Here is a 144,179-nt window from a genome sequence, read left to right on the forward strand (position 1 = left end):
TAATAAAAATCTGAAGTTATTCAGACCTGTGTGAAAATTGTCTGACTTGGTGTATTTACTAAAATTTGTTTATCACAGAATTATGATGATTTTGAAGTCATGAACTTAGGTAGAATATAATTCCTTACATGTAACTGTTAAAAATAACAGGTTCTGGATGACATTCACAAGCAATTGCAAAGTCTTAGTAGTTTAGATATTGTGTCTTCGATAAGCTTGTGCCATGACTCTGAAATTATACATTACCAGTACCATTAGTTACTTTAACATAAGCAAATTAACTGCAGTAACACTGTATCTTTAAAAATGCCTGTATAATTGACTGTATTAGTCCCTATTTTCCTCTGTATCTCATGCTCCTTGATCAGTTGAAGTGAACCCAAGCCCTCAGTTTTATTTAGCTCAGAGCAGAAGAATGAAACTGTTTCCCACACTCATGATAAAAGAGGTGGTACAGAAGGGAAGACTTAGCTTTTCCCATCAACTAATGTGGTTGCCTATAGTTCGATGCCTACTCCTGCTTGCTCCTAGAGCCTGCTGGTATGAACACTTTCCTAGAAGGATGCAGAAGAAAGGAACAGTTGTCTAAAGTTACATCTTGTTTGTATTTATGTGAGGAGTCCAGTTTAATCCTCTGAAATATTTCTGGATAAGATATTTAGTACACATTAGCTAATTACAGTATAGATAACAGCTTTCGTGTCTTTTTATAATTTTTTTTTTTAACATTAGCACTGCTTTGAGTTTACTAAAAACTGTAGGTGACATTCCCCTGATAATCTCTTGATTCAGAGGAAAATAATGCTTCTGTCTCATGTGCTTACATGAGCAGTTTTCAAAAGTTGTTTGAGAGAGCTCAGAATTGCTCCACAGAGAAGGACGTTCAGCCCTGACACAGGATGAAGACATTGAATAACTAGGATTTTCTGAACAGGATAGTATGGAAATTCTTAACTGCACCATAGAGAAAAATTATGTTGGGAGGGACCTCTGAAGGTCACATAGACCAATTAACTGCTCAAAGCAGAGTTAACTTCAGAGTTAAGATGGGCTTGCTCAGGGACTTGTCCAGGTTTGAAAATCTCTGAAGACGGAAATTCCAGAGTCGCTGGGTAGCTCATTCCAGGGTCTGATCCCTTTATGAGGAACAAGTTGTTGTTTACATTGAGCCAGAATTTTCACTGCTGTCTTGTGCTGGTTTAAAAGTTAACCAGCAGGGGAAATGAACTCAACTCAAAAGAGAGATTACAAGTCAGAATAACAATTTATTAAAATAGTACAATAAGTGCAATTATACAAACAAACAATTGGTCTTAACCTACAAACCCAAATGTATAACCCAGTACCCTGGGGCATGAACAAAGTGGTGTTCCTTGGGCCCCCCTGAGTCCAAAATAAAGGGAGAGGGGAAAAACCTGCTGGTGGGAGAGCTGTTGCAGTCTGGTCAATAGTGGTGATTGCAGTCCTGTCGAGGGTGGTGGTCTAAGTCTGGTTGAGAGCGATGAACTGCAGGCTTCCTCTGGATCCCACGAGTGGTAGAAAAGTTCTGAAACTCCAGGTTTATATATTCTCCAGTTCAGGCAGGAATGGTCAATCCTTCCCTCAGAGCGGGGAATTCCATAAAAGGGTATGAGGACAAGAATACCCCCCCACAGGCAGGCCCCCCCCCAACAGTTTCTGGGAAATGGCATGGAGGGCCATAGAATACACAGTTTTGGGCTATACCCATCCAGTGATGAATCAGTCCCAGCTGTTCCAACTAGGACATGTCTCCTATCCTTTTGCTGTGCACCTCTGAGAAATGTTTGGATGGTTAAAACTATAGTCCACCCATTCACATTGAAGAAAACTGCTTAGAATCACAAATTTAGATGTCACATTATTAAAACAAAGCATATACAGATGGCAAAAAATACTATCCTTGTGAAAGAAAAGAATAGGTGCCCTGTAATTCATGTTGAATTTACCTCACCTGCCAAAAGTGACTCTCCGTAAAATAGTTGTTCCCCCATATTTTGCATTTCCATTATGAACAGCTAAAATAAATTTTCAAGAAGCTGGTTACACTGGAATACACTGGCATAAATAATTGGAAAACTCATTGCAGGCCTTATCTAGATAGATAGGTATCTTGCAGCTAGATTATGGGATCTACCTCTATCTCTGAGCAAACACAACATTCCTTTTGTGCTCATTCAGCACCCCATTTTTAACACCGCTGTTGGTTAGACAAATTCTATTAATAATCACTCTAGAACATGCATTTCGTGTTTCAACTGCACTTTCACTACCATTCAGACTTAATGGAGGAGCCATATGGGAGCTGTGTTCCAGCCAAGTGAAGTAACAGTCATCCTCATAAGAGGCCTTAATTTATTTATTTGTAGTCTCATTTCTTCTTATGTTCTTTCATTTTTCAATACTCCCTTTGCTACACAGATCTCTGCATAGAAAATAATATTGCAGTACTGGCAGCAAAGCTCAAAATGAAGAACAGGTATTTTTATTTTAAAATAAAATTTATTTCACCCACACTGTCGTACCCACATACTCAGAAGCACCAAGAAGTGTGTGTCCAAGAGGTCTGTCATCTGTCAAGCACCAGGTGCCACGTAGTGGCATTCAGATTTCGTTGACAGTGCAAAGGACAAGGTATGTAGACTATCAATCCTCAGCACTTCTCCTAGGTCCATTTTTAGGTGACTGGTGAAATGCTAGCTTTGGTTGTACTGGTTTTACCTCTTAGAAGATTATAATCACCCTGTCCCACCTCTCTTAGTCACTGGGATTTACCAATTGTCCTTTGACTCATAGTCTGGGTGTCCTGCAATGATGGACACAGACTTCACGGGATCTTGATGATCTTCTAAGAGAGGGGTCATCAGCACATTCCATGTCTCCACCTCCTCTGCTGCTGTTTGTTGTTTGTCCTGGTGCTTTCACAAGCAGACACTCCCATCAATACCAACCTACACCTTCCTGTTACATTTCTCTGTGTCTAGCTAAACAAAGAGTCATTTGTCAGGACTTAGCAGGAGTGATGCAGACAGTTGCTGGCCCCAAACTGCTCCAGTATGTGCTCGGGTATGCATGAATGCCTGCTCATCTGCATGTACCCTGCAGCAGTCCTGACACTATTCACAACCAGCTGCTGTGCAGATACTGTGTGTGAGAGGTGAGAAGGTAAGCACAACACGCTAAGACAGAGGTAGCAATAGCTTCAGCCCCCCAACTGACAAACTACAGCTGCAAAACAAACCCCCGGCTGGCATTCCCTCTTCCCATGCAGGATGCACTCAAAGGTTTCTACTTGGAAAATCCGTGTTCCTTGTCTCCTCTGATTCATAAATTGTCTACAAAGAAAGATTTATTTTCTACCTGCATGATCAAAAATTGTACCTTTGGATTCTCTGCAAACACAGGTGAAAAAACTTCAGGGATCACCTTCCTCAATTGTGCTACAGTACAAAACAACAATCTCTTAAAACCCAAGGTGTTCGGATACTATCCTGTTGCAAAGACTGATGATTTCTGCAAGCAGTTAAGACTTCGTTGCATGGTAAGCTTTTTTTCTGGGGGTTAATTCTGAACATCTCCTAATAGCAGGAACTTATACATTATTTTGCTTTCTTAATGGAAGTAAATCCACTCTAGATCAAAAATTAATAGGAAACATTTACCTCAGTATTTTTCAAACAGTTTTCTTTCTGCAATGTCTTTGCTGATAGGCTGGTTAGCTTATTTCAGATTCACTTGATTCATTAAAAAGTCAAGACAGAACAGTTTGAGTTGGCTTTCCTATATTTGTCAATATTGATTTAATTTCCATGGGGCATTATTTATTTTTTATTATTATTCCCAATTATCATATGATTATATAATTTTTTATCAATGTAAAAGAGAGTTAAATTGAAACTTTCACAGAAAAAAAAAAAGTGAAATCCTAACTCTGCTCAGACAGGAATATGTTTTCCACAGTGAAACATTTGAATGAAAATTGTTTGAGTTTGTTTAAAACATGACAGATTGCTTTATAGCCATCTGTATTGTAGGACCTGCAGGGTACAGAAAATAGTATAAAAGAGTAAACTAATGAACTCTGTATCATGAGATGTGTTCCCAGATTACAAATTCATATGTTGGATCTGAAAGAGCACAGTGAAGTCTTGTCAGTCATTGCTCAGTGCATTCCGAAAATACATGTTTGTGGAAGATTGAGAGAAAATGCATTTTAGAACCATCCACTTACCTGTGACACGTTCATGCAAATTTTGATTTTAAAAGTATAGAGTACATGGAAATATTCAAGATGTTTAAAAGGCACAGGTAAGCCACAGAAAAGAATGGAGGAAACTGTCCTCCTGTTTTATGTAATTGAACCTAAATGCTAAGTATGTTTCCTTTCCGAGTTAAGAAGGAAGGAAAAGATTTAAGATGTAGGTACTGAGAATATCTGAGTTAATGAGCTCTCTTAAATCTTACCAAGATTTACAATACGTTCTTTATTCTGCATATTAACTGTGTACTAGAAATATATGTTGTCTAACTCCTTTGTGTTGGCTCCAGACTATGGAAGAGTGCTCAGGCTGACTGCTCCAATAATGTTAATAAACATAAACAGACTGAAAACAATTATTTTTAGACTGCAGACTGTAGAATTTCATTACATGAATTAGTCTAGTTAAGTCTGGCACAGGGGAAAGCCTTTAGAATCTTCATCTAGGCACATATGCCCACAAGAATTATGCCAACAGTTAGTGTTACTGTTCAGTCACAGTAACACTAACAGGTATTCATGTACGAATTTCTATTATTGCATCTACCCTGTAACAGAAAGTTGAGGGATAAATCAAACCAGATTAAAATCTTTTGAGAAATCAAACAAATAGCACATGTCAAGCTAAGAACACTTGCTCTAAATTTAACTGAATTGTACAAACCAACATCAAAAAACTAGGCAAAAAACCCGTGCTCTGCACTAAGAGCGCGGCAAACATTAGCAAGGGACAGAGTAAAAGTGAGTGCCAGTAGTGAACATTTGAAGTGAAATTTTAGATTATGCATATAGAGAGAAACATATTACAAAAAATTTCTTCACTAAAAAGGTAGTTAAGCACTGGAACAACCTGCCCACAGAAGTGGTGGAATCACTATGGCTGGATTCATCTAAGAGATGCAGAGATGTGACAGAGGGACATGGTTTAATGGTGGACTTGGCCATGCTGGGTTAAATGGTTAGACTTGATGATCTTAAAGGTCTTTTCCAACCAAAACAATTCTATAATTATACATAAAAATTCAGTATTTTTATTAAATTCAGTTAGGGGTTTTTAGTTCCCTTGTGTGAATGTTTGCTCCCAGTTTTGGTTTTGAAGGTTTGTTTTTTTTTTAAATCTCCCCAGAAAGATATTGAGGCGCAAAGGACAGTTATTTTGTGAAAATACTACTACTTGCAAATGGGTGTCTCCATCCTTCATTGACTGGTTCAATGTTGATGAGCAGTGTTTGCTCAGTGTAGCATCACATTGTTTCCATGAAGACATAGGATGGATGCAATGGATTGCATCATGTTCTGCTGGGTGCATATATACAATTCTTATATTTGATGGTTCAGCTGTGGAAGGTAATTAATTGAAATAGTCTCCAGTAGGCCTAACTGCGATGAGTCTCACAGGCCTGTGGAGAAATGAAGTTCCTACTTTCAATATATTTAATGAATTCTTATGGAATTTTCAAAGCAGAGTGGTATAAAACAACTGTATGGGTTATCACTTCACATTGCATTCTATATAGCTGGCATTTTTTTAGTTTTTCTTGCCGTGCTAGAAGCGCTGAGCCTCTCAAAATATATTTGGCTCTTGTTAATCCTATTTTGTGAATATCTTTTCAGGTTCTGTTGCAAATGCAGTGGGTGTAAAGTAATTGAGGTTTTTATGCAAGCATATTTTTTTAGATGGTTGCTGGTTTCATGAAGGAACTACTAACATCTGAATTTAAATGCACCTCATAGTCCACAGGTTGCTATTTCTGCTCATGTTCATCATCCTACCAGAAGCTTAGTGGATAAATATCACTATAAAACCAGCCTAATTTGTATCCTTAGACCATCACAGCTGAGACCACTAAAATACCATAAATCATTCTGCCTAGTTTTGTACAGACTCCAGTATCAGCACAGAACAGAGTAAGGCCTAATTTCCTTTTTACACAACCCATGCAAAAGAACTAGCAAATGCATGTGACCTGGAAGTGACATGACTGTAATTAAAATAAAAAAGAAAATAAAAAAGAAGTAATGGAGATATTAGATGAAAAGTGAACGAACAAAGAAAAATAATAAATACAAACTACAAGTTATGCAAATACCGTGGAAAATTGAAACAGAATGAGGCACTATGCTCATAATGTAACTTGAAAATACCTTGTAAGATTTGCTAATTAAACCAACACTACTGCGAGAAAAATCACACAAGATTATCTACATAGTGTTTTCCCTCTTGTATAGAAATACACTTGCCTTTCTTAAAACTAGATCAGTATTTCATACTTTTTCCTCTCCTCTCACTACTAAGTCTTTGAAAAAACAGTCTTCCTATCTTATCTGAAAGCAAAATAAGTTGTTCATCATTATGTGTTTCAAAGTCCACACAAAGGAAATAATGAAGAAAAGGTATATTTTGGAGCATGTATCTTCCTTGTTGGTCATACAGATTTCCTCTACCTACATGGATATTATAAAGGGGAAAATGCTATACTTTGTCCAGCAAAAGGCTGAGAACTACTGCTTTTGTGTATGTGTGTGTGAAAGAGGGGAGGGAAGATAGAGGAGTGAGAGAAGAAGGGTTTAAGTTTCTGCAATAGTAGTACGATCCATTTGGCATTCTCTTTTGCTCTGACCAAAGCAAGTATTTGAAGAAGGGTCTCATCTCACATGACAGAAATTTTTATCTGTTTCAAAAGAATGTTGGGTTAGTATCTGTGACTCTTCTCTCATTTATTAGACTCACATTATTATTAGGCCCATTTATTAGATTCTTTTCTTTCAGTAGTTTATCATTCCTTTACACATAGTAATAGATCATTCACTTATAAAAGGGTTGTAACTACACTGGTACAAATCAAGACTTCTACTAATAGAATTGAGACTGAGCTGTGAAAAAAGAATTAATTTTGCCACAAAGACTTCCCCAGCAAACCTCTAAAACCTCAGTTAGTTTTCGCATTTTGCTCAAAACGAGCAAACATTTTAAACATTTTTTTTCATTTACTTTTTACATATGTTTCAATTCTAAGCAAATTCGTTGTAAGCCAGGTCCGATAAATTAAATACACTGATCAGAATTCACCCTGTCTGTCAGCAGAGGGTAGACACCTCTGACAGATCTTGAGTCTTATTTCAGTAGTAGTTGGAGAATCCCTTTAAAGCTGAGCTTCATTCACCGCTTTCTGATGTATGCAAAGATTAATTTTAAAAAAGGCAAGTTTTAATGTAGATCACCAGTATTTGACGCTTATTGCTGTTTTACTTAAATTGTTAAAAGACAGGTGTTTGGTTTCTGTAGACAGGACATTACATAAGTGCAACTATGGCATTCAGTAAACATGCTAGAAGGTGGCCTCTGTTTCCCTTAATTTTAAATAACTTCTGCATCAGCTTTATGAAAACTTTCTTGGAATAGAAAAATTTACCAGGGCACCACTTAAAGTTACCCTTTAATAAAGAAATTAAGTTCCCTTGCTTAGTACCTTAAAAATAATTTAAACAACAGGCTGGCTGATCCCAGCATTTAAAGATGTTGATTGAAAATCAGGCCTGGAGGCAAGATGTCATTCCTCCTTCAAATTCACATCAAGTAAAGATTTTCCCACTTGGGTTAAGAGGCTTCTGATTCTACCATCAAGTCAACAGAGCACTGTTTCTTCAGTACTTAAGGCTGATTCTTCTTAGCCTAGGAAAAGAAAACTGTTAGAAAAGAAAATTTTTCTGGAACTGGAGGGAACCTGGTTCCTACCCAAAACATTCCAACTGCCTTCAAAGCTTGGGGGGGATTTCAGCCGTACTACTCCCAGGGAAACTGCAGCACTTAAAGCATTTCAAAATTCTAAGTCTTTGTACATCATTTAAAAAAAAAAAAAACCAAACAACAAAACACTGATTAAGTTAGAAGACAGTTTGCAGGATATTATTAATTAAGCTAAATTGCATTCTGAGTTCACAATATGATTGTCTCCAATCTAATTTTTCATGACTCTTAAGGTACAGGAATCCAAATAAAGAGTGTTTTGTGGGTTGTCATGCATTAAAGTTTCTTGTCTTATGTTGTTGTAGTAAAAAAAGTCACATTATGTCATGCCAAGCTCTAATGGAAGGATTTCCACCCTAATGGAACCTGAAAGCTAGGAGCACCAATGACAGTTCAGCATGTCCATCAGGACTGTGTCAAGAACTTGTAACCTGTGCTTTTTTCAGCAGGGATTTTTGAAATGTTCCTCAACTCTCTTTTTTTGTTTCCCTGCTGCATGGATGACAAAAAAGGCCACAATTTTAAAGGAATCCTTCTGAAGGAACTACTCATCCTCAATTCCAAGAAATACTGCTGTCTCTCTCCCATAAAGAAGAAAATTCAGGGCAAAATGTAGTATTTGGTTTTGCTTTTGTCAGCATCTGAGGGCCTCTGTTGCTTACACTTTGCCATGTCATATGAATTGCTAATTAGATGTCAGAGAGCTGCGCACTCTGGAGTTTCTCTGTACAGACATGACCACCTCCACCACCTCAGATAACCTGAACGGACATCAGGCACCAAGGTCGTGCTCTGGCAATCCACAGATTCACACAGTCTGGCTGCGGCAGGAGGTCAGATGCAGGAGGTCAGATCCAACGCTGCAAGGATTACAGAGTTTGTTGTGCACTGCCACGCCTACAGACAGTCAGGCAGGCGCTCTTGGCAATTCAGAAGAAAAAACTCATGGCCTTGATGGGCAGTTAATTTCAAATGCTTCTCAATCAAGTGATCAGTCTCCTATGCCTCGGAGATAATAGCACCTTTGATGGGCATGCAATGGGAATTCATGATTATGCCTTTCTCCTTCCAGGCATGAAAATGCTGTCTCCTGTGGACAATTTCCCGTATACACAGAGAACTTGGAAGAGTGGGTAGCTCTTGAAACCATGGATAGCATCCGAGGATCCCTTCTATGACTGTTTTCCAAGGTAATGGCTCTCCCATTGTTCGTAAGAGAAGAAAACAACTACGACCACCCGGACACAGCCCAGGATTACCAGTTTCCCAGTTACAGTTTCTCTTTTAAATTCCTCCTCCCTAACCCCAGCCCCCAACAACACAATGACACTACAGTGTCAGCAATGTGTGCAGGACTGAATGCAGCCCTCGCTCCTAGGACACAGGTATCTCTCCAGAAATTAGTCTGTGTTGATTTCACACTTGGTCTGATGACTTCAGGATCAACAGGACAATGCCGGGTTGCAATCAAACAGTATTTCATTCAAGAAGCAGCCATATCCCGTTTTTTTTCTGTGGCCCATAAACAGAGAGACAACCCTGTGGTTCAGTTGGAAGGCTTGTGAGTCGGGGTGGTAACAGCAGACGCCAGCACCGCACACTGATCTGGCTCCCTGGATACTTAGACGCATCTGAACTCAAGAAGTGTATCTGGAATTGGTTCTTATACGTGATGGACTGAATGGAAGCTTCAGACAAAGTTTATCAGAGAGACCCTCCCCACAGACAGAGGGGTCATAAAAGGCTCCTTTGCTTTCTGAACTCCTTCTCAGAGATGAGTCTTGTCCCAATCCTAGTCCCAGACTTAGTCAACAACTTATGTCTAAAGAATTGCATAGGTGTAATTGAACCTTTATATGACTTTGTCCTGCAGGATTAAATACAACCCTGAAAATCAAATAGATTTATGCGAGGTAAATAATTTATTTTAATTGATGATAATGATTAAAAGACTTTATTAGACTAAAAGACTTTATTCAGAATTGCAACTACTAGTATAGTGCACTATTTGTTAAATCAATAATTTCAAAACTAGCTTAATAATTATTACAGAGATTGATGTTACTGACTATAACATGCCACACTAGAAGATGAGGGTAACTGAAGTTATTGTTAATAGGTCCCTTGGAGCGGATTAGATTGAGTGGATATTGAACGATCAGTGTTTGCAAATATATATATATATGTAGGGTTTAGTTTAGAACAATTTGATTGCAATGGAAAGCATGTATGTAGCCATTTTGGTTATTATTTTAAATATAGCAGCATAAAAATGCTGCTATAAGCATTTATATAAGCATTAAAATAACACCTTAGAAAACGTATAAGGAAAAGAAGGAAAGAGAAGGAAAGGATAAGAGTAGATCCACCTGTGAACGCAGCACTGAGCCTTGATTGTTGCAATTTAGATGTCCACTGATCGAAGTGGTGGTCGCAGTGTTGATCCCTCAGGTGTGGGGGAAACCCATGGAACAAAAAGTTCAATGGGTTAATATTCAGAATCATAGAATCAGCCAGGTTGGAAAGGACCTCTGAGATCATCAAGTCCAACTCCCCACGAGAGTCAAGAAGCTTGCTACTTCTCTCCTAGGTGTCTTGGCATTTAACACTAATGGTTCTGAAGATGACAATTATCTATGGTTTGTCAGTTGCTGAACAGATCTTGACTACTTGCAGGTTTTCCATAAACTGCCCCCTCAGGTACTGCCTCTCAGCTTGTTGGGAGCACTGCAGGACAGCCCATGATTTGTGAAGTGATCCCCCACCTCCTTTTTTCTGTTTCCCTAATGCATAGGTGAGAACATGTCTTTAAAGGAACCCTTTACATTTTGAAGGAACTACTCTTTTCTCCATCCTAGTGGTGTTGCCTCTCTTGAAACGAGAAGACGATTTCATGCAAGCATGCAACGTGCTGTCGCTTGCACTGTTTACAAAACACTCTGCCTGCTCAGGTGAAATGCTTGTCAGCCTTCTGGCACCCACACTACACTCCTGGGCTCCTTCTTCAGCACCAAGCCTGCCTGGGTTCAGGAGCATTTGGACAATGAGGCAAAAGAGGCAGCTCTGAGGCACACGGGGCATCGCCGAGAGCTGGACTCGATGATCCTTGTGCTGTACATAGCTCAGGAAGAAATAACGGAGAGCGGAACCTGGAGGGCTCCTGAAACAGCCTCTGTAACGAGTCAAACCAGTCCAGTCCAGTTTGTTAAGAGATTACATAACCAGAGCTAAACCCAGCCCCACACGGGAGGATCGCGGTGCGGGGTCGGCCGAAGTTCAGAGGCTCAGCAACCACCTGGGGTCCATAAAGGACCCCCCAAAAGACCCTCTCAGATGAACTGCGCAGTCTCCAGTGACTTCACGAGTGCATCACCTGGAGCCCGGCACGCAAGCCGGGCGGAGCCATCCCACCGTGCGCCGGGAGCTGCGATAAAGCAACGCCCGCTCCTTCGTGTATACTGGCCCTAAGGCGTTTTGTTCCCGATTGGCGGTGACACTCGTGGGTCCCTTTAACTCGGGATATTCCGTGACTCCGCGACTCTGTGCAAACACCACCAGCAGCCCCCCGAGCGCCGTTCCGAGGTGCGGACGGCAGGACCCCGCAGCCCGGCCCCGCCGGCCCTCAGGCGGCGGCGGGCACGGCCCCAGCGGGCCCGGCGCGGGCGGGGCCGCTCGGCGCTCGCCGCAGTCGGGGCGGCGCAGTGCGCCTGCGCGGCGGCGGGGGGGGGGGCCGCGCGGGGGCGGAGGGTGACGGCGAGATGCGGGCGGCTCACTATTTGGCAGGAAGGTGAGGAGGCCTCTATCCTGGCGTCGGAGCTCGCGTAGGGAGAGGGGGATCCAAATGTGGCAGAGGCGAGCAGGAGGCAGCGGCGGCGGAGGGGGACGAGCGAGGCGAGGGGAGCGGCCGCGCGCGCCGCCGCTGCCGCCGCCGAGGAGCTGAGCGGCCCCCGGCCGGGCAGGGGCCGAGCGGCAGCGCCCGCACCCCCCGGGCGCCCGCCCCGCCGGCAGGTGAGCGAGCGGGGCGAGGGAGGGGACGGGGGGAGCGCAGCCCGTCGCGCCGCCCTTGGCCTGGCCCGGCCCAGTACCGGGCAGAGCCGGAGGGAGTCGCTGTGGGGGGACCGGCGCTCCCAGCCCGGCCGCGCCTCGCCTCTCCTCTCCCGGGGCTCCATCGTTCATCCCCCGCCCTCCCCGCCCGGAAGCCGCGGGCGGCATCGGGGCCGCGGGGGCCCCGGTCTGGCGTTGCCGTCTGTGCCCTCCCTTCCCCCGCAAGCGCCCCGGCTGCCTGGCAACCCCCCCGCCTTTCTGGGCTCCGGGGCTCTGCCGCCCTCCCCCGGCACGGCCCCGCGTCGCATTCACCCCGAGGGGAGCGCTGCCCTCCCCCTTTCCCCGCTGCGGAGCTATTGTGTGCGGGCCGGGGCTGGGGCCCGCCAGGGGCTGCCGGCGGATAAGCGGCCCCCGGGGGAGGTGGAGGCGGGAACGCGGGACGAGGGGCCGTGAGGGCGGCGGGGGAGCGGAGCCGCGGGAGGGTGTGCGCGCCCCGCTCGCCCTGCGCTGCTGCCATCCTTTGTCTGCCGTGCCGCTTCCCCCTCCTCCCTCGCTCCTTTCCTCCCTCCCTCCCTTCCTTCTCCCTCCCCGCGTTCCCGTCTCTCTCTCTCTCCCAGGCTCCAAACGCTGCTGCAGCTGCAGGTTTGTAAATACTGGACCAACACTCACACGCACACACACACAACATGGCTGACGCTCGCCCTGCTCCTCCAGCAGGGTCTCCGCCTTCTCCCTCAGTCTCTGCCGCTTAGCCGCTCCTCCGTGCAGGCTTTTGTTTCTTCCCCCCCTCCCCCCTCATCGCACATCCAAAAAAAAAAAAAAAAAGGAGGAAAAACAATTCACCCTCCTTATTTGCGCGCATGGCGGGATTTCAAGGGTAAGGATCCTCGCTTTGGAAGCTTTCTCCTTTCGTTTTGCCGTTTACAGCAGAGTGAAGCCTAAAATCAGCGGTGATTTGGGAAGCTGGCAAGGCCTGGGGCGAGGGAGGAAGGGAGGGAAGGAAGGGGGGAACTGGGTGAGCCCTGCTGAGAGAGGCTCGATTGGAATGTGCGTATCTTTTTCTCGTTTTGGGTGGGGGGAGGTTGATGCACCAGAGTGCTGGCAGAGATGAAATACTGTGTTACACTTGCAGAATGATCTAGGGCCGTTTCTTTCATTTCGGGACATAGTTCGCTATAAGGGATCAACTCGGTACAGTCACATTAAAAAGACCTGAACTAGTTATGTCAGAATAGGCATTGTGTAGGTAAAACCCGTAGCATGGGCTTTTTGGATTTCTTTGCGTTCCCTATACCTCCTTGTCAGTATCTTGAACAGCTTGCAAATTATGGGATACAAAACTGGAATTAACACTTGCCAGGTCTTTGTGTTGCTAGTTTTCTGTCATAGATTAATTTGTCCTTGTGATGACAATAGCACGAACCGAAGCATTTCCTTTATGCTAAAAGGAGCAGGCCTGCTTTTCAGTCTGTTTTTTTTCGTTTGTTTGTTTTCTTTTTCCTTCTTTGTAAAAAAGGCATGGCATCCTGAACTTAAGTGAGCTCCCAAACTAAAACAAGACTGTGCTGTTGACCTCTCTACTAGTGCAAGGCAAATGCTCCTTTCAGTACCCCCCACCTCAGTTATTCAGAGCACCCCCTTCTGGTTTTGATAAATCTGGTTTGGTTGGTTTTTGGTTTGTTGTTTTTTGGTTTGTTTTTTTTTTTACTTCTTGTGACGTGAAACCAAAACAACATTTGAAGGTAGTTTGAGCATATCTAAAGTGATCTGCCATTAAACAGTTTTATTTCTAGATTGCAACCTAAGGGTGAATGCTAGAGGTGAAAAGACAGTGATGCTTTATATTGCCTTCTAGACATGTTACTGTAATTCATAGTAAACGTTCCATTTTTCAAAGATTATATTTAAAGGCGTGGTCTTTGTTGAATCATATACACATGGATAGCCATGCCTGAAAGTGGTAAATGTCCTAACTAACTGTGTTGTCTTTGTCTGCTTTGCTTTAGAAACTTCTAGTGCAGAAGCACTGATATGACATAGTCACACAGCTTTTACTGAGATAGAAATGAATACTGCAATATAGGAATTAAATATAATATATTAATACTTCTTTCCGCTGCTTTTTCCACCCCCATTAACAAACATTGATTAACCAGAGATGAGGAGGAAATAATATGTAGAGAGTTTAAAACAACGTAAAACTTAAGAGGTGTCATCCAAGTTACAGGATCGTTTTGGAATGTGCATCTACGTCATGGGCCCTGAGCCAACTGTGCTACTCCTAGATGGAAAAGTCCGAGCAGAAGTCTGTAACCTCGGTAGATTCCTGTAACAGTCCTTTATGGTCTTTTTTTTCTTTTTACATTTTGCAGCCTGAAGGCAGTATTGGTAAAGCCACCAGAATAGCTTACCACTTGTAGTTAATTAGCCGTTCATTATGATAGCCACCACATTTTGAAATTATTGCTCTCTTACTGAAAATGTGAAATGTACTGAAGTATTCAGCTCTTCCCTCACTATAGGCCTTACTTAAACCAATTCTTAGGCCAAAGAGCAAAATAAACAAAATAAAAATAGGCCATCCCCAACACATCTGTTTAAATAATTGATCACTTAAAAGTAGTCATGTTTAACTCTTGTATGTTGTAGTTTTTTTGCTATAACTGAATTTTATTCTGTAAAATTTGGCTCTACTTCGTCAGCTTCTGTAGCATCTTTAGCTTGCCATTGTGTTCTTCTCTGTGACACCTAGGAGATCTTTCTTTCTGTCTTGTTTGTGTTGATTTAGTCAAAAATCAATATTGTGGGCCCATGAGGAGCACATATGGTTGAAGAACTTGCCAAATCTTTGTGCCTAAGTGAAGACACTCCACTGTTTTTGCCATTGTGAGTAATGCTAGGCTATGTTTAAACAAATTAAAAAACATGATACTAGTAAAATCTTCTTTTCAAAAACTGTTTACTTTTACATATTGGCAAATGGGACTGAGGAAAAAGAAGACTGCAGGAAAACCAGTTGCAGCGATCAGCTTGCTGGAAGAAGCCAGAAATCAACTAATCTCTTTTAAGAAGGCATGCTTTTCAAAGCATCTTCTATCAAGTATATAATGACTCAGTCTAGTTCTAAGTATTTACAAAATTATCATTTAAAAGATACAGTCCTAAAGGTAATAAACACTTGTAATTGATCTTACTCTTCAGTACTTTCTTTGTATTTTTTCCAGGTATTCCATTGACTTCTTACCCTGTATCTTTCCTTGCTATCTATTGCCAGGCTGCACTCTTTGACATTTTCAGAGCTGTAAACATCTAGCTGACGCAAGAGCTGTTTTAGAGTGCGTTTTAATGTAGTGCATGATTTGCTTAACATTTGACAAATGAAAGATTTTTAGTAGGATTCTATTTACTGAAGCAGAACACCATTTTTAAATTTCTTTCTGAGAATGAAGCCTGTTGCTGTAAACTTCTTATGCTTCCATTTTGGTTTTGCTTATCTCTTTTCCTTTCTTTCCCCAGATAATAGAAATATCAAACTTGACATCTTGATGGTGTGGCATGAGAACATGTTTTTGTCAGTGCCTAAAACTGATTCAACAAAGAGGTTTAAAAACCATTTTCGGAAGCTGTTCATTGAAGCCGAACCAAAAGAGAGAAAGTTATTTCCTGTTGTATGCTTAGATAGCTTGTTTCTCATGATGAGTGTGAGAAAATTTTTTCTTTTGCTGTTTTTCTCATTTTCCTTCTCTTACCACATTCAGAGTTCAGTCGTTTTATGATCTGAAGGCAAATGCTGATCTTTCTTCACATAGGTTTTTGTAATGAGTACTTCCTGTGTATCAAAATGTCCCACTTGCTATCCAGGTGCTATCTGGATGTCTACATCCCACATGCCTTAAAAGAATGGGGAATGTAGCTTTTCTTGTATGAATGTGTGGACTGCTTCCACCCATATCTCTAAGACATGAATACCTACTGAGATCCTTGAAACAGTGCAGGTAACTGATGTGTATTTATCTATGAACAGCTGACTGTAGAGGCAAAGGGGCCTCATCACTGATCCATGTCAAACAGTGGTGAAATAATTTAATTGGAACTAACTGCTTTCAACATGTGGTGGTTGCAATTAATTTTCTGTTGCAGTGTAACATGTGAGTTTGCTGATGTCATACAGAATTCAGGAGGTGAATGGATTTGACTATCAGGTTGTGGAGTCTGGTTCTGCAAATCCAGGTTTCTTCTGTTTCTTCTGTTTCTTTCCTGTAATGTATGTTGTGAAACTGCTGTAAATCTATGCTGTATGAGGTCTTGAATGGCTGACTGACTTGGACACTTCGCTATTGTAAGGGTTCCACAAAATGCTGAAATGTATAGAAATAGCTGTGATTACCTGTAGTGACTACTAGTCCTAACTATTACCTAACCATATTTAAATGTTGCAGTTATTGCAAGATGGTTGGGATGTTTTGAAATATTTTTTGATTATTTTTTTGAGATCTGCTTGCGGAATAAGTGTTACTGTAATCACTTGCAAGTAGGTTTTTGTAGTCTTTTTGGTAAGACTACAGAGCTTATAAACCCCACAAAACTAATTTAGTATTAGTTTCACTTGCAAAATTCTTTCCTAGTGTGTGGAACCAAGGCAGCTTAAGTTCAGTGCATTATCTTGTGGTTTCTTTTGAGATTTTTAAATAAGGGAAATTTCCGGCATTCGGATATAATGTTTTGTGAGCTGAGTTGCGTAGGAGAAGGCATATTCTAGAATAGTTCCCCGGTGACAATTCTGCAAAGTTTTATTGATAAACTTTTCAAAATGCCTTGACAAATGTATTGTTTGCTGAAATTCGGTATAGTGCCTAGGCTTCTTCTGGTAGGCAAAGGTTAAGTACTCAGCATGGACTGGGAAGTATCCTGTCTGTTCTTCTGCATATATCTGTGACTTATTTCTGGTCTTAACTGTGCACTGTAAAAGTATCTGCAGATTAGGCTGTCTTTATTAAATTTTTTAGGAATGATAAAAAATAATAAAAATAATGCTTCAAATGTGTAGGTTGTGTAACTCAACTATATAATTATAGTTGGAAGAGAGTTAGCTGTGTCTCATTCTGGACAATTGCTTTCCTGTCCTGTCTCATAACCATGTATATTTTAGACAATGATCTGAACATCACAGTGAAAACACAATGGGGGCAAACATGTTAGAGATCAATTTACTCCTTTCTCAAAACTTTCCAGTTGCAGAGAGCTTTGTTAAATGGATGTAATGACTTTTTTCTGCACTAATCCCCCTCAGAAATTCTTTGTTTCAATGGTGAAAGATGACCCACAAATTCTTTAGTGGTTGTTTTGCTGTCCAGGAAACTACAGATGAAATGTTGTGATGATGGGATTTTGTGAGGTGTGATAGGCCAAAACCTCTGACAAGAATATGTTCAAAAGTAGCTTAATGGTAGATTCTGCCTTTCATGCGACTTCATAGGAATCTCACCCTAAGTGCTTTTAGGGTTAAGGAATATGCAGATTTTTAATAGTCTTGGAAGCCACAGATTGTTGGATGCTCTTATGGCTGGCCTCTGGGCCATCTCTCTGTACTACTGAAGGGAGGAGTGAATAAGCATAGAGATCTCTTTTTAGTCCCTGGACTGCAGGCACAGATCTCAGGTAAAGTACATCTCTGTCTTCTGCACCTCCATTTTGTCAGTAAAGCATACTTATATTAGGTGCCAGGCACAAGATAAGAGACGGCAAACAGACTTTCCTGCCCGTTCAAGTTGGGGGGGATATTTCACTCCTGCCTTCATTTACACCTGTGTGTACACACCAGTGGCTTGTATGGAGATAGATGAGACAGATTAATGTTGCTTCATGTCACTAGGAATATGTGGCTGTATTAACAGCCATAGCAGTGGATGGAAAGTGTGTGTTCAAATACGGTAATCTTGGTGGCTAACCGGGGTGCAGTAGGCATTGCATTGCAGGTAGTTTTAGGCTAGAGGATTGTAGAACATAATTTGCATGGATTTGTTTGAGGCAGGTTTGTTTTTTTTTTTTTATTTCATCTTATGTGTACTTTAATTGAAGCAGGAAAAGTGATGGTGTGAATAAATATCTTAGTTTTCAGTCGTACTTAGGCCTCTAACCACATTTCTAGAGGGCTTTATATTTGGGTGGGTGCAATTAAGAAACAGGCATCGGCATAAAAGGCAGAGGCAGGGTTGTTCTTGTGTGTGCTCTGCTTATCTGTGGGACAGGCTTCTCAAAGGCCTCACCTGCTTTTATGGGGAAGGATATCCTGCCTTCTGCGATCCTGTTTGCTGGAAGGTACCACATTTTTTCCCTTTGCAAATTTCCATTTCTCCCCTGTTGTGCTGCTCAGTTAAATAGACTCAACCTTGTTTGGAGCACCACAGGACAACTTAGTCCTCTCTGCAAATAAGTATGTGCATTTCTGAAAGGGAAAAGGGGTATGGGTTTTTTGGGAGGATTGTTGGTGTTATTAGCAATGCCTAGGCTGATGCAGAATCTCAGGAAATACAGTTAAATATTTGTTGGTGAATCTAGTTCAGGTGAAATACAAAGCTTTCTGGAGAGAAAATAAGATTACTAAGCCAAAAAAAAAGACTATCTCTACCTGTTGCTGCAAGTTCTAGCTCTGAAGTCCTATCATGATTAATTTACTTACTCATTTCATTTCCATTTGTGCTCCATGCACAGTGGAGTAATTCCAAAGCAGTGTTTTTGAATAGAGCTTATGACCAGAGTTGAAGAAAGGAAAACATATTTACTGTGGATCAAGCAAGGCATGGTAGAAAACAAGTTATTCAGAGGTAATCCTCACTCTGAAAGCTGTTCTGACTTCCTTCTTGCCATCATTTTTGTCACCTTTCTGCAACTACAGAACAAGAGGAATACAGTGTTTTAAGGCAGCTGTTTCTGAGCAAAAGTTTTCATATACTCAAACGCATGCAGATGTTGTGTTAAAGTCCATTTTTTCACAGTAAATAACTTCTCAGAACAACTTGAAGCAATTCGTCATTCTCATTAGTTTAATGAGTATGCAGAACCATACTAGTTTCAGAATTAATATTTTGTGTGGTTTTCTTCTGTGCTTTTTAAAAAGCACCAGCAACGTGAGGACTGGTCTGTTCTGATGTCTCCACTGTTTTTAGGGAGAGTCACTGGTTTCAGAGCTTATTTTTTTCCTCTCACTGTTTTCTTTTCTTTCTCATCCCCAACACACACACACACACACACACACACACATGCTTTAAGCAGGACATATTGTGTATTCCACCAAAACTCTGAAAGACCTGTACACAAGCAAAGAAAATACCATGTAATGTCACAATGCTGGTTGTTCTCATCTTATAGAAAAATGTATGATTGGCAGTTTAATAAGCGATGGTTGTTCTTGCTGGTGATTTCAGTGTTGACTGCAGTATCTAAATTAATAATAGTGCAAATATCTGATATAATTTCTGTACAGCTATACGGTTCTTTTAAAGAAACAGTTTTTGGTGTGAAGTAGTATTCTTTCACTGACCCTCCATATTTATAAAAACCAGTGTAGTTAGCAGTAGCTAGAGCACATAATACAGTGCCAAAGTTTGTTTTCAGTGCCTTGGTGTTGCTGCAGATTACAACTTTGACATCTATTGCAGCTATTGACCATTTAAAGGTGATAATCTCTTTAGGTTAAGATTTGTATTAACATTGTAGACATTGAGTGAATATTCTGCAGTTGATCTGGAAAAACTGAGTTTGCATTATTAGTGGTAGCCATGTCAAGAGACCTGCCATTCTTAACAGCAGGTGTTTTCACTTTAGTGATTTGTGTTTCCAGTGTAAACAGTTACATGAATGCATTTGAGAGCTGATTTAATATAAGCTGAAATGGTTGAAGGTGAAGGAAATGGGTGATAAACTCAGTTTGTAACTGGCTGCTCAGCTTTTTCAAACTGCTGATTAAAGGCAAGAGATCACTTTCCCTGAATCCTTTTTGCAGTTTTGTTGGGTTTTTTCCTCTGTTTGTTGCAAAGACAGGATGAAAAATAGCAGTGATTTGAATTGTCTGATACCGTTTATAAGCTTTTCTTAAAACCAGGTGTGTAGTTAGAAATTTCTCTGCTTTGAGTATGAACTTAGTATTTATCAGTGTGATCATGCTTCAGGTTGCCAGAATGGTATTGTTTGCTCCTTCATTGCAGTAATTCCTAGCAGAGTTGTCTATTTTGTTGTGACTAGAGGAGGCCTTAGCTTACCAATAATTTCACTCTAATTCCTCCTCCTACTCCCAGCTGATTTAAGAAATAAGAGAACTACATTTGTATCAGAGTATAGTCAGTCAGTGTTTGTGTACAGTGGAGACCCAAGTTAATATCTCTGATTCATTAAACACTGTTATGATTGTACTTAGTGTGATGTTGATTATGGGAAAGTACATGTGTCTCAAATCCATGAAAAAATTGACTCATAGTACATCTTGTCATAGTTTTTGTGGTGTATAGAGCTTATGTGGGTAACTACATTTTCTAACCTGGTCCCTTTTAAGTATTTTGTGGCCTTGCCTTTTGTTTTTGTTTTGGTTTGGTTTTTTTTAACTGAATTGCTACTTATTTGCCAATAGCCTTATTGGTTACTTATTTTGGGGTTCATAACAATTAAATTTTGACTTTCTAATCAGTGCTGTGAATAATCAATACCTTGTCCTAAGAAGAATTTTGAATGCTTATATGTTTGTTTGCTTTTAAAACTTGCAGGTGGTTGCTGGAGCACAAGTTTTAAGTATGGATACATTAATTACTTGGCTTACTTTCACACACACTTGGTGTGTTCTGGCCCTCTAATCCAAACTGGTGGACTGCCACAGCTCATCTTCAAGACAAATAGTGATTATGTCAAGAGCTGCAGAAATTGGACATAACTGGCAAGAATAATAGTATATCATCCAAATTCTTGGTCTTGCAAAACCATCTGATGTCACAAATTCTTAAGTTTGTCTTAGGAAAATATTTTTATTAGACCCTATTTCAGTGTAGCGTTGCAGTGGCATCTTGGCAGTGTGCTCAGTACTACTGGATTGTTGAGAACTGGTTGTTGTACACTTAAAATGACACTTAGAAAGATCAGCCAGCCCCCAAAAGAAATGTAAACCCAAGAGTTTGATTTGCTGTGATCAGTGAACCTAGCAGACTTAGCTAAGTGCAATAACTTACCACTCCATTACCTTCTAACAGCAGGGTTAGGTATGTTTGCCCTAGGCTTGCTCTTCCAGAATGTTTTAGTGATCCTTTTGTCTTTGGAACACTGTTTCTTTGACTAACACAATAGAAATTAAAGCTAGTCTTCAAAGAAAGGCTGACCTAAGTATGCACAATGAGTAGAAACTTAAACAGACAACAGGGAAATGCTGGACTTTTTCAAATACACATTTCCTTCTCTAGTTTCCAGAGACTTGATTTTGTAAATGTTAGCAAACCAAATTGAGTAAACTTGCTTAAAGTTCTTATAAATTATTTGGGTCAACTCCATCTGTAAGAGCATGAGTAAGAAAAAAATAACTCTGTTGTAAGACTTAGAAGTTGACTTGCATTTACCACAGAGTGGTAGAAAGCATAGTTATTGTACAGTAGTAAGGTGCTGCTGTCATATCCTGGACAGCTATTACTTTTGTGCATATATTTTTTTGTGTTCAGGGGGAGATAGCTACTTATCAGTAAGGAAAGTTGCAGAATTATAGAGTGATTTGGATTGGAAGGGATCATGAGGGTGATCTAGTTTCAACCCCTCAGCCATGGGCAGGGACACCTTCCACTCAACGAAGTTGTTCAAAGCCTCATCCAACCTGACCTTGAACATTTCCAGGGGTGGGGTATCCTCAACTTCTCTGGGCAGTCTGTTCCAGTGCCTCACCACCTTCAGAGTAGAGAATTTCCTGCTAATATCTAATCTAAACCTACCCGCTTTCACTTGGAAGCTATTCCCCCTTGTCCTGTCACTTCACACCTTGGTGAAAAGTCCTTCTGCAGCCTTGTAGGTCCCCTTTGGGTGCTGGAAGGCTGCTGTAAGGTTATCCCAAAGCCTTCTCTTTTCCAGGCTGAACAACCCCAGTTCTTCCCTACCTGGCCTTGTAGGAGAGGTGTTCAGTCCTCTGAGGATCTGCTGAGAGGCTCACCTGGTCTGTATTTGCCATGATGCAAACGCATGTGACTTCAGCCAATTGCAGCAGCCTGTGACAACTTGTTACCATGGTGTCTGTGCAGGTTCTTGCCTTGTGTTGAAGTGCGAGGTAATTTGCAGGAGACTGAACAATTATGAGTGGGTTAAAATTTACCTTTGGATAAAGTGATGCAAGACTTTGAGTAAGTCAATCTCTTCAGATTTTTATAAAAGTCTTGTCTTGTAAGATTTATTTAAACGTGGAGTGCCGTGTAAGTATTAAATGATCAGTCAGTAAGAACATACACAAGGTTAAGTAAGTATTTTTGCATTGCCTGTTAAGGGGATACTTTAAAAAATATCATTGTACTTTAGAGTGGTGGTATAGTATGTATAAAGTCACAAGAAGAATTGTTGCAGTATAGTGAAAAGAAATTAAATATTTGTTACTAAGTATATAATAACTGGTTTTTAAGGCCTTCAGCTAAATTCGTGTAGCTGTTCACGATGATTCCATAGTAGAAAGGCAAAATAATACCGAAATTGAACCCTGTCTTCTGTTAGCACAGGCAAGTCATTCATTAGTAAAAGAGATTGTGCATATCTGTGCTGCTTGAGAGAAGAGTAGACTAGAGCTCTAAAACGAGTCTTTAAAAATGCACTGTATGTGTCTTTATTGTTTTAATACTAAGGTGTGCATAATATTGCAATAGTGGGCAAATTTATTTTCTTCTTTTCAAAATTAGTTTTGCTCTGCCAAAGAGTGACTTAAGAGTATGTGTGTAGATAAAATGTTAACTGTTAGAAAGAAAATCAACTAGAAACTTTTTTGTTTAAAAACCGCTACATGGATTAATGTGGAACTTAAAATTTGATGTTGACAAGCACATTGGTTTTGGTGGTTTTTTGTTTGTTTTTTTTTTATTTAATGAAGCTGTTGTAAGCTCATTTAGCACATGTCAGTTCTCTTAGACATTTTCTGGCCCTTTTTCTTCCTCTGAAGAATTCCAGGATAATATAGAGCAGCATATAATTAAATATAATGAAGGAAGTTTTGGTCAGATGTTCCCAAACTGTTTCCAGTTGATTCAAAGACCCAAATAATGGGAGAAACCTTGATCTGTGAACTGTTGAGCTGGATCAACAGAGATGATCGTCTCTTGCAGGTGCAAATGTCTGTTCAGCAAGGGAAGATTGATTAAAACCTATGGACAGAGGTGGGCTAATTCCCACACAGCAATACTGGACTGAATGTTCCATTAGTTTCACTAGAGAAACTTCTTGCTGCCTTTTAGATGGAAAACAAAGGATGAAAAATAGACAAAGCATGATTAAAGTGCACCTTATGATGAAAGTGAAGTCATCCACTTTGTCCTTCTTTGTCCATCTTTTTAGCCTGCCTCTGGTCGCTTATTCGGTAGAATGGGGGTCAGTTCTGTGCATCTGCACTTCCAGTGTTACTGCAAGGATTACTCAGTGTATTAGTGTAGTTAGAGATGCTATACCAGTTCCTGAGTTCAGAGAGCTGTAATAATTTGATGGTTATATTCAACACAAAACTAAGTACAATTGTGTTTGTATTGTTTTCAGTCTAGTGACTTCTACTCCTGGTAGTTGAATAAGGCTGCGAGTCGAAAGATCATTGTGGAGCGGTGGACAGTTAAATGTTCACAGGTTTTACTGAAGCATGGGGTGAGTTTATAGGTGCTTCCCTGAGGGTTGAGAGGTGTCCACTCAATCACTGCTATTAAAAGCTTGTGAGGGCAAAATGGAGAAATTCTTGCTGTTGAAGATGATTGGGTTAATATTTGTCTGTGTTGATGATGCAGGTATTGAGGTGTTGCCTAAAAGACCTCGGAGAAAAAGACTCCAGGCCAATTTAGTGTATGAGATAAGATAAAGAGAGCAGGTCCTTTATTGAGTGTGTAGGCCTAGAGGAATACACATCGCAGGGCCCTCAGACAGTGGTTCTATGATTTTATAATAAGGTCCATCCAATCCCAATTTGTCCACCCCCGGTTCTGCCCCCAATACACCCCTTCAGGAATTGGGTCTGGGGGTGTGTGGGACCCTTTCTTAGTCATCTTCATCTTCTTCACAGCGTGTACAGTCCTTGGAGTCCCTCCAAAGTTCTGAGCTTGAAGTTCGCTGTGTCTGTGTGATATCTTCTGGTCCAGGCCTTAGGGTGTTTTTGTACAATTCTACCTTGAAAAGAAGACTAAACACGCTAAGGGAATTTTAGAGAGATTGATACGAAATGGGGAGTTGGGTTGAGTGTGTGTAAACATTATGCTGCAGGGTGAGAGATATAATATAGCTACATTAAAACCTACATTCACTACACATCTGCTTCTAAAATCTATAAAAGTTAAAAATAAAAAAAAAGCTCTGAGGCATCAAGGTATACTGGTAAAATGTGGTGAGTTTATAGGTGCTTGTGTATATGGGATTGTCTGTCTGGAAATTTGTTGTTACTTCACTTATTCATTGTGGTTTTAAAAAAATCACTGTACTTTTGCTCCATAAGGATCTGTAACTTGAGACAAAATCTGTAATCTCTTAGAACAGAAGGTTTTTTCCTTAAGTACAGTGAAGTGCTCTGAGGGAATTGTATCAGAAAAGACATTATTTTTGTCAGTCATCTAACCTCCTTCAGATGCAAACATCATAATTTAACTTACTGAAGCTATATTTGTAAGTAATAAACTTTAGGTATGCACTGAGAGCTTGTTTTTGTTAGGAAGATTAATTTTTTAAGCTATAGAAGATGCTTGTGTAGGTATGACTTGTTCCATGATGTTCTGAGGAGTTCTGATAAACCAGTAAATAATTTCTTCCTAATGCCTAACCTAAACCTACTGTCTTTCACTTGGAAGCCATTCCCCCATTTCCTGTCACTACATGCCTTGTAAAAAGTCCTTCTGCAGCCTTGTAGGTCCCCTTTGGGTACTGGAAGGCTGCTGTGAGGTTGTCCCAAAGCCTGTTTTCCAGGCTGCATAACTCCATCTCTTCTCAACTTAGCCTTGTAGGAGAGGTGCTCCAGCCATGCCATCAGCCTTGTGTCCCTCCTCTGGACCCATTCCAACAGGTCAATGTCTTTCACGTGCTGGGGGCCTGACACCAGGGGTGTCTCACGAGGGTGGACTAAAGAGGCAGTATCTCCTCCCTTGACCTGCTGGCCACTCTGCTTTTGGTGCAGCCCAGGCCACAGTTGGTGTTTTCGCCTGCAAGTAAATCTTCGTTCGCGAAGCCTAGCCACGATGATGCGTGTTACTGAGTCACATTGAGCTACTTCTCATCCACCAACACACACAAGTCCCACTCTGCAGGGCTGCTCTTCAGTGCGTTCTCTTACTAGCCTGTGTTTGTGCTTGGGATTGCCCTGGCCCAGGTGCAGCACCCTGCACTTACATGGCCCTCTTGAACGTCATGAGTTCCTCACAGTCCCACCTCTCAGGCCCATGTTCTTTGTGTGCAGTGTTGTGTGGGCTGGATAGGATTGCAGCCGTAATTCGGTGGTGTGTTAGTTGTGCTGCTGAAGACAACCACTGAGACTTGCTTAGCTTGTGTTCTGCAGTCTGCTTTATGATTTTTTTTAGATAGTTTTTGATGCTGACTGAAGGGCAGAGTTTTTTGGAGGTGGTGGCTAGAAGTTTTGTTTGCGACAAGTAGCCCTCAGTGAGAAACCAGAAACCACAGAGGAGCGTGTATTGTGGTTAGTTTTGCAGACGGCCTAGGACAGAATGAAACTCTGCAGTGGTCCCAAGACTACTGGTATGAGGAACTATGTAAAAAAAGGTTGAGCAGCTTACTGAATTAGTCACAGTCAAATGACTGAAGGACTTTTTCTTTAAAGCAATGGTAAAATGGTTTATGTAAATGCAAGGAAAACTGAAGGCTGAAGTCAGGGAGTAGGATAACGCAAAAAGAATGTAAGGGAGTGCTTGAGAAGTAAGATATTTCTAAGTTGTTTTTTTTTTAAAAGAAGAATTCTTGGCTTGCTTTAGTTCAATATTTCAGAGTGGCAGATAGCTTTAGAAACTATGATAGAGTGGCAAGTGGTTTTGACAGGTGAAGGGGCTCTGCCAGTCTGGAAGGGTAACCGAAGTGTGATAAACATGGGGAGAACCAGGCAAGCCTGGGTGCTGCCAGTGGCACAGACTTCTTAACCTGATACCCTCAATAGAAGCACTTCAGTGTATGTATGTGGTATCACTAGTCATTTTTGTTGTGTGCCTGGTAAGGCTTTTCTCAGCTCATAACTGGTTATTATGCATGTACTTAAAATGCTGTGAAATGTGAGAAGAGCAGAGCTGTAATGAACGTGGAAATAATTAATTGTGGTTTTATAAGGAAAGCTATGTGATTAGAGTGAAGCAAGTTTAAGGAGTGCTCAACTTTGCCTTTAATATTTGTTTAACTTTTACTACATAGCAGTGCATCATGGCAAATTCAAAAGGTCCTACTAGGAAAAAGGTTAATAATGCTTTATAAAAAAATGTCCCCGAGTTCTGTGGAACAAGTCTTTAAAAAATGTAACAGTAATTTAGAAACCTCCTTTAACTTATCAAGCAGTTGTCTGTATACAGAAGCTTGAGTTTAACTTCGTTATTTCTACATTTGATCTTTTATTAAACGTAATTTATAGATAAGGTTCAAATATTTTAGACTGTTTTGAGGATGCACTGTATCGTACACTGGTACTTTGTTTTGTGTTTAGTTTGCATACTCTTTGAGCAGATATTTTTTTTTGGTATTGGTCTGAAATAAGAACTGTAAAATCAAAACGTTAACATTGCTATCTTGGAGTTTCAACAGCTTGGGCAACAGCAGTTCCTGCTTCAGATCTAGGACTTGATTGTGGGCTGTGTTTTATTTACAGTGTTCTTAGTAGTACAGAATGTGCTGAAATAAGATGAATGGAAAACTGCCTCATGCTTTTAACATCTGTGTTGTGAAGTGAGGTTCTTTATCAGCTATTTGATCAAAATCATTTATGGGGGTTCTTGTCCTACCTTCTCTTCCATTTAACAACTCTTATTCTCTTAAAAGAGTCTGAAGTCATAGCTTTAGGTAATTTTGAATGTACAAAGTGATTCTGATAAAACCCAGGTGTAAGGACATAAAGAGCACAGTTGCCTGTCTCAGGCACAGTCAGGGCCATAGAAGGAACTTGCCATAGGATAAATCTCCATAACGGGAGCTTGAGATAAGCACAGAAGGGAGGAATTTGCAACAGGAAGATGCTGTTTCCAGGCCTGGCAGAGATGAGGTCTGTTTAGTGCATCCTGGTTAATGCATCCAGACAAAAATTCCTGCTGTGGCAAACTGCATGAAAGGAAGCAACTGCTTGTACCTGTATCACCAGTCAAACAAATATCACCTCAAGTTATGGGAATACACCTCCATGGATACCCGAAAGTTGGATTCTCTAAAGCTGGTACCCCCGTGCAATGCAAGGGCACACACTACCGAGAAGCCCAGGGTGAAGAAGGACCAGTGGGACACTGCTGGATCCATGGGTGTTGATGTACCTTCTGCTTGATCACCCTCTCTCACATTCTCTTACCTTTTCTATTTCTTTCTATCTCTCTACCTCACATTGATTGTTAAATAAAATCTGTATTGTTGACTTTGGCATGTGATCTCATTTTCACCTTATTTTGGGCAAAAGCATCTCTCACTAATTGGATCTTAACATTAAATTGTTGTCGTGGGCAGGATCCCTTTGATACGATAGTTATCAATGCAGTGCAAAGCTATTGCAGTGTTTTCTGGTGTGACCTGGAGCTGTTTTTTTTTTCTCTAGGAGAAAGTCAGACTGACCCTCAGATGGTTAAGAGGGAGAAAGACATTAACCCTCAGTGAGCTAATGACTGATTCAAAAGGAATGACCTTTTGAAGGTCATTTGAAGGAATGACCTTTTGAAGGGTGAGTCAAATGGGGTTGTCCTCTCCTGATGAAATAAAAGGGATAATGCTAATCCTTCTCCTCACGGTGTCATCTGGACACATAACGATTGGCATGATCCACAAGTGTTGGCTGATGAAATTACAGTTCTTACAAAAGAACATAAACTAAAACCGGGCACAGGAAGGGCCAGTTGTATGTGCTGGTTTGGTGCTGCCCTTACAGAAGCACAACAGGGGTCCTGGCTGTTCAGAAATCTGAAAGTGAAATAAGATCTTTACAAGATTTGGTGAAAGAATTAAACTACTAGCTAAATGAGGAAAATGGTGAGGCTTCAGGCAGAGGCAGTGCCTGTTACTGAGCTTGAAAAGAGGCTGTGGGTGGAGCCATTGCTTGCTGCTGAGCACGATCATATTGGAAAGTTTCAGGCATGGCTTTGAGATGCATATAAGAGAGAATTTTATGGGTTAAAATGGTGCCATATGCAGCTACTGAGATATCAGTCTGGCCATAAATCAGGTGAGACTGAAATCCAACAAGTGGAATCCTGTCAATGCATCCCATGTATTTGTGTTGCAGTTGTTCCTCATCAGCAATAAAATTTCTAATAGATGTGGCAGTGTAACATTCAGTGTTAATGCAATGGGATGCTGAGAAGCTGGGTGTGCAAACTGGATGGCAAGGAGTTAAAATCACTGGAGTAGATGGAGCAAGTATTATTTGCCAGGCTGCTAAGGTTAATTTATGGCTCCTGGGTAAGAAGTAGAAGTCTGCTAACCCTAACAAATCCAGGGACTACAATGTGTTTACTCCATGCAATACCTGCACTCCCTGATTTGAGGATTGCTGGGGTATCACGGTGCCAGATTTTTGCTTCAGCACAAAATGGAATTTCTAAAGTTATAGCTGATGTGGCTCCAGTAACAGCTGCAGTACCCAGTATTGCAAACCTAATACAATACAAGCACCCGCGTGCTTGGGCATTGATGGGGTGGTTTCACACGCCCCTTCCTTTTCTCCTGTCTGGCTGGTGCACGAGCTGAGCAGACAGTTGTCGTTTAGTTTATTACAGGAATTGAATGCTAATACTGCATCTTGAACCGCTACTGAATTGGCACTTACCTGGAAGAGAGGTAATACACCTTTAAAAGATTCCCACAGGGGTGTAGGTGTTCAACCACTATTGCACAGGCTGAGCTTGTCAAAATTCTACAGTCTCACTCCCTCTGGCCATGAAATAAATCTGATCAGATCCCCCTGACAAAGTAGGAAGGTGTTATAGGTAATTAAACCAAATCAAAATATAGCAGCAAAATTTATTGTAAGATTTATATAAAGTGCAGATAAGCAAATCAGCGCACTGGGTGGCCTGGAGAGGCCCCTGCTCCCCACCGGCCCACAAGGTCAATAGAGACAAACAGTAACTTTTGTACTTTTTCAACTCCCCTCCCATAGTCATTTGTTAGCTCTTGACTGGGCTTGAGTTCGCGGGCTTCATTCTGGTTGGTTCTGTTATAGGCCCATTTTAATTGCCAGGGACTTTCCATTCAATAGTTTTAATTAGCCCAATGTCCTTGGAGCTGAGTATGGGAATGGTATCCAGATGATCCAGGTGTTCTTCTTGGCTCTTCTTTATCATCTTTATCCTTGACCCTCTGATCCTTGTTCTCTTCTTCTTTTGTAATGAGTACACTTAAACAATATTTTTAGAAAAACAGGATATAGTATACGTGCTCAGTAAAGTAAAATACTTTATCTTTGCTGACTAGGAAACTGCCAGTTGCGGGATAGTCAACTTACAATAGTAACACAGCAGTTAACTATCCCGCAGCTTACAACTCCCCAGTCCCAACAAAGCATTAGCTATAATATACAGAAAGTACAAAATACAGATTTTGACGAGCAAATTATTTTATCATTGCTTACTTATTACAAAGGCAACAACAGCAGTGGGGCAAGTGCTTCATGAAATAGAAGTTGAGATTCCACCTGAGAAATACCAAGTCCAAGCTGTTAAACAACTTGAGCCCCTAAGGGATAACCTGTCCACACCAATTGCTCTGAGACTTGTATTGTTTTATTTTTCCAGAAATGATACCAGGAATACTGCCAGCACACCCCCACTGGAGATCATGAGTCACCCACTAGGGACGACTCCTCTCAGAATTACAACACTGTGGTCCCCTCAGTCCTTCTGGAAAGCAGATTAACCAGTTTGAGTGGGGGACTGGACAGTGAATTTATATGAGAAAGCTCACAGAAAACAGCCAAGGAGATACCATAATCACTTTTCCCCTAGGCCCCTTTAAGTTTTTAGTTACTTGTGTGGTAGGCACAGGAATAGAATTAACACTCAGTGGGTTGTTCCTTCTTTTTAATAATTGGTCTGTAGTAGGCCGAATTTTCACTTTTTATAGGAACCTGCTAACAGATGAAATTGAGCTGTGTGGAACCGATGGAAGTTTTAATTGCCACCATACTTGCCTGCAGTTTATTAATTCTAGTGATTCATTGGTGCTTTTATCATAAGCAATTTATTGGGAGACAAAATATTAATAGGATTATATATGACAAATGGTTTTATGTATTGTTTGATTTTTGCTAAGCTTATTTTGTCTTTTTACTGGGAATAAAACAGTATGGGAAAAGCTTTTACTTTTATCTTACAGATGTTTTACTTTGTCTCAATAGTTGAAAGTTGGGGAATTCAACCAAATTTAGCCTGGGAGTTAGTACAAGGATTTATGCATATTTGTAAGCATACAAATCAGGGAATATGTATAACTCTTCCCAGTTTTGCCTCAAAAGGGTTTAGATTTATGATGATTTGACTAAATTTTTAGGAGATATTGACAAATGAACTAGATAATCTTGACAAAACAAATAACATGTTACATGGGAAGTAGCTGAGTCCCCCTCTCTAGACCAGAGAGGGATAGCCATGGACCTCAAATGGGACATGGGTGGAATACTAGCTGTCATGTAACTCTTCCTGGAACCATTTATGGAACCAAATGTTATCACTCATTCGACATAACATTGCAAAATGCCACTTCTGTTCCCTGTGTGACAGTACCATGGTGGGTTTTTCCAGATCTCTGAGATTTGTATTCCCACTTGAAGATCTGATTGGGTTTCTGTTGGGTTTCCTACGTGTCCTAAGCACTTCTATCTTTACTTCATTTATTTTATTTATGCTAATCAGTATGGTAACTACATACATTCTGTACTGCATGTGCATCTCAGTTGTGGGTGCAGCAATTTTAAAGGAAGGTCATGACCAGTAGTAAAGCACAGTGTTTGTTTTTTGTCAGGATTAAATCACAATAGAGCAATAGAGTATGGGCCCAGTGGAAGGATGTGTTTGCATGAAAACCTGTTGTATGAGAACTTTTTTGTGTTTTGCATGAGAACTTTTTATGCATAGATGGCCTAGTTGAAGGAACATACCGTCAGTAATGGGACTAGATGTGCTTTCTGAGACCTTAACTTGCAGGTCCAACAAGTGTCGAAAAGGCTTACAAAATCAGTTGGCAGTAGATACGTTGTTATTAAAGGAACAAGGGGTATGTGGAATGTTAAATCTCACTAAAACTGTGTTACCATTCACAATGCAGCAGCATCCATTGAAGAAGGCAGAGCCAACATGAAAGAAATCACTGCTAATCACTCCAACCCCAAGATTGGCTTCCAGGAGTTATCCCCAACTCCTGGCTGATGTCAGTACTCTGATCCTTGGGACTCACAGGGTGGGGGCAGAGGCTAACAAGAATTGGGTTGATGAGTGTAATTGGATAGCTATTGTGCGCTGTATGATTACTTGTCTTATTGCTTCTGCTGCTTCTGTCTTGTCTTCTGCTATCCACTACATGCACATCACCCCTGTGGATAACCCGTGAACCAAGGAAAAGTCCACAGAGGACCATCTTTGAGCCACAGGGTGGTATAATAATACTTGTCTGACAAAGATCACCCCAAGTTATGAGAGTATGCCTCTGTGGATACCTGGCACTTGGACTGAATAAGGGCAGTGCTCCCAGAAGAATGATTTAGAGACCCCCACCACTGAGAAGCCCAGGGTGAAGAAGGACCAGTGGGATGCCAGTGAATCCACAGGTGGTGACTGTCTTCTGCTTGATCGATCAATCTCTCTTCCCTCTGCCCCCCCTTTTCTATTTCTTTCTGTCTCTCTAGCTCTGATGGTTAAATAAAATCTGTATTGTTGACTTCAGCATATGGGCTCGTTTGCACCTTAATTCAGGCAGATCTTAAGACCAAGTGATGAAGTTCAGTTTTAAATTTCTACTTAATAAAAGCAGTTTTAAAATCATCACTTTTAATCGCTTGGAAATTACATTTTGCTGCTACATGAAGTATTGATGACACTCAGGATAATATCAAACCTCTGAGAACATTTATTGGACTTTCTGTATTAGGAGGCAGAGACGTGCAGTTCAGTTTCATAACTTTTGTGTGACAGTCTGTATGATAACTACTAATACTGCGTAACAATTTCTTCTTAATGTCTTGTCATGATTCTTTCTGTAAGCAGTCCTCTGACTATTTATGAAGTCTGCCAAAAAACAAATGTGGCTCACTTGTTAGCACTTCGAAACTTCTGATTATCCTATCCTTAATTGTTTATCCTTATATGATCTTAATTTTGCCCTAGAAGAGAAATCTCTTTATGAGAAGACTTTGTGTGCATGGATCCTACAGATTTGTGAACTTCAAGAGTATGGTTTCCTTACCATAGCTGCGCATTAAGTCTTCCTACACAGTGATTTCTTGAAGTACTTGGACAGATACTGGCAAGTTAATAATGGAGTTTTTTACAGGATATGTTGAGACTCTCACCTGCATGCAGTGAACTGATACTTCCAGGTCTCTGATGGATCAGGCTTCAATTTCTGCTTTTGTTTGCTTAGATTTGTTGGACAATTTGTAATAAGGCCTTTTTTTTCTTTTTCTGCCCTGCAAAAAGAGCAAAAACTAGACTGGGCTTTTATAACCTTGAAGGTAGAAAGCAGTTCTCTTATGATATGTTCATACATACTTACTGTTTTGAGTCATGTGTTCACATATGCTGAAATTGTTATCCAGATGAAAAGTTATGCAAAGAAAGCAAGGAATTTCTGAGGAATTCCCAAATAGCAGACGAAAACACTGGTACTGGGCAAACAGATAAAGATCATATGAAGATTGGTGTGAAGGAATAGAGAGGGGGAAGAAATAGTATGAAACTCATCACTACAGTGCTGCTAATGTGGTCAACAGTTATGGCCAACAATCTGTAGCAGTTTTAATCTAGATTGGGGGAAAAAAAATAAGCTGAATTATACATGAGACCTTTCTGTGCTTTCACAGTACAGACGTCCAGGGAGCTGTTTCTCAGATTGCCATTAGACTCTGCCAGGCTAGCAGCTGACCTGCTGTTTGAATCATCTCCGGGCAGTTTTTGTCTGGGGCAGTTTACTGTTCGCTCTGCTTGCACTTGTGGCCTGCTGAGTAAAGTCTTTGGTCCGTGTAAGTGCAGTGCATGTCATGGGGTATCCTGTGGAACTGTGTTTATGGTAAGCCACTTGTGAAGACTGTCACTTCTTGAGGCCAGAATTCCACATTTGTGTTGGATGTGGAATTCATACCGTATCCTGAAGGCTAGCATAGAATATCAAGCCAGTCAGATGAGAATCATGTGACCTGAATTTGTAGTTGCCCAGAAAGTCTGAAATAATCCTTTGATTGCAGTAGGATTTAGATGCACTTTAGAAAGTGACAACTTGCTGTATTTCGAAAGAGTAGGCATTGGATTCTAGATGCCTAAACATTCCAAGAATGCACTTTGGAGAGCCTTTGCCTCCTAAAGCTGAGCTTCCATAATCAGTTTTGGTGATGTGGCACGAGTTAGATCTATGGACTCTTATCTTGGGCTGGAATACATTTGGGAAGTCTCACGTTTTACAGTTACTTTTTCACCTATGAATTTTATTAATTTTAAGTATGTAGCGCACATATATGTGAATAAGACAAATGCCCTATATACTTCTTTGCATAGTGCTTAGAATTTTGAAATTGATCTCTCTCCCAGTCATCCAGGGCTTTTCAAAGAGCATCTGCTCCTGCCATCAAATTATGTCCCAGTGTGATACAGCGTGTTCTTCCTGTAATGTAGAGCAGTTGTCCTGCGTGGTAATGTTGAATGTAATTACTCTGTGTTTTGGGGGTTTTGTTTGGTGTTTCTCTGTAGAAAGTGAATGGTCCTATTTCCTTAGTTTTTTTGTTTTTCGTGCTACTGATGGATGAGTGCTCTAATGCAGACAAGAGGACACTTAATTTCTGTGCTTTGAATCTCCCACAATAATGGGGGATATTAAACAATGCATATGTATTTATGTAACCATAAGGGTAATGTCGGCGAGGCTGAAAAATATTTACACGCTTGGAAGAAGTAACATCTTTTTAACATTTGTACTGTAACAATTTTATTTTTTTTTAAATCAGAAATGGCTGCATTCTAACGTGGGTGCTGAGAGTCCTGTGCTCTCCTGATCTCTTTGCTGGTGTTTTTATTGCAATTTAAAAGTGTAGTGAGGGAGTTCTGAAAGTTAATCTCGCAAGGTAATACTCTGATCCTGGGAATGTGTTAATTAAGTCCCTGAAATTAAAGAAGATAAGCAAGTTTGTTTAAAATATTGTTTCATAATACTGACTCTAATGAAGTTTTTACTGCTGCCTTTACAAAGTGGCTCAATTATACAGTCAGAGTTTATTTCAAATTACAGCCACTGCAAATCTTAAATGCTAAATTGCATTAAGTGAGACAGGCTGCTTTAATGATATGGTATGAGGAAAACACAGTGGAAGTAAAGAACAAACTATAGTGTGGTCTCTTAACAGCTGCATTTGCTAATTCAAAAGGAAAAAACCAAGCCTGAATACGAGACAGTGGAAATTACACTTTCAGGATTTCTCTCTGGCTGTTCTTTCCATTTATTTTGTGTGCGTGTGTGTGTGTAAGAACTTTAAAATTCAGTATTTGTGAGTTACCACTTACATGTGATCTTGTAAAACTGTACTAATGCTTGAAGTTAATGAAGATAAACTAAAAAAATAATTAATTAATCCACCTTTCACCTGGATCACTGTTTCTAACTCTATAGTAGAGCAATGGTAAGGACATATGTTAAAATACAGTTTAAGTAAAACTTGCTCAAACTGTTGCCTGAGACAGAAGACTTCTAAAAGAGTAGTGTCCTTTGTAAAGCTACCTGTCTTAATTCTGAACCTTTGGGATAATTCTTCAAAATAATTCCTGTCATAGTTGTTACTGTACTACGGTGCCTTCTGGCACCACCTGGTGGGCTCCAGCGTTTTTACTTGGCTATCTAAAACATTCCTCCTGTGTGCAGCTCCCTGCTGAGAGCTTCCACTGCTCTGGCAGCAGGAACAGACCTGAGAAGATGTGAGCCTGCCACTTTTGTCAGAGGCTGTATAATCTGAATACAAGCGACAGGTGCTATTACCATCCCTCTCCTTCCAGGTTTTTACCTGGAAAGCATTTCCTCAGCAAATTGTTTCCCTCTGTGTTCAGGATGGTAGAATTTAGGTGTACTGTTAGGAGTGAGGCACTTAAATTAGTGAGTTTGGCGTCAGTAGCACTAATTATCACTGCTTTTGTACTACTAACATCCCTCTTCAGTGGATAGTGCGGTCATGAAACTTTCATGAGAGCGGGGTAAACAGCATCGTACTGTGTGTTGCGGTGAAATGCATGCAATCTTGTGGAAATACAGGCATGAATGATAACTAAAAGTTTAGCTAGGGAATTATTTTAGGTGGTTACACTATTTTCATGGAGTTAAAAGCTCACGTAAACATTTTAATGTTTCCAAACAACTAAGTCTGTAGAGGTTCACAGTGAAAACTGCAGCCTGTGCATGTTGGATTTTCCTTCATTTCCCTTTATGCTGCAAAAAATATTTTTTTATGTGGCTACATTTTTTTCTCTCTTAATATCCTGTCTTCCTGCCTAGTCTGATAGTATGATTGTACTATTTTCATTAAAACTTGTATGGTTGACAATTTGCAGGGCTAACACTTGATATTCTCTGAAATACTCCACAATAATTAGAGCACTATCAGACAAAGTAGTCATCTAATTTCCAAATGGGTTTTTTTTTAAAGTATGCTGTGATGTAGAAAAGTTTGTAAAAAAACGAGCAACACACCTGGGCTGGTGAGTAGCAGCTCACAAGTCAAAACAATTTGTCTTTTAAGTGAAAGCTGCAGCTGCTCCCATGGTGACCTGTGCTGTTGGGTGTTGAGGAAATGGGTGTCTGTCCTTAAACGAAGTAAATTTTGTTTTCAGAAAATCAGGTTTTATGCCTTCTTAATAATATCTTCAGAACAGTCAATGTGCAATTGCAATGTAAATTTAATTCAGAATGCTAGTGTTAAGCTTAAGTTTCATCTTCAGTAAGGTTTTGAATTAGTTGGTAGCTTAGTTTCTAGAAAATCAGCTTGAATGGCCGAATTACATTTTGACTTCAGTAGCCGTATGTTCATCCATAGGTTCAGAGAGCAAAGTGAAGCACTTAGTATTAAGTGCTAGCATATGAATTGTGACTTTTAAAGGATTAGGAATAAATTTTCCGGTTTAGAGGTATGATGTCAAACTTGTGGCATAGTAATGATTGGGGGCATTCCATTAAAAAAAACAACTTAACTGATAGAAGACCTTATCCTTTGAGGTGTTACAGTTATCTTTCTAAACATAGCTATCTAATCAGTGCAGTCAAAATACTTTATATTTTTGCCATGAATTGGAAATAATGTGAGGGGGAATTATATAATACAGGTGTTAAAAATATTTACAGCTTCCTTGAATAATAGAGTAAAAGGGTATGTTATTTCCTAAATCTGAAGAATTTTCATGTTTTGCGTATTTGTGGAGATGGTGATGATTTGGTTTATGTTTGGGGGGGGTGCTTTTTGGTTTTGTGGGGTGTTTTTAGAGCAAAATATATAATACAATATATAATACAATATATAATACAAGATTGCAGTTGTTTCTCAACTACCAGTTCTTCTGGAGGAAAAAAGTGGATCTCTTTTGTGTTTGTTTACCTGTGAGACTGAATATGGTAGTGTATCATGGCAGTGCTCTGAATTCAGGTTTGGCTTTTCATAACCTGTGATGTTTCTGTACTGAAATGTTTTAATCCATAGGAAAATATTTTTGAGTTTAGTAGCAAAACCAATCCCTATGCTGTTTCCAGGAAAGTAGTTAAGCAGGCTAATTGCTTCCTATTACATCTTCAAGTGCTTTTAAGAAGTTGGGTATTATTGCCCTGCTATCCTTCAGCATCGTTGTGTACACACTGGTAGATTTCAGGAAGAGATGAAATCTGGAGAGAGTAGCAAGTTCCTGTAAATAATTTTTTAATTTCACCGGTTCTTATGAATTGCTGCTGTGAATATCTTTAGTTAGCTCTTTCTAAAAACTGCAGTTTGCTGAGAGTTTGTCTCCCTATTGCTGTTTCTTCCTAGAGGTATTTCTCTGTGTTGCTTTATTGTTCCTAGAAGTTAACGGGTGCGATTCTTGAAGGAATTGTCAGGTGTTAGATGTAAATGCATTTTTCTGCTTAACAGCTTTACCATACCTCAAGGCATGTCCCTGCTGTGTTCCCTTATGCAGTAAGGCACAAGCTTAAGGTACACTTTTTCCCTCAATTGGATCACTAGTTAGGGGAATTCTTCTGGTTTTAACCCTTGTATGAAAATTGACAACAGCTTCCAAAACTGAAATAGAAGATGGAAGACCTGTACTGATTCACAGATAAGAGAGAACATGATTGCAACAGTGATATCTCTTAAGGAAATGATCTGATCTCACTTGCCTTAGTTGTGGGCAACACTGAAGTAGTGAATTATTTTGCATAAATTTCCAGAAATGTTACTCTTAAATAAGTTAAACTGTAATTATTTGAAAAAAAATTTTTTTCAGGTGCTGACAAATTTCTGGCAATAAATCCTGGAAGGGACTTTTAAAAAGTTGTCCTCACCTCCCTTATCTAGAGGAATGTGATGACTAAATAAACACTCCAGAAATTTGATGAGTTTGGTTGTAGAGAGTTGCCAAAAACTTCATCAGATCTATGAACAATCAACTTACTTGACAAACTGGTGGCTTGAGCAGTCATTGCAGTGGAACATCCTGTTGAGTGTTAAAACAAGCATTAAAGTGAGACTTGGTTAAAAGAATATTTTTTTTTCAAATTAAGCTTCTAAAATACTTCACCTGTTTTGTTTTTCAGAGTACTGTAATTGAAAGTGCATCCTTCTGCATTTGAAGAAGTATAAATTCGTGATTGAATGGTGGATTAATAAGTAGTCTAATTCTAAGAGTGAGAAGATATCCTGGGAGTTGGGAAGAACTGGATTTTCACCCTAGTCCAGCAGCTTTGCTGCTCACTTAAACACAGATGAATGAAGACCCCATTTGGAAAATCACCAGGTCAGCGGTCCAGAGCTGATGCAGGTGAGGTATTTTTTCTGGGTAGTTTTTATTGGTTTTAACGGATAACAGTGATCTTACTTTACTGACCTTTAAAATATGTTAATGATTTTATGCAGATGTTATTATTCTTGTTTTTCAAGAACAATGACTTTGGTTCTAGAAGCTGATAAATTGAAAAGACATACAAAAATTTAATTTAGCAGTACAGACACGACCTTCATTTTGTGTTGCATCAAAATGCACCCTACAGATCAGTGACCTGTAGGGTCATGTCAGTCCCCTGTAGGGAAACACGATGCAGCATATTTGTTGTCACCAACCATTGTAAAGTGAAGCTTTTATAAAATTGTCAAGAAACCAACCAACTGCCATATCTAATTGACAAAGGTCATTTAACTTTTAAAATACCCAAGCCATAGTCTGTTCTGGTGCTCTCATGTACTCATCCATTGGGAATTGGAGCAACTGATACTGGAAGATTTCTCTCTAACCCTTTGGGAACTTTCAAACCTATATTTTACCTGTGACTGGCTTACAATTTGCTGTCACTCATTTGAAACATTTACTGATTCCAGAGGTAACTACAGTAGCTTCAAAGGAGAGACCCAAGACAAAGTCTTGGACACTTGTTTTCTGTGAGTTTTCATTCCTTCAACTGCTGAGTCCTTTTGACCCTGTCAGAATGCCTGTGGGAGTAGAGTTGTATCTCTAAGAGAACAGAAGGGAGAACAGGCTTGGGACCTGGTCCTTAAGCTCAGTCTTGTTGACTTCTGAGCATTAATGCGGCACTGTGCCCAACTTCAGAGAACTGGCATTAGGTTTTTCAGGAAAATGTCAGACAGATAGAGGCTGCCTCATGTGCACAAGCCCTGGCCCTCATGGGGTACTTCAGTCACCCCAGTGTCTGTTGGAGGGACATTACAGCATGGCATAAGCAGTCCAGAAGATTCTTGGAATGCACTGATGACCATCTGATCCTCCAACTGATAAAGGAGCCAGTGAGGACTGGTGCTGTGCAGGACCTGGTTCTCACCAAGAAGGAGGAGCTGATGGGGAATGTGAGGCTCATGGGCAACTTGGGCTTCAGTGATCGTGAAAGGGTGCTTTCAGCCAGGAAGGTGCACAGGAAGCTCACTGCTCTGGGTTCAGGATATCAGACTTGGGTCTCTTCAGGAATCTGCTTGGTAGAGTTATCATGGGCTAAAACCCTGGAGGGAGGAGGGGCACAAGAAAGGTGGTTAATTTTCAGGGACCAGCTCTTCCCAAGCTCAGGAGCAATGCATCCTGACAGGGATGAAGTCAGGCAAAAACCCCAGGAGGCCTGCGTGGATGAGCAAGGAGACCAGGGAAAATGTGGGCTCTCTCTGGAGGGAAACAGGAGACCTGGTTGCCTGTGATAGAGGTATTCAGTGACTTTATCTCAAGTCTTTACCAGCAAGTGCTCCAGCCACATCTTCTAAGTCACGGAAGGCAAAGGCAGGGACTGGAAGAATGAAGAACTGCCCACTGTAAGAGAAGAGCACATTCAAGACCGTCTAAGAAACCTGAAGGCACACAAGTCTATGGGACCCGGTGGAATTAGCAGAGAAAGTGACACTGTCCATCAGATTTGAGAAGTCATGGCAGTCCAGTAAGGTTCCTGCTGATTGGGAAAAGGGGAAACATAATCCCCATTTTTAGAAAGGGAAAAAGGGAAGATGCAGGGAATTACAGGCCAGTCAGTCTCTCCTCTGTGCCTGGCAAGATCGTGGACTTAGATATTCCTGAAAACTATGCTAAGGCACGTGGTAAATAAGGATATGCTTGGTGACAGCCAACACAGCTTCATGAAAGGCAAACTCTGCCTGATGTAAAAATATTAAAATATTTCCTTGAAATAATTGATGGTCACACTCAGAGTTGCAGTCAGCTGGCTCAGTTTCCAGGTGGAGACCAGTGATGGGTGGCATTCCTCAGTGATCCCATTACGACCAGTGCTGTTTAACATCTTAGTGACAGGGACAGTGGGATGGGGTGCACTCTCAACAAGTTTGACAACAAGACCAAGGTGTGTGGTGCAGTCGACACGCTGGAAGGAAGGAAGGAATGCCATCCAGGGGGACCTTGACAAAAGCCTTGACAAGTGGGCCTGTGCAAACCTTGTGATGTTCAACAAGGCCAAGTGGAAGGTACCTGGGTCAGGGCAGTCCTGCGCTCAAATACGGGCTGGACAGCGAATGGAACACTTAAGGGTGTTGGTGAATGAGAAGCTCAACGTGACCTGGCAATGTACACTTGCTGCCCAGAAGGCCAAACACATTTTGGGATGCATGAAAAACAGCATGACCAGCAGGGTGAGGGGAGTGGTATTGCCTCTCCAGTCCATTCCAGTGAGACTCCACATGGAGTACTGCATCAGCTCTCGGGCCCCCAACGTAAGAATGATGTGGATCTTTGGAACAAGTCCAAAGGAGGACCACAAAGATGATCCCAGGGCTGGGGTACCCCCTACAAGGGCAGGCTGCAGGAGCTGTGGTTGTTCAGCCTGGAGAAGAGAAGGCTTTGGGTTGACCCAATTGTGCCCTTCCAGTACCTGAAGGGGACCTAAAAGAGAGCTGGAGAGGGACTATTTACAAGAGCACGTAGTGACAGGACAAGTGGGAATGGCTTTAAACTGAAAGAGGATGGGTTTAGATTAAGTATTGGGAAGAAATTCTTTACTGTACAGGTGATGAGGCACTGGAACAAGTTGTCCAGAGAAGTTGTGGATGCCCCATCCCTGGAAGTGTTGAAGGTCAGGCTGGATAGGGCTTTGAGCATCCTGGTCTAGTGTCCCTGTCCATGGAAGGGGGGGAGTGAGGTGATCTTTAAAAGGTACTTTTGACCTCAAAGCATTGTTTTATGTGGTGTTTAGAGAGGTAGGGATTTGATATATTCACTGGATGGCTGCATGTAAACAGTTACAGTCAACAGCCCAATATCTAACTGGAAACCAGTAATGAGTAGTGTCCATCAAGGGTCTGTCCTGGGCCCAGTACTATTTAGCATCTTCATGAATGACATAGACAGTGGGATTGAGTGCACCTGTCGCTATTGGAACGGACACAACACTGAAAGTTCACTGGAAAGATTTTATTGAAGAGAATAGGAATAGAAATAGGAATGACTTTGCACTTTTACAGCTCCTTTTATACATTTCTTAGGCATATGTGTTCTCTACTTATAGGTTAATTTCAAACACAGCAACATAATCTTACAGCTGATAGGGTAACTCTTTCAGTCTTACTTTCCCACTCTTTCTCAGCACATCTGTTCCTTTATCTTGTATGTTTATGTCTTACTCAGTCCCTTTATCCACAACAAGTTCTTGTTTCTCAAAGGCAACTTTCCTCCTGGTACTTTTCCGTTGTTCCAGGGTACATCAATATGTTGTCAGGGTTAATGCCTTCATTCTCAAGCACGTACTCATTCCATGTCAGGCCCTCAGTCCAGCCGAGGTTCCTCACATGCACCCTCAGCAAGTTTGCAGATTACAACAGGGGAGGTGCAGTTGATTCCCCAGAGGGAAATGTTTTGGGCCTCAAAATCCACGCAGACCACATGACAATTAAATGCTTAATTCTTAATGGAGTTTATATTCACTTTCTGTTACAAAAAATATGTTTCTCTGCTCTTACATTGTAAAATAATAGAATAGTTTGAGATTGAATGGACATTTTGAAGGTAACCTAGCCTAACTCTCCTGCAGTTAGCAGGGTCATCTTCAGCCAGATCAGGTTACTCAGAGGCCCATCCGACCTGGACTTGAACACTTGAACACATCCAGCTCCTCTGGGTAACCTGTGCCAGTGGTTTACCACACTCATTGTAAAAAAACTTCTTTCTTGTATCTAATCTAAGTCGACCCTTTTGCAGTTTAAAACTGTCACAACAGGTCCTGCTGGAAAGTCTATCCCCGTTTTTCTTATAGCCCCCCTTCACGTACTCTAGGCTGTAATAGAGTTTCCTTTAATAAAACCTTCTCTTCTTCAGGCTGAACAATCCTGGCTCTCTCAGCCTCTCCTTTCATGAGATGTGCTCCAGCCCTCCATTTGTCTTTGTGGCCCTCCTCTGGACTCACTCCAACAAGTCTGTGCCTGTTCTGAACACCCCAGAGCTGGATGCAGTGTTCCAGGTGGGGTCTAACAAGAGCAAATCAGAGGGGCAGAATCCCCTCCCTCACCCCACTGGTCATGCTGCTTTGGATGCAGCCCAGGACACAACTGGCTTTCTGGGCTGTGAGTGCACATTGCTGGGTCATGTCCAGCCTCTCACCCACCAGCACCCCCGAGTCCTTCTCGGCAGGGCTGCTTTCAATCCCTTTATCCCCCAGTCTGTATTGATACCAGGGTTACCCCTATGCAGATACGGCACCTTGCACTTGCCTTTGTTGAACTTCATGAGGTTCCCATGGGCCCACTGCTCAAGGTTGTCCAGGTCCCTCTGGATGGCATCTCGTCCTTCAAGTGAGTCAGCTACACCACTCAGCTTGATGTTATCTGCATATAAGTGACTGAAGCATAAATCTTTTGTCAGATGCATCAAAGTTTGAGTCTTCCCTGCTTACTACAAAGAAGACTCAAACTGATCCATTTACTTTGGTTTTTCTTGACTATTAATTTGTTTGTGGTTTTATGTTCAGGGTAATTTCGTTGTAGAGACCATTGTAATTGCTGTCTAAAATAAGAAATTTCATGCAGTGTCCTGTGTAGTTCTAGCAGTGTTCATGCAGGCATCTTCCTCCTCCCTTCTCGAAGGTTATGTACAGCTCCAAATGTGGATGTCATTGAACTTTGGCCCAACAAGTAGCTCATAGATTTTTTGCAGATTTCTAGTAATAATAGAAAAACTAATGTTAAAGGAATTCTTCTGGACCAAGAAAGATTCTGCAGGCAGATAATTCTGCTTTTGGTCTTCTTATTAGAATATGCTAAACATAAGGATTCTGTGCTGTTCCATCCCCTTATCTGGAGCTGCTGTAGAGGACAGAAGCTCTTCTTCCAATTTTTCCAACTTTCTAGCCAAGCAATTCAGTGGTATAACCTGAGATGTCTTTAAAAGGAGTTTACACATCTCCTCGAGACTTTGCTGAATTCAGACAGTGCAGAATAGGAGGTTGAGTTGTAGCAAATAGGCATTTGGTCGGTACGAGGGTGAGTTTCACATTGCATCTTCAAATATTTGCTCTTGATATTTATATTAAACATCAAAATGCCACAGCTTCATGTATTAAACTGGAAGCTATCTTAAGGTAGCCTGACTTGAGATGATGAGTAGTGCTTAGTTGTCTTTGTTGCCTTTGGTTTAGTGCTCACTACATCAATGAAAAAGTTGAATCGTATCAAAAATATGAGGTTCCCAAGGGAAGAAGTGAGCAAACAAGGCAAATTCCCCTTCCCAGGGGTCTGCATAGCTTCTACTGTGTATTTATTGCAGATGCTGCAGTAAAATCTTCTTTCTGTGTGGGTCTAGTGTTCCTGTTCTTCACTTTGGAAGAGAAATGCTTTTTACCTCCCTGCTTATGCACAGGTGTCAAGAGTCCTTGAGCAGAGGACAGAAAGCAAGTTCTTATGCTGAACCATTCTATTATTTTGTGGTGTTTTTAATTACTTGAGCTAGTTTAGCCAATATCTTACTTTTCTCTCATTAGCCAGTAATGTAAAACATAACATGCCTGTGCTCGCATTCTGGTGTTGCAGTGTCTCTGTTTCATAAGAACAGTTCTCTTTTTCTAACAGTTTTTTTAAATAAAACATCACCATATTTTTATCAAAACATGTTTTATTATATTGTGTATTAGTAGAACGCAGCCACCTCATATACAGAAGAGGGAGAAAGCTTTTTCTAGAGGTCGTAGTAAAGTCCAAAAGTTTTGTGGGTTTCTAATCAAACTTTCTGCGATACTTTTTTTGTTTTCCAACTAAGGTCTTACCAACACGCAGTTTAATTATTTGGTCTTGTAACAGTCAAAAGTTGCAAGTAGAATCCTTACTGCAGTAATTGGCAGCTGTAGTGGGTTTCTGTGGCTGGATTTTGGTAGTGGGAGGCTACAGGAGTAGCTTCTTTTATAAGCTGCCAGAAGCTTCCCCTTTCCTGCGGAGCCAACGCCAGCTGGCTCCAGGACAGACTTCCTGCCTCTGGCCAAGGCCGAGCCAGTCAGGAGCAACAGTAACACCTCTGGGATAACATGTTTGACACAGAAGATTGTGGCACAGAAAGAATTCCAGCCAGAGAAGAGTGGAGTGAGAATATGGGAACAACAATGTAGGCACCAAGGTCAATGCGGAAGGAGGGGTAGGAGGTGCTCCAGGAGCCAGAGCTGAGGTTCCACTGCAGCCCGTGGTGCAGAGCAGGGTGGGGCAGCTCAGGTTCCCCTGCTGTGCCCCTGCAGCCCGTGGAGGAGCCCATGCTGGAGCAGGTAGGTGGATGCAGGAACCTTTAGTTGTATTTTCTCTCCCCTGTCCAGCTCAGGAGAGGAGGGATAGTGCAGCTTTGGTGGGCACCTGCCATCCAGCCAGGGTCAACCCACCACAGCTTCATGAACATGTTGCCCATGTTTGTCTCTGCAGAGCTTTCTCCCATGGTAGTAGGTCACTGAGCAATCATAACATGAAGTGTTTGTATTCTTTACATTTTGACATGCAAAACAAAGACTTTTATGTAAGTTTTAAAATTATTTTTCAGTAATTCCAGCATCTTTTGTATGTAGGTCATGCAGGAGTGTCTGCCAGCATGATGAAGAAGAGGACTTCCCACAAGTAAGTTGTTAATATTTTTGCTAAAGTATAGCTCTCAGTAACTGCAAGTATGTTCTAGAAATATATCTGTATTGTTCCACTCACTTTGTTCTTGAAAATCATGTGGAATAATATTCAGTCTATATATGTGTGTAGAGTCAGACTTTTAATTCTTTCAGGAGGGTGGTAGGAAAGAAAGCCCCACAGATAAAGACTTAAAACATTGTTTTGACTGTTAATGTGGTATTTGTCTTTAATACAATTTTGCAATTCTTTCTGGAATCCATAGAGAAGGATATGCAAGCCCCAAATCATCCATGTGTACTGTAGGATGTCTTTTCTCTGGCACAGAGTTCGTGCATTGTCACCAGGTCAATAGAAACTGCAAATCATGCTTATTGATAACCCACTCTCAGTGTAGTCTTAGACAAATCTAATCAAGTATGCACTATAACTGTAGTTTTGGAAAAGATTTTTCTTTTTTTTTTTCTAAATAAAGAATATACTGAAATACTTCTGTAAGGAGGCTGCTATCTGTGTGAGAAGGAAGGATACCTGCTTGTGCTACACTTTCATGGCATGTATTTTTCCATCTACAACATTTTTAAATAGTAGCAGCTGAACATTGGTGAGTAGCTGTGTGAAAATAGAGGTAATCTTCTGGGTATGATTGGTCTTAGATGTCATATCTGGCTGTATATCTGGTGGAAGAAATCTAAGTTGGGTAAGTGTGAAACTTACTAAAATGTTACTAGCTGCATTTTAAGTATAAAGTCATGTAGTGGTATATCAATCAAAAGCAATTTGTTCAGCAGGTGTATTTTCTATGATTAACGTAGTTAATCACTGCTAAACGGTGTTAACTGTTTCCCAGAAACACCACCTGATGTAAAACTACTCTAATCCCTTCCACCAGCTCATCATTATCCATTCTTGTCTATCTTCATAGAAGGCAAAGAGAAACATTTATTTGTCTAGGGACAGGTAGAGTTGGTTAAAATTTAATTTCTCTTGTTCTCTTTCAACCGCTCAGAGAAAGGAGTGTATGATGGGAAGACTATCAGAGGTGGGTTGCCTTTCGTACTTGAGGGTGGCTAGATTTGTCTTTACTGTTGTGTTAATATACAGTTATTTAAATAAATAGGCTGTAAATTTCGTAGCATAAAGGCTTTTGTGGGACATGAGAAGTTTTGATCCTAAGTGTTATAATTTTGAGGCATTTAACTTGAGCATCCAGCTAAGTTTTATGTTAATTTAGCCTAGTTCAATTGTTTATTATTTAGTAAAGGTTTTTTGTATGAAGCCAAGATGATTTATTGTGTGCTTCTCTCTGACTTGTCTGAGAATGAGGCAGAGTAGTAGAGAATTGTTTATATTTACAGTTTAACACAAATCAGTAGGTTATGAATGATGATGTAATACTATATGCTGATACTACTCTGAGCCAATACGAAAGACCATGAGTTAGTAATGCACACTTTGTCACTGATTTAGTTATTAATTTAGTTGCTCTCATTTAAAGAAAAAGAGGAAGAAGCCTACTGGCACTCAAAGGCCATTGAGATTTTGAATCAGCTTCAGAAGGGTTGCAGCAGAGGAAGGAACAAGGCAAGACTCAGTAACTGAGGATGTGATAGAATGAGCAGTGTGGATGAGCCTTCTGAACTCTTCTTTCCTAAATGGTAGTGAACTGTTGAGCCTTTTGGAGATGGTTCCTGTGGGTATAGGGCAGTTCTTCCAAGTGCTCTGTCAGTGGGTAGTGGTGATCTCTGCTAATAATGAAGCTGACCTCACTGGCATCAGATCAGTCAGTAAACTCCAGGATCTCATCCTTTCCACCCTTGGTGTATGAGGAAAGAATACAGGAAATAGTACAACTATGAAAGTCCTTTCTTTATAGGCTCTCCAGATTTCATGTAGTTGGCAATTCAAAGACTTTGAGGTTCAGGTTATACCTGCTGCAATTTAACTACAAGTGAACTTAAACATTTTGAGATTTTGATCTCACTTTATGCTAAAGTAGTTCTTGGTTTCTGCAACATGTGGAGCTGAGATTCACAACTAAATGATGGCTTTTGAGGGAGTACAGAAAGTTCTTTAAAACTTCTGTCTTAACCTAATGTGGCTCATAGTATGAATATTATGAAAAGTAGTTAATAACAGTCTCTCATCAGCATTCTGCTATTAATGATAGGCTGTAATAAGATCACAACTGCATTAAGTTTTGGGTCCTATTTTTAATAACTTTTCTACTTAGCACTGTGAAAGACTTGAAAGTGTCCTGACCACTGCTGCTGTACTGCCTTTATAATGTCTTACAGTTTTCCTCTCAGTTTTTCACAGTTGTGCATTTTTGGCATATCTGAGGGGTGTGGTTTTCTTTCACCCTTCTGGGTTTGTTTTTTTTTTTTTTCCTTGTGGTGTTTTTCTGAGGTGAGATGATCAGGAAAAAAAAACCAAACCATCAATCGACCCTAAGTGGATGACTTTATAGGTTATTGGGAATTTCCATTCTCCTTTTTAAAGCACAACTCTCTGGTAATGGTTGATTTTTCTGCTGCCAGTCCTGTGCAGTTCTGCACAATGTTGGTTTCCCTGGTAGCAGCTGCCAAATAAAAGTTTGTGTGAGGACCATATAAACACAGCTTTAAAACTTGGAGAGGTTTCTTTCAGCCTGTGCAGTCTATAGTATCTGGCTCTGATAATGAAACATTTCCACGTAACTAGGTTTTACTTAACAGCTTACAGCCTGCAAGATAAAGAAGAGGATCTGAAACTTTTGGGAATCAAAAGGCCGTTTACAATGAGGATGTGTCTGATGTGTCGAGCTATTTCCAGGACTTGCTCATTTCTGTTTCTCTGGCTCCATGTTTTCCATGTCTAAATGTTCTCTAGTCTTCAAGAGCAAATCTCCATGGAATTTTAAAGATAATGCTAATGAAAGAGAAGGGGAAAAATTGCATTGGATCTTCTGGTTATAGCATCATAGAAAGTTATGAATATTTGTGTTACTTGATGTATCACAAAAATAACACACTGCTAGGAAAAGAGTGTTGGTTACTTGTTTGTCTTACATGGAAGTACATTCTATATTATTTATTAATATTTAACAACTTATGCTTGCTTTCTTACCACATGTTCAGGATGCAAGAAGTAGGCTTTCCTTAGCAGTTTACTGGTTTGACTGCCTCATTTCTTACAGAATGAACTGCTGCAAAAGAGAGTGAGCAGCTGTTCAGTAATACAGCCTTCAAACAAAAATTTGAACTGCAGGTACACCTGGCGGGTACTTGACTTGTAATTAAATTTGTAATGCATTTTGCTCTATGAGGCATTTTAAACATAGTTACCCATTTGAACTCAGTTAAGTTCTCTTTTTCCATAATTTTTTTTAGAATGGGTGTGAAACTTTTCACCTTATTGTTCCAACTCAAAGTGGATTATGCTTTGTAGGCAGAAAGTAAAATTGACTATGAAGTTGAGTGAATAGTATTATAATCTTTTTCAAAGGTGAGATGATTAGCAGCATAAACTGCTTAAACTAGATAAAGCAATGTCAGTTTTAACTCTTATCTTTAGTTGTTTTTATTCCCTTTAAAATGGAGCAGTGATTCATAAGAACTACATGAATGAATTACATACAACACAAACTCAATTTTACTGTGCCAAGAACCAGCTCTCTGTTCTCATTTTGTAGAAGTAAAATATTACTGACACTTACAATTAGAAATGCATATATATGTAAACTTGAACAGAATTGGAATTTGAAAACGTGCTTTAGTTTTTGCATAAAATTAGAACCAGATTTGTGGGAGAGTCTCTCTTTACAGGAACTCCCACCTGTTCCAGTTGTCTGTGCTATCAAAGTTTGATCTTCGAAAAGCTCAAATGATCGCAAAAGTGAAATTTGACAAACCCCGTGCTAAGATCTTCATGGTGAATTAAAGCCTGGAGGTGGTACAAGCTGCTGAAGGAATCGTGTGTCTTGCTTTTTATAGTTATGATTATATCTTTAGCATTAAGCATTCCAATACCACATAGTGAGTGCATTATTCCGAAAGAGCGTTTCCAGGGTTTCAGTGGTATGGTTGTTGCCTTCTTTTTTTGGATCATGTAGAGAGTTCTGAGAGAGCATTCATTGTTCCTGGAGATATTTTTCTTTGATCACTACTTCTAATCTAAGGAAGAGTGTTGTCTTCTGCAGCTGATACTCTTCTGGATGTTGCTTTTAGGCATGCTAGTTGTGTGCATAGATTACTGCCATTGAAAGGATGTGTGCTACAAGTAGTAGCCCAAAAATTGATTTTACAACCAGTTGACATTCAGGAGAATTTTGTATACTGTCATAATGTCCCTTAGTTTCTTCCATTTGGATTCAAAATTGCCAATTCGTGTTTTTAATAACTGGATAAAACAAAACTTTTACAACAGTTTCAGTGATTTGAAACTGTCAAATAGCTTACATCATGGTTGATCAGAACAGCAACTGCTATTCACCAGAGGGCATTTCCATGCCAATTCCATGAAAATAGCAGAAGGATAAAAAAATATATTTAATTATTTTCCACATAAAGGAGTATCTCTTTTGTGGCCATTTCCATCACATGCAGTTTTTCATTTCCCATATTAAAAGGAGTGATGCAGAAGTGTTGTTACTACCATGTGTCTTTAAAAATACTCTGAGTCAAAAATATCTGTAAATGAAGGAGGCTAAATTTCCTTCAATTGAAAACAGGTTTGTTTTAGGGAAAAAACAACAGCTTGGAAGAATTTTAGTCAGCCACTGGTAATGTTTGCACTGACTTTTGCCTCCTGGGACAGGAGTTGTTTACTGTTCTACAGAGAACAACAAGCTAGTAAAGTAGTAATACTGCCAGGTAACCTTGTGCTGTGAGACCTGATCAGGTGAGTTTTACTTTGGACATTCAGTGTAGCAAGGAGCAGAATAGTTCTTTTGGCTTAAGCAGACTAGTTTTAGAATTTGCTGTTAGGAAACTGACAGTTTGAAGCACATAAAAAATGTTTCACTACTTTTTAGTGTATTTTTCTTTTTTCTGATACAGTGGGCTATGCTTTATGCCCTAATTTGAATAAAGGTGCGCTAAGCTGTAAAATATATTGTGATGTAAAAGCAGACAACTAGTTTCTGAAGTAGAATTTGTATGTACTTGTTTAATATTAATGTTTGTTTCTGTGCACAGAAAACATAGAAACAATGTGGGACCCAGCAAACCTATTTCTCAGCCACGAAGAAACATTGTAGGCTGCAGGATACAGCATGGATGGAAGGAAGGGAGTGGACCTGTAACGCAATGGAAGGGCACAGTTCTTGATCAAGTTCCTGTAAATCCCTCTCTCTATCTCATCAAGTATGATGGATTTGACTGTGTGTATGGACTAGAACTTCACAAAGATGAAAGAGTTTCAGCACTTGAAGTTCTTCCAGACAGAGTTGGTAAGCATTTTAGGTTTTTTCTCCTAAATTCGTATGCGTATAGGCTGACATTCATTATTAAATGTTCTCCACTAATCTCTGCAAACTTCCCCCAAGATAACACCTGAACGCTTGAAGGTTACTAGTCAATTTCATTTTTGTCTCATGACATGTAATCTAAAATGCCCTTAATTATTTTTGATTCCACGAAGTTTTGATGATACTAGTGAGTGCAATTGCTGTTTTCAAGTAGTGTGCAGTATATTCTGTAGGGGGGTTTTTTTGATTAACGTTGATCTTTCTGTTGAAATTTCAACTGTAAGACATCTTGGCTGTGGTGTGTATTCGTGTGTGTCTAACAGTAATAATGTCACATAAGTACATGAGGAAAACCTCATGAGGGAAACCTCATGTACTTCCCCCAAGTACTTTGAATAATGTGGGGAAGGCATTTTCTAAATGAAATAACTTGATTAGTAATAATGCTTTTTGATGTTCAGAATTCGCACTGGATTGTTAAACGACAGTTTTTCAAACCACCAGGTTTGATATTTACTCAAGTAAATACTAGTTTATAAACAGAATAAGCTGTTCCTTCTTCTAAATGCAAAGCAATAGGTAGCAGTCTGTAGAGTGGAATTGGGAGGAACCAAACCTCAGAGTTCCGTTAATAACATCATAGAATTGTTCTGTGGATGGCCTTTCTTTCTCTTGTCCCATCTGCCTCTGCAATGTCTAGTTAAAATACAGAGAGTCTTTGCTGCTGTGGCCTCGGTTGATCTCCCTTTACCTTGCATTATGATTGTTTCGTCATAGGGGGAGCACAGTAATACATTGATATTTTAACTACATTCTGAAGTTTTGTAAGTCTTCAGTAGTAAACTCTCTGGAATGGACAGTGTTCGTTTTGTGTATGAATTAACTAACTTCCCATCGGATGATTTATGTATGAATAAGGGTAAAGATTATTTTTCACGAAGATACATATCTGTGCTTTTGAATGAACTTGTGAAATGCTGTCGTTTCAGCTTCATCTCGAATTAGTGATGCCCACCTGGCAGACACAATGATTGGTAAAGCTGTGGAACATATGTTTGAGACAGAGGATGGCTCAAAAGATGAATGGAGGGGGATGGTTTTGGCTCGAGCTCCTATTATGAACACGTGGTTTTATATTACCTACGAGAAAGATCCCGTCTTGTACATGTACCAACTCTTAGATGATTATAAAGAAGGTGACCTTCGCATTATGCCTGATTCAAGTAAGTAGGCCAGTTACTGTTTTATTCTGGCAGCTTTTTGTACTAAACATTTGTCTGTGTGTATTTATGGACAGGAGAGCTGACAAACAAACACCTTTTCTGTTGCTCCCTTCAATTTTATTCTTTTTAAGTATCACAACTTATTCTTTGTCTTAACTATTAAAAAGGACTTGAAATGTATTTTAAGTCTGCTTTGGTTTCTTCCACTTTTGGGGGTGAGGGCAGGGAAAGCTTATATGCTTTCTTACCATTTCAGTACTAATGGCTTTTAGTGTACTTTTCCCTCTGTGCTCTCCACAAGACTATTGACTGTTGATGCTTACCTGTTTTCTAAACAATTCTGAATATTTGCTTCCTTCCCTGAATGTGAATGCTTCCCAGATATTTTGAATTGTGTCCTTGAGTCAATGATTGGATGTTAGTATTTCGGAGTAGTATTTCTCAAATCAGATTTTAGAATACCTGGAAGTAGTTCTATAAATTTGTTGGAACTTGCCATAATACTATAACTAAAATTTCCAGGGTACTGTCTCTTCTCAAATATAGGCTTTGCATATGTTAGGAGACCAAATTGTAGAACATTTCTTTTAAGCTTTTTTTTTTTTTTTTGGTAAGGGAAAAATGTATCACTGGATCTGATACTAAAACTTTGTCTGCACTTCTAAGTGAAAGTATATGAGTTGAGCTGACATCTTTGCCGAGAAAGACTCTTCCCATAAAACTGATATTAAGAGGAAAATAACTGTGTGACAGTGGGACTGAAAAAAAAAATGGAAGAGAAACTTCTCAAGTTTGTGGAAGAATTTTCAGTGTAAATACAAGGCAATCTATTCATCCCTTGGTGGTGGTTTTTTGTCTTTTGAGAATTCTTTCCCAGCTCTCAGAAGTGAAAATAAAATGGGTGGAGTCTGTAAGGGATTCTTAATTTGAACTTGGAGCAAAATTATTAATTTTAAAGCTCATTTCCAGAATAAAAGCCACATCAGATTTGACAACTGCTTTGGAACGTTTCTCACTGGAATACAAACCACAAGTTTGTCTAAATAGGGAACAAGATAAGAGGAGCTGAGAAGGAAGGTGTGGTTACCTTCTGGTTCTCCATACAGTAATTTTTTTTACCTTATTTCATACTTTTTCTGTGATTTGCTTGTAGCCAGTCCCTTGGCAATTGGCCTGTTACAAATCACACGTTCTGGTATCCAAATTTACCATAGGGTTCATCTAAAATACAAGGATATTTCTGGTTAGGTTTTGCTACAGAGGAAAATAGGCTTTACCAACAGCATTGTTCAAATATGGAGTCTAAAGCCCCTTTTAGTAAGGAGTTTGCACCTACCACCATTTCAGAAGAGATGGTTTTGTTGCAGTGGCATGCATGCACTGAAAGTTTGAATAATATCTGTGGGAAGAGGGAGGTTTAGTTTGGCTACCTTTTTGCTAAGGAGGCCCAGTGTCTTTTCCTGCCAGTGGCTTAAATTCAGTTATCCACAGCCATTTTCTATGACTTGTGCATAAGTGTTCCTGTCAAAAGATTTACTTCTCTTACCAATCAAAGTGCTCTTTTTGTCTTCCTGCAGTATTGCTTGAGAATTTTTTCTGCAACTACTTTCTAGAAACATGGCAACTGTTAGGTGCTTGTCTTAACAAAATTAATTTTCTACGTATACTTACAACTTTTAATTGGTTTGTATGAGTTTTAAAGAAGACTATGCAGTTGTCTTCTGTGTTGCAAATTTTATTAATGTCTACTAAAGCTTGCTGGATTTATGTTACAGATGATTCACCTCCTGCAGAACGGGAACCAGGTGAAGTTGTGGACAGCCTGGTAGGCAAACAAGTGGAATATGCCAAAGAAGATGGCTCAAAAAGGACTGGCATGGTCATTCATCAAGTTGAAGCCAAACCATCTGTCTATTTCATCAAGTTTGATGATGATTTCCATATTTATGTCTACGATTTGGTGAAGACATCCTAGACGTCATCATGAACTTTTGCCAAATTTGTGGAACTATTAAATGTAAAATTTGTAGACACAAAGACTTGACTGCTTTCCAGTTTAATGAAAGCTTAAATGTCCCTGCGAACCCACAATCTCTGCCAGCAAAAAACTGTTTTGTTCTGAGTAATACAAACATGACACATTTTGTGTAAAACAACTCCTTTTCTTGAAGGAAGTCAATATGTTTGGGCAGGAGGGAGTTAAAAGCAAAGAACAGCTGCAAATTCAAGCTGTGTAAAGTTGATCTAGTATTGTAATCATTAATCTAAATTTTTTCATAGATTTTTACTTTTTCTTCAGCCTTGCACTCACTTGTTCAACTACCACATGAAAGTGTAGTTTGATATTTGATACGCCTTCTTTTGTAACATTAAATTTAATTTCCTGGATACTGGCAGTCCTTGTTTTCAGGGTTGGGACAGAGGTGATTTTCCTGAAAGGTTTAAACAGTTTGTGCAGCGTCAAGGAGTGCCTAACTCAAGTAACATCAATCTGCTGTGTTTCTACCCTTTGTTTCAAATTTAGCTTTTTAAGAACTTGCAGTATGTGGAAATACTTGTGCATTTTTTTACTAGTCACAGGGCAGTAGGATATCAAGTGTTTGAATTATGCACCTTTCAGTGAAAAGGCTTTAAACTGTAAAAATACATTTAATCTGTATAGCCAGTTAATTAGAAAATGCAGGTTAATGGCCCATATTTACAAGATGTAGGAACCAGTAAAATACATGCAACAAGGCTGCCTTCAATCCTAAATGTTGTACTTCTTTCTTTGTTATACACACTTCTTAGCAAAACCCAAGTGCTTGGTGCCACAACTTTAACAGTATATATGCTACTTCAGAAGACTTTAGACTACGCATTGGCATCAGTAGTCTCATTTAATATCAAAACCTAGCAACCTGAATGTTTGTGTGTGGACTTAGAAGCCTAACAGTAGTTAATATTTTACATGATAAGTACAATGTCACGCCAGGGGAGTGGGAGGGGGTGTCCTCTTGCATTGAAAATGTAACTTTGGAGAAGGAGAAGCATTTTTGTTGCCTTCTGCTCAGTCTGTTGCATTCCTTTGTGTTGGTTTGCTTTTTAATCATTTCGGTTCAAGAAGGCATCTTCCCAATTTGTTCTTTTTCTGGCTTTTCCACATAAGGAGTGTCCGGACAAATCTACAGTTTAAACCTGTTGTTGCCTTTTGTGGTGTACATTGTACTTGCTTTGAGGTATGCTGTTAACATGAGCTTCATTCTATGAACACTAGAGTTCTGCATGCCAGTGGTGTACTATCTAATGGAAGCTGTAGGCAGTCTCAGTGGTTCAGTCATCTGCATTAGATTGTGGATGTAAATAGCAGCCCACAACTGCAAAATCCTTTCACGGTTTTGATCTTGCAAGATAGTTGTAAATGAAACTTAGGGTTTCTTAAGTGTGGCAGCTTTTAAAAGTATCAGAAACGCAACAACGATCCAGTACAGCAGCAAAATTGTCATGTTACATTGAGGCAGAGCTCCGCAGGTTTCAAAGAACTGCTTCACAGGAATACAGTACATGAAGAGAGACAACACTTGGTGGAAGGAACAAATACTCTGATATCCAACCATATGCCATTAGTGGAAGGATGCAGGAGAAGTGCTGTTAATCAGAGGACAGAGGTCTGGATGACCTCTGTTGTGGGTATTCTTGATATTGAAGACTCAGTGGTTTAAGCCCCTTTCTGTCCATTTTTTTTGCCTGATTTCATATTTTAGCCTTAAGGCTTGTGCCTCATTATGCTGTTGAATGGTAATAAATACTCTCCGTATAAATATGATACCTTAATTCTTTGTCCATCGCTACTATATTGCAGTATGTCCAGTATTTCATCATGGGCAACCAAAGGCAGGCTATTGTCTTTCAGTGAATAGCTTCTTGATGCAGTCCTTATGCAGTAAGTACCTGAGTCGTAAACGTTTCTTGTGTTTGAACAAAGTGAGCAGATTTGCAACACAGTGTTTTCATCCTGCAGATCTGTTGTGTTTTCTATTGACTCTTAAGAGTCCTGCATGTAAATCTCAAAGCTGAGCCTGGCTCCATGAGCCCAAGTCGATATTTGTGGCACAGGAATGAGTGAGTGTATTGACTATACACAAGATACATGAATTACCTAGTACACTGAACTTTGGGCTATATATCTGAGGAAAATAAGGTTTGTTTTGAAATATCTGAGGTTTAGGTCTACTGGAACAGTTTTAGCATTAGGCTTGCATTTGTGGGTTTTCTGCAAGCCTCTTGAATACACCATGTATTCTGCCAATTAGAGTATAATCTACAAACTGTTAAATTTAATGGTTGTTTTTCAGTGTCCCCATTGTCTGTTGTGTGGATATTTTCTTTTCACCTTTTTTTCTTTTTTTTTTTTTTTTTTTTTTTTGATAGCTTAAACCACCTTTTTGAGGCTTGAGACTAATTCCACTCCCTGCCCATCTGCTTTGGGCTTTGTTTTAGGCTCATGTTTCAGATCTGCATGCAGTGCTTGCGTTACCCTGGTAACTAAATGTTGGTTCCTTGTTATAGGGGTTCAACATTACTTTCCAAAATCACATAGGGCTTGTGATGGCACAAGCCATGGATCTTTGTATAAAAGTTATTCATCTTTCACATTTACCTGCTGTAGTATTGTTGTATATTGTGTGTGTGCGTGTGTGTGATGTCAGGCTGCCATGTAAAACTTTCTAAAAAGGGAAAAAAACACAACTTAAATGCAGACCATCCTTTTTTGCATGCTTAGAGGGTTAGAACATTCAATGTAATGAACTAAAGTTGCATGTTAAAATGTTTAGGTTTTTGTTTTGTTCTGTTTTTATTTTGTGTTCAGTTTTTTGTGAATTTGCTTATTGTGTGGTTTAATGGTTGTTAGTAGGATTAAATGCACCGGTGAGACGAGCATAGTGCCAACGGAAGGTAATTTTCCAGTTGTATGTGTCATACAGCGTTTGAAGGGACCATGTATTCTGTTAAAGAAAAAATAAAATCTCACTTGAATAGCAAAGCATTACATTCTTCTTCTTTCTTTTGAGTGCCAAACCCTATAAACTATGTTGGAGTAAACATGGGGAAAACCCTTTTTATTGCAATAGGTGGAAGCCTTCTCTAAATGGATTGTTTAAACATGGGGGCTTTTATCGTCAGAGAGAAATAACTAGTTGCGTCAGGGAAATTAATTACAATAAAAACAGTTTCTGGTTCCTTGAAAATGCTGTGCATTTTGTATTTTACATCATTAGTGCAGTTAGGATGGTTCTTGGTATGTGTATAGTTCAGAGGTCTTCGTGTTCACATTTTCAAATTAGGTAGTGAATTCATCTTTAGAGCTTGGTTTCATTATTTTTATTTTATTTTGAACAATGTAGACAGTTCCCTGTTCTCTGCATTTAGAAGTATAAACACTTTAAATATGTTACTTAATTCTGTAAGTAATTTTTATAATTATGATGTAACTCTATCCTTAAAACATTTAAAATAAACCCTTTATGTGCAACTTAAGCCTGTAAATTTGTTCTCATGAGCAAAATGTAGTGATGTGATTTCCGATTGTGAAGAAGCAATTTCTTAATTTTTTGTAATTAAAAGGATTTGTTATTTTAATGATGAGCCATGTAAGCTGGTATAATAATTGCCCTATGATTAAGTTTGCTTGCAAAGCCAAATCTTTGTTCTTTTTTTCAAGGAAGTAAAAATGCTGGTTGGATGGAATTTGACTAAGGTAAAGCGTAATATTAAACTGTATTTCACTAAACACAGTAAAACTCCCCTCCAGGGGACTGTGCAGGTCTGTGAAGCAGTCTATTTCTAGAGGACACAAAATATTTCAGCAGTGGCAAACAGCAGAAGCATTTGGCGGTGTTTTGGTGATACATTCATCTGCTTTGAATTAATAAAACTCAAAATTCAATTAAGCGTATTTTGCTGGTGAGAAAATGCAAAGTTGATCCAAATTAGAGGTGATAAGCAGAGAAGAAAACATTAGCATGTTGTATATTTTATAAAGTCCTACAAGTTGTTGTGAAGACTTTGTATAGTTAAATTACTGAGGCAGACTATCCATGTTTAAGAGGTTTTCTTTATTACTACCTGTTTTCTGATAATATAGGGTGCGTGGCACTTAGGGACGTGATGTAGGCGTGGACTTTGTAGTGCTAGGTTAACAGCTGGACTGGATGATCATAAGGGTGTCTTCCAACCGAAATGATTCTGTGATTCTGGAATACATTTTAGGCACCAAGATCTCTAGGTGTATACTGGAGAACCTGGAGCATGCCAGCATGCAGTTGGGATCAATATCCAAGCCTCTTCAGTTCCCCTAGTTCCCTGTCCCATTGATACTGTCTGGTTGCCTGAGACACTGGTCCCAGTGAGGGTTTATATTGTGTACGTCTGTGATTAGGGAGAGTCTAAGACTTTAGCAGGAGTATCACCTCCAAAAACCAGGTGCTTATCTCTGTGAGCTGGCTACAATAATTAGATGTGCTGACGTTTTATGACTAATGCCTGAACGTGTTCTGTATTACCAATTTCTGATAAACCAACTTCAGTTTGGTGGCATCTTCCACTATAACAAAAAAAAGAGGAGCCTTATAAAAGCAGAGGTGTTTTTTGTTCTCTATTACTGTAGGAATGAAAATGCTCCTGAAAGCTTGGTTACTTATGAGCTCACTTAGAAGCAGCTCTTTTGCCAATGCTTTGAAGACAGTAGTGTTCCACAGATGGAGGGTGGTGGCAGTAGGGGTCCTATCCAGAGCTACATGGGTAGGATAATACTACTGTACTGTGTTTTCACATTTGTCAGGTTCCTCCTTGGGCGTATGAACAGGTTATATTTTGAGGGGGGGGGTGGAGGAATAACAAAAGCTGCTCTTTGTTCAGTGAGTTATTTATTTTTACATGAATTTTATTTTTTTTTTTTATATTCATGCTGTAAGCAGTTGATGACATCAGGGAATTCCGTTGTTTTCTGCAAAGGATAAACTTCAGTAAGGATGTTTTGGAAAAGGTTGGGTTTCTGCAATTTAGGATTTAACATTAAGGTCTAAAAGAAGAAGTAAGAACAGATCAAAGAAACTTACAGGTATGTTCTTTCATTCTCAACCACTGGATAATAGATTTCCACTGTTTTTACACAGTTAGAAGCATTTTTTTTCAATCCAACTCTTGTTTCTTTTTCAGTAAGTTCCTGCCTTGGAACGTTACAGCACTTAACTCTGCCAATATCAATACCACACTGGTTTAATTTATTTCAGAATTGGCAGCCTGAGAAAGTTATCAAGCTAGTAGTGAGCATTTTTTCTGCTCTTCCCACTGCCTTGTGAGTTTCCTGATTTCCAAACTCTGAGTGTAGAGCTGCATATGCACAATACACACCTGTGTATGCACAACAGAAAGCAGCTGAGGTCTCAGCAGTGTAAGGTGGTGTCAGCACTCCCCTGTTCTACTTGGATGTTAATTACAAATTTCTGCACAGTATCCTTCTGGAATCATATATGATTTGCATAACTCACTTGTACACAACTTGTGTAAATGGTTTTTCAGCCTGACAGTTTAAAAACCCCTCTGCTTTGGCACTGGTTCCACCCACGCCCATGCAATTAATCCTTAAATTTCCTTGTATTCAATGGGGTCTGACATTTACAGGTCCTTTTTGACTATTTTGATGCCGTGTTGTTCCTCAGGTCTAAAAGACTGATCTGTTCAAAGCTGACTTTGGTATTGAAAATGGACATCTGCACATTTACTTTGATTTGCATAATCTCGTTACTTTGTAAGGATGTTCCACCGTGACCTCACATGTGAGAGGCGTATTTTTGTCAACTAAAAAAATCAGCACAACTTAACACTACTTTAAACACTCATTCATGTTGATCAAAGTGGTTTCAGATAAACTGACACTATTTTGGGAGGGGAGAAGAGTTTTTTTTCTTCCTTTTTTCAGAGATTGTTCAGTGACAGGGCAGCATTCTTCTGGGTTTTGGGCTGATGCTTCTTAGTCCTACTGCACTAACTAGCTACATGTGGTGTATTCAGCTTTGAAATGGACTGTGGGATGTCTGCTTAAATTATGTTCATAAAGACCTTTACCACTGGAGCCATGCACTGGGAACACTGTCATACTTTCCATAAAAGCTGTCATTAATTTGATTTTACAACACTGTTTACTAACTTCTAGCCATTTTTAACTTATATTTGTCTAACTTAAGCTCTCATTAATTTAATGAGTCAAAACAAAATTAACCTTTCAATCTGTAAGAGCAAAATAAATCAACACTAATAGCAGAAGCACTAGAGAAGATAAAACGATTCTAAGGTTATACCTAAAGTGTAGAAAGGATAGCAATTTTTGCAAGCAACTTTTTGCTACATTGCCACACATTTCATCATGAAAGTTGAAACTGAGTCCTGCTGGGAATCCTCAGTATTTCCCAGCATTGTTCACTCATTGGGTTCTCTGCCTTAAAAGGATATCAGTCCTGCCTGGCACAAAATTCCCTCCTATTGTTAGTGTGGCTCAGAGTATTGTCTACTCAGAAGCTGGCAGACAAGAAGTAAAATGAAAGGGCAAGTTACAGTGCAGCTTTATGAAACAATGAGGTAAAAAAGCTAACTACTCTGATTCAGAACTTCTGATGGTAGGGGAAAAAAAAAACAAACAGAAAATAACGAAAGGACCCATTATCTAATGATCATGAGCTGCAAATAAGAGTTCATTCTAAAAGAATTGAAAGTAAGACTAAACAAAAGGATGCTTATAGTGTGTAAGAAATTTATTGTTTTACTGAAGATAATAAAGATTAATTATTGCTCACAAGGGGCAGTGCTTTCTAACACTGTAGATACAAACATCCTGGCCTTTGACTTCATATTGCAAGACTAGAAGATGCATAGCATTTTGACTTCCACAGATTTAGTCTACTACATGGAAATTCTCATATTTAAAATAAACTATGCAGGCAAATGGCCCAAATTAACATCATATGTGCTCCAAATTCTGAATTTTTACTTCCAACGAATACCACTCTTGCGGATTACAAAATTACAACTACCTAAAATTGCTACTAATTGTTACTATGTAATCATACTCCTACAGATAATCTGAAAGTTTGAAAAGGAAGATCTGAATTGCTTCAGATTTTTAAAGAATACGATCATGTATTCAGGAAGGAAATACTTGAAGAGTGCTGAAAACTTCACCGCAGAAAGCCAGTGATGCACTTCATGCTTTGTTTTGAGATGCTCCTTCGTGGAATATAAACATTTTTTTGCACTCAGCATAGGTTCCGGAGTGCAAAGATAAGTGATGCTGATGAGTATGTCTTTTTGAGTCAATTAATAACAAAGAAAATATGCACTGTGCTGTTAAGACAAATTTGAATTCTGTAGACCTTTGCTTTTTGGTAAACTATCACTGCAAGCATTTTAGAAATAACTAATGCCATTTCAATGTTTGTTTGGGTTTTCTCACTGGGATTAGTCACCAACCTTGAATGGCTGCCTGGCAGAGTAAAGGTGCAGGGTAACCACCAGAGAAAAGGGTGCCATGGAGTGAAGTCACCTGGGACTGAAACCTGAACTGCCTTTGAGGATGGCAGTGAGACAGCAGGCTCCTGCACGGTATGGCAGCGACTGAACCTTCTGTTTACTAGCCTTTCTACCAGAGCTGTAAGGATATAAATAGTTCTGAAGCAGTAATCTCTTATGCACTGGGCCAGGTTAAGGTTATCCCACTGTGTAGTGCTGTCTTTGCAATGTGATTCACAACAGGTAAGGAGGGCTCTGTCTTGGCGCTCTGGTACTGGGGGTGTCCTGTCACACTCCAGGTCTGTTACTTGTTTTCAAGATCCAAATTCAGAAAGAATTTGTGCCCCAGCCAACTGGAGGTGCAGAATGAAATGTGGTCTTACTGCGAATACCAAAGACTTATGCTTTGAGGCTTCTTTAAGACTTAGCTGTTTGTTTATGGAGACAACATGTAGAGCTTCCAGGTCCTTGCATCCCAAACCCAACTTCCTGCCTCTTTACCATGTCCCATTTGCAGTGGTCTGTTCCTGTGGCTTAGCCCCACAGCCCTCCCTGGAGCAGCCATTTCTCAGAGTTAGCAGCCTTAACAATCTCTTGAAGGAGATGATTGAGCTACAGTGATTCCTCTTCTGAATTGTTTCAACCGTAGCACAAGTTTTGAGTTGAAGTTATTGTCGGAATGCAAGAACTCAAAATAGGTGTAAACTGTAATAGTATAAATGCCAAATGCTGGCAGCAGAAAGGTTGTAGGGGTGGCCTCTGTGAGAAAATAGATGGGGACACAGCCAACCCCAACAGTCCCACTGCAGGACATGGCTGAGCCCATCAGCCAAGCTAATGGCACCTCTGGAAAGAGTAATAGAGAAGGGGTACAGAATGCTGCAAGACAGCTGTGAGAGAAATGTGACATTATGTGAGAGCAACAGCCCTGCAGACACCAAGGTCAGTGCAGAAGGAGGGGCAGAAGGCACTGCAGGCATCAGAGCACAGCTTCCCGTGCAGCTCGTGGTGAAGCCCATGGTGAGGCAGGCTGTCCTGCCACCCCGAGAGGACAACACTAGAGCAAACATCCAAGTGCAGTCACTGCAGGACCCCATGCTGCAGCAGGTGGACATTCCCTGAAGGAAGCTGCAGTCTGCGGGAAGTCCACCCTGGAGCAGGATCCTGGCAGGACCTGTGGCCCTGTGGAAAGGAGCCCATGCTGGAGCAGTTTTTCTGGCAGGAACTGCAGCGCAGTGGGAACCCACACTGGTGCAGTCTGTTCCTGAAGGACTGCAGCCCATGGAATGGACCCACGTTGGAGCAGGGAGGAAAAGTGAAAAAGCGTGAAGAGGAATGAGGAGCGACTGAAACACAAGAAGTTCCAGCTCATGAAGAACTTCTGTACGTTGAGGCTGGCAGAGCACTGGAACAGGTTGCCCTGGAAGGTCATGGAATGTCCCTCTCCGGAGACATTCAAAACCTGCCTGGACAAGCTCCTGTGTCACCTGCTCGAGGTGACCATGCCTTGGCAGGGGGAGTGGACTGTTTGATCTCCAGAGGTCCCTTCCGACGCCAACAATTCTGATTCCATGAAGGAGCAGCAAAGATGAAGTGTTATGAACTGATCACAACCCCCATTTTCCAGCTCCCTGCACCAGCTGGGAAGGAGGAGGTAGAAAATTCCGTAGTGAAATTGAGCCTGGGAAGAAGAGGGAGGGAAGCTATATTTGGGTTGGTCTTTATTTGTTACCATCCTTCCCTATTTGTAATTGGCAATAAATTAGTTTTCCCTAGGTCAAGTCAGTCCTGCCTGTGATGATGCTCAGTAAACAATGTCCCTGTTTTTATCTCAACTGATGAACTTTCTCAGCACGTTTTTTCTCTCCCTGTTCTGTTGGGGCAGGGGACTGAGAGAGTAGCTGGGTGTTTTCTGGCAGTCATGCGAGGTTAACCCACCACACTAGCATAAGGATTCATTCTACTCAGCACCCACGTGTATGATTATTTTTTTTCCCCTTGGCTAAGATGATTTTCTATAGAATTGAAAATCCAAATCTCGTAAGATGACTCAGGTTGGAAGAGACCTTAAAGACCATCTAGTTCCAACCTCCTGCCTTGGGCAGGGATGCCCATGAAAATTATGTGATTATATGAAAATCAAAGTTAATGAGGCACAGGCTAGCAGGTAACACCTGAGTCTTTGACATCTTTCAGTCTCCCAAGTTAAATGTCCTTTCAGAGCTCTGAAATACAGTCACTGTTTTCTTAACTGATCTTCAACCAAGGGAACAGGTGTTATATTCTTAGGTTTTGGTTTTGGTTTTTGGTAGTGGAGTTTTTAACCTGTGATAGTCTTCTAGTGACATTGCTCTCCCAATTACTTCTCTGCTTCTAATGGTTTTAAAATTAGAGCATGTGATACTATAGGCTAGGAAATATTATGTATTCTGGGAATGTCTGTGCAAAGGGAAGGTCTTTGGGATTTTATAGTGGCTAGATAAAGCACGAGCAATTTAAATGGCAATCCCAGCCTTAAAATAACATTCCCTTCATACAAACTTACATTGGCTTCCCCAGGACCTGTTCCTTTTTTTGCTAATGAAGGAAGATACAGAGGGTGAAATGGGAATGGGGGCAACACAAAACCAAAGCTGAATACTCAAAGTATGCTCTGGTTGTATTGGTGTCACATTCTGAGTGTGTAATGAACATAATAATCTAACAAAACAATAGGTCATTTCAAGTGTATCTTTTAAAGATGAAGCTTGAAAATGTATTATTAGGCTGAAATGATGCCATTATACATGACAAGCCTTTTAGTAGTGTCCTTTCCTTTTCTGTAAATAAAAATAATATAATCCTTTTGTGCTTTAAAATATAGACCTCTCCATGAAAACTAATATTGTGAATGTTCTCCTGAAATCACTGGTTTGATTAAATCACTCAGTCAATCTAGCTGGAAGAGAGGCTGCTTGAATAACAGTCTGAACTCAAATGAAACTAGAGCGGAGTTTTACTACAGTGTTCTTCCACTTCTGCAGGTACAAATGCTGTTCCCTGTTGCCATGCAGCTGCTGCTGTATTAGATGACTCTGCTTTGCTTCCCTGTTGTACCTGCTTGGGAGTCAGAAACACTACAGCACTGGTATTTAGACTATATGGCACTATTTGGCAATTTGACATGCACTGATCAGGATAAAGTTAGATGCAAAGGATGGTTGAATCAGGCTTCTCATACTGCAAGGAGAAATTCGTACACCTTTGCTATTTTCCCAATGTTCAGCACTGCTAATTTTTAAATAGAGAAAATGAAAAGAATATCCCCCTAGTTGCTGCACTTCCTGTAACAGACTTTTGACATAGCTAGAATCTACTAATAGATTTCAGTATTTCCTGATTAAAAGGAATAATATTCCTTGTAAACTCTCAAATCCAGCTAATATAGAAGTATTTGTAAGGGCATTCTTTCATCCTTGCTGTATGTGCTATTGTTTATTTACACCAGTAACTCATGTTAAAGTGGGACCCAGGGCTATGTTCCAAATGTTTGTTTAAAAATTGTTGTCATAGAATTATAGAGTCATAGGACATACTGATTTGGAAAAGACCCACGAGCACCATCTAATTCCAACTGCTGGCCCTGCACAGGACACCCACAAGAATCACACCCATGTACCTTAGATGTTGTCCAAATGCTTCTTGAGCTCTGTCAGGTAAGAATGACAAACTTTGTCCCAGTATCTCTCTTATTCAGGAAAAGTAAGATTACTTACCTCACAGCTAGCCTTTGGTGTCTGCTGCAGCATGTCATTAGGTACTAGACAGTTTGAATAACATTAATATAATTGTAATTTAAAAAAACACATGTGCTGCTTATTTGTTAAGTTTTCCTACTTGAAAAAGTGACAGCGTTTTTTCTTTTGTGTTTGGAGGTTATGTAGGGGAAGTAGATCCAAGAAGAGCTGTGGATGAACCTTCACTAAATATCTGTACCACTGCTGACTGTGTAATAATGACCCATGTGTTTGGGTCTCGTGAACCCAGCTGAGGTAAAAGTGTTCCAAATGTGTCAGCTCTGAGGAATGCTTTCAGTATCTAATAACTGCTTTAGTTGGCATCTTGTGCATGGTAAAATTTAAATTTTTTTGGCTCAGTAATTCTTTGTGTACTGGCTTTTTTCCACAGCCCATTGGTTAAAATGTTTGATTGATACAAAGAAGCTTGTTTTGCTCTTTTCCCACTGTGGAAAGTGGCTTTACCTGTTTTCTCATTGATAACTCCGATTATAATAACCCTCTGCTGTAAAGCATGTTGTTATGTATTATGAAAGTGAATTTAAAAACCCAGTTGTTTTTCCTTGTTGTATCAATGACTGCTACATATTTAAGTCCTCAATCCACTGGTATGTAAGAATAGCAATACTTGAAGTCAAAAATTCCAGTTTGATTTTGTACAGGAATAAACTGAGCACACGTCACCTCCTGCACACACACCTTTCCTTTTGAGGTCTTCTTTTTGGAACGTGTTTTTCTTCTATCCACTTGACCCAAGATTTTTGTTTATCCGCTGTCACTTTCTGTCCTGATTGAAAGGAACAAGGTATCATTTTAAATACTTGAAAATGTGAGAGAGAGCCCAAGGAAGAACCCCAGAAGTAACATAGCAATGTTGTGGGTCTTTTGGTAGCGTTCATCAAAACTAACCACCTGGCTGTAGGGTCAGCTTGAATTGGGAGATGCCTTCATCTGCCCTTCTCTTACCCGTTTTTCCTTTTATTGTGCAGATATTGCTAATTAAAAACCGTTTTCTTCTTCTGCGAAAGAAAATAGTTTAAAGGAAATATTTAAAAAGAATGTTTAAAAGAAAATAGTTCATCATTATTTTCTAAGAGATATTTTATATGCAAATTAATCATTACAAATTAGGCCTTTTTATTTATGTCCATGTATAAATTCTAGTGGAAAAACAAGAAGAATTGCTTAGGTGTTTGAAAAGTGGTTTTTATTCAAATGTAGCCTTTCTCCATTTTCGTGGACTATTGGGCTATGTCATTTTCAAACCAAAGTATCTCCTTCCATTACAGGAATGATATTTTAAACAACATAATCCTCCCGTCTTTCACATCTCTCATCAATCCTTTCTCCAACTTTTGAGTGCTGTGTTGTGCTGTTCCTCCCTTCAGACTTCAACCTGATGTCAGAAGCAGAAGAAAGAGGTGCTGTGAATGTTGCACTTCTTAAAACAGCACAAATGAGAAATTAGGCTCATCAGAGTCTTTGATTTGCCATCGCCTGCCTCTGTGAGACTGCTTGTGGAAGGATGGAGCCGAAGCCTTTGAAACCTGTAGAATCACCAAAAAGCAGAAAAAAGTTTCCATGCAAGTTCAGGCTACCACAGCTTCACTGTTGATATTCCTACCAATTTCTTCTTCAGCCAGTGAAAGTATATTTTCTCAGATATTATGAACTGAAGCAATAAGGTTCACTGTACACACAGTTTTAGTGTGAACTATTCTTTTGCTAGTTCCATTAGACACTTTGAGTATCCATTATAAACACTAGAATTGGTTCTGGGAGGTTCTGATAATTTTTTTAAAGATAAATTCTCTTCTAATTGGGTATTGTGCAATGAAAAGGAGACAATGTGGGGTTATCACCCTACCCCAATCCTTTAATTAAACTGCAATTTAATACCTCTATGGCCAAATCATCTTTAATTTCCTTATTGCAGGTTGCTTTAGGCAAAAAAGAGATTGCGTATTTGTAATACAATGTCATTTTTATTAATTTCTAACTCAGTATGAGCTGGAGGAGAAAAGCATTATTCAACCCAAGCACACAATAAATGCGCTGAAATAAAACGAGAATTCCTGTCATCTGCTTGGACAGAGAATAGACAGCCCCCTTTTATAGCCAGAATTCAGATGATTTTCCATGCTGTGAAAAAATTCAGTGCTGGACACCCGACAATAAAGAAGTTTGGTGCCAAAGCTGGCCAAGCCTTGTGGTGAGATATTCAGGGGAGAGACGGTGGAGACCACGGTGAGCTGAAGGGGCCCGATGCTGGTGCGCAGGCGATTACTGCTCAAACTTATCTAAAGTTCGACGTCTTCAGCATGGCTTGAGCTGTCCGTGCGTCCTCAGAAAGCCGATTTGGCCCTTGCAGGAGCGAGGGGCAGGGGCCGGGGCGGGGCCGCGCCCCCTTGGCTGCCGGGCGGGTATAAAAAGGCAGCGCCGGCGGCCGTGGGGGGATGAGGTGGGAGTGTGGCTGGGCTGGGGACAGTGTCCGCTGACCGCTGTCCTGGGCGGGCCGCGGCAGGAGCGTCGGTCCCGGTGCGGGTCCCGCAGCCCCGGCGGGTCCGGGAGGGACAGGATGGTGGATGTGTTCAGCGGGAGGCTCCTGGTCAGCAGGGACGGCCGCAGCGTGGACCCCGAGGAGGCCCTGCAGAACAAGGTCGTGGGCTTGTACTTCTCGGCCGGGTGGTGCTCGCCGTGCCGCGACTTCACCCCCGTGCTCTGCGACTTCTACACGGAGCTGCTGGAGGAGACCGAGCCCCCCGCCCCCTTCGAGGTCGTCTTCATCTCCTCCGACCACAGCGCCGAGGAGATGGTGGGCTACATGCACGCCATGCACGGCGACTGGCTGGCCCTGCCCTTCCACGACCCCTACAAGCAGTGAGTACCGGCGGGGCGGGCCGGTGCTCTCCGACAGCATCTGTGCCGGCAGCGCTGCCCCGAGGGCCGGGAGAGGGCGGGGGTGGGCACGGCATCCGACAGGGCAGTCTCTGACACAGAGGCCGCCAGCTCTGCCCCGCCGACCCTCGCCTGCCCTGCCGCCCGTGTCCCCGGAGCCCAGGGTATCTCGGCCGTGCCGGGCTGTCCCGGGCTGTCCCTGCGCTCCCCGGACCGTGCCGCCCGCTGGCACACACTGTGACAGCCTCTGCTCTCTGCAGGGGAGTAACTCGGCTTTAGCCCGTCCCGTCTGTAAAGAGCGCGGTTTTGCCTGCTCAATTTAGGATCCAAAACATCTTCGGGGAAGAGTTAAGTAAAGCCCCCAGGTATTAACGAGACGACATGACTAGTGAGTTAGAAAGAAACCAGTGGCAAATGAGGATCAGGTGGCTGTTTTTCAGCGCGGCAGTAGAGTTGTTACTAAGGTCGTTCTGCGTTGTTTAGATTAGCGCTCTGGGGAAAAGGCAAATGAAGAAGCAGCAAAACTCGTAGCTGAACGACTCGGACGAGAGCAGAGCAAACTGAAATATTGCAGGCGGATACGGTGTCAGCTGAGTTTAGCGGTGGCACGTTGCACGTGGTGACTCGGATGTAAAATTCCTGTGCTGATAGATTTCTAAAGAGACCTTCCTGTAAGTAGCTTGCTCATGAAAACTACAAAAGAAAAGGACGTGACTGTGTGTAAGTGACTGTGTGTAAGTAACGGGGTGAAGCATAATACCAAGAACTGTTTTGATGACCCAGGTCAAGGGTGGAGACTCATTTGAATGACTTTGAGAAATCTGATTTAGCTCCCACCGGGAAGTACAGATTGGGATTACGGGGGCAGAGGTAAAATATTTAACGACACTGAAATGTGTGTAACTGGAGAATTAAAATAAATGTAAATACTGGCTAAGGGATTCTGTGTTCCACCCCCTCCAAAATAAATAGATTGTGGAAAACATTGTTGCAGATGACATCAAAATCAGGGATATATCTTCATAACTTAATGTGAATTTTATCTTCATTAAATATAGATTGGTTAATGAAACTCCCAGCCAAATTTACTCTTCTAATAAAGAACTCTATTTTAGTGCTTCTAGTAACTTCTAGCTTTCATTTAACTCTAGATCCACCCCCGTGTGCTACCTGGGATAGAGCTGTGTAACACCCCAGCTAAAACTAACTGGGAAGAGGGTTTACTAATCTCGTTTTGTCGGTGCACTTTGACAACCTTCCTTGCCTCATTCCTGGATGCCAGCTGCCAGTTGATGTTAGGCCTTTTAATAACAGTTTCCGCTGACTTTAAAATAGATTGAAATGGCAGTGTTATTTTCCATAATACTCCAAAGCCCTCCTAGGCAGTAATTGACTTTGATATCTACTAATCATAACAGAACACAGGCAAGTTACCTGATGGAAATGTAGCACTTGAAGTCCCTGCACCCAGCAAGCTGTTCAGCATAGCCTGTGTGAGAATGGGTTTACAGCTTCAGCCTCTGTGGATTAGAGGTTTATTTCTGACTGCTCTTGCTCAAGTCACGTGGAATGGAGGTACAGAGATTGATTAATTGGCTTTTCTCTGGAAATCCACAATGTCCTTCAGAATCCTGCAGAGAAACATGGCTTTTCCCGACAGATAACTGAGAGATCGTAGTGGTTTACTGAAGAACAAAGTGCAGAGGGTTAGAAACGGCAATGTTTTTAAAGTTGTGTTTCTTGCATGTACCAACAAAGATCTTTGTGGAGGTGCTCAGGGTGCTTAGGTTGGATTAACTGCTAATTTAGTGTGAGGGATACTGGTAAAACATTGTAGACTTAGGGCAGATGGATGTGTATTCATTAAACCAAACTATAATTCTGCCTAGGTACTAATTCTAAGCAAGAATATAATTTTAAAATTGACTAACATAATTGTTTTATTAATAATATTTATTAACTTATTAATTAATATTTTTAAAGTTCCATTGAAAATAATTTGAATAGGTTATTTTGTTGAGTGTGTGAAAAAAGCATTTCAGTATCTTCAGTGGGGTTAGAATATCCTAACTGGTTACTCCAGTGTTTAAGATACATAACTGCAGCAGAGATTGATGTCTCTTCTAGACACGATAGAGCCAATTTTAAGTCTGCCATCTAAAATACATTTCAGACAGAAGTGGGGAGTTTCTTTTGGTGATGAATTTTGTCTTGTTAAGAAATAGCCAGCATTTCGACTCATAATAACACTGCAGTGTTAAGACTACCTTCAGAGAAGCAAAATGCTGAATTCAGAGCAAGATTTCAAGACTCTTCCATGCTGTCAGTCCTGACTATTTCCCTGAGATGGGACTCCACCTTTACTACTTCATGTGGTCTGTGGCATGACTAATAGGAAATACTGTTCTGATGCTTTGTCTGCACGTTAATGTAAATTTTTTTGCTGCCTGAGGCACAGGATTTTGATCCCTGAAGGGGAGTGTGAAGACAGTCTAGTAGGAGGTAGTGGGCACTAGGAGGAGAAAGGAAACAGCAGAGAGGAAAAGCAGGTGTAGGACAGAACATGCCAACAAGAAGTGCCAGTAAATGGTGCTGACATTTTAATTGTCAGACACGCTGCTGTGTTTGCACTGAACCCTGTTGTCAAAGGCACCCTTCCCTGTGAGGGTGCCTAGCACGTGCAGGAGGTCTTGCAGGCTTCCAGATAGACAGCAGGTATTTCCCGAGACCATGACCTGTGCACCTCAGTGAGACTTAGAATCACATAATTCACGTAAAAGGAAAATAAAAGGTTGTAGGCACATTTTATGTTAGGAAGCTTTAGGTATGAGGGTGTATTGACACCTGCAGGAATACTGGGAGGGGGTCAGTTGCCAAAAACAGAGGCAGAAGAATAACATTAAGTGTCTTAGCAGTTCTTAATCTTTTTAGACTCCTCTCCCAGAATCTCAACAAACACTTTAAAATTGAATCCCAACCGTGTGACGTGCGTGCTTATGCGTCTAACCTTTAACAGTGGAGAAATTTTACTTCATTCACTTCATGTAGAAATTTCAGAAGTAAAAGAAAATACTTACAGCTGTGCATTAGAGGGTGTACTGCTAGAAGCAGATTAGCAAGGTGGCCATCACTTCCGAGTGAAAGCTGTTAAAATTCAAATATCAGACATCACATTACACATAAGTGTAATATGTACGTTCCCAAGATTGCAGTAAATTTGCCCCATGTTTTTTACATCCTAAAAACCCTCTTGTGATGCTTAAACTTTTACATGAAAGTGCTCACTTATGCCATGGATCAGCCCCCTCCTTTCTTCAGGAATCATAGAGTTATATGATATGGAATATTCTTTGGCCAGTTGGGATCAACTGTCCCAGATGTGTTTCCTCCCAACTTCTTGTGCATCCCCAGTCTACTCGCTGACATGGCAGCATGAGAAACAGAAAAGGCCCTGGTGCTGTGTAAGCACTGCTCAGCAATAGCTAAAACAAAGTTATTTTGGTAACATAGCACCCTGCAAGCTGCTGTGAAGAAAATTAGCCCTGTCCCAGCCAATGTCAGTATTATCTAGAAATATAAAATCCACGCTCTCCGAAATTTTCATCCAGCCTTCTCACAAGGATCAAAAGACCTAACAATTGCTATGACTTCCAGTTTGTCTCAATCTCAGTGTCAGGTGTGGGGCTAGGAGCTGGGCTTGATGATCCTTGTGGGTCCCTTTCAACTCAGCATATTCTGTGATTCTGCGAAATGAAGGTTGCCCTTTCACGTTCAAACCTTCATGGCCAAGTTCTGACAAAGGATTTGACTGAAAGATTCCCTGTGACTGTCCAAAGGTTACTCACTCAGTCTTCCATAGCTATTTTTTTAATAGCTTTCCTTCTGCTTTGTCTGTTTGGGTCTTAAGATTTTTCTAGTCAGTAAGACACAGTATAGCTTTACTCTTAACTGGGGACACTGAGACAACTGAGTAAGAATGTCATCATTTACATCACTGTATTTTACTCTGAGTTGAGTATGCCTTTGTAGCTCATGATATTTCCATTTATGTTTAATGATTTCATAGGTTATCTTTGCAGTTAGTCCCATGGCACATGTGTCACTTGTGCAGGTGAGTGAGTCATGGGATTTTAGATCCCTGTAGGAGAGGGTGATCTTAACAAGTTTTAAAAAGCAATTTTTGTAAGCACAAGTACACAGTGGTTAAGAAGCATTGCTTGCAGAACTGTTCCTGAGCCACCTTCAGGTCCACTCTCTTGTAGGTTGCAAATGTAAGCAAAATCTGTGCATTCTTTGGTCTGATTTGATGCAAGCAGCCTTCAGCCAAGAGGCTGTGTAAACAAGATGCTGTGCTGGAGTGGATCATCCATCTATGCATTCCCTCAGGAAAGCAAAGTGTAAGTTTCCAGTCTCCATAGCAAATCACCTTCAGCTTCCTACTCTTCTGTCTCTGCTACAACTGTGTTGGGCATCCCAAGCTAATTTATTGTCCACTGAACCAACAGAAAGCATCTTCCACCCCACCCCCTTGTTTGTCATTCAAGTGGTATGGGGTGATGGGATTTTACACAGCTTCTACATGAACTTGCTTTGGAATGTTGTTGGTGTTTTTCCTCCCATTTTAGCAGGTTCGGGAAAGGTTCTATGGAGATTCTTGGTTGATTGCTTTTATTTCAGAATTCACACTGAGGAAGCAAACCTATTTCTATAACTTATTATTGCTGCTTCTGTATTATTTCCTGCATTATTGTACAGCCAATGTAATGGCAGAGCAGACTCCTTCACCTGTTGATTTTAATTCTCTTAAACAAAAATACAGAAGGGAAGTAATGTTTCAGGAATGCCTTGCCTGGGCCAGTATTTCACTTCACTCTTATTTTCTGTATTTTGTCTTTTTTTTTTTTTGCCCCCAGGAAATCATGGAGAATGTCTATATCAGTGCCACGTGTTTTTTAACAATGTCTATATTTTTTTTTTCTACTCAAAGTTCTTTGAGTTTTGAACCTCACCTAGCAAATGTTCTTGCTTGTGGTGATGGTGCTCAGGCACTACATTTTCTTTTAGTATTTACATTTTGTTTTGAAAGAGATGTTCATATTTTGGAATTTGGCTCTTCTGTTATTGTTTGTGTCTGTCCTCTGGTTCTTCTAAAGGTGCTTAATTTCTGTTCACTTTTATTGATATAAAACAATGCAGGAAGGTGATTTTCCACAAAACAGGTCATATTTGTTTTGGCAAGGTTTTTACTTTTAGCTGATCTCTTGTAGTTCACTTAACCTATTTCTTACACCCCTTCTGAAACATGTGACTTCTTCCTCAAAAGCTGATTACATTTTTTGCTGGAAACAATTTAGACTGCACACCCCTTATGCCTCAGATGTAGATTTTATGTTCCTCACTTTTCCTGTTAGATGTCTGTCACCGTAGCTTGCATTCCTGCCACTAAAACTGTGGGATATTGCTTGTGAGGACTATGTGCTGGAAGGTGTTTTCTTTAACTTCTAAAATGAAACATTAGGATTTTATTAGAATCAATGTTGTTTCATTCACGGCTCTCTCATGTGAACATCTACTACAATGAGTAGATGTGCCAAGGAGGTGGGTAATAGTTTTTCTGCCTTTTAGCTTACTTTGAAAAGGGTGAGGAAACCACTCTGGCGTGGTTCTGACTCTTTGACCATCAACCTGTTTCTCTGCCTGATGATTTGTATTCAATAAAGGTTTACTTTTCTTCTTTGGACATTCAGTGTTAGTGAAAGTAGTGGCTTTGCTGTTGCTGTGTGTTTGGAAAGGATTTGGTTTTGCAATGTCCTGAAAAACGTGGAAGGAAGCTTCAGACACTCATTATCTGCTTTTCTTTCTGAGTTGGAGCTGGGGCCATGAGCTGGGTCTGGAGTTCCTGGAAATGCTTGAAACTAACTCTTCTAATTGACCTGCACTCTCAGCAACTAACTCTGCTTTTGTCTGAAGTCCACTGAGAAGTTTAATGAACTCGGAGCTCACCTACAGTCTTGTAACTGCTGCAGCTGTGGTTAAACAAAATTCATGCCAAAAAGTTATTCAGTCCTAGTGACGAAGCTTTAGTTTCAAAAATTTTTGTCCTGAATTTTACCTTCTCATTTGCACTGAAATGTCAGCCTTTCAAGCAAGGTGAATTCCTTGCACAGGAGATACGATCATTCTATAAAGATAGACCCTTGTGCCTTGCTCTTTGCCTCTTCTTTATTTTGTCCTGTAACAAACAAACTAGTGTTAAACTGTTTTCCTTGGGGTGTTTTTCATCTTGCCATTTCCCTGGCCTGTATCATGCTCAACTGAGGTGGCTTCCTATGCTGTGTTCTCTGATTCTTTCTCCCGTTTTCCACTTCAGTTTTTAGTTTCTTTAGTTTGCATCTTACTGATATCTTCCAACTCATCTATATGAAGTACAGTGAATTCTGTTTTACTATGTCACGTGGCTGATATTGCACAAATATCAGCCTTCTCTGTCTTGTTGAATTACTAGTCACGCCTTGTTATTTTCTGTGTGCTGGTGTCAGCAAGTGTTCTTGTTTCTCTTTGCATGTTTTGTGTCCTCACAAATGTTATTTTTGTTTCCTGCATTAATAGCCTGTTTTCCATGTGGCTTTAAGTCTCTGAAAGGCTCTGCTCCTGTGGAGACTGCAGGCAGCAGGGAAGAGCAGTCACAGGAAGGATGCTGCTCTGTCCCAGACTCACCACTTCTGCTCTCCCGTGGTTCCTGAGTGGAGCAGCCTTCATAAGAGATTAGGACTTTTCTTAAAATGCTCCCAATGGTGTGTTTTATTTTTAATTTGTTTTTTTTTCCCCCCTCAGTGATCTGAAGAAGAAATACAACATAACAGCAATTCCTAAACTGGTGATTGTGAAACAGACTGGAGAAGTCATTACTGACAAGGGAAGAAAACAGATCAGAGACAAAGGGCGATCCTGTTTTCGGAACTGGCTTGAGAGTGCAGATATCTTTCAGAATTTTTCTAGCTAAAAATGGCAAATGGAAACAAGAAAAGGCATCATGGAAAACTTGGTAGAGCTCTGAAAGGGCTGTTGCCTTGTTCAGAATAAGAAGGGTAAGGCTTATTTGTCTTTGCTTGTAAATAAATTTTGGGTTTGACTTGAAGATCAGCTACTCCAGTAAGTCATAAAATGCTATTATTGTTTTATTTGTTCTATCTATCTACTGTATTCAATATGAACCAAAGCATTCCTTATAATACTGAAGAACTTCAAAAGAATAAGCTGTTTTAGATGGTAATAATGGAAAACTGTACAATCTATGCAAACACTTCTTTTGCAAAGTCAGTACAGTAAAAATAAATGCAGAAAGACCTGTTTTGTTGATGACAGTTTTTTTAGGTGATTTTATTAATTTCATTTTATTAAGAAAATGAAATTGTTTGCTTTAATAAATAACTGTTTATGAAATGTCTCTTGTGTCTTCCTTATTCATCTTAAGAAAATAATCAGAAAATGTCATGATTTTTAAACAGAACACGTTTGTCAGTAATTAAAAAATATTCTTTTATTTTACTTTTTTTTGTGGGATTTATTTATATTTATTTATAGTTCCGCTTAATAGTTCTGCTTAGTTTTCTTTATCCCTGGATTTTAAATCTTGTCCCCTAATAAGCTAAATTTGGGATTGGAACAAGGTGACCTTTAGGGTCCCTTCCAACACAGGAGTCCTGATTCCTCAGAACAACAGAAGTGTTTTTTCTGCAGGCACTGTTTTTCATGCCTTGGGTTGAAGGGTTTCCACTTCACCCTCATTTTATTGATTGCCATGTCTCTTCTGCAGTCATTGGCTTACTGATCCCACCCACAGCTGTCTCCCTTGTTTGTTGAGGAACATTTGCCTCATCATGAGAAATCTCAACCAAGAAGGTCTGAAGTTTAATGTGTGTGAATAATTTTACCACTTAATAACACAATTGTGTCATTTTCTTGTAATGGAGGGGAAAAAAAATCTTCCCTGAAGAGTGAGAGGGAATATTTGCAAAAAGTCATGTGCACTTCACAGTATATCAAAGAGCAGTATGTCAAAGGCCAGAGAAACTGAATTTAAAATGAAAAATTATAGCTCTAGAAAGTGTTCAGCAGAGTTGTGAGTTCTGAGCATCTTATAGCTGTTCTTAAAATTGCATCTGGGCATACCACAGACAATTTCTGATTTTTGCCATCTAGCCATGTAAAAATATTTGTGTTCTTTTCCAATGAATGCTTAGGTCCTTAGTGGATTTTTTGTGCCAGTGATATGTAGGCACTGCCTGGTGTTCTGAGACCAGGTCATGGCAAATATATTTCAAACGTAAGAATAATAAAAGTGCTTCCAAAAGTTTTAAAATATGCTGCCTGAATGTGGAATAAATTATACAGCAAAAGTATCCACTGTGACCTATTACCAGGCATCAGGCATTACTTCAGCCAAGTTAACTTGTTTCACTGTTTGTCTATATGCACATATGTGGAAAGAATCAGTATTTCACTACTGAGATGGACTCTGAATAATTGACACTAATTCAGTAACATGGATCCGAAGTAAAATTCAACTGGGAAATTCGTAGTGATGCAACAAAGACATGCACTGCACAAAATGCTTGGTTTGCCCTGAATCAGGGAGTGGTGCTTCTGCACACCGGTGTTTGGAAGCTCAGGAAATTTGTTTTTCTAGTCAGTGCTGGAAAAATTTACGTGTGACATGGATGATTATCAATGAATACTAGTACTTTTTTCAATGTAGGGAAGAAAAATGCATTTTTTTAAAATACAACAGTAGACAGTAGCACCATGATATTGATTGATGCTGCACACTCATAAGGGAATCAACTGGAAACCAGGTAAGGTTAAGAGGAGGAGCATCTTCCTTATTTCACTGGACAAGATATTGCTCATTATTAGTAAATGATTTATGGATCAACGCATGATAAGATTACTTAAGAAACTATGGTGTTGATTTTTTTTTTTTTGTTAAAATTTATAGAGATTTGCTTTACTAAAAAAATGTGGCAAGGATTGTGAGTTGATGCTTTGTGAATTGGTCCATTGGGATCCGCTGACTTCTGTGGGACTGACTTGCTGCAGGATCTCCTTGACTACAGAACATATCACCTGGGAAGAGCCAAAGCAGGCTGGTGGCAGATTCAGACATGAAATAAACATTATCATCAGAAAGGCTATGAACACCTCTCTTTGTTAATCTTTTATTTCTGTGACTCTTCATCCATATACAGCCCTGCTACCCACAAGGCATTCCTTCTTCCTCCTGCAGAACTGCTGTTTGCAAAATTTAATAGTCCTTTTCCCGTTCAATATTGTCAAATAAGTAAAATTTATTAGTAGAATTTTTAAAAACTGGATTTCTTATTAGTGCTATGTGTTTTAAAAGGAAGAATAGTGCCACATATTTAAGATTTAAACTTTCAAGGATAATTGTTTTCATTATTTGTCTCTGAAATAAAAGACCCCAAGCACCTTGTCTCTGTTGGCATTATGGATTAATTTTTAATTCTGCTTTTTTTGATTCTTTCTGAGTTAGGGTCACAAGAAGCCTTTCAGCCTCAGTCACCACAGACATCTCCCTGCTGAATACTCTCTACTGAGGGAATATTTTTAATCTGCCAACAACAAACTCTTGACTTTCTCTGACATATATTTTATGCATATGTCTTCTAATTAGCAAATTAGCTGTACCAAATGAATTCTTATTTCTGTCTTGTGTTTGTCTTACAGTGTCATTGTAAGACTATTGGTTAAAATATCAAAATCAACATCTGACACTAATCAAAAATAAACACAAAATTATCTTAAGCAGTGGCCTTTGCAGCTACAGAGACCCTCAAAACCAAGAAAATGGGATAGTTGAAATGAAGGGATTTGGGACCCACTTAAGTTTACCTTCATCTCATGGCAATGGCCACTGGAATTTAAGCATGGGTTCCTGTAGTTTGCAGAAGAGGTCTCTAAACCAAAACTAACTCGAAAAAATTGTCATTGTCTGCCTGCTGTTGCTTGGATGTGGTTTGGCAGCAGCTCTCTTGCCCTGCTGCTGCTGACTGGCTTGTGGAAGAACACAGACCAGGCAGAGGTGCTGAGTCAGTCCAGCATCTACCTTGAGTTAAAACTAGTACCACGCACACGTGCATGCCTGAAGGTTATATTCCAGTCCTTTCCTCGTGAAGTTAAACGTGCCTGTGACTACAGTTCCCCTAAGTTTAACAACTTCTTGTTATGGATAAAACAGTGAACCAAGTAGAAAAGGCCAAGATCATCTTTTCTGTGCGTTATGTAGGAAAAGAAGTTCATTGATCCAGTTACAGGATTTCAGGTCATCCTCAGCTGTGCTAAACATTTAGCTGGTAAATACAACAGTAATGGTCTGTCATTAGTTGTCTCACACAAAACCTTCCTTAAAGAGACAGGATCTAAAGAATGTATTAAAATACATGTGCATAAATGTGATTTTTTTTCTTAATCTGTGTTTAACTTCACATATTAACACAATTTTTTTGAGAACTTGCAATGAAAGGAGCTTTCATGCTCACACATTTCAGCCTTTGGATCTGTTACATACAAGATTCTTCTGCAAGCTCTGTTGAGAAAACTACAAGTCTTATGGCAGAATGTGATGTGACCATGATAAATACCTGTGCTGTAGACCCAGTTATGACTGTCAAAACTCCTACATTTTCTCTGGAAACAGAAAAATGGAAATTACTGAAGTTTTTGTCACACCCAACCTGTTTAATTTTGAGATTTGGGCTGAAGAATAAAGATCTAAACTAGGTATTTGGAAATTTCTTGAAATGCTGTAATGATATCTTGATATGCATTTTTAATACTAACTTAATCTTACACTTTGCATCTCAACTGAGGGTACATACAAAATGAGATATCAGCAGCTCTTCTTGCAGTAAGAGTAAAAACTAGGCTGCAAATGGGTCTTCTTCAGAGCATAAGTAATAGTTGATTCATACATGACAGCATTTTTTTTTCGCTTTTCATACCATTTCCATCCTGTGCACAATCTGGTTTTGCCTTTTGTACAGCTGATTTATTTGTTAAGACCAAACACAGGTGAGAGTCAGTTCTAACTGTTATGTGTTCTCTGTGCAGACAATGTACCTAAATGGGCAACCCTAAATTTTCTTCTGTCAGTTTCCATGAAGATGGACACAGAAATGAGTAAATCCAAAGAGAAATGGATTTAAGCCCTCTACCTCCTCAATTTCATTTGAATATCTCTAGATCATGTTCAAAACATACCTTTCTGATATTAAGAAATGCTGTCAGTGCCAGCTGAAAAAATCACTATGAAAAGTGCCGTTTCTATCAAAACCTGCATTTAAGCACAGGGGCACAGTCCCAAAGAAATACTTCAAGCAGAACTTGAAGTCACTCAGCACAGGCGTTTTCCTAGACTCCTTCTTACTCTCTGGATAGGAACTGAGATGCCAAGCCCTAACAATTCAGATAGATAGATAAATGTGTGCAGGAGGCTGTAAATAGACACAAGTGCTGTCCTGGAAATGTTTGTGCTACACTATTCCAGTAACTCTGCCTACTTAGATTTTCAGGACATTGATAAATCAATAGATACTTGGAACAATAAACAACCATTTTGCATAGGCAGTAGCTAAACATCCTCAATCCTTCTTACACTAATAACCTTCGGAGCATGCACAGGGCTTCAAAGAACATGTTTTCCAGAGATTGCTGTTTTTCTGAGCGTAACATGAGGTCACATTTCCCATGCAAACATGAAATTTATCAGCATTGCTGTGCTTGGATAAAAAAAAATGTTTCCAAAGGAAATTATTTTACTTGAGTAAGTAAGGCTTTGTCCCCAGACAAGGCTGTTTAGCAAGATTATGTGCTTTGGTAGTTCCAGTTTGGTTTTCAAAGGCGTCAAGTTTCTGGTACGACAGCCAGGGGCCCAAGCTCTCTTTAACAGCTCTCTTAAACATACAAGAGGATATTTTTAGCCATGTTTTATTTTTGCAGCCATCTACTGGTTATGTTTATTTCCAACTTTGAAATTAAAAACAATATTGTGAGCCTCAAATAGTACATTGGGGCTTATAATCTCTACTTCATTGTGCAAGCGACTGTCACTTTGCTCCTAATTTCTCCCAGTATAATGTATAATACCATAATGCATGCCATCTCTGAGGACTGAGATGTTTGAAGGGTTCCCTGGAGCTCCAGGTATGGTAATGCATTATAGTTTATATATGCTAGCATGCAGCTGTATCTTGCTGGCATCACCAAAGCAAAATTCCATCATTTACACCTTGGTACCTTCTTTCTACAACGTCCTAAAGCTTCTACCACATGTAGTCCTATGTGGTGAAGAGAGACTGAAGGGCAGGCAACAAGAATGAGTTGAGAAGTTGATTGTATCCTGGTGTCTCAGTCCTGTCTGGCTTATCAACACTGAAAAACTCTATTCCCTGGGTCCATGTTAGGTGCTGCAGCTAGTTTGTGGTTGTGAAGAGTGCTGTTTTCACTGATACCTTAATTAGCACCTGTCTCCAGCATAGTATTCACATTATCTCAATTTAGATTTGAAGTTGACACATTGTCACACTCCTGCAAGAGAAGAGATGGTCCCTTTCTAAACCTGTTTTGAGATTTAAACAATTGCACATTTAAAGGTCACGGAAGAGTTTGAGGGCATGGAGGGGTTTGCTGTGCACAGTGCAGGAGGAGAGATCAGGTGCAGACACCAAGGCAGAAGTGTCCCACACGTGGAAAGAAGAAAGACAGAACTAACTGCTTGTTATAGAAGTATCTGCAACTGCCGTGAAAGAAGCTTGTGAAGGTGGTGGGATTCTGGGCTGAAACAGGTGTGGGGTTGTGACAGCAAAATTCTACTGCATTTGTTTGAGTCATCTTGCGTTTGAGACAGCATGGCTTTTTCTGCAAATGAACAAGATTGGCCAAAAAACCCCTCCAAACCCTTCAATTAGATGGTAGTACATTACAAAACTCCAAACCTTTAAGTTTCCCCCCAGGCTTAGGTAGTAAGCACCAACTTTGTCTGAATCTGCTAGCAAATGTCCAAAACTATAATCAACTTTATGGCAGGTCTATGGAAGCAGGCCTTGCTGTGAGCAAAACCATTTCTAGGACACAGCAGCATCACAAGTGAGAGGTGGAGAAGCCGGACAGAGGCATGTGAGTTTGCACAGCTGAGGTTTCTGGGTTGTCAGGAAGAAATGCGTACATCTGCTGAAACACAGCTCCCTTCCACACAGATGCTGCTGCCCAGACATGTCAAACCCCTTCACAGACCAATTTATATCTGCTGTAAATGCATATAAAGCCTAGTAGTGCTGTACTGATGGTTTGTGTTGATAGAGGGCTGAACCTCTTTCTCTCTCCCTTCTGTCCTGTGACTGCAGGAATAACCTTCTGCCTGACCTGAATCTGTGAAGCAGACCGTGTGTTTGCACCAATGACAGGTATTTTGTGTAAGAATGCACAAAAATGTAATAGCTTAGACCACTTCTTAGCAACATGTGTTCCGTTGTACTTCAAGCCTGGGAATTTCTAACCAGATGAATGCAACCCTGTGAATCCACACAGAATGCCTCTTGCTCAAAAATCGAGCTGTGCTTTGTAATCTGCTTAGCAGATTTGGATTAAACCTTTGTTTTGACCTTCGAAGGAAGACTATTAGTTTGAAGTATTTATTTTCAACCTCATCGTAGAAGTATCTTGTCTAAGGGCCAGATGCCAAAACAGAATATGCAATATAAGATCAGAAAGCTCTAGAAGCTATGTTAGAAGCATTTGACCTGTTCGACCTTAAAGGAAAGAACTTGATGGGACCATCAAGTACAGCCTGGTTATGCCACAGTGTATTCCCAGCTGTATTTGTTGACAAACTCTACTTGTTGACAAATAATTTGTTGCTACACTCCAACTGCACTTCATGTAGGTAATCCAGGGGCACTGGGCTTTCAGGAGTGTTCCTGTGGCTTTCAGAAGGGTGTTGTAATTATCATGCTGGGTAGAGCCCGGGTGATTATTGAAGTGGGACATGGGTGGGTCTCTTCTACTTAGAATAGCAAGGGAGTGGGTGTTTGAGAGTTACACAAGAGACACAGCCATCTGCAGCTGCTCCTGACTAGCAGGAAGAGAGGAAAGGAGGAATGTGTGTTAACCTGGAGTTGCTATTAGCCCGGCCTCAGGCTGGTGTCTATTGCTGTAGACCCAAGGCCAAGAGTAGCTCAAGAGTAGCTCAGTCTGAGGATGAGGCCCAAGAATGGACAGAACAGTCATACCCCTCTGTTTGGGCTGTGCTTTCTGTGTGGAATAGCAAAGCCAAGATCCAGCAATAGAATCCAAACTGGGGTCCTCACGGAAGGGTAATAAAGGGAAAGGCTTGGGTAATAAAGGTAAGGTGAGGGAGCAAAGAAATTGTAAACTGTATTTGTTACATCCTCCCTCTCCTTGCTCCCTGCTATGCCCGTGTTGGGAGATCCTATCTGCTCAGTTGCCATAAGATGTTCAGGTTCCTCTCCAAACCCTTAAATGTTTTATCTAAGGAAAGGATTCTCAGCTCCTAAGGACTCAGGAGAAGGGCTATTTTAATCTCACCAAGTGTCACAGCTCACCGAACACAGGATCAGTTTATGCAGGGGTTAGGCCTGGAGCAGTGGTCACCTGCTGGTTTTCAGCACATAACTTTTACTTTTCCACTTGTCTCTCCAATTTTTGTCACCTGTATTTATCACTCTTCTATTTACCATTTTGTACTGAAGGACACTAGCTCCTAAATTTTCATGCATTAGTAAGAGAAAATCTTCAAGCAGACATACTTTAATTGTATTTGGAGTAAGTTACAATACAGGTTAGAAGAAAAATTGATTTTATTTTTTTTTTCAATGAACATACAAATTGGACCCGTGAGTTACAGTCTGGAAGTTAAGATGAAAGATTAGGTTAAAAATTTAATATCTGTGTACATATATCTGATCTAAATATGCAGAACTGTGACATATCACTTGATGTAAAGTGACCTCCCCAGAAAGAGATCATCTTAAAGCACACAAAAACTAAGCTATCCGACAGTATACTACTGCATGAAGGTATTCCTCATTTTACTTTTGTAATACTTCAGGGAATTTCTTTAAGACTTAAATTGCTGTTATAGGACCTTGAAAATAAACATGAAGCAACTGGATACTTAAGAACTAAGAACTCTAAGAAAGCAAAGAGGCCTATTAATCAGACAGGTAGGCATTTCTAGTTCATTTCAGTTACCCAGGATGGGACAGTAGCTAACAAATACAAAATTAAAAAAAAATAAATTAAAAAAATTTATCATCTCTCTCTCATGCTGATTTAGTGGTGCATCCATGACTCCATGTTTATTACGTTTTTATTAGCAAAGTCCCACTCTTACTGGTTTTATTCCTGACACACACCACACTAGGAATCCCTCTATCTTCGAGCTTGACTTGAAAAAGTAAACTCTTACTTAATAATCTATATTATTGAAAAGAGAATATGGACTCACAAAGCTAGCACCTTATTATGGCTTTCTGAAATTTTAAAAAGGTGTGAAAACTATGTCACCATATTTTTAACAGCCTTGAAACACAAAGCCTTTTTTTTCCCCACCAGTGATTGTCCAGCATAAAATACCACTTCTTTAAAGAAATATTTTGCTTTATCCCATGAAAAGTTGCATGGAGATCCAAATTCCTTTGACCCTCCTAAATCTTATTACAAACTGCTGCAAGAAAATTGCTGGCCAGTCTTTCATTTCTGTCTCTGGATGATAAATCCTTGGGGAATGTCACTGACCTAATGCCCTACAAGGCAACTGTAATGGTGTGAATACATCGAGTGTTGTCTCAGCCATGCAGTTTATCATGGTTGGAAATATATTGCTGTGTGTAAAACAAAACCAGCCACACAACAGGGTTTCTATTTAAAATTAATTTAACATTTGATATTTTTTTAGTCTCTCCTCTCTTTTCTTTTTGAGTTTGGAGGTGGAGGTAGCACACTGTTGATTCCAGGCATGTGTGAAACTGCAGACTACTCAGGGGGTTTGCTCAGCACCACTCTGTCTCAGGCAGGTGATAGTCTCCAGAGAAAAAGTAAACCACAAACACCCCTGGAATGCACAAATGTCCATATGAGACCACAGAGATTCTTGAAGAGAAATTCTCCCTCATGCTGGAACAGGGTCCATTGCCCGTTTAAGTTAAATTTAATTCTGAAAAGACGATTCAAGTGAGATTGAAATAACTGAAGAAAGATTTTCAGCATAGCAATGAAATTTATGTTTCTCTCCTGCCACTGATTTCGCCATAACTACTACAATGGTCTCCAGGGATGCTGTTTTCCCAGTTTATGCCCATTTTCTGGCTGAGAACATTTCCAGAATTTACGTAAATATTAACCATAGTTTTAGAAGAAAATACATTGTAAAATGCATCCTATTACACAGCAAAATAACTATTATTCCCCATGTAAAATGTACCAGTCTAAGCATTTTGATCAGCATGCTCAGAAATTACGATTCTTATAATTGAATACTGCAGGTGTGGACCAGCAATATCCTTGCATTATTTTGCATCAGGTGGAATTCTTCAGCTGGGTAACCACAGACTGTAATAACAGCAAAAGCAGCTCAATGGAAGTAGCAATACTGAAAAACAGAATACCTTTTCTCTTGGGACTCATAACTGCAAAAATAAATGGAAGGGCATTGTTTTTTACTATGAAACCAGCAAATAGATTCACAAATAGTAACTAGTAAGCCCAAGAAAAACAGCAGATTCCAGGTCAGATTTTTAAGGTCCATTTCCCAGCCTCCAGCTAAACAATGTGATTTGCCCACTAGGAAAAAAACAATCTGCTATGAGAAAAAATGAAGCAATAGGTTTTTTAATTTAGTCTTGCAAAAGAGCCTTTCCTTCCAAATATTGGAATCTGTAAAGCTGTAAACTAGTCAGGGAAATGCTGGCTTAAAAGTTGTCCCAAGCAAAAGTGGCTCAGGCATTCTGTTTTTCAAAGCATTGTGGTAAATTATGTCATTACCCAGCTTCAGGGAAGGCAAGGCAGTAACTAAAGGCAGAATTATTGTCTTCTGCTTGACTGTTTGTTTTGACTTTCTTATCTTGTAGATGAATCTACCTGTTTTCTGTGATGATTAAACCAGGTAATTTTTTTCTCAAACACCTGTTTCAACAAAAAATGGTGAGCATTCTTTGCTATTTGGTCATTAACTGTTTGGTTTTTTTTAATTTTGTAACCTTTTTTTTTAAAAAATTATTGAAGGATTTATTTGATGGTAAAGTTTAATAATGACACTTTGTGCCTCTCTGGTTGCATCCACTCAGATTTCACCATTATCAAAACACCAGTCATCCCAAAATCCTGGGAAGCAGCTGATATGATCTATATCAATTTTACTGAGGGAGAAAGTGAGATATAATGGAAGTGAAATTTGTAGTAATGCCAGGACCTGAACACAAATTGTTGTGTGATTTGATTCCTAAGCCAATGGTCACCAAACTATGGCTGTGGATGCATTGCACAGTAATGGCAAATAGTCTATACATAATTCACAAAACCATACAGCCTTTAGAATGTGGCCAGTTGGAAAAATTGATTTAAGGGACTGTGAAAAGTTATGCTCTCTTGGTCTGAAGTATTTGAAAAGCATCGCCTTTTCCTGTGAGTGTGAAACATAATAGAGCCAAAAGGCCTGTAGCTGTAATTGTTAAATGAGTTTGTGCCTTCATGCATCTGTACTTGTTTTCTCTTCAGAGGATTATGAACGAAAACCACCATTATAGCAAGGCATGTTAATTACATGTTCACACCACCAAATGTATGCATACACTGAAAAAAACAAGAAGAGAGAACATTTACTTCAAGAAAAATTACATAGTTCTGGCATCTGAAAAGAACATTTGCTCCGAGAAGAATGATGAGGTTCCACTGCACACATGGCACCAGACATAATGTAGAACATGTGAAGGATGCAGAGTCACTACAAGTACCTCCTAAAACCATTTAAAGAGACAGGAATAATGACCGGTTGTCTTAATGACATAGTTAAATACTCTTGTGCTGTGGCTGATGCACCTATTTTTCCAGGACATGTTCTCCTCCCTTACTCTCAGAGTCTTGCCCAAGCAGATTTTTGGTAAGAGCAGTTTGTGCCTGTGGTTCTCAATCTCTGTGAAAGAAGGGAGCCAGAGTGGTTGTGTGGGAGGGAGACCAGCAGTACCTGGGCCAGCAGGGCAAGAGGAGCTGAGCAGCAGGCAGCTGGCTTTTGGGCAGAGAGCTCAGGCTGGGGTGAGAAGACAGCGGCAGCTCAGGATGAAGAATCTAGAGAGACTTTTGAAAGGAACAGGATGATCCATAGTGAGAGAAATTGAGTTGTTTTCTTGCAGCGATATAATTCTGAGTTGGGATACACAGGCAGTCTCAGGACAAGCAGGGACTGAGCAGAAGGGGCTGGGGGCTGTGTGTTATGTGAGGGCCCAGGAGGGACGGGCTTACACTGGAACAGCTCCACTCTATTCCCACTCGGACAACCAGGCATTCTAAGGTTTGTGGACCAGAGACAAAACCCATAACTTTATGAAACACCCAGTAAAGCCAGGCAGCCAGGTACTACCTTCATTTCTTTTTTTGATACTGGAAACTCTGTTTTGTCACCAGCAGACGTGTCAGGAAGGAACCACAAGCACCAAGGAACAGCCAATGAGTACACGAAGGGTATTTTTCTGTCTGTCTGCCACGTTGCTGACGTACCCTGAGGATTCTGCTGCCCAGAAGAGACACTGTGGCCACTGGAGAGCTTGCAGGGCAACTCTGGTTTGGCACCTGGGGTGCTACTCTGGTTGCCTGCTCTGCAGGGCTGAGCTGGGGCAGTGCAAGGGTGTGCAGGGGACTCAGGTGATGTCCTGGTTGTTGTCCACCACACCAAACCCAGGCACTGCTTCACTTTCTTCAGCCTGACATCATTCTCTCAGCTGAGCTCTGGTAGTTGCTCTGGCAAAAGACCTGAAAAAGTTCTGGCAAAAGACCTGAAACGGTGTCTTTTGCTCATTACTTTAACCGAGCTGGCTTTACCTACAGATTGCTACGTTTTTTCTCTCTTTAACATTTTGTATGTACAACATCAAACCCAATGAAGTTAGCAATTTTTAAAAAGAGCTTGCATTCTCCTCCATCATGTTATCCTGAAAGACAAGCTGACTGAATGGTTTCTTTTTGTGTGCACTGATCAGTCAGAGTCCTCCTATTGCCCACCTCACCTTTCCAACAGTCACTTGAATCTTCAAAGCACTATTTGTTGTATGGCTTGTTCCCTCAGCACGTGTCCTCCAACCCAAATAACTTGAAATTGAGGGTTCGAGCAAGGACTTTGATAGAGTAAGGTTTTACTTAGCCCCTGCAGTTTCCTACCAGCATTTATACACACACACACACACACACACACACACACATATGGAGAAGAGGAGGAAAACAAGCCATTCTAAAATCAGAACATTTCTAGATTAATGTATTCTTGTGTAGTTTTGCTGTGGTTGCTAACAGCTGCTCTTCACAGCGAATGGCAAGAGCTGGGAATACATTCTTGTGTTGAGAGGAGTCTGTCTGTTAATGGTTAACATCCTGGCAACCACGCTTACTGTTGTTGTCATCAGCCTTCCTGACCTCAACCTATCCTCTCCTTCCTTTTTTTTTGGTCCCTCTTCTTCACTCCCCATTTACAAGTTGGATAGTTGAATAGAAGGTTCTCTGAAAATATCTAGGCAAAAATCAAAATCAGTTTTCTTTATAAAATGAAGCTTCTCAGGACAGCCCATTTTTAATATCTACAATCATCATGGCAGGCCAGTCACTCACTCTATAACATATATTTTCAGTACAGTCAATAAATAATTCATAAGTCCTCTGAAATTAATCCTAGCTTGCCTCCATCCCACCACTCCATGCAGTATGAATTCCTCTTTTAGGAGACATGATCTGAACTGCTTAGTTAAATGCATCATGACAAAGAGAACAGAAGGGACAATTTTAAAGCAAAGCAGTCCTGGGCAGATTTGACTCTCAGTGGCATAGCTCTGTGTCATTGCTCTTAGGCTAAAACACTGAAAAGTGGTGCTTGTCCCCATGTTCCTCGAGTAAAGAGAATCCTGACCTCAAATATCTGGCATTCACAGGGATGCTTTGGAGCCACAGCCTCAGAGGTATAGCCCCAGCCAGCACACCGCGTTTTTTAATAAAGACTAAATCTCGGTCCTGCAGCATGCCACGAATTCTCAGCTCTGAATGTCCTGAGCACACGGAACGAAAATGTCAGGAGGTTGAAGTGCCTGCTGTAATGAGACCCGAAGGATTAACAAACCGGGCGGGCTTCAGGGCTGGAGCTTTGCAGCTTTCCACTTCAGCGTTTTCCCACGAGAGGGCAATGTCATCCCTACTTTCCGTCCTTCAGCAGCAGAACACATCCAGAGCTTTGACACCCTATACGTCGTCCCCTCCACCGACAGTTCCATACTCTGTCTGCCGAGTTGTTCTCACATAAATAGATCTATTTAACGTTGTGATTATTAATCTTCAATAACTGATCTACCATTTTTTTTGGCAAAGGTACTGAAACATTAGTAACTGAGAGGCTGTTCACTGGCAAAAGCATTGTAAGACCAAAAGTTGCCCACTTCTGTGTGAGCCCTGAACTAGTGCACTCCTCTGAAGTCTTGTAATTTAGTTTCCATATACTTTTATAAGAGGAAAGAAGCTTCAGGCTTTAGTACTGGCCTGCTATATTTAAGCAACACAATTATCAAGAAGATGAAAGGAACATGAGCCCAACTTATACTTTTTGCTGATGGGAATCTGGGGCGGGGGAAAAGGTCAAAAAGAGGAGAAAGGGAATTACTGTCCAGTGATTTGGCAAGACATCAGTGCACTGGTACACACTTACAGAGGTTGTCCTGTAAACCAACCTCGTGTTTCATTACTCTGCTATAAGAGTTCTTCAGATATAACAGCAGCAAATTGTGTGTTTGCTTTTCTGAACCCAACCTGAGTTGATCATGCCCTAACAACACCCCCCCCCCAAAACTGCCTGGTTAAAGAGAACAGTTTTCACAGCTGGTTTTTGTTCTTTTTGCCTTTATAGGCAGACAAGACAAGATAGCAACGTCATCCAATCTAATGATATCAGGTTTTTTACCATCTGGCCTGTCAGCAGTGCAAGCACAATATTGCAACATCCAACTCCTCCACATCATTCTCTCCTCACCACAGCAGTAGGAAAGATAAGTGGTGCTCCAGAAGAAACACCTCAGCAGAAACTTGTGCCAGGCCCACATCTCTGCATCTCACAGGAGGCCTTTGATATCTTTCAGGACTGAGTCTGCATGAATTACCAAAAGGAGTGTGTGTCATGTCCAGGGCAAGGTATCAGGGCTTCCTGGCTCCAGGCCTTCTGCTTTGACATAGCCCTTTGGAAAGGAAACTGTGGACATGTCCAGATGGTAAGCCTTCAGTATTGCAACTTTTGAAGCTTACACAACACTTTTCTTTCCTCAAAACATGCATGCTGAAAGTTTTAAAATCCTAATGTCAAGGGGGAGGGGGTGGGGGGGGAAGCATTCCAGTTTGAGTTGCAGAATTCTCGTTATTCTGATTGAGTTACATTTTTTTTAATAGCCAAAAATAGCTGTCCAAAGCAGAGAAAACACTACAACTGGAATAATTTGTTTTTCCCTGTGATATTTTTTGGATTTAGTAATTCAAGGATCAGAAAAGTTCAGAATTCTGGTGTTTTGAAAGTGTTCCCAGCAGATGCCTTTTTTGCATTCCTTGATGCCTCCTGCCACTGCAGATCATGTTCACTCAGTGCAGTCTTGGCTGGTGTGATTATTCATGTGCTGCAGCGGTGATGCTCTCTGAAACATTCAGTTGTTGTGTGATGGAAGAGGAACACTGCTGCCTGACTGTGAACAATAAATATGCTGTGGTCTCTTTTGGCTGCTTTGTGGTTTCCATTGTTTGAACATCCATCTACATCCACCCAAAGCCTCTTCTGCTACCTGAACCATGAAAAAGGGTTAGAAGAGGGTCATAAACGTCCATAAGGTTCATGTTAGAATTGCTGCATATCTCCCCTCTTGTTTTATCTAGAGATTGTTAATTTCACTCTCTAGTACAGTAAAAGAGCCCAAAGATATTTACAGAGTCATTTTTTCTCCTTTCCCTCTCTTTGTTTGTTTGGTGTTTTTTTTGTTGTTGTTTTGTTTTGTTTTGTTTTGTTTTGTTTTTTGCTTTTGAGGGTTATATTTAATAGAAAAGGCAAAGGTCATTTTTTTCCACTTAGGTGCAGCTCCTCAGCTGCTTATTAGTTTCACATTTTGTCGAGGTACAGCCTTAAAAAAGCAGCAATTAAATGTTAACTGAGCAAGCTAAAGAGTCTCTCAGCAGCTGTGCCTGTGGAATACAGCGAAACTGAGAGAGGGAGTGAGTGATCTGGCCACTGGGCTGAGCTCAGCTGTACTGCCTGGCACACAGCTCTGCTGCAGCAGGGTACCTGTGGCACAAATGCCATCCTGGGTTCACTGGCCCTCATGTGCTGCATCTGGAGAAAGTCTGATGGGAAAGAATAGGCAGCACATTCCTTTGTCCAACTGAAATGAATCATGTCACTTACACGACTTAACTCACCGCCCTTGCAGTCTCGAATCTTTAGCTGTGAAGCGCATGTTTGGTGATTAAAGCAAGTTGTTTTCACACAGCCAGTACTTTAGTTTTTGGGACCCTGGCTTAGAGATTTGGGATGTGTGAGATTTTCTTTTGCCCCTAGATGGTTCTGTTTTCATAAATGTTAGATTGCATTGCCAGTGGCATGAAAATATAGACCATGACACAAGTGATTATGAGAGCCTCTCAGCTAGATTTGGCAAGTTATACTACAGGAAAAATACTTAAACAAGACAGATGATTACTCCAGATAGTGACACCGTGGTTTTCTTGAATATTTTTAAGCCTACATCATTTTTCTAGACTACCTGGATATGCTTGGAAACAGAACCCTTTGAAATGAACCCTAAATGTACTTTGTTGAAATAAGGCAGTTGGAATAATTAGGTGACTTTTTTTTTTTGGATCCTATAATCATTACCCTCTCTGTTGCCAGGAAAGAAATCTAGATAAAGGTGTCAGTCTCTCTTATTTGCACTCAGCTGATAGAAGCTGACATGTTTTCATTTTGTCTTTCATGGATTTCAGCAGAGGAATTCAAATGTGTACTTTGTTCTGTTCTTTAAACAGAGCACAATACTGACCTGGGAGATACTCAGTTTGAAAATAATGATTTAAAAAGAGAGGTATATGTATCAAAAAGGTAAATGCTTTTGACAGGAGGTCAAAATGCAAATGCAGCACACTGTTAGAGTTCTATGTTTCTGAAGCCTTTGAATTCTGTGTTTCTTTTAATTATGTCGGTATTTGTCTGAGGGTTTGAAACAGAAAACCTACGCATAGAAAGAGAGAATATAAAAGAAGTTTCATTTCTTTAACACATTTGCTGTAAAAAAGACAAAAGATCTGTACAGCAGATCATGACAACCTGCTGGTTGTTACTGGTGCAATGGTCCCTACAAATGCTGCTGTTATCCTTCAAAAGCAACATCCTAAAATATTAAATCCTTGTCATAGTGTCATAACTCACTGTTTTCCTTTAATGACAAGTAAGACAGACAAGTTTTTCTTGCCAAATTCCATCCTTGCCTGTCTTCTATTTATCATGTCATCTCCTAGAACACCACTGACAGTTCCTTCCCATTGTTTTTTTGCCCACTACCCCCTTCCCCACCTTACAACAGGCGGGTGTTGCTGCACTAGAGGATATGTTCATGAGGCTCTTCTCCAGTGGTAACTGGCAAGTGGTTACCTCTGGAGTGATGCAGAAGATATGGCAGTGTCCTCCTGCTTCACTGGGAGCTGGAACTGTGCAAGTCTGAGTGTTTCCTTTCTGCTTGGTGTCAGGTGGAAAGGGTGGTACCCCTCAAGATGACAAATCACAGCACAATACTGGACAAAAGTGGGCTGAGCACAGACAGTGCCTGTACGTGCAAATTAAAAAGCAATTTCCAATGACTTTGGTATTGACAGTAACAAGGAGATGTTTGGTCGCCTCAGGGATGGTTTTCTGACACGTGCTGCCAGAGGTTTCACTTTGGTGGCTTGGCCCCTGTGAGTTTCTACCATTTGCTGGAGCCTTGATTGAATCACGAGCACAGGCTACTCCTCTTCTGCTCTCCACCTGATGAATGTTCCTGTTGGTGAAGTGTAACAGAGCAGTTCCCCTACAGAGAGATCAGAATTTGGTGAGTAGATGGTGGGAGCAGGCATCAGGTTCCTGGGGAAAACAAAGCCCAGCAACACCAGGCAAGGTACAGGAGCTCTGTGCTTCAGGGGTTTTTTTTTATGAGGACATCAGTGTAGTAGGGTTGGTATGGAAGAGTGCACTCAAAACCCCACATTCTGCAATTCTTAAAAAAAGGCAGTGTTTGGGAGAGTACTCTTTGTTGTGTGTTCCCAAGGATCAGTTCTCTGCTCAGAGCTTGCAGTGGCAAAGGCAATGTGATGAGCCATCCTAACTTCATTGCTAGCCCGTGGAATTTGGATCAGACAGATTACACTTAACAATTAAAATCAACAGTTGATTGGGACTGTGATTACTGTGACTCAGAGTACCTAAACAATGCAAACTGCCTGCAAGATGAGGCCTCAGCATTCTCAAGGAGATTTGTTATTTTTGTGATCCGGGCTGCAAAAGCTCTCTAAAAATATAGTGTGAATATAAGAAAGCTGTGTCATGACCTTTGTTATAGCAATAAAATGCTGTTTTTCTCAGAGAGTTTTTTTTATAATAAGCAATGAACTCATCCTATTGTGTGTTCTGCAGTCTGTGTGGCACTCTCAGGAACATTATCTTGGAAAGAACAGGTAGGGCTTTAAAAGCTATAGCTGAAGTAGCTTGAAAATGGAAGACAGTTCTCCATTATAAATATTATATATAATATATAAATATTAATCCTTCATATGCAGATCTGTTCTATGACTGAAGAGATGATGAGAGTTACTGTCTCCTAAGGGAAAGCTGCACAAACCAGTCATCAGCAGAAGGTACCCAGAATCAAACTGGTTTATTTTCTTTCCGGTTTCTGAAATTAATTTGCTCTGTGACCTTGAACAGACCTTCTAACTGCTGTTTCCCATGGGTTAAATGTGGATGAAGGTTTTTTTCTCTGAAAAATACCTTGAAATAAGAGAATACCAAAAAATGTAGAAGTCATCTCAAGAAACAAATGTGACCTGTTGTGCTCAGGTAGGTGCAGGAGAAGCAGGCAGTACCTTTTCCCTTAGTTTTGTGTTACTAAACATTCATAACAGAGTTGTGAGGAGTTTCCTTCTTTTTGTTTACCAGACTTTAACCCCTTTTATTCCTCTCACTCCCCCAGACCTGTTTTGAAGCTTCTGGAACAGATGTGGCATAGTACCATAGTTTAAAATTAAAATAAGAAAGGCATAAGAAAAAACAGTTTCAAAATGCACTCAATAATACCTCATACCTCATTGCCTCCTCTCCAACTAGAAATAAATGAGGATGAGTCTGGGCAGTAAATGTTTTTTCTCAGAGATTGTTTCCATGGTCAGTCATAGCCATACCTCCACTGGAGCCCAACCACTACTGACATGAAGAAAGTGAAGGGAATCTTCTTCCTTGCTCTGGGCTGGGCACCACGTGGTATTGCTTTAGGGAAAAAAAAAAAAAAGTGGGTAAGATGTTATTTCTTGCTAGTTTTTTTAAGGCAGAACGAAAGTATTTCATTCATTTCATTAATTGTGATGCTTGATATCGCAATCATTCCTTTCTTGTCTTTTTTATCATATGTTAATATTATCTGTGGCAGGTTTTTTTACCACAACACAAAGGCAAGATGTGGACCATACTTTCAAGAAATGTACTCTGACTAAAAGCAGTGTAGCATACATGTTGAACCACTGCCTGAGGGAATGCTCTAGGCTTGTGGCAAAATCAAGATGAGGAGATTCAGTGGCAGCCTTTTCATTCTGAGTGCATATTATACCTCAATATCTATTCATGGACAAGAATAAGACATCGCAGAAAACACAGGGGTTCTGCTGCATTCTCTTATGTTCTGGGTGTGAAACAGCACACAAAATGGCACCTGCTGTTTGAAAGAGTCTGAAGGATTCATAAATCAATAATATCTCCATGACACTTCCTCTACCATACAGAGCATGATTCAGTCATTTTCTTCTTGCTGTGATTTTTGAGACAGACAGTTCTCAGCAATGATAGTGTGCAAGTGCCACTGGGCTGGCCATACCTTTGTTGAATGATGGGATGATGGGGCTCTCAAAGTGTCCCAAGTCTCTAAACTTTTATGATTCAGTTCTGAGAAGAGCTTCAGTCGAAATAAACAGGCTGAAAGTCCTAATCCTTGAGAATTCAGGTAATTCTGAGAAAAATAGAAGTCACAACCAGACCCACGCAAGCTGTAGTCACTTTCAAGAATTGCTGGCAAGCCTACATGTAAGGTTTGTGTACTAATAGCTCTGTGCTTGTTTTGGATGACTCACAATAGGCAAATCACTTATTTCCGATATTTCTGTGTAGTTTTTAGCATTGTACAAAATGTTCCAGGCTTAGATAATTCTTCTGAGAGCATACATAGACCTGACAAAAAAATCACATCTCAAGTGGTATGTTTGGCTCTTGGAGTACTCTTATTTAAAGAAAAAGACAACATCATCTATAAGGCAATAGGGACTTAGGGCTTTGCACAGGTCACACAGTGAATCAGTGATTCAACTGAGATAAGGTGATTAACTCTCCTTTCCCTTTTTTACCCCAACTATTAGATGCTCCTGCCAGTACAAACAGTCTGCATAACTGGGTAAGGAGGTTAAAATGTCAGGTCAAGTTCATTTTAAATTGCTTGAGCCATTTGCAGAATGTAAACTCTGTGATGAAGTTTGTATTTAACCATGAATCTTCAAAACAGTCCAGTACTGAGACAAAACCTGATTTGGACAACAAGCTATGGTTGCCTGATAGATACAGGTCAACAGCATAGGTGGATCTTCTAATCTTCTGCTGGAACTTCTAAACTGATTTACTATCTCCATATAACAGAAGTGCTCCATTCTCACTAGAAGAGTTAAGCTCACGTAGCTACATCAGCTACTCAGCCCTGCTCAGCAGGACTTGTTGGAGTATGTAAAAATAAAACCACCCAATCAGCTGTTAAGAATGATGAAGAAACACTCATGATGTTTATGCAATTTAGCATAATAATGAAGCAATACTCTGTGAAGAAGACAAAGGGACACAGGGCATGCCCTGGTCATACTGGTAGGATTTGTTGCACCATGTGCAAGCATTTTGGACCAATACAACTCATGTTCAGAGCAGCTAAGGCGGTGTGGCATTGATTTTAGTGCACACTAGCTCCCCCAGTCATAATCCATCTCCAGACAAGCTTGTTGCAAAAATAAGAACTAAACGCCTTAATTTCTGCCACTATTTTTTTGCATTGCACTTTCTTTCAATAGAAAACATGGAAGTTTGTGTTAGGAACTAGTCTCTGCCATCAAGCTCCCAATCTGACAGGCAACAGAGGCAGACAAACAGCTGAAAAAGGAAGTCCACTTGGTTCTGTATTATTTCTGAGAACTGCAGGCAAAAAGCCTGTCTGTGCCCTCCTGTCAGCTGAGGATCAATCCTGCATTCATGCTCTGAGCCCCTTCTATCCTCACTAACTAGTTCCCTATGGTGAAGCTCAGAGCAGAACTATGGCAGAAGGCAAACCTGGTATAAAGTGAGGTCTCTGCTCGTACAAACTCTGTGGATGCAGCAAACTCAAACCTTTTGATCACAGCCTCTGAAAGCTGCCTAGCCAGTCAAAGGCTGTTGAACCAGCACAGACAGCTGGGGTTACTTGGCCAAATCCAGCGCTTGGAGCAGGACTGCCCCTGTTTGCTGCCTACTCACTTCTTGAGGTGCCTGCAGTCCTACAGCAGCTACATATCAGGAAAAGACATCCTGCAGACACTTGTGCATCTCTGCAGGCATGTCTGGAGCTGCCCACGTCTGCCAGGCAGCTGGGCAGCCACCTCTTCCTGCAGACCTGCCACACTGGATGATTGTCCCAGAATCCCACTGCTGGTCACTGTGGAGAGGAGGGGGAGTTTGTCACAGCTTTTATAGGGTTTTGGGTTACCTTTCTGTGTCCAGAGTGGTGCTGTAACACACCCTGGGTGTCAACTGCTGCTGCATGGAACATGTAAGAGACAATCCCTGGGCATCCATTTTGTTCAAAACTGGATTATTTTTCCATAAAGCACTATGTGTAAGGACAGAAACACACATAATCCTGCTCAGTAAGAGACCTAGGGGCAAAGACAGCTCTCTGTCTTGATTTTTTTTTCCCCTTCCCTGATGTGAAAAAGCATAAATAAGTTTTTTTTCTCTTCACAAAAGCTCCAAAAGGAGATTTTAAAACTCTCCTGCCTGTCCTTCATGTCCTCCTCAGCCTTGCCTGAGTTTCCTCTTCATCTTGACTACATTTCTTATAGAAATTTTACATTTACATTTCTTACAGAAATTTTACATTTACTTTTCTTACAGCAATCTTATAACCCCATCCCTACCTCGGCCTGGTTGGCCTTTTAGATTTAGAAAGGAGAATGTTAAAAACTCCAAGCAGCTCTCAAAATGGAAGTGAACAGGAAGAATCCCATAAAATTTCCATGTAAGCAAGAAGAAGTCAATTTGATATGTAAAATAGAGCAACAGCTTGCACTCCCACCCCTCTCCTTTCCCCTCTTGGGATGCCCTGGGAGAGTGGAAGCTATTCTCCTTTTCCTTTTCTGTCCTTCCCCTTCCTCTGCACAGTCAGATTGTTTTCTATTGCATAGCTAGAATGGTAATCCTCTTCCCTCTGTTATTTTTTCTCTCTCCCTCAGGCCTGGCCCAAGAGACATTTAAATTGAAATAATTAATAAAGCCTTTTGTGTCTGACATAGAGAGTCTGTGTCAGCAAAATTCGGTCTCCAGCAAGAACTGCAAGAGATGTTGTGACATCAGGAGTAAATTACTGCTTGAAGCACTTCTGAGAAAAACAGACTGCCAAATTATGACTAGTTTACAGTTAAGACTTTGATTTGGAAGTTCCAAAGTACTTTTTATTTCTGAAAAAACATAATAATTTCCAAGGAGCAGGACTGTTTCTTACTAATATTGTTAAAAATAATCTCAGGCATTTAAACCTGCAGTTAGTCCCTAGTAAAAATCAGTAAAGAAACCAATGAGGAATTGGAATTTTCCACCATTGCAAGCATCAGGGCACCTTTCTGTCAGACAGCTTGTTTCACATCCAGAAGTTAACCTAAACATTACCAAAAAAGGACAGTGAGGGAGCAGGGTGGTACTCGACATGAAACAGCACTCCTGCCACTGTGAGCGTTCTTTCTTAAATGAAATTAAAGATTTCTCCTCTTTAATGATGAGAAATAGCCAGAAATACAGAATGCCATGTACAAACTGAGGAAGAGGGACTGAATTTACTGGTATTTCAAGAAAGTAATAACTCACTGAAACAGCAATGAGTCATTTGTGCTAGATGTTAAAAGATTGTTGTGGCATGAAAAATATATAAACTCGCCTCAGTGTGTTGCTGTAGCACACACACTACTTGAAATGATTTATTCTGACCTTGATTTAATCAAGAAGTAGTCAAGAAGAAATACTGGTAGAGTTACATCAGACCAACAGTGTGCCTACAGAAGGGGGAAAAAAAAAAAAAGTTGTTTTTCCTTTTGTTTTTTGAAATACACCCTAGCTTTTCATAAAGCCTGAAGCAAAACAAAAGAGATAAAACGAACGGCAGTGTATGAAATACAAAACCATCTGAGCAATTAAGGCCTAGTCAAGGAAAGAAAAGGCAGACTGGATAATTCTGTGGGCAGAGCAGATCTGTCCAGCAGTGTCCAAGTGCAGGAGCTGGCCCTCAGCCACAAGCTACAAAATGCCTCTTACGAGGACGGGGCAAGACTGCACAGGAAGCGATGCAGCTCAGCGTGCTGGGACTCACCGGTGCCAAATTAACCCAGGCAGCATTTGTTTAAGCAGATGTAAATTAACCGTGAGGTTACGGCTTTCAGCAGCTATTAGCACAGATCACAGCTTTATTTGGTGGCAAGGAGCAGCTACAGACTTGAAACTGGGGATAAAATAGACCAACAATTTGCACACTCGCTTGGGAGTTAGTCATGGCAGGCTGTCTCTGGGCAAGCCACATCTGCCTGTGCCTCATGTGTTCTTACCTCACCTCGGCAAAACACCAAAGATTTGCTCCCAGACAGCACTCAGACACCCGAGAAAAGGTGTCTAAATTCAGTTCAAGCCATCCTGTGAATGATTTTATACCACACGGAAAGTCCCAAGCCTGGTGTGCTCCTCTGTACCAGAAACATTCCTTTGGCAAGCTACATCCACCTCAAAAAAACCCAATAAGTCCTCGGCCACCATCAGCCTAAAGAGTTTGCAGTTGATCTGCACAGGGCATGAAAACAAATACAATCAAAACCAGTCCCATTTTTATTCCCCTCCCTCAAACAAGCTCTCTCCAGTTTCATGGTTGCATATCTGACTCTACTTCCCAATGCTGTGCATTCCTGGCATTCCTACTCCTTCCCAAATCATGACGCCTGGCACTTCTTATGGTTCCTTTGCTCCTGTTGCCTGCCTCTCCGTCTCCCTATTTTTCCTGCATGGTTTGAAATGCTGTGCTCTTGATGGTGGGAGATCCTCTGTGCTGATGTGTACCTCCTTTTTCTCTCTGAGGGAGAGCAATTAATGAGATGATGACTGCAGTCCTCTCTTGTGCAGTTCTTACCCTTGGTGACACGATGTGTAAGGGGTTGTCTTAAACCTCTGTCATGGCATTTCCTAGTGACATGTGTTTTGCTTGACGGATTAGGCCTATTTCCAGCAAGGCAATGAAGGCATAAAACTTAGCAGCTTCTTATTTCATTACCTTAAGTGCAGAATTACTTTGTAGCTGAAAGCAAAAAACTTCATTTAGCAAGCCAGGCTATTATAGAGGAAGATTATAAAAATACATTCTGGAAGGAGACAGGGAAAGAACAATATAAACAATAATACAGAAGAGTGTTCAGTTTTTGACTCTGTCACTGCCTTGAAGACCATGGTACAGAGGGACAAAGCAGGCAGTCACCCAGCCCAGGGGTGAGACAGCCCTTGGGAAGGGCGAGGAGGTGTCCTTGGGGAGCTGACTGCCAGCCTGTGCAGATTGGTGGTAGGAGAGGGATACCACACTGCAAAAATATTCCTTGCTGTGCCTTTTGTCTTCATTCCTTCCTCATCAAGATGCCCTCAAAGAAACAAGGACGTGGAGTCACTTCCACCTTTGCAAGGGAGTTGTAGCTTTACTAGTCTATTTCCTCCTCCCCATCCTGCAAAACATGAGGTCTCATGGGATGGCTAAGCCGGTGTTTTCAAGAAATCAAAGAAGTAAAATAGATACAAACTCAGAGTTACTGCAGTCAGAGCATGGGAGAATGCAAGAGTGACCACGGGCTGGACTCTGTTGAAACCAGCACATGGGCTCCAGACCAGCACCATTCTTCTAAGATGTGACAAATTTTCAGGGAATTACAAGGACTTGAGGATGAGTATATCACTTTCAAAGATGGAAGATAGGGTTGATCATTTGCCCAGGGGCTTCTTCATTGGTAAGTGACAGGTAAATTGTAAACTCACCAACTCCAAAGGCACTGGGGATGTGGGAGACAGAAATGGGGGAGTGATGAGAGGAGAAGCATAAACCAACACATCATGAGTTGAAACAGCTGGGTGAATATCAGGTTTATAGAAATGACAGATTTTAAACACTGGCTTTTTTGTATCACAGTAAAAATACATTTAGGGACAGCACTGAGATGTTCAGTGTTGTAAACAGTTCCTGATTTACCCTTTCAGGCGATCTGAAAAGGCCTGATTAATCNGCAGGTGAGGACAATCTCACTGAATTCAGGACATTGGTTGTTTATGTTTGGAAGCTGACCTGGATAATATGCATTATACTTATAAAATATAGAGTTAACCCGGGCATACAGATTTCTCTCTGTTTTCAACTACAGGTAATTTCTGTCCATATTTCTGAATCACGCAAAGACTTTGAAATTAAAAAAAACCCTAGCTTTGTTTACTAAAAAGGAATGGGGTTTTTCCCATCTTGCATTTCCTCTCCAGCATGTGCCTGATCATTGCTCGATCTACTATGCCCTAAGCAGAGCAATCATCAGTGAAATTCTTGCAAAATGCTTGTTACGTTGCAAGACTGTTTTTTTAATGCACTCTTGCTCAGAGAGAAGGAGAAAGATGTTAATCTTGTCCATTCATGGTGCTGAGAAATGCAAAGGAGAAACAGAATCATTGGGCACAAGGATATAAAACAGCTTGAAAGCAGCACTTTTTCCTGATATTGTCCCTGGCAGCCGCTCACGTGTTGTACAGCATGTAACCATCTAACTGATGAGCCCGAAACACTGTCTTGGGAATTTTGACAGAGGATACCCAGGAGCCTCTTTCATTGCAACTGAAGCGATGGTTCCAATGGATGGATGGCATAGCTTGATATTAGAGGGGGGAGGGAGGGTGGGTATAGTGTTAAAAGCAAAAATAGACCTTCATTTTGTGTCAGGGGAGATTTCTTTTCAGCAGAATGTTTTTGGCTGGAGTCAAAACAAATTACTGTGTTTGAGTCTGAATTGACTGTTTTGTTACATTGGATGATTATGGTATTCATAATTTTGTAACAATTTATATCATGAATTTGCTACTTTTGCTACTGTGTTTTCCGGAGAACACAAGTTTAATTTTTGATCAAATTAATGGTTTAGATTTGCCAGTAATGATCACAGTTATCAACATTAACCGAAATTGATAATTTATTTTCATTAATATTTTGCAAAAGCATACCAACCAAATACAATTCTAACTATTATAATTTTAACCCAGTATGCTGAAAGATAAGCCAGCAGTAGATAAACATACAACTTGGTGTTCTGACAGGAATGTGCATCTGTTTCCCATTAACTTTGCTTTAGACAAGCAAGGAATCAAGGTTTCCTGTGATTTAATTTGAAGAGCAATTTGGATTTCCTGTGCCTCAGCTGGAGGTATTATTGGTATGAGACCAGAAATGCCCTGACTGTCCTAGGAGTTTCATGTTTCTCAAAGAATAATACCTACAGAATTTCAAACAGGATGTCAAGTGTTACATGCAGGCTCTCAGTGCTCTTCAGTGTTTCTAATATAAGCTCACAGAATCAGAAGGCCAAACAGTGTTAAGCCACGAGTTTCATCCTCTCTTTTTGCCACAAAAAGTGACCAACTTGGAAGAGATAATAAGCTGATGAATGCTGTTTGGTACAGCCTGCAGTGGAATTCTGTCCAGCAGAGAAGATCAGATTCCCTGAAAAAGACATCACTGACCTGAGTAGCCAAGATTGTGGCTCACAGGGATGGAACAGAGCCATCGAGCTCTGGTTGTGCCTGGTGCTCAGAGAGGGCTGAACACATCACCTGTGACACCAAGGTCCTGTGAGGTTTCTCAGGCTGTGCACACAGAAGTTGAGATATTTCAGGGTCTCACTTGCTCATTCAAACCACCCCCTTGGTTCCCATGACCAACATAATGCTGATTGTATATTTGCATGAATAATTAAACGTTTAGGGGGGTAACAGCCATCGGTTGCTCCTTCTAATGGACTTTTTACAAAGTACACTTCACTGTCTTTTACTTTTGAACAAGGGGAGCAACTATTTTGAACCACTCGGATTGTCAAGGGGTTAATACATCAGCACTTCTGTGGCCCTCTCTTCTTCGGGTGAAATCTCAGTCTCGTTGGAGTCAGCTCTGGATGACTGAGAGAGGTCTGGAGAGTGGAGAAACTGGAGATTTTAACACATCCCGTGCTCAGGAAAATTTGATTTTGTGCATTCTCCTGTACAGACAGATTTCTGTCTAAGATCCTCATCACTTACATTTCCTCCTACGCAGAGTAATCTACAAGACACAGAGTTTTAACTCAGCTGCCTCAAAAGGGGCAATGCCAGTCATTATTTGCAGTTTTCTTCTTTTCAGCTCGTGCTATTCTTTGGACCCTGTAAAAAATATTTTAAAATTCAGTCACTGTCAGTCGTGAGGAAAAAGTTTGCACCATTTCTTTGACAGTGTTAACTATCTTTATTGCTTGTTTCTTCTGGTTATGGTTAAACTCTACTGGAATTTGTAAGATCATGCCACTACTGGATATTTAAGGAAGATTTACATCATTCTGCTGTTAAATTGTCCAGAAAATGAAATTAGTCTGAAAAATAATGAAAAACAGTTTGCCTGGTTGTGATTGCAGTACATAATTCTCCATAATGAGTAAAAAAGCAGAAAAAGACTTAGTTTAGGCTATGAAGATGCAAAGTTAGGATTTCTTGAAAATTTATAATTTTTTTTCCCTGAGTTTTCAGTTGTTGTTGTTGTGTCTTTTAAATGTTGACTCGATATCCAGACAATGTTTTAAGTGATAGTCAAAAGAGTTTCAGCAGAGCAATTTGCCCCGTATCTCGCATTTTGGGGGCCCTGTTGATCTCAAAAAGGAAGAAAGCAAACGAAGCATGTTACTCTGTTACTCTATTGACCATGTTTTATGCTGTTCTGGGCTATTCCGGGAAAGCACACTTTCCAGTGCTTTTTTTTTTCTGCTGTTAGCATTTTTTAGTATACGAGATTTTCATTTTTTTCACATTAAGATTCTTCAGTGTTGCTGATCCCACAGCTGAGACAACTGATGATTTATTAGTCTATATTTGTAGCCGATATGTGACGTTTTGTCATATCGTTCCACATAAATATTCTCTAAACACTGCAGCAACATTATCTAATAAAAACACATTTCATGATGAACAGAAATTCTATGCAGCCTCCATGATTTTTTACTAAAATTGGAGCCACATGTTTACACATTTCTAGTCGGACAGCTGAAAATATGACCTGTGACATTCAGTAATAAGCAATAATTATTCATATAGAGACAGCATTTTCTTGCTACATATTGGGTGTAGTAGTTCTATTATCAGGTATGGAAAATGCCATAAAGAGGTTTTTTTTATGGTTAATAGCTATTGTATCATGCATGATCTTCAGTTAGCAAAATAAAACAGGTTTGCGTTCTTTTTTTCCCATCAGACACAGTATCTCAGTTTAAGGCTTCAGGGATCTGTTACAACCAGTGCAATGTTATCCCTGCCTGGAGCTCAAAACAATTCTGTAACTAACATAAGAAGATCCTCTTTAATGATATACCCTCCAGGTCCCAGAAGGATAAAGCAGTGTTAAGCTAGAACATGATTTTAGTTCTGTATGAACAACCTCTCATTTCTCCAGATCCAGATCAAGATGCTTTGGTAATTAAATGCTGAAGCAGCAGCTAGAAGTGTGAACTGGACTGTTTTAATCATATTCCCTCAATACTCTACAAGTTTGCAGTATTTCTTTCAGGTGGTACAACATCCTACAGCTGAAATGTGTAGAAATCCTCAACAATTTGATTTGTGCATATAACATTTGACATCAAAAACATGGGCTTGGTTTGGAACAGAAGAAATTTTTTTTTTTTTTTTTTTTGCTGGTACCAGCACATATTTTCTTGATCTCTCCATAAAGCCCTGGCCATGCCAGGTTCTCAGATCTCTCTGGGTGACACAGAACATCTGCTGCTGTCCATGGAAACCTGGACCTTGTGTGCTCTGTGTGACCCAAGAGCCATATGGATAATGTTTACACAAAGTCATTTTTAACACTGTTGATAGCACAAGCGAGCACTGCTTTTTCACATGGGTTGGTACTTTTTTTTTTTTTTTGAGAAGTCAGAGTGGCACAGCCCTGCCCAAACCATACTTTGGCAGCATAGCCTGTATATGCCTGACTTCAGCCAAACCTTTTCCTTTCTTGGAATGTTTCCAAGGCTTCCATATGCTAAAACAGTGTTTTCCCTAACTAAATAATAATAAAAAAAAAAGATTGATTTAGTCAGTTTTCTCTTACTAAATCAAGGACTGAAATGAAAATGGCCAATAACCAAACGTACACTGAATGACTAATGTGAGAAAACACTTTTTTTACATCCCTAATGTATTCCCATAGCTGTGCCACAATTCTGAGAAAGTTCTGGCAGCTGAGCTCAAGAAATCCAACACTTATTCTTTATTACATTATATATTTCATTAAGGCAGGAATGATCTCTGACCCAGAGAGCTGAAAAAACAGCCTTGCATGGACCTTGGTGGACTATGGATCCATCCCATGGGATTTATTTGGAAAGGCAGATGTTAGATTTCGTCTCACCTAATTTTAAACATTTTTATATAAGCATCTATTAAGTCACACCAGTCAGGGGAAAACAGAACATGGCTATCAGTACTGCTTTAGTGTCTGCTTGAGGATGAGAGGAATCATATCCCACGAGGTCCTATATTCCTCTGTACAAAGGGGAACTCAGACCTTGGCAGACGCAGACATCTCCATTTAGTTATTTAGTCAGAAAGTGCTCGCTCCTCTATTTATTTTTTTTTTTTAGGTTAAGATTCCTTAAAGGGTAATTTTTTTGACTATTTTAACAGTAAAAAACAGACCAAATTTTTCAATTAGCTCTTTAAGTCGCACATCTGGGAGAGGGGAGATTGTTACGATGCAGTATCAACTGTTTGAAAAAAATTGGCCAATTAGGTCTTTTCTTGCACAAGTAACTCTTCACTATGATCCTGCCCTGGCTTTAGAACCTGGCCTGAAGAACAAAATAAAACCAGTGTAATGAAGATTCAAACCCACTTTGCTCTATTTAAACCATATGATATTATTTATGCCAAAGGAAAAGCTAAATCATAGCAGCGTTCATAAAAAAAACCAGAAATCTTTGTTTTTTAGCACACAGCTTCATGCTGACCATGGTTTATAGTCTCTGAGGAGTATGGTTAAGTGTTTAGGGAGAAAAGATTAGCAGTTTTGAAATTCACAAGCAGATTTTAACAAGTGATTTTAAAAACCTGTGTCAGCTTTGTATGTTTGGAGACTTGACGAACGTGTATTTTCCACCACAAATGAAAAGAAATATCAAAAAAGAAAAGGAAAATAGTCACATTATTCAGCATTTTTAATTATGAATTATTACAGCTTCATCAGAACTATGGAAGAATTGCAAAGGTACCTTGGGGGTTTTAAATGGAGCTTAAAGCTCTCACCTCTCATTCACTTATGCAGTTGCAGGAACACTCACTCAGCAGCAGCAAAGCTGAACTGCAAACTCTTTCCAGCCAAAGGGATTTGAATTAATATTTTTGTACTCCTAGAAAAACGAGTGCTATAATTAGCAGACTGTGCACCAACCAAGCCTGTGGATGATGCTGGAGCATGGTGCTGCCAAGAGCACAAAACCAAGAACAGAAAAGCAAGCCAGAACTTGTATCATAATGTTATTATTGCACTTAGCTAGAGAGGTGTATGTATCTGTGAACCACCAGATGATGGACATGCCTGTTGCATCTGTTGGGAGCTGTAACATATGTGAGTTATTTCATTCCTTGCTCTCCATTTCTGAAAATACACGAAATCCCACACTCTGAAATTCATTCAAACACCATACTCTTCACAGATATTTATATGCCTTAAAAAAATCCTATTTCAGGAAAAGAGGAAGCTGAGGGCAAAGATAAGATTTGGGAATCCAAGAGAGTTCCAGCAACTAAATCAGATGCTTCAAGCACCATAATAGCTGGTTCAGAGGGAAGGGGCAAAAAAGTTTGTGCAACATATGGCCCCTGCTGCACTTAGCATAAAACAAAATGTTCTCACAACACAACTATGGCAGTAAAAAATGTAAGGTCATGTTACAGGAAGCTTAAAATTTGTCTCATCATACAAATGTGGTAGTGAGAGGAAAAACGTGAAAAAAATTATTTTGTTTTCCACAGGTATTTCAAAAAGGTGAGAGAGACTGTTAGTATGAACAAGCATAAAATTGTTTTTTAATTGCTTTCAGACTGTTTCACAAACCAATGAGAACTCCCTTAAACAAACTCCATATTATGGGTGGCATTTGTCATATGGGCATCAGTGGATAACCAAAAGTTAGGTGTTAAACCTTTTATTTGTAGCTATGAAAAGCTCTTGACCCTCTCTGTTGACCACAGAAAAAGCTTAAGAGTGTCACACCACTGCTGAAGGCTAAGAATAAATGAGAAATTCTGGTTTTGTCCCAGCACAACAGTGCTTTGAAATGATGGCTGCTGAATATTGTCATTTTAATGACAGTTGTAAGAATTCTTCCAAACAGATGACTATAGGGATGATGAGGCAACTGATTTATTTCTTTGTGGTAGAATCAAGAGATAGCAGAGAAGTGAATTTTGAAAGCACAAAAATAAACTCTATATATTCAGAAAATATAATCAGGTCTTTTTTAAGTAATTGAGGGAGCTCTGTAGTCACTGAGCTATAAAACTATCTGAAAGTGGGAGCAGAGGTTTGTGTTGGTTTTTTGGGGTTTTTTGTTTTGTTTTTTTTTTCACTTTGGCCTATTTATCATGAACAATTTATGCCATTATTTCTAGCTTAGAATATAATTCACCAAATTGAAATCATTATAAAAACTGCACACTTTATTAGGCACTTGAGTTCATTGGCAAGCAACAGACAACCCACTATCTATGAAAAAAATAGTGACCCCAAGTTTTGCTTTGTATGTTTGTGAATAACTAACTATTCATTGGAAATAATCATATGATGATAATCAATACAGCTGTGTGGGAGAAACATGAAGAATAAAGAGGTAAGAAAAAATATGGTAACAGTGGCACCAAACAACACTGGGAGTGTTTTCTGGCAGACTCTCAGAAAAAGTAAGACAACTGTGACTCATCAACCTGGGAGGACAAGCCACCGCCACAGAAGGTTCTGTGACTGCTTTTGGTTGATGTCACTGCTTTTAAGAATGCCTTTTACATGCTTAGATCCTTTGTCAAGATAGCCAACAGTGTTTGCACTTTCAGGCCTAGAAGGTGAAAACCCAATTATTGAAAATTTGGCCGTGTCCAGTTCTTCCAAAGCATGTTGCCAGACACATTTTCAATAAGGTGAATAATTTGATGTATAATATAGAATTATTTAGTTATCACTTCCTGATCCACACCAAGGGCAACATAATAAGAACTTCTGGTTGTGGAACAGATCTTTATGAAAAACTGCAGAAGTTTCAAAAATAAAATGAAATTTACTGAGGCAATGAAAGGTACTTAGTAACTGATGGAGCTGTTATTAGCACAACCTGGTTAAATAAATTATTGTATTCTTCAGTTTCTTCCGGACTGGTTTGTCTCTGCCTACAGACACAATACCTATTTGGAAGGGAGGAATTGCAAAGTACTGATGTTTGGCACTTCAGCTGGTTCTTTTCAGACAAACACACATGAAAAATATAAGTTAATATCTCCTGTATTTATTTTTCAAATAATTTAATCTTTGTCATCCATGTATGGAGCATGGCAGCACAGCAAGTCTCCCACCAGATGGAGGGACAGCTGTTCTTTTTATGGTATACCAGATCATCAACATATTCTAAACCATCTTTTCCTACCGTGACAGTAAGGAGATTTTGGCATGAAGTTTGTGGTTTGTGGTTAAGATGCACTGTCATAGATTGTTCTTGCTGGTTTTAGCTATGTTATTCTTCAGTGAAGTTCATCTCAACCAAGGACTTCAGAACAGCAAAGGAAAATAAGGTACTGTGAAACAGCAGGAGTTGTGAGCTATTCCTTCACACTGACACAAACCCACTGAAATCTGATTATCCAAGTCCACCACAGAGTAGGTGGCTTGCAGCAAAACAAAAAAAATACCGATGCTTTTCTGTCAGTAAAATTGTCTTTAAGGTCATGCAGAATTTCTTTTTGTGGTGATGATAAAGTACTGCATTAACATCAATGGGATTTTTTTTTTTTTTAAGTAGAAAATGTTTGTGATAGTTGGTGTCAAAATTAGAGTGGTGACCAAGTTGTATTCATCTACCTTCTGTCCCATTTCATGTGTGCTGATTAGTCCGTTTATTTTCCCTCCTGACACTTTTAAATTTATTTCTGCACCTGTCTGGCCATCAGATCAATATCTTCTTTACAAAATAAGTGATACTTGTCTAGGTATATATTTAACTATTTCTGGCTGCTTGTTTTAGCTGTGAAATAGGTACCTGTAAGTAAAATCTGGTTGTCATTAATATTGCCATTCACAGCATTTGTCTTGTCAAACATCACACCAGCTAGCACAAAAAACCCCAAGCTTTGTGAAAAAGTTCTCGGTTTGAAGTTCTTGGTTTGCAGTTCACTGAATAAAATTTGGCAGTTGTGTTACTAAAGAGAGCAGAGTAAATGTTTGGGGTACTACCCTCTCAGTTTGAAATCTTGACTCCTACTGGGTTGCTCATGGATGACATTGATAAATAAAATTACTGAGAAAAATGACACTAAAACGACACAAGTGCCTGGTTTTACTTGGATTTGACAGTCAAACTTAAAGAGAGGGAATTAAAATTCCCGGAATTTGAGAGGAGAAAGTCAGTGCCTTGTTCTGCAGGATGCAGAGACCTCCCCCTGACAGCGTAGGAAGCAGCACAAAATGCTTCCTCTCCTATTTTCTAATTCGTGGTTCTCAGAAATCTGTCACGCTCCCCAGACTTTAACCTCGTCACTCTCCCCAAGCATCATATCTTTCTGTAGCATCTCAAGCATCCTGGTGCATTTCTGGGTAGCATAACTGAAACTTTTGTTGTATTATATATATATATATAATATATACATAAATATATATTTATATATTTATAATTTTAGTTATAAATATATAATGATGTATAAATATATATTGTCTTTGTAAATATACATTTATATATCTAATAAATTTTATTTAGAAATATGTATTTCATATATATATATATATATATATGAGCCATTTAGTATAACTCTAAGTATAAAGTCCAGCATTCTGGGTACAATAGAAGCAAAGATAAGGACACACAATAAACATTTCTACTAAGATCATGTTAAAGTATAAGAATCAATTAAAAACCTTACTAGGCTGAATTATTTTGAATGTTAAGAGAAGAAAATTCAGATGGCAGTGGAAAAACAAATTAAATGAGTGGGAAATAGAACTCATTTAAGAATATTTTCTTGCTTGTGCAACAGCAGGCCCGTCAGTACAACGCAAAATGAAGGTTGTGGGGGATTTACATGCACAGGGGTCTAAATTAAGTGCTTTGAATCAGACCTCAGAGGCATGCATGTCTTCACTTACTCCACAGGACTCTTAGGGAGCTTCACCTCTGAACCTTTTTTACTCCTTGAGAGACTAGTGTGAATACATATCCCCTACCAACTTCAATATATTCACAAATTCTACTGTCTTAGGCTGTTATTTCACTTCCACATTAAAGAATTCCCTGAATTTTTAGCAAATACTTCAATATCCTAAAAGGACAGATGACAGAAAGATGCAGTGGGTATTATTTATTTAATTACAGCAATTAAGAAGTGATGATTCAGGTATACTTAGCAATTTGGCTGTCACTTGAAACACAGTAATACTGCTGAAGTTCACATTAAGTATCAGCCCTAAACTTCAGTGTTCGTCCTTCAGCCAGTGACAGTATACATCCAGCTCAGATGAAAGGACAGCTTCTGCATGCACCTGCTAATTAGGAAACCAAGAATTTGTTCACCTTTTTATCCCCAGATTATGATACATTATTCACATTTCTTCACATCACTGAACATCCAAACATGGGGGGCTGGCCCTGACATTCAGTTTGATATTTCAGACACTCTCTTAGTCCCTGGAAGGGGAGTTGCAACCTTTTCATGACCTTACTGGAAAATTCTAGTGTTGGTATACTTGTAAATGCACCAGAGTAGTTGCTCTGAAAAATGCTTGCCCTGGATTTAGCAAGTGAATAAAACCTTAAGAACTAAAAAAAATTCCATTTTCAACATTTCTGAAAAAAACTCCATTCACTTCCACAAGGACTTATGAAGAGTCCGTTTCATTTAAGAGAAGCTGCACATTTTGGAAAAGTTGTACATATAAAATTGTGTTAGGGAAATTATGTGTTGACAGATATGTATGCATACTCAAATGACAGCAAAAAAAATGTGCATATTTAACAACTAATATAGACACATCCAAGGCCAAATCTAGGGAATGAGTTTGGACAAATATTAGGAATGGGGAAAGGGTGATGTTCATTTGCTTTCCCCTGAACAGAAAACACAAATTATTGACATTTGCATATGGTCTAGAATCACATGAAAAAAACTGTCCTACGGAGCTGGCAGGACTTCAGGGGACTGGTCCATCTGAGAAGAGGATGTAAACTGCCTTTATTGTGGTATCTGGGTACCTTAGCTCCCAGATGAAATAAGTTTAAGGGAAAAGAAAACATCTGAGAAGAGCTGTTTCACAACTTGCTGACTGATTATACAAGGGACAAGTTCCTTATAGATCAAACAGCTGCCACAGGGGAGATTTCTGGGTGAGAAATTGCCGTGTTTACTCAGCCTGACAATGATCTCTCTCCCAACATCTACCTCTAGCCCATTGTTAATCAAACAGCTCGAAAGAGGGAAACAAACTGGAGGATCACTTTCCCTCTTCAGGCCAACTCACATTTAGAGCCAGCAGAAACATGGCATAGTCTTTCACACTTTGGTAATCTATCAGTTAGAGATTAGGCTTTGCTGAAGCGAAGAAAAAACATCAGATGACCATTTTTGTTTCTAGAACAGAAGCAGGGAAGCAATCAGAATTATTGTGGCTGAGCTGCTCAGAAACTATTAATTAACTCCATTGAGCTTTTGGTACGAAGTTTCGTGGCTGTACTGACTAAACAGAGTTTTGGAGGGTCTGCCATCCTGCAAAGCTCTAAAGTCATATATGCCCTCTAAGTAGTTTACACTACCAGTTCATCTGCATGGGTATGAGCAATGCTGGCAGCATGGGCAAGGGATGGGTATCAGCTCTAACCAGTACTACAAAGATCGAGCTGATTAAGACATGTTTGGAGCTGTTGACACCAAACAGGCTTTGCCCAACTTCAGTAAACAGTGGTAATGATGGCCTGGTCAACTGGAGCTTCCAGAGGACTCAGTCAACCAGCTAAATCAGAGGAGAAGATTACTTTTTGGCCTTCTTTTGCCAGTAGGGGCAATTCAGCTTGTTCTCACACAGTGGAATCACCCTCCAAAACAGTCTGCTCATGCTGGTATTAGCACAGGTTGCATGCTCTGGATTTTATTGACACAGGGAGAGTAACCAAGATTTCCATACACCATGAGTGTGCCAGAAAACTTTACGTATGTACAAAAGCCACTATAATTGAAAGGAAGATTAATATTTGAGTCAGCTTTCCTGTTTTGAAAATGAAATATAGAGTAAATTGGAATGCCCACATGGGGGAGTTATTGCAGAACAGTTAGGTCAGCTTCTCTGGTAAAGCAAGCACTCCCAGCCTCTGTAAAGAACAGTCAAACTGACACTGGTATGAAACAGAGCAGCATTATTCTCTGTAAGCAAAGCACTGGGCATCTCTCATTTGTGTCTTCTTCTTCATACGTCAGATTCATCTAGATCACACTTTTTTTTCACATAGGTGAATAGTAGTGACAAATATACAGTGTAGAATAAAAATTCGGAATGTCCAAAAACTGTCTGACTCTGCCCATGAAAATTCTTTCACACTTACTGAAAAAGCCATCGTACTTAAAAAATTGTGTGCAGCCAGCCTTGGACACCAGCTTCTGACTGAGCAAGAATTTTGAAAAGAGCTTATTACCATCTATCGCTGTTAAAGTTTCAGACAACACAAACTGGAAGTGACATGTAGCTGAAAGGAACTTCGCAGAGTTTGCTGTGAATACAATAGAGCTGGCTGTAGCTGTTCAAACAGCTCTCCTCACACCCAGGAGTCAGAAGCACGCATGCCCTCATCTGCTAGGGCACTCTGAATGCCCCAGGCAAAACAGTGATGCAATAGATACCCTATGTCCTCAGATCAGAATCAAAAACATGTCATCTTTAGTGGCTGATCTTAGACAGTAATAAAGGTACACAGCAAGGAAATGTGCGACAGAAACAGATTTTGGATTTTAAAACATCACTGTGGCAAGAAAGAGAGGACTCATAATCATGGAGAACTATAAAAAGGTGGGCCACAGAAGAGTTCTTCTGCAACTAGTAGACACCAGTGAGACAGACAAACCCCTGGAGAACTGCATATTTTGGCATGAGCAATTTAATAAAAGAAGAATTTCAGCCACCCAGATCTTACGTTTCGGGTATTACAGGTCAAATGCATTTCAGCATTTATGTGATATTCCACAGATGAACGAGATTTTTCGGTCCTGCCAAGAGATAAGTCTACAGTTTAGTGTGACCTAAAAGACCCCTATGAGACCGGAAAGGCATGCCAATGGATAGAGGATGCCTTTGAGAACAAAAATAAAATTTCTTTTTTGTATTTAATATTAACATTTAATATTAACAGTTATGACACTTACTAAAAAAGCAAATGAGCACTTGCACTCCAAAGTGACATAATCACCTCTGACAGACAAACCATCAACTTTCATGATACTACTAGTAGTAACCAAGTGCTGGATACACCTCTGGCATTCCTAACAGATAAAACTGTTTTTTATAAATCATATAAATGTGTATTGCTACTAGATGGCAGGATTTGTGATTTCAAATATTTGAGGTCTTGCACTCAGAAAAACTCAGGAAGCAATGTACTGCACTGATCTAATAAAAAGTCAGCTGACTGCTTAGATTTGCCTTAGACCTTTCTTGGATAAAAGTCAGGAATAAATCTTAAGCAACAAAAGAGGAGAAAGCTGTTATATGCCTCGACATAATTAATCAGTGTATCAAAAGAGATTATTGAGATAATGCGATTTTTAGATGAACAAGGTAATCCTTGTTTTGAAGTGTTGATCACAGAAACTTCCAAATCACATTTTAAAACAAGCTCAAGGGAAACTTACACCAGTACAGGGCCTGAGTGCAGAAAACGTTTCACTGACACATCAGATGTTTAGCGATATAACATTATGCAACCAGCCCCTTCCCAAGGGGAATGAATCCAGGTACATGCTTCTGATCCCACTGTTATGAACAGATTTGTTATTCACTCTTGCCAGACCACAGCGTATTTCAGACTACTCACTGTCTCAGCAGAATGCTGTATCATAAGGATCACCCAAAATCCCCAGATTACACGACTTTGATATGCGCCTGTTCTGAGGCAAAGTTTCTAAAAATTCTTCCTTCTAATGCGGGATCCAGATGATGGATGATGGTTAGACAGATAGCCTAAATCCCATGCTTTAGCCTCGAGGCTAAAGCCTCAAGAAAGATGAGTCCAGCCCAGTTATATCACAGAAGTCATCCAAATGGAGATAATGTCAGAAGTCAAGGGTGTGTAACAGCACATCTGGGCAAATGTTTAATGATGGCCTGATCCAAAGTTAGTTAAAGTCCATGAACAGACTCATGTGGCTTTTGCAGGACTTCAGTAGAACTACTACTTTGTTCATATTTTCCTTCTTAACATAGGTATGATGGAGCTTTCCTATTTTAACTATCAGTTAAAAATAGAAAAACTCGTGATACTTGTGCTCTTTGCTGCTTTTAGCCTAACTTCTAAAAGTCTGCCTCTGTTGCCTGTGAAAATTTCTATTTTTGTAGCTGAGGAATAGATGTAAGAATTAATTAATTTTGGAAAGAAAGAGGGAACAGTGTATGTTTGCTAATGAAGTGTTAGAATATCACTCCTACTCATATTCCAGCCTAACTCGTATTTATTTAAGCACAAAAATAGCAAAGGAAGTAATACGGTGAAACCAGACTTGTATTTCTAAGAATGGTGTTTTGCCCTGTGAGGGATCATGCTTTTCAGCTAGAAGCTGTGCAAAACCAGGAACGTTTTTTTCTTTAAAAAAATTTGAATGCAACTTCTTTAATGTGGAGCAAGTAAAGATTTTCAAAACGAAGATCTTTCCTGTTGCTTGTGATTGAAGGACAGTGAATGAACCCACAAGAACAGTGAAGTTTAAAGAACAGGTCTGCATGCCTCTAGCACGTCTGGAGGACTTCCAAAGGTTTGCCTCCACCAAAAGGATTTCCAAAGATGTCACCTTGGATCTGCCAGTGGACACCTTCTGCTAGAGGCAGCTCTGTGGCCAACACTGACCACGGTTTCAGTCTGACTACGTATCACTGGCAGTGAGCATCAGCCAATGCATTTGAGGTTTTTCATGGGAAAAATAGTAATAAGCACCACTCTTGTGATTATTAATATTAAGATTGCCATCTGGGAACACGCTGTTGTGGTGTTTCTCCTGGAAATGTATGGGAGAGACTTTTCTCCAGCAGAAATTGAACTCCCTGCTTGTACACCAGGATGTCTTCTCCCCTCAGTCAAGTGCTTCAGGGTTAGGATTTGAAGCTCGTACTACTCACTAATAGTCTTCTTTTACAGTCAGAAGAAAAAAGTGAGCGTCTCTGAGAGTAGCTCACCTCTTTCCAAGACAGTTGGCTAAGACAAGTTTTCTTCTTTAGGAAGAAATTCTTTACTTAGGAAGAAATTCTTTACTGTGAGGATGGTGAGGCACTGGAAAAGGCTGACCAGAGAAGTTGTGGGTGCCCCATCCCTGAGAGTGTTCAAGGCCAGATTAAATGGAGCTCTAAACAACCTGGGATAGTGGAAGATGTCCCTGCCTATAGCAGGGGTATTCAAACTAGGTGATCAGTAAGATCCTTTCCAACCCACACCATTCCATGATTCCATTCTATAATTCTATGGAGTTGTGTAAATCACTTCTCATTTTTCACATTTGACTACAAAAGAAGCCAGGAAGAGCAGCGCCAAAGTTTAAAATTTTTGAAACTTTAATTTCTTTAGTTGGATAAAGTGAATCCCATATAAGGCAGAGGAGGCAAAAGCCTCAGTGCATTTGGGACGTGGGGTAGTGGAATGTGATTTCTGCAGATTTAATTTGGGTCTCTAACATGATTAAGCAGACTCCTCTGGTCTTCAATGTGAGTGTAAACAGACAAAGACGAGGAAGATCTTCACCTTTAAACAACCTTCCTCCTATCAGCATTTGGCTTAATGACTGGTGTCCTTCTGGGCTGTCACAGTCTCATTTTCTTCTTATCAGAAAGTGCCTGCAAGCCCAGTTTGCTTACATATGCACAGATTAGCCCATAGGAATTGCTGATGACTCTGTTCCTCATTTTTTGTGGGCACAAAGTAGTGAACAGCTACAAGCGGTTTCTTTCCCAGCATGCCTGCTTAGGCTGAGAGACTTCTTCTCCTCCTCCTCTCAGAGCCCTTTCTTTGTTTAGGCAGTTTCTTTGTGTGGTTAATCTTCAACATGCTTCATCTGCTTCCCATTCTCCTGCCTGCAGCCTAAAGCAATTACCTCAACTCAGCTGGGAGAAAGAAAGCAGAGGTTCTTTAACCAATGGAATAGCTTAGTAACGATCACATTTCTTCTGAAATAAATGGTTGTTTGTATAATATTAACCCTCAGGCCATAAATTAAGTCTGGATAGTGGAAAGGAGGACGACAGGGGGAAAAAAAAAAAAAGCAAATGCCTTGTATTCTGTTTAACAAACAACTGAATATCCAAATATTTATACATCTCTTATGTTGTTTTTAATCTTATGGAAAAGACCTTTAAAATGGACAGTAAGGCTCCTTTCAGTGAAATGATCACATAGAAATAATTAGCAAAAAAATGAAAACAGCTTGTTCATGGTCACTGGGGAAAATGTATCAATAGAATTAAATGCTGGTATATAATCTTTTTCTTGGGCAAGGAAATTTCGGTGCAAGAGAGGCTGGAATAAACAAATAAACAAAAAGGGTTAGTTTTCTTTACCCTGAAGTATTTGGGAAGACTGGCCAATGATGTCAAAAGCCAACCTTCAGTATAGTGCCAGTTTGTCAGTAACTAGATCAGTGTGTCTTGTAAGGCAGAGGAAAGCTTGAAAATGAGCTCTAAGATTGTACAGTAAATGACTCGTGTAAATAAACAGCAATTAGGCAATATTAATTCCTTCTGATATTCTCTGCAATGAATGCTTTAATATTAGTGCTTTTTACCTTCTAAAAGGTTTTTCTTTGCTTGACTCATTCACATTGAAAAATAAATGAATGCAGAGAAAGAGCTTATGTTAGAATCTTCTCATAATGTTTAAATTAGTTTTAAATGATCCTGGCTTAAAGCTAGAAGAGAAAGGGGTTCAGCTGCAAAGTTTTGAAATACAACTCCTTAAGCAAAACTAAACTTCAGAATCATGAGTTGGATTGATTTTCAGCATTCCAAGTCCTGTCATGTGAAACCAATTTAATGGCCTAAATCTCAGAAGGGGGCCAAAGGCAGAGCACCAGTGGAGGTGACTGCTGTCTCTGGTAGTTAGATGCAATAAGGGAAAAATCTCACTGTTAAAGTTGCATGTTCTGTGTGATTTTCATTCACTGGCAGGAGTCCAATGTAATAAAAGCCATGAAATCCTCCGCTTATAGTTAAATGCATGGGTGCATATTTCTAAAAGACTTGTTTTATTACATTACATTTTAATCTCCACAATCTTCTCTTTGGAATGATAACCAGCCCCCAGTACCTTTCATATTTAATCCTGAAGACCCTTTCCGAGGATTTGAAAAAGTCAAAGCAGAGGAGGAATCACAGATGGAGGAAAACAGACTGTTGCACCTGTGAGGGAAATGCATGAAAGATGGAGGAAGAGAGTGTTCACTGCTAAATAATTTGCATGATTTGTCAAGATAGGGTAGTTGTGGTAGTTGATTTGTCCTTTGAGATACACATGGTATTTGATTTTCATTCGGCTGAGGAGAGATTGCTTTCAAAAAGGTGTCTGTGTAACTCAGAAATGCCTGGTGACCTCTCCAAATAGTCCCAGATAAGGTGATCTTTTGGCTAGACTATCATCATGAAATCACCTTGTTTTGTCTTTGCTGAGTTAGATGTTTGAGCTCCAGCAAACTGAACAGGACATTTATTCATCCTTTTAAAATACAGCTTCAAATGGGGCAGATTGTTAGAGATCAGCTCAACGGTTAGAAGATGCTATTTGGTGGATTCCTGCCTTTACTTCTTTTCCAGGAAATTCAAACTCCAACTCTACACGAAAATGCCCAAATCATCACACAAACTCTTTGATGTCGTATCACTGCAACAGCTTCAAGTGATAAATTTGCTGAGAGGATGCAATTGGGAATATATCCAAGTGTCCTGAGGGTCCCTACAACGGTACTCTAGGAAAGAGTGTTATCCATTCCCTGGGATTTCCCAAGGAACCAGAGCTGTCTTCAAGTGCAGGAGGGCAAAGGTGTAATGTGTACAAAACCCATACTTAGGCAGTGTGTTAAACTGACTAAGGAGTAAGTAATTTTTAAGTTCGCTCTGTCCCAGCAAAGTAGAAGATGTCATTGTGGTGAGACAGGAACAGAGAGATGTGGTAACTGTGGGGCTGAGTGGAACTCCCAGCTTTCAGGAACAGACCTGTCTTTGACAGAGCCCTTAGAAAGCAACCAACCAAAGCTTGGATTTTAAGATAGACATGCTCAGTCTAGAAGTAAAGCTCAGAATTTTTAATAGAAGATAACTAAAAAAGAAGGTTTTTTTCATCTTTACAATTATGATTAGTAAGTGTAATGTATTTCTAAAAAATATGAAGTCTTTGTTCTGTTCAAGAGATCTTTCCTTGCGTTTGAATCCACACCTTTAGAACTACTTTAGAACATACTTTAGGGGGTGAAAATACAGCATTGTGACTGCTACTTGCTGAAGTTCTGCTTGGTGCTAATGGAATACACAGGTTTTGACAAAATAGCAAGTAAATTTTTCTCTAAAAGCCACCTTTTCTTCTTATTTGATTAACTTGAGCATCTGGAACAGCATACTAACAATAGTACTATGTTGCTTATCATAGTTTTTTTGCTCTACAGGAGCAAGCAATTTCTATTATTAACGTGTCAGGCAAACTCAGTAGGAAATGGGATAATGGCATTCATGTCATTAAAGATCCTAGTGGAGAGGAATGAAAACGAAAATAATAAAATTTAATTTTCAGAGTTTTTCAAAAAGCAAGGAAATTTTCACTTTTGGTTGAGAATCCCTTCAATGAAATATAGTTGGTTTGCTGGTCATACAAACTCATATGCTTTTATGTGCTGGTGGAGGATGACAGACATGCTTTAAAGGTGTCAGGAGCAGTTAATTTTTCTAGAGTTCAAAAGGGTGTTTACACACTTTTTTAATCATGGCTGAAAACTAAATAGGTTGTAACAAACCTGTTTTGGCATCAAGATTAGAAGTTTGTTTCTCTGTACTCGTTGGTTGCTTCTCCAATGAGCAAAGTGGGCGCAACTTGCAACATCTGGCACATTTTTTAAAAAACCTGCAAGGATAAAATCCTTATATTTTTACCACCAGGTGGAACTGCATGACTTAGTAGATTAAGCAAGATGCTTACAGTAATCAAATCAGTTATCCCCTAAGCATGTGGCTAATGCTGACCTCGGAAGGATATGGATACTGAGTGCCTTGAGGGTACAGAAAGTAACCACATGTTGAAAAACTGTAGAGATGGGCTTGCTGTTCTGTTGTGTTTGTCTTAACATTGGGCAACCTCAAACTACATTTCCCCATCACCCAGGGGAAAAAAAAAGTGCGTATTTAAACCAAGGGCTTTGCAATGCTGTAGTATGCATAACTTAATGTCATTTTGGAGCCCTGTTACTCTCTGCAAATGTGGGTCTTGGTCACAGATGGCTGAACCCCTGAGGGGTCTGAGGTTACAATATGGTGCATTATGCTGGGGAACTTAACACTGGAAAATGAACTGCTTGGGGGTCTTAAAGCCCTCCACATTAAACAGGCAAGTTCCATTTCCCTCAAGCTGTAAACACTCTTTGAGCAAAGAGCTGTGTTCCAGCACACAACTTTCAAAGCAAAACCCTGACCCAACTGGAGCCCGTGGGAGGCCTGCCATGAAGGTCACTGCAGATGAGGCTGGGAGTCCTCATTAAAGAAGAGAGGCTTGAATCCCGCTGTCTCCAAAAATTTTTCTTTCTTCTGGAAAAATCCGCTCAACGCTGATGGCTTACTCAGCTAGTAAATCTGCAAATGGGAAGCAGATACTTGCTGGTTGTTACAAAAGAGCGCTCTCTGCTAGCGTGTGTGTCTGCAGCCTGTGAGACCCGAGGAACAGACCCTCAGGGGATTAGGACTCCCACAGACATGGTGAAGCATGATCCAGAGCGTCCCCTTTTCTCCAGATCATGAGCTGCTGGCACATACTGACCTACTTCTGAACAGCTGCTGCTTAAAAAAAACGCAATGACAGGGAAACACATCAACAACACATCAAACCTGAAAGTGTCTAGATAGCAGTTTTCAGGCTGTGGACTGCAAAACTGTGGGGGACTGGAGCCTGCTTTTAAGCAGTCGGTGAAAAGTGACAAAAGAAAGAAAATCTGCAAATGCTTTACAACAATCGAGGTATGGGAAATTGGTACATCTTCCCACTGGGAATGTTTCTGGCATTCATATGTTGGAAGGATATTGAAAACTACTGACGTAGAAGGCAAAGAGTTAAGAAAGCAAAGTTTAATAACGTATTTCAGAAACAATTCAATCATTATTTTATTCCTCAGGCTGTGTGTTAACCTAGGACATAGAACATAAAAAATCTAAGTCTCTTTGCATTTGGCAGGACAGACAAAATTTCATCAAAGCTATGTCCATGTCTCAAAGCAGAAGTTGCCCTTTTCTAGACTGTTAGGGTTATTTTTATTTTTATACTGTTTACCAGGTCCTTCTTAAAAAAAAAAAAAAAAAGACAGCCCAGCAAATGTTTTGTCTCATTTCACATAGTTTCACAACCGTAATTATATGAGTGGTAGCACTGCAAGTAATTATGTTTGGTTCTTTCTTTCTACATGAATATACATTGACCGTCCAGAAAGAGTGCCCTGGTTTTGTGCAAGAGTGTAATTTCTTTGTAGGGAATGGAGATGGTTTCTCCCATTTGACTTACCTGTTTCACTGCCATTCTTCCAACACAGCAGACTGTAGCAATTACTGAGCCTTGAGGCAAGTCTCTCCAATGCAGGCTGAACACTGAAATTGGTCTCCTTTGCAACATGTATTTTGGTGATACTAACCTCTTTTCTTTTCTTTTCTTTTCTTTTTTTTTTTTATGGTTTCTCTTAAAATAAATATGCAGGATATTTGCAATGTCTCGACTGCCAGGGATTTACAGGCTTTCTAGTTGCCTTGTGAATAAACTGCTCCTTGGTGCAGCTTACAGGATTTTCTTCCTTTCTTCCTCTAGGTACACCCAGCAGAGAGGTACCCTGCATGTAACTTGAGCAGTTTTCAGCTCCATTTCTTACAAAGTGATCCACATTTCCTTTCAGAGGCACAGTGACACAGTCAGAGTCTGTGGTGCTGTGAAAGCTGGGAAGGGACCACATCTGTTTTGACTTGAATGCTGTATTTTCTGATGCAGAGGCAGTGTTCTGTGTTCACAAGAATGCAACACATTTCAGTGAGTGTAGAAACTGCATTTTCATAGAAGCCAGGTGCTGCTGACACCAGTGTCACTTGTACTGATAAGGGAACATGAACACTGGTGAAGGTCAGTGAAAAACCACCCACTCAGAGGAACATCACATTTTAAAGTGCTCAGATGGAGATAAAAGATATAGGTTTCCAGATAAAACAGGACAACTCTGTGGATGGGCAACCTTAGTGTCTACCTTGTAGACCCCTTGAGATGGGTGACATGTAAATTGTACCTTACATCTGTACAGCATTAAATACAATGATAACAAATTCTGCAATGTAAACATTAACTGATGATTATTCAATGCTCAGTATTTGTTTTTAATGGCCTGTTGGTTGTTCAGACAGGTCAAGATCACAGATCTAAACCATTTGGCCACAGATCCAAGACAGATGGGAGTGAGGAGGCTCAAGAGTGACTTCATATCATTATTTTATTGCAATCCGGCTGCTTTCCAGGCATGCAGATCATCTCTAATCTAGCATGCCCTCCCGTTTGGGATCAGGACCTGCTGTAGACAGCTCACCAGCATTTTTTCATGTGAAGAAAAGCTGAATATGTGTAACTCTTCCTTTAAAATTTCAGTTAATTACTCATGTATTCCAATTTTTGTGAGGCACAATGTTTGGAAAATGGGACTTGCTTCTTTTTTTTTTTTTTCTGTTCCTTCTTTAAGTATGCACCTTTAATTACTTCTCTGTACTTGAGGGGTATAAGTGAGGTTTAAGAGACAGTATTATTTGAAAAGAGTGAGTTGGTATTTCATCCAAAGTTGCAATACTATCAGTTAAAATCCTTAATTGGCAGCCTTGCCTTGCAAAGTGCCTTGCTTTCATAACAGGAAGGTGCTTGATTATCAAATAGCGGGCTGAAACCTCGAAAACCTTTCTCCCTGAAGAGTCCTAGGTACAACCACTAGCACACAATAAATAGAGAGCTCCTGCACTGAAAGAAAAGTATTTATATGAAGAAAAAAAGTCCTCTTAAGAGTAAATTCTTGTCAAAGGCAATGTGTTTCTTGAACTCCTAAGTAACTAAAATGAGAAAGATAAAAGATATGGTCACCTGTTTGAGTTCTCACCAGTCACCCTCCATACCCTTTGGAAGACTTACTGAATGAGCTGGGAATCAGCCTGTTCTCACACCTTTTCAGTGGTACATTGGATGTATAACTTGGGGTTAAATTAAAAAGAGCATCAATAAGATGTCTCAGGCAGTCAGCTGGAGGTTGCTGAAGCTGTAACTTTTGGGGGCAGGGTATCTTTCCTCTGAGAGGTTTTGGAGGGACAGCTTCGAGCACATGAACTCTGCACATTCAAAGCAGTGAGAAAATCCCTGGGGAAAAAAAAAAAAAGACGTTCAAAACACCATCTTTTGGTTTCACACTCTGCTGCTTTAGTGAAAAGTAATCCTGCTTTTTAAGGCATGACTTTAGAATAAGTTTCTCTAAATATAACTTTACATCTCCACAAATAAAGAGCTGCAAGCTGGTTGTCTGTCATACAAAGTGGTCAGAGTAGCAGATACTTTTCTCTTGGGCCACACGGTTTCAGCTTCAGTAAACCAGCTGGCAAAACAAGGGAGGTCAAAGAAGCTGAAAAAGATACAGAGAGCTGTGGCTAGGGCCTTCTTTTTCAGCTAGCCAAAGGTTTTTTGATCTTGTCTCCCAAATCATCAGTTTCCAACTCTTAAGGTTTGTGATAAAGATCTGTTAAGGACTGGACACTTCTCTTTTGATTTTGCTTGGTGAAATTAAAAAAAATAATAATTAAAAAAAAGCACTTTAGATGTCTGGGCTTCACAGACTGGGGAAAAGAGAACACTCCAGGAAAAACATGGTTCAAGCTTGGCTGGAGTGGCAAAACCCACCCCCAAAACCCAACAAAACCTGTGGGAAGGAGTAAGGCAAAAGGCAAGCTTCATAGTGTGCAGAAGAAAGGCAGATTTCAAATTAAAATTCTTACCAGGCGACTGAGATATTTTGCCTGGAAATTTCAATAAACATGTCCACTGAAGAGTGTCAGCTGTGTCTACAGTGGCTGGTGTGAGACAAAAAAACATCTGTTATGTATATGTTTTTGACACATAGGAAAGCTTGGAGCCAAGACTAAGGGTCAAGAATGCCATACATACAGATATGTATAAAATGTGTTTCTCAAATGTAAGCACGGCTAATGTTCCTGTTCTTTGATAACATCCCCTGCAGTGAAATTACCACCAAGAGTGAGTTTGCAGTGCATACACAAGAGTACAAGGTGGCCTTGTGCAAAATCAGCCTAGTTGAAAGAGAAGATTCCAGCCAGGCACAGGCACAAGCATGTCCAGCTGAGTAGAAGTAGCTGTACACTTAGTTTGGGACTCAGTTTAAAAACTACGAAAGCTGCCTCTTCACCCTACGAAACTTGTGACTGCAACAACAATCATTTTCCCTAAAAAATACCAACATAACCATAAATTGGTTGCTTACACTTAAGAACTGTTTGCTTTGTTTGAAAGAATAGCAAGATGGATGCACAAACATGTGGACAGGGTTTCATGCTGCCTGCAATATTTCATATTTTGGATACCTTGTTTTGTGTCTTCCCATCCAGCCTGTTCTATATCCACTGGCTCGGAAATAGTGAGAAAGAATTAAATTCGAGGAAAGAAAGAAAATGCAATATTTGTTTTCGCTAATAAGTGTTTAGCCTGGATAAATTTCAACCTGGCTTTGTCAGTCAACACACATCAAAATATTTTTATAGCCAAGTTGAACAGGATGATTAAACAAAATAAAAGGCCTGCAGTAGGGCAATGGGATTTTCTTGGCAAGCTTTGTGTCAAGGCTGTGTTAATGGAACAGCATAGAAGGAGCTCAGGAAAGTGGAAGCATCAAGGAGAAGCAGGAAGCTTTAGGGATCTGTAGGATGGCTGGTTAATAAGACACCATGTGTACCTGCACACAGCAAAGCCAGTCTTGTACTGCAAAGGTGAAAAGGATGAGTAGAGAGAATCTTGTCAAAAGCAGAGATGAACAGGGAAAAGCACAATTCCCTAAACAGTGAACCTCAGATGATTTTACCCCCTTTGCCTCCGAGGTGTCAGGGCAAAAGGTTAATAGCTGAGGATGACGTTGGTGCACAGTACTTGGAGGGTCCTTAATTTGTCTGAATTATTTCGACAGACCTACTTCACCGTAGAGAGACAAAAACTGCAGCACTGCTGTTAACAGGCACCTTCAGAAACCATTACCAGGACCTGGCTGACATCTTCATGCTCAGCATCCTGTCCAACAACAGCATGTTCAGGAGTGGTGGAAATAAATGGCACTGCAGCAAGCAGTCTAATGTCTAATTGAGGCATTTCATCTGCAAAACACTGAAAAGAGGGGAAATAATCCAAACCTTAATCTGTGCAATGGTTCGTGTGAGTGACAGATGCTCTGTCCGGCTCTGAGGCCAAGATGGTTAATCCATGGAGAAGAGGTTTTGCTGCACCTTTGACACAAATCTTAGGGTACTAATGTCAATGAATGAAATAAAACAGATATTATGGGATAGCCTTTTTACCTGAAAGGCAGGGGTATGACCAGTGGCTGCTCAGCTACAAGCCAGCTTGTTATCTAAAAATGGAAGAAATCTGTGTTTCCCACAGAAGTCACTCTACAGTGAAAGCTCCTCCTCTATTTTCACAAATGCTTTTGCTACACGCTCACAGATGTCTTTGGAAATGCATTTCCGCCCTGAGAAACAGAGGGATCAGCAGCATAAGGAAAGAACATATGGTAAAGTCTTAGCCCCAGGGGGTATGCAGATTGGACTTTGCCCTGCATTTTTCATGATATATGATTCTTCCCATGGAAATAAGTTGGACTTCAGAGAAAGAAGGTTTTGTGATAAAATTACAGAACAGAGAATGTTCTGAAAAACAACTACTTTTTCAGGAATTTGACATTGCCTCCCACAGCACATATCCATGAAGTCCTTGACTACAGTGCAGAAAAGGGTCTTATCTTTTTGGAAACACTGGAGAAAGATCAGTGATCTAGACAAACATATGCTAGAGGAAACAGCAGTAGTTAGAATAAGGTTTATGTATGGAGAGACTCCCTCTGCTAGGCAGAAAAGAGAAAATACATCTGTTCCACAGCTTCTGCAGTAAAAGCTGATAGAAAAACTTTGGTACTGTCTTATCAAATTGCATTCACCATTTTTTTTAAGCAATGAGTCTTTGATTTTGTCACAACTTGGATGGGCCTCAAATCAAAGGCTTCAGGCATGTGGAGGAGGACAGCACCTTTCTGTGTATAACTGCTAAATTCAAAGGTTGTTGCAGTGAACGTGTACAATTTGGTATTCCTTAAGGTTTGCCATGGGGCAGAGTTCAAAGAGATTTTTCCTTGAGGCAGAGAGGTAGCATGGATTTTGTTTACCATTGATGGCTGACATTTTCCAACATGAAGACTCTTGCTATAAAACACCTTGATATTTCTCATTCATGCTGTTCAGTATTAACTCAACCCAGTATCCACGTTAGCCAGGTTCTCTAATTTATTTGGTTCTTAAATGCTCAAGACAGCAACACTGACCAACAGTAGGGAGATAAAACTTAAAAATATGTGTTAAAAACCAACATACTATGTGCATGCCAATGAAACACAAACCAGTGAACACAGCATAAGTGTATGAACCTGTAAGTTAGATTCTCTGTATGCAAAAACAGCTTTCTTCCTTTAGGCCTTGCCTAAACTGAAAGAGATGGCGTTTCACTTTTGCAGAGCAGAGAGAGCACAACACCAAATTTACCAGATAAGCTGGTAGTTTGTATTAATGAAGCCGTGCTAGTAGGTAATTACAGAATCTTCTTTCAGGCAGCATCCATTGGACTAAGGGTACTATGTTGTATACTTTGCAAGTTAAGCTGGAGCTTTAAATTTACACAGCTTTTAAAATACCATATGTTACCAATGCATAAAGAGGTTGATTAAGATTTTGCAGCAGAGTAGCAGGCATTCTTCCACGAGACACTTCAGTATAATTTATGGGTATTTAAGTACCTCCAGAGGACAAAATTTTGTGTACAAGTTTTCTGAGCATGCACCAGTCATCTCAAGAACCCCGAAGTGGTTAAACCCCTAGATTTATAGTAAAATAGTTTAATACCACTACTAAACAAAATTGAGAGTTCATGGAAAGGACAAATATAAAACACATGCTTGCAAAAATACCACTGGTAGAGAGTAACAGTATAAAAACATGTCCATAAGATCTTTAATGTTTGTAAGCTGCATCTGGCAATGCTGAAGGCTAACAAGATTTCAAACTAGAATATGTCAAATTTATGAGGTGTAGAAGGACGCTTCCCTTGCCCCTATGTAAAATATTGGGCAATAAAGAAGTTTTAAACGTTCCTGAGCTGATTTAAAATTTAAAGTTATGCCCTGACTGGACTTTTGAGAAAGTAGGTTCTGTTTTATCCCCGTCTTCAAAATCCATCATGTTTACTATTTCCACAGTGCCAGTGTCTGGAGCAAGTAATGCCAATGTATCTTCAGCAGCATGAATGTGCCACTCAAGTGACTTGATATCTACAAAGTGAATCTCATGTAAGCTTTCAGAAGTGTCTATAGGCACAGAATTATAAAACATTATGAAAGCAGGGGCTCAAAAAAACCTGCAATCATGACATATTCTTTGACCCCTAAAAGAACAAAACCAAAACACTATTTTGTTGTACATGTGAAAAATGGTTTTGTTTCTTTTGTCTGTGTTATGCAGTTTCTGGCTGTATGTTGTTACATGAACAGTTACTCTTCTATTTTGCTTAAGAATGTGTCATGTTAATGTATGAAAAACATTTTCACACCCTCCGAGTACTAGAACACTCACTCTGAGGATTTGTTTTTCCTTTATGTTAAAAAAAAAAATCCCAAAAATATATGGAGTTAAAACCATAAAGTCAGTGATTAAGTCTGGAACTTCTTGAGCTGTATTCAGTTCCCTTTTCTACCACAAATTTAATTTCCGATCTTGGCCAAGGCAGCTTCTTTCTTGCCTGAAAAGAGCGGAAACATCTCCTTTCCTGAAAGGTCTGATGAAGCCAGTTGTGCTAGAGAGTGTACAGACCTTTGTAACACATAAAGGAAAGAGATTAAAAGTGTTTTTTTAAAGAAAATACAACATTCTTTTTTTCCCTGAATGATCTCTGTGTTCAATACCCACATACGTAAGACTTCCTTAAAGCAATAACTCACAGAAATTGTGTGGGTGTGTATCATAAGGTGAGCAAGCTAGTTCAGACAATTTCAGAGCCTCACAGGCATAGACACTGACAGAGCAATCAGTGTCTGAAGTCCTGTTCTGAGGCATCATAGATTACAGTTGCCAAATGGACAAAGTGTAGCAAACCTGAGAACCCCAAATTTAAATATAACTTCTGGTTCTTCTTCTTCAGTCAAATTATAAAAAGATACATTTGGGTTATTGAAACAGCTTTCATTCTGCCTTAGGCACTATTTCAGGCGTTGGGAAGAATCTGCCTTCAAAATTGTTTAATCTAATTTAGGTTTCTGGAGAACGAAATGGCTTAATCATAACCATATGACAGCAACCATGGAGTATCACTACATATAAGAGTTGCTACCTGAAATTTATGGGCTTGTAATTTTTGCTGTGGAGTAGTTCTGCTAGCCTTACACTATTTGTTTACCTTATACTGACAAACTCAGTCTTCCCATAGCTTTTGTCTGAGACTGGAATGTAAATTTTGAAGGTGGAAAATACACAAGATTTCGCTTAAAAGGCTGTTTTATTCCCTCCTCACTGCAAGACCACGCATGCCGTATTTTCCTTGAACATTTCAAGTATCTGTTTACTTGAAGGGTAAGAAGGTTCAATTCCATGCAGGCATTCCTGGCAGAGGTATTTTCATTCTCCTAATTCAATTCCATAGTTCTCAATGTCATCCCTGTATAACATGTGTGCAACCAAGGACAGTGCTGATTATATTGATTCCTGTGCCTTAAAATCCATGGAAATGTTTGGATGTCATAGGAAACTACGGAACTGGGGCATGGAATTGTGCTTCAGGAGCCTAGAGAACTCCCCACTTCATGTGCAAACAACAATTGTGCAGCTATCAACAGCACAGACAAATGCTGGCTGGTTTTTTTCCTGGGAAAAAAATGGAAAAGGGCATGTTCCTGGTGCAATGGCTGCAAGCCTCTAACTTTTACTTGCCAAAGACCTACATACTCCTGAGCCTGTGCTGGGAAACAAGCAAGGGGTAATTCAACTATCAGCAGAAGAATAGCAAAGCCATAAGCAAAGAAAACAAGGCCATGTGCTGTACACAGGTGTCATGCCAGCATTTCAGCTCCAACTGCCTCTCTCTCACCTGATTCCTTAAAAGTAAAGGGAATTGGCATGCATGTGTGAAATCCAGTTGCTGACTGTTGATTTACCATCTCCCTCTCGCCATTCCTGAACACCAGCACAGCCCATAGGAACTGCCTTTAATCTTTCCTACGCTTATCTTTTTTCCTGGAAGCTTCTCCCATCGTGTGTTCTGGGAAATATCTGATGCATTAGCAGCAAGCACAGTTGACTTGAGCAGTTCTGAAGCTGAGCACTTGTCAATTTTCATTTGGGGTGTTATCACAACAAAATCCAGCCACGCTCTGCCAGGAATGCATGTGCTGCACACTCTATTAAATCTTACTCTTTGTTCAAGGTAAAATACCTTCATGTATCAGCTTAAGACTGATAACAGCAAAATATTAAAACAAGGTCTAGGGCATCTTAAGGCCGATATCCAGCATGTTTAATACAAGCCTCTGGCAGTGCGCAGGCAGGGGTAGCAGGAACTGAAGTGGTGACAGTGGAGAAAGGGATGCAGGCAGAGCTCTCTGAATGGTGACATTTGTCTTTGGAAGCTTGAGAGCTTTTCCAGGCTGACGCTAACACAGCTCTGAATTGTGTAATGGGAGAGAGGAGCTGCTGAATGAAAGCAGGGATTTACAGAAGATGGATCAGGTCCATTACAGTGCAGGAGAGGGGATGGGTGTGTGCAGGGGTATATATAGAAAAATATGCATCTGCATATATAAATGTATATATGTGGGTAAGAGAGACAGAGGATAATGCACACTTTGGATGTGAGCTGCATGCCTCTGGATGCACACTGAAACAGAGCTGTGCTTTGTTACGGTGTTGGAGCTGCAAACGACAGCTGGAGAGCTTCAGAGGAAGCAAAGGAAAGATTTGCTGAACATGAAGAGTGCTCTAGTGAGGATAAAAGCATCGGATAAAGGCAGCACAGTGACTGTGGGACTCGTGAAGGTGCTCCTGGACATGCCTTGCAGGTGGCAGCTCTGGAGACCCTGCCTCTTATCAGCTGTGTCCTGAGGCAGCAGGAGAGGCTCCCTGCCTCCACAGCTTCCTGTCTCCCCCAGCCAAAGCAGCCTGGAAAGGTGTTGTGAGATTAGGTTCCAAGGGATCCTTGAAATAGCACTGTAAAAATGTTAATGATGACTGAGTGATAGATAAACCCCTGAGAAGTGAATTTCTTTTTTTTTTTCTCCTGGTGAAATGCAACTGTAATGAGGTTGGTCTTGATGTTACTGATGGAGTTACCTTCTTCAATAAGACAAAACTTTGTTTTATGTCTGGCTGAAAATGCCCCTGTCATTTTAGGGCAGGCCTTTGAATTAAAAGTGCCAAGAAAAAGCAGAGTAAGTGGGGGCATGGGAGAGGAGACAGGAGATCTTTTTGTTTAGCTACATGCAAAATTGAATTGAAACTCAAGACCTGAAGTACAATAATTTCAACCAAAACAATATAGCACTATGTTATGTATTAAATAGATCTCTATCTAGAGTGATGGTGGAATCAGTAAAATCAGAACTCATTCATGAAAACATGGCTGCTGCAGTTTTTGTCATTTGTCAAATCTTTAATAAGACATTAGGATTTCAGGGGTTTTTCTTAATTTATTTAGGGAGGGTTTTTATGGACAAAAGGTAATTTTTTTTGGTTGAATACATCATAGGTAAGAGCTGAATCAGCTTAACAAAAGACACAGTAAATTAAACTGGACAGCAAACAAAACAACAAAACAAGGTTGCTCATGTGAGGACCCAGTAAAAAGGCTTAACTTCCATAATGGGATAAACAAAGGACTGAAAACCTATTAGGGGTGTGAGGTCAAGAAAACAGCCCTGCTGCTGCTCCCTTTAGTGACTAGGCTTTCAGTCACAACAGAAGATTTCTCAGCATTTCACGAACAGAATAAATGAGCTTTAGATGGGCCGATGCTTGAAGGAGCCTCTGAGAAAACAATGGTTGCTAACGGACGTTGTTGAACCGACAAAGAACCCGAGGACCAAAGCTCTGACACACTTTTCATAATGGGGTACCCAGTAAGGAAACAGGCATCCCAGGAGCTGTTTTCTAGAGCTGCTCTGACTGGGTTTACTTTCCTTTTGCAAAACATGCCACCAGTTCACCTGCCAAGGAGGTGACTGCCACAAGAACCGGGATCCAAACTGGAGACAGACTGATTTCTGTTTCTTCTTTTGGGTTTAGCTGTGTGAGACCTATTGCCACACAATAGCTCCTCTTGAGCTTTGCAGAGGCATGTGCTGCTTTTCCGAATTTGCAGATGGCAAAGGTTCAAAAAATGTCTGACTGAGTTCAATTATGCCCTTTTTTTAAACAGTGTGATCTTATTCTTGTTCTAGTTCCCATTTCCTTTGAATAATATTCTTTCCAGTATTGGATTTCCTGGTCTGAGGGGGAAATGATGTGTAGATGATGTTTTGCAGACCTGGCCTCACAAAGGCTGCATCTACAAAGCCTCCCAGGCACTCTGCAAGGAGGACTGAGGCTCTATGAGATGCAAAGTGGGAATTGTCAGTACTTCTCACAATGTATGTTAGAAATGGAAGTCTGTATTGAGTTTAAGCCGAAGTGCATGTTGCAAAAAGGCCTAGGGCCTAGAATGAGTGATTTTTATAATATGTCTCTTGTTCCATTTCATGAGCTGCCACCAACATGTGCCATCCTGTCTGACTGCTGAGCTCATATTGTTTCTGACAAGAATATGAGCTGGAAAAAAAGATGTAGATTTCTTGTCAAGCTCACATGTAATTTGAAACTGAAAACCTCCTTCTTTGCTCTGCAAACTGAACTAATCTGTCAGGGAAGTGTTCAGATATACATAAATTTTACTTCAGAGTATTATTTCCACTAATTTGCTTAACTGTGCTTTTAAATTTGTTTAAGTATCTTCTCTTTCTGTGCTACAAGTGCTGCACATAGCTTCCTGCTTTGCTGTGGTTTAGGTGCCTCCTGAGACATGCAACTGAGGAGTTTGGAGCAGACTCCACTGAGCTCACTGTGACCATCACCACAGGATCCAGTCCTTCCTGTGGCTCCAGCTGCAGGTTCCCACAAGCTGCAGGTTCTCCTCCCCTCTGTGATCCCCTCTACATTCCCTGAGGTTCTAACCCACTATATCTAAGTGCACATTACTTAATCCTGCGTGAAGCAGTAGGTACTTCAGCAAACTCTCTGAGTCTTTGGAAGGTGGAACAAAGCAGTCAAATATCCTTCATCACTTTTTCTGTAAAATAGTGCCAGAGGCAAAACCCTCAGGTTTCCACTGGTCAGTAGCAGTGGGAGAAGAGGTGGGTGAAGACTGGCATGCTGAACCTTCTGTAGCCTGAGGGAAATGGAGAACTTGGGAGAACAGAAAGCCAGTCTTCAAAATGCATCAAAGGTAAAGCCTGTGAAAGAGAGAGACCCTAAAGGAATGCTACAGATCAGGAAAATTTCAGCCCAGTCTTATCAAATTAAGTATTCTCTTGCTCAGTATTTCCAGGCCACTCGCAGATATACCAGCTACATTTGTGCTGGGTTTGTGTGACCAGGTTTTGGTTTATACACCAAGGAGAAACAACCCACATTCCAGTGGTTTTTGGAGTGGTTCACGCTAGTGGTGGGATGGACCCATGTGGGAGAAGTTCATGGTAAACTGTCTCCTGTGGGAGGGACCCCACAGTGGAGCAGGGGAAGGGCTCCTCTCTCTGAGCAGCAGCAGACACAACCTGTGATGAACTGACTGCAACCCCATTCCCTGTCTCCCTGCACCGCTGAGAAGACGGGAGCGGTGGGGGGATGGTGTTTTTAAGATTTATTTTACTTCTCATTTTCCTGCGTGATTTTGTTAGTAATAAAATTAATTCATATCCCCACTTTGAGTCTGTTTTGCCTGTGATCAGTGAGTGATCTCTCCCGGTCCTTATCTCAACTTGCCAACCTTATGTTACATTTTCTCTCCTCTGTAGAGTTGCAGAGGAGAGTGACAGAGTGGCTTTGGTGGGCACCTGGCATCCAGCCAGAGTCATAAACATAAATATAATTATATTATTTGAATACTGAGTCTTCATATTTCAATTATGTTAAAACCGCAGGTGGTCATGTTTAAGCAAAAGAAGATCATTTTTCCTAAAATATATTAAATATCTGCAATCTTTTACACTTCCTCATTATAAACTGTCCGTTACTTCAAGATAGACTTAGTTCATGTCAAAATCAACAATATTTGCATTAAAAACATGCACAGGAGAGTGTGCTTAATGGTCAGTCTGAGATCTACCAGAGGAATAATTGTTGAGGACAAGAGGAATTTTTTAATTTGCGGTGATGTAATGGTTTGAGGGTATAAAATATCTTTATGAGTCCACTCTTTTTTCCTCAGGAGCTGTTTCAGTAGTCTGATAATATACAACAGGAACAACTTTAGCCACCATGAATTTTAAAGCTTGCTTTCCCTATAAAAAAGAAAAAGCATGGCACACTGGTGTATTTCAGAGGACGTTGTCTTTTGAAATGGGAGAACTTTTCAACAGCAAGGAGGGACAGACTGCCCAGAAAACTGTAAACTTTCAAAACCTACGTAAAATGGACAGTGGATGCAGAATGACATTGGCTCAGAAAACATTATTTGTTAAGGAGAAGGTGTGCTGCCACTGTGCATCAGCAGGACACCTCAAGGTCTCCACCAGAAGGGCACATTTACTTTAACATTTATCCAACTCTCCCAGGTTTCCTCCCCAGAAAAGATTAACTTCCAGTTCTGCTGTCAGATCTCCCTTTGGAGACACACACTAAGGTTCACTTCTGAAACTGAACCAGTGGAAGCCAAAGATCTTGTCCCTATCCTTGGTGTCTTTTGGTTGGCACGTGTAACCATGAACTTTTCTTTCTGGTTCCAGTGAGAGTCCAAGTGAAATATCATCCACTTTTGGCTAATACCTGACAGCTACTGGGCCCTGGAGTGTGAGTAATGTGTCCATAATGCACATACTAAAATGTAATTCATGGGCACTATAGAAAAATATATGTTAGGTAGGGATAAGTTGTCTTTTGAATCAAGCAGGCAAGCCTTGTTTTTGGATGCCATCTGTGTTACGATTCAGCAAAGGCCCTTTCAGCTTTATCCTCAAAATGCCTCTTGGATTTATCCTCTGTGAACAACTGTTTCTTGGTACTCTGTTGCAATAGCAATAGTTTGTTCATATGAGATAAATTAGATCACTGGGGGGAGATGGGTTTTTACAAGATCAACTATTACACTTGATAAAGTTGTGTCACTGATCTGATAGATATTTTAGCCATTGTGATGATTTAAAAAAAAAAAAAGTACTGCCTAACCACATAAAGCCTTTCCTGTGTAAGCATGTTTTCTATTTAAGTTGTGGCTACCTTTAAAATTACACATATTAGTATATTATACAGATATTCTGCATTACAGATGGGTTTGCACAAAACCGGACCCATTACACCTTGTTAAGCAGGATTAAAGCTAACTTTCTATGCTTTCTCATTCATTTTCCAAATTAGAATATCATATATTCAGCCAAATCAAGACTACCTGTCAACTTTCCTTTGCAGCCCTTTGATCTATTTACAATTACAAGGTGATTTTTGATTCAGGGTAGTGTTTCTGTTCTTTTCTCTGCAGATCACCCAGGCACCGAAAAGTTGGAAATTACCAGCAAACCTCACAGAGTTGAATTCAGCAAACTAGAATGGAGAAAAAGAGTAAAATGCTGTCCTCCTATATCTAAGGTGTTTCTTTCTTCAACTTACAGAAAGTTTAAACTGCCCACGTCAAAGATGTCCTCGCTGGAAAATGTATTACAGCTATTCCAGTAGTGAGAGATGGGGAATAGGTGATGTCATTTTCCCACTTCAGTTCCTAAAGAAGGTCCTGGAATTACTGAATATCCACTCTGTGTGACTGTGACTGTGTAAAAAAAAAAAATGGACAGAGAGCTACATTCAGAAGACTAGAGGAAGAGTAGAGGTCTGGACTTAGAGATGTTTTCCAAGAGGATGACATGCAAGATGTCTAGATGATTAGAATACTAGGTGACTGTAGCCCAGAGAAGTTGTGGATGCCCCTTCCCTGGAAGTTTCAAAGCCAGGCTGGATGCAGCTCTGAGCAACCTTGTCTAATGGAAGTTGCTCCTGGCCATGGGCAGAGGTGTTAGAACTACATGATCTTTAATTCCTTACAACCCAGGCCATTGTTCTGTCATGTGCCTAAGAAGAGAACATAGAAAACCCCCTACACAAAATATTGACAGATGTATGTAGTGTGTTTTTCTTTACTTGTCTCTTGCATTAAATTTCAAAATAGTCCAGAAAAAGGTTACACCTCTCTGGAATCTGGAGTTTATAGTTATGGCAATTAAAAACTCTACTTGATGAAATTTGATTAGTCCCTTAAGAGATATTTCATTTCATCTCTAAGTGGACCTTATACATATATGCTGCCTTCTAGTTAAAGATAGTTTAAATCTAATTTAAAAGATAACCACATTTGAGTCATGGAACTAGTGGTGAGGAAAACTGGTCTCTGGTTGTTAACACTCGTGTGAACACTAAATGAAAGACAGCTGCTCTGCCATTTCTATATTAATTTGCATCCATAATAATATTTTATAGGCATTTACTGAAAGTTACGCTGGCGGGGGTATGCTGACTGCAATGACTAGTCATTCTGGTTACCCCTCACCAGTTAACACAAACTCTGATTTCAAAAGTATTGATACACTGATTGCTCCCCATTCACTTGCTTGATGGAAGGAAAGCCTGTTCACTTCTGGCAGTCCCCAAAGACTTCCAACAAACCCACTCAGGCTTTCACTTCTGCCTTTGTGGCTCCCCCTGTGCTACTGAGCCCTCCTTCTGCAGTGGATTTATCAGTGGTCAGTGGCAGCTGCGTGAACCAAGTCGCTGTCAGCTCTTCCACAAAGCTACACAGAAGGTGGTGATGCCAGGGAAAGCCCAGCAATGTCATTTCTGCTTCCACAGGCGTGGGAACACCAGGGGGACACCCTTCAAAGGTGACAAAACCTGACATACAGTGACAGCACAGCCTCTCTGCAGAGACTTGCTGCAGTAAGGCCAGAGGGGAAAAATTTCATAGAAGAGATGTTATCTGTGCTGAAAAAGGCTGAGATCATATATATTAGAGAGCATATATATATATATATATATGTATATATATATATATATATATATGAGACTGACGGCTGTAAGGACAGGTTGTGAATATGTTTGTCTTGGCTTTGGAAAATACACATTTTTCCTTCGTATCTCTCTGGCCTTCAACAGATTTGGGCTTTTGCTGCTAAACAGTTTGTAGGTATCCATTTCATTCAATTGTAAGGAATTTCATTTAGAAATGAACACCTAGACCTCACAGTAACATAACTTATGCCACCCTGGCTAGCAGTAGCAGTCCTTTTCTTGAAGTAGAGTAGCTATTATCAGTTCCCCCAGAAGAGATTGTGCAATAGGCATCCAAGGCAGGAGCTGGCAGCTGATAATACGTATCAAAGGACACACAGATTTTTCACTGATTTTTGAACTCCACTTCAAATTTGGAAATGAAAATTACAAACTAGAACACAACTCTCAATACGTAAGTTGCCACCGTGCTAAGGAGCTCTGTAGTTTCAGCTGTTGGAGGCTGGTTTACCTCTCTAATCGGGAGAGTTTCTGTCCCTTTCAAAACGGTGGTTAGTTTTTCTTAACACGCTATGAATGTCTAATTCAGGCTTTGTATCCTGCTGTGCTCTTTATTTCGGTGCACCTTATTAAAGTAGAGTTCATGGATTTAATTTACCCTGTGAGAATTAAACTCTTTTTTTTTATAATTTTGCAGTTTGTTCAATTATGTTGAGAGAGTAACTACCCTACCCACATCAATATTACAAGAAAATGTGGTGCGAACTCCTTGCTATGTCTTCATTAAGCCATTCATTAGTTCCTGTACTTATTTCTCCTTTCTCCTTCCTGAGCATTCCTCAAAAGCTGTTGTGTTTTGTCTCAACTGACTTCATGAGAAACTGGGAGGTTCCCAGGGTGTAGTTGGGAAATGTATATTGCAGAATTTCATTCGAGTGACTTACACAATTAGGAAAATGTACAAGCAATGGCTCCAGGTCATGCTTGTAATGAAATCCCAGTGCAGGTAATGAAGTTGTATTTCAGATTAAAAACTTTGCATAGCTCAGCTGCAAGCAACAAAACCTGAAGCAATTCCAAACTTGCTGGGGAAAAGTGAGGAGGCAGAGGAAATGTCAGAGAGATGCAGCTGCCTGTGCAGCCCCATAGAGCTGTAACAGCTTTCTATAGTCTGTCTCACCTGCCTCCATGAAGTGTTTTGTCAGCTGGTTTTTTCAGAACAGTTGGAGTAAAGTGACAAAGCAGAAAGCAGTGTGTGTGTGAGTGTGAGAGTGTGTGTGTGTGTGTGTGTGTTTAAAAATTCCAGCCTGAAAACACATATCGGAAAGTTTCTGCTCAAACACAAAACCACAAATTATTTTCCCACAAGATGAGATAAAAGCGTTCTGAGGAGCAACCAGTCAGGGTTTACTCAGGAGTTTCCTTTCAGACTGAGACAAAGAGGCAGTATTGGAAAATGAATGAAAAGGAACAGCCACTAAAACGTTTCTTCATTCAGGACTCTGCTCTGCTCTCTGCACACGTGGTTTAGACTGAGGGAGGGGGGTTCATGCAAGTAATGCAGTGGGCTGAGTAAGTGGATTCAGATTAGAAGTTCCTAAACTCAGACAGAGAATTTTATTGCCACTGACAGAGTATCTCTATTACAAAAGAAAGATTAACTCTATGGTGCCCAAACTTGTAATACTACCAAGTTTTAAAAATAGATAAAAATTTAGGATTGGAACTTGAGCAAAAACTTTGGACCTAAGAACCTCAAACATAGGTCAAAATGTCGATAGAGCAATGAAGTACACAGCAATCTAACAGCGTGTTTAAATGCAGTAAGATAAAAGAGAAGAATGAGAAGTAGAATGTCTAAAAGCAAAAAAAAAAAAAAAAGAAACATTCTTGACAAGTTTTGGAGGAGAATCTCTATTATAAAATGTTGTAGTCTGCAGAAGATGCTGGGTCAGTCATACTACTGGCAGCAAAGGTAGCTGAAATGGGCTAGTTAAAGGGCATTTTAAAAAAACTAACATCTTTGATTATTGCTCCCCATTACAGATTTCCAGGCCACCAGCAACCATTGGGCTCCTATTCTTTCTAACACAAGCTGTGATATTTCATGCATTTTTTCCTTCAGCTTGCATTCAGTTAAAACATATATTTTGAATGCACTTTTGACTGAAAGCTTCTGGAAATTAATAATCCATCACCTTGCAGGGTGATTTGTTCAGTGTCTTTGTCAGACAGGGTCTGTGTCTTACTTAGAGTTTTGATTTTCGTGGTTGTTATGCAGTTTGTTCCAACACCTTCCTACCAGGCAAAAGCCACATTTCAAAACAGGTGTTGTGTCAGTTCTGAAAGCAGATCTTAGCTTGGTTGCTTTGGTTGTTGGCTCCCTTTTTTTTGAATGAGAGCATTATGCTTTAAAGAAAAAGCAAACTAGACTGACATTTCATCAATGCCTATAAGTATTTGAGCTAATGTTCCATTGCTAATATTTTATTGTCTGCATTTTAGATTCACTTGATATGATCAAACTGTGGGAAGACACAAGCACACCCTAAAGACTTTACTTGTAAGCTGCCACAGTGGAAAAGTTGCAGAAGGTGCATAATGATGACATCTAAGTGCTAGGATGAGTGACAAGTTCTTAACAGAGAATAAGCCCTAAGCAAGATCAGCAGAACACGTCTCCCATTTTGTAAAGCTGATGAATGACTGATGCTTTCATCCCCTGAGGGAACTTAACACAAGCAGAGAAAAGCCCCATCCCTGCAGACTTAACAGAGTGATGCTCAATCTACCTCAAAACACTTGTGGTTTCACGCAGGATTTGTGGATGAGTGAGCTTAGGTTCAAGGTTCTTTTTGGCATCATTATTTACAAGCAAGGAAATCACTCTGCTTCACTCCAGCTCTGACCTTTCTGACAGCAGAGCCTTATTGCTCGCAGAAATATTATTCATCACATAATCAAAAGATTGTCTCTATCCCTTACTTTGAGTTTTGTTGCTAGGATCTGCTCACCCCATTGACAGTATCCATAGGCCTTTTCTGGTTTTCTATAATCGATATGAAGTTTTTGGAGGGGAAGGAAAGGCAGAGGAGGGAGTTTTTTATAAGTTGATTTGCTTTCTGTTACTTAAGCGTAGTTGTGGCCTTTGCCCCACATGGCTGGGCTGCTGTCCCTCACTACATCAGGAGCAGAGAGCAAAGCAGTCTGCTGCCTGGACCTATAGCGGGGCAAAAAAAAAAAAATCTCTGAAGCAGCAAGGTCAGTGCCCCTGTTGCTTCCCTTCACACCCCAGAGTCCAAACATAAACAGTTTTGTCTCCATCTCCCTTGTATAACCTTAACTTCACAACCTACCCCTGTGCCAACAGATCTCATAATGACAGTAAGACAGCAGAGTTAAGCCATTAAACTTCTCCAGGATTGACTGAGGAGCACAGTCATTTCACTGTGTGCCATTTGAGACAATGGTTTGTTTATTTTTTAGATATCCCCAGCTGAAGAATCATTTCCTGTTTAAAATACAAGATTTATTACTAACTTGCTCATTTCTTGAGGTCTGTAATAGTGGTGGGGCTGTATAGTAGATGACAACTGATAAGTGAATCATCTATTTCTCTGGGAACAGATGGCTAACAATTCGAGAAAATTTGATGTTTGGAATGTCCCTATTTTCCCTGGTTTCTGTTCTTTTGACACTTCACAGAAGCTGAGTTCCTAGGAATTTACAACGTTTGGAAATCAATCCACTTGGCAACCTTTGGTTTTGACAGTGTGCCATTTTACAGTTAGTGATTCAGTTGTGATTAACCCACATAATTCCTTGGTTATCTATGATTTGGCTGCCAAGTGGTGCTGCACAGAGACCTTTCACATGTCACACTCCCATCACATCCAGATTTGAGCATATCAGGTCTCTTATTGCTCTCTACAACTATGTGAAAGGAGGTTGTGGGGAGGTGGAAGTCAGTCTCTTTCCCCAAGAAACAAGAGATAGGACAAGAAAAGACCTCAAGGAAGTGTTGACTGTAATGGAGAAGAGTGAGATACTCAATCAGTTCCTTGCCTCAGTCTTCACTGACAGTCAGGCTTCCACATCTCTTAAGTCCCTGATCCTCTGGATGGGTGTGGGGGCAGTGAAGTCCCTCCCACTATAAGAGAAGAGCAGCTGTGGGACCACTTAATGAAGCTGAATAACCAACCACAAGTCTATGGGACTTGATGGGATGCACCCCAGGGTCCTGAGGGAACTGGCTGATGTTGTTGCCAAGTCACTCTCCACCATATTTGAAAAGTGAAGGTAGTCAGGCAAAGTCCTTGGTGTCTGAAAAAAAGGAGACATCAGTCCCATTTGTAAAAAGAGGAGAAAGGAAGACCTGGAGAGCTACAGAGCAGTGACCCTCACCCCTGTGTCTGTTGTTATGACCCAACCCTGAAGGCAAGCTAACTGAGGTCCTTGGGGTGAATTAGAGTGAGATGACACTGAATGACTGGTGTTTATGTACAGGGCAGGTTTATTTTAGAACAATTTGGTTGCAATGGAAAGGAGGTATGTAGCCAGTTTGGTTATTATTATCTACAGAAATGAAACAATGTAAAAGTATACAGACAACATTTAGGAAAATACATAAGGAAGAGAAAGAGAAAGAAAGGACAAGAGTAGACAGCAGAGAGGAAAGATCACTATGGATCAGTGACAAGACTAGATTGTTGCAATATACATGTCCATTGGCCGAAGTCTTCATCCCAGTCTTGATCCGCCAGGGGTGGGGAAGTCCCCAAAACATGTTCAGTGTGTTAATATACATTCAGTTCAGGCAGGAATGCCCAGGTACCTCCCCTGGGATGGGGGAAGTTTTAGACCATCCTTTGCAACACTGTGGATCATGGGCAGTCCTCTGATGGAAGGCCCCTGAAATGAGTCTGGGGGCACTTCAGGGGTCTTTGATGGTTTATGATGCCTTCTAAGACGTGACAGCTGTCTCTCACATCAGTGTAGTCAAGCCAGTTATGCCCCATCACAAGGAATGGATAACTCCATGAGTATGTGTGAATGTTGCCGTATTTCCCCAAGGCAGGGGCAGGGGGGTGAGTTTTATGCCTGATGTAGTTGCGTGAGGGAGGACATTGGCACGATAAAAAGCACTATCCCACCTCTGCAGGGTCTACTTCTTGTCACCCTTCTCCCTTATCTGGCTCAACACCCAGCTGGCATCCTCCCGTGGTGGGTGCACATCCCCTCTGCACCGGGGCTGTGACCTTGCAAACCTGGCCCAATAAAGCACCTCCTGCTTTTCCAAAAGGCCGATTGTTCGAGTTGATTAACCACTAACATTTCAGTCTCTCTCACCTGGCAACATCATGGGGCAAATCCTCCCAGAAGATTTAGGCACATAAAAGGTGATCTGAGGCAGCCAGCATGGCTTTACTAAGTGCAAGTTGTGCCTGACCAGTCTGGTGGCCTTCCATGATGGAGTAACTGCAGTGGTCAGCAAAGGAAGACTGACAGAGGTCATTTATCTAGGTCTCTGCTGGACTTTAGACATGGTCCCACATGACATCCTTATCTGCAAAGTGGAGATACATGGGTTTGATGGATGGACTACTCAGTGGACAAGGAATTGGCTGGATGGAAGCAGCCAGAGAGTCATGGTTGATGGCTCTGTGTCCACAGAGTTCAGGTCTCTGTCTTGGGACTGGTGCTCTTCAGTATCTTCATCAGTGACACAGATGGTGAGATCAAGTGCATCCACAGCGAGTTTGGAGGTGATACGAAGCTCAGTGATGCAGCTGACACAACAGAAGGAAGGAATGCCACCTGGATAAGCTCAAGAAGTGGGCCCACAAGAACTTAATGAAGTTTAACAGGTCCAGGTCCAAGTTCAAGGTGCTGCACATGGGTCAGGGCAACCCCAGACACGATCACAGACTGTCAGAAGAAGTCACTGAGAGCAACCTTGCAGAGGAGGATTTCATATGGATGAAAAGCTGGACATGAGCCAACAGTGTGTGCCTGCAACCCTGCAGACCAATTGTGTTGTGGGCTCACTCAAAAGGGGAGTGGCCAGGAGGTCAAGGAAGGTGAGTCTGCCCCTCTGCTCTGCCCTTGTGAGACCCCACCTGGAGCACTTTGTCTAGTTCTGGGGTCCTCAGCACAGAACACACATGGACCTGTTGAATTGGGTCCAGAGGAGGGACATAAAGACGATCAGAGGTCTGAAGCACCTCTCCTACAATGACAGGCTGAGAGAGCTGGGGTTGATCAGCCTGGAGAAGAGAAGGCTTCAGGAAGACCTCACTGTGACCTTCCAACACCTTAAGGGGGATTACGAATAGTAGGGAGAGGGACTTTTTTTATGGGCAGACAGAGACAGGACAAGGGGCAATGGATTTAAAAGGGAAAATTTAGGTTAGAAATATGAAAGAAATTCTTCATTCAGAGAGTGGTGAAGCACTAGAACAGGTTACTCAGAGATGTTGCAGATGTCCCAACCCTGGAAGTGTTCAAGGCCAGGTTTGATGGGGTCCTGAGCAACCTGATCTGGTAAATGACATCCCTGCTCATGGCAGGGGGGTTGGAAGTACACGACCTTTAAGGTGTTTTCCAACCCAAACCATTCTATGAATCTGTGGTTCTAAGTTGCACTGAGAAGGTTTATATCAGCTATTAGGAAAAATTTCCTCACCAAAAGGATTCCCAAGCACTAGAACTGGCTACCCAGGGAAGTGGTTGAGTGGAGGTATTTAAAATATGTGTAGATGTGGCACCTAGGGACATTTTTTAGTGGTGGACATGCCAGTGTTCAGTTAGTAGTTGTACTTGGTGACCTGCAAGGTCTTTTCCAGCCTAAACAACTCTATGATTCTATGATTTTTCTCCTATGAAAAATCAGGTATTCTGCCTGTCTGCAGCTCTGCTTTCAGCCCTCTGCTCTGTGCTGGTTTTGAGCATGATTGAAAGATTTCTGTCGAAAGCAAATGGCATTTCATGATCTCAATGATTCTTCTATGGCTACAGTGATCAATGGGCATGAGTTAATTTCCTTAGACTTCAGCGTGGGACTCGTACAGGCCCTGCTGTAGCACCTGCTTCTGCAAAGTGCTGAGCATCCTCAGTTCCCTGGAGCTTATGGAAAGAGCTGACTGCAGTCAACAGCTTGTTGGGCTATGCCTGTGCCCAGCATTGACATTAATGGACCTCTTGAATTCATCAGCCTTAACAAAAACGCATAAGAGAGAAGCATCCCTCTCCAGGACACATTCTGGAAGAAACTTCTGAATGAAAATAGAGCACATTAAGCCATAATGCTGCCAATGCTGACATCTTTTCAGGACTGCACATCAGATCCATATGTCTCGTATCACTGTTCTCAGATGTGAATAGCAGAGGTCAAGGGCAAAACCAACATGCATCCCTTGGAGACAAAGGGCAGCAAAGTCTTTGGGGTCACCATGACCACTGTGGGGAACAGGCTGGTCACTTTTACCTCCTCCAGACTTCAGTGGTGCAGCTCTGTTCCAGGTTCAGCAGTGACCCTGAATCCACAGAAAGTTTTTGTGGCAATTGAAGCTTTTTTGTGTGGATTAGGCATTCACAAGGCACCTAAACCACCAGAGACTGCTGCAGGAGGAAGCCTTTGGTCCCAAATCAGCTCCCAGCCATTCCTTTACAGAATTACAGGTACTCTAAATACAGCTTATGGAAGAGGAACTGATCCCAGTGATAGATATCCTGCAGAAAATTCATTCTCTGCAGGCTAGAGAGAAACTGACTTTTTCAGATTTTGACCCAATAGTTCCTGCAGATATGAGGGAGGGAGGTAGTTATGGGGAGAGTGGTTCAAGGATTCTGCCAGTTATTTTTTGATAATCAGGGTTTTGTGAAGGTTTAAGTATGACTAAAACCTGGTCTGTAGGCCTTAAGAGAGATTTTCAGCTTCTTTTCATCCCTGTCATTTAAAAATAACAGTTCCAGGAGGAATACACTTGATGTGCAGCCTATATCTTATTGGTCTTAAAAAACTAACCAACAAAAACCAACTGTCATCCTCCCAGCCCTTTTGAGCTACAAATGCATTTAAAATGGAACTTTGGCATTGCTGTTAACTTCTAAGAAATTCTACGTTCTTCAAGCATAAGGGAATCTGCAAACAGAACAAAAGTGTTAATAATGGGAACCACTCCCTCCTTCTGAGCCTCTCATTTGGGTTTGAAATTGCATTACTATATTTCTCTTTGCATTCAGTAAGAGAAAGTCAAACATTTATCTTCAAACCCTGAAAACACTTGGACTAGCATATGACTAAAACATCTCACTTTCTGCACTGAAAGGGATAAAAAAGAAAATCCTCTCTACTTTTATTATGTTTTTATATCATTCCTTAGAATGAACTTTAAACCCATCTTCTGTAGTACACTTTCTGCACTTTCAAAAATCTGGGAAGCAGAAA

The 144,179-nt window shown here is 40.3% G+C and overlaps 2 protein-coding genes across 5 annotated transcripts; both read left to right on the plus strand.

The window, feature by feature from the left end:
* The first annotated feature begins 11,504 nt into the window (after positions 1-11,504).
* Positions 11,505-57,729, plus strand: SPIN1 (spindlin 1). 4 transcript variants are annotated; one of them, XM_017821174.1, is made up of 7 exons: positions 11,751-11,811; positions 28,033-28,155; positions 38,451-38,674; positions 45,381-45,429; positions 50,610-50,863; positions 51,871-52,104; positions 53,880-57,729. In XM_017821174.1, exons 3-7 carry the CDS (start codon positions 38,623-38,625, stop codon positions 54,077-54,079), a joined length of 789 nt encoding a protein of 262 aa, XP_017676663.1. In that variant the 5' UTR covers positions 11,751-11,811; positions 28,033-28,155; positions 38,451-38,622; the 3' UTR covers positions 54,080-57,729. The 4 variants fall into 4 exon arrangements, with proteins under 4 accessions (XP_017676664.1, XP_017676662.1, XP_017676663.1 ...); XM_017821175.1 differs by lacking the exons at positions 11,751-11,811; positions 28,033-28,155 and adding an exon at positions 11,505-11,606 and having other exon boundaries at positions 53,880-57,621; XM_017821173.1 differs by lacking the exon at positions 28,033-28,155 and having other exon boundaries at positions 11,745-11,811.
* A 10,270-nt stretch (positions 57,730-67,999) lies between these two features.
* On the plus strand, positions 68,000-75,695 carry NXNL2 (nucleoredoxin-like 2). Its single transcript, XM_017821128.1, has 2 exons — positions 68,000-68,303; positions 75,156-75,695. Exons 1-2 carry the CDS (start codon positions 68,002-68,004, stop codon positions 75,322-75,324), a joined length of 471 nt encoding a protein of 156 aa, XP_017676617.1. The 5' UTR covers positions 68,000-68,001; the 3' UTR covers positions 75,325-75,695.
* Positions 75,696-144,179: the final 68,484 nt, after the last annotated feature.

Source organism: Lepidothrix coronata, unplaced genomic scaffold (assembly GCF_001604755.1).
Source record: "Lepidothrix coronata isolate B3197 unplaced genomic scaffold, Lepidothrix_coronata-1.0 Scaffold89, whole genome shotgun sequence".
NCBI classification, from domain to species: Eukaryota; Metazoa; Chordata; class Aves; order Passeriformes; family Pipridae; genus Lepidothrix; species Lepidothrix coronata.

Coding starts and splice junctions, on each gene's coding strand:
- SPIN1 (XM_017821175.1), top strand. CDS start 38,623: ATGAAGACCCCATTTGGAAAATCACCAGGTCAGCGGTCCAGAGCTGAT. Junction 38,675..45,380: donor GCGGTCCAGAGCTGATGCAG/GTGAGGTATTTT, acceptor TTTTGTATGTAG/GTCATGCAGGAGTGTCTGCC. Junction 52,105..53,879: donor TCGCATTATGCCTGATTCAA/GTAAGTAGGCCA, acceptor TTTATGTTACAG/ATGATTCACCTCCTGCAGAA.
- NXNL2 (XM_017821128.1), top strand. CDS start 68,002: ATGGTGGATGTGTTCAGCGGGAGGCTCCTGGTCAGCAGGGACGGCCGC. Junction 68,304..75,155: donor TTCCACGACCCCTACAAGCA/GTGAGTACCGGC, acceptor TTCCCCCCTCAG/TGATCTGAAGAAGAAATACA.